The sequence below is a fragment of the Uloborus diversus genome, chromosome 6 (genome assembly GCF_026930045.1).
Source record: "Uloborus diversus isolate 005 chromosome 6, Udiv.v.3.1, whole genome shotgun sequence".
NCBI classification, from domain to species: Eukaryota; Metazoa; Arthropoda; class Arachnida; order Araneae; family Uloboridae; genus Uloborus; species Uloborus diversus.
Window position 1 is genome coordinate 18,147,293 of NC_072736.1, and position 128,200 is coordinate 18,275,492.

At 36.5% G+C, this 128,200-nt stretch overlaps 2 protein-coding genes across 2 annotated transcripts in view; both read right to left on the bottom strand.

Annotated features, from left to right (window-relative positions):
- Positions 1 to 30,966: 30,966 nt before the first annotated feature.
- On the bottom strand, positions 30,967 to 105,380 carry LOC129224124 (UTP--glucose-1-phosphate uridylyltransferase-like). The gene is made up of 15 exons (XM_054858537.1): positions 105,260 to 105,380; positions 80,810 to 80,941; positions 78,996 to 79,100; positions 75,336 to 75,518; positions 67,075 to 67,208; positions 63,207 to 63,275; positions 59,561 to 59,694; positions 54,271 to 54,359; positions 51,837 to 51,905; positions 49,289 to 49,320; positions 46,803 to 46,899; positions 40,055 to 40,133; positions 35,416 to 35,582; positions 34,330 to 34,434; positions 30,967 to 31,252 (listed from the first exon to the last, which is right to left on the bottom strand). The coding sequence occupies exons 1-15, from the start codon at positions 105,287 to 105,289 to the stop codon at positions 31,145 to 31,147; spliced, it is 1,533 nt and encodes a 510-aa protein (XP_054714512.1). The 5' UTR covers positions 105,290 to 105,380; the 3' UTR covers positions 30,967 to 31,144.
- Positions 105,381 to 128,096: 22,716 nt separating this feature from the next.
- Positions 128,097 to 128,200, bottom strand: part of LOC129224252 (ras-related protein Rab-4B) — a 21,955-nt gene continuing 21,851 nt past the window's right edge. Inside the window, exon 7 of the mRNA XM_054858678.1 lies at positions 128,097 to 128,101. Coding sequence (XP_054714653.1) covers positions 128,097 to 128,101 — 5 coding nt within the window. The remainder of the gene's footprint in view (positions 128,102 to 128,200) is intronic.

The window sequence follows — 128,200 nt, forward strand, 5'->3', positions numbered from 1 at the left end:
CAAATTATGTTTTTCGCAATCACTACTGTTTGTGTGTATTGTAGGTTCGTGTGTTTTTGTCCAGGCATGAGTGTGTGGGTATGTGTGTGTGTGTAGATATGTGTATGTATGCGTGTGTATTTGTGTCTGTGTGCAGGCATGAGTGTGTGGGTATGCGTGTGTGTTTGTGTCTGTGTGCAAGCATGAGTGTGTGTGTGTAGGTGTGTGCATGTATGCGTGTGTGTGTGTAGAATATGGAAGCAAGCTGGAGACTATTTTCGCTAGAGGAGCAGCATCGGGAGGGATCGTTCGACGGTGGTGCTGCAGAGGAAGGCGAGGGAGGAAATAAAATCATAGGACATCAAAACAATCAATTGAAAACAATAAGCAATGTGTTTGCTCAAAAAAATCGCCAAATTTGTCGCCAAGTTGGCGCCAAAACTTGGCGACCAAAAGGCTGGCGATATATCGCCAAGTGTCCGCCAAATTATAACACCACTTGAGTATCCCTCGAAATTAACACTGATTTCCCCCAAAAAGGGTCAAAAGACCCCTTTAGAAACACCCGAATGCAGCCAAAAGGGGAGGTGCACAACTAGACCCCACTAGTTGTCTACGTTTCAAATTTCAACTTTCTAGAACGTACCGTTCTTGAGTTTTGCGAAATACATACGTATATCCTCACATACATACATACTGTAACGGATTCGGTGCGACTTCCACTTTCTTGAAATGAAGACACAGTTCTTGATAAAAACACAGGAAATTTATTTACACTATGTACAGGAGAAACCGTTAACAACTGCTAAATTATTCATCAGCAATTATCACACAACACCGTAAACTCAACGTTTACACACGTATTTACTTCCAAATACGAAAACAACACAGCGAAATGCCTCGCTATAAACAGAGCTAATACACACACTCAGTTCGAAATCTGAATCGAAACTCACTGTTTATCCATCGCTAACGGCTTAAATACACCGAAAAGAATTTTCTCAAATATTCCACACGCTTCTCGAAATGCGTTGACCGTTATCAAATTTTATCAATGAACAAAAAGGGAATAGGGGTCGTATATTTTAGCCATATGAAAAAGGGGTTGTATATTCATTACGGGAAACTATTTACAGGTTACGTTACTACAATAATTACTATTTACAGGATTTGTAACATTGCCCCCTTCCTAAGGACTGCACGTCCCGGGCAGTACAATCCCCAGAAAGGGTGCCAAACTTCTATCACATGTTCACAAATATACACATTAATTAATAACTAACAGATACAGAAAATACAATAATAACAAGAAATATTACTAAACATTAAAAGCAAAAATTATCTACAACTTTTATGTTATCAACCATGGTTGTTTACGTAATACTCATGAACTATGGCCATAGTATGGGGCTAACCGATCATAATGTACAACCCTAGGTTTTGCATTAGGTGATTTCTGGATCCTCACTACGACGTCATTTAGTCGGTTAAGGACTTTGTAGGGTCCATCCCAATGCGACTGCAATTTGGGTGACAGACCTTTCCGTCGGATGGGACTCCATAACCAAACCTTGTCGCCTTCGTTGAATTCATGTCCAGTAGACCTTGTGTCGTATCGGGTCTTCATCTTCTCCGCCGCGATGTTGATTCGCTCTCGTGCGAAGTTATGAACGTCTTCCAACCGGGCCTGGAGATCCTGGATGTACTCCTCAGGCGATGAAGGCGCACCCGGAGGACGACCGAAGACGAGATCACAAGGTAGCCGAAGCTCTCGTCCGAAGAGCATCTGCGATGGGGCAAATCCGGTAGTCTCGTGGACAGCACTGCGGTAGGCCAGCAGGAACAAAGGTAGTTTCTTGTCCCAATCCTGTTGATTTCTGGATACCATAAGCGAGAGATTATTCAGGATTGTGCGGTTAAATCTCTCCACCATGCCGTCCGATTGTGGGTGTAGTGGTGTTGTCCTAGTTTTCTCAATTCCGAAAATTTGACATAGGCCCTTAAACACAGCAGAGATGAAATTCCTCCCTTGATCGGAATGAATCTGCAAAGGTGTTCCGTATCTCGAGATCCAATGTTGGACTAGAGTCTCTGCTACGGTAGTAGCCTCTTGATCTGGAATGGGATATGCTTCCGGCCATTTGGTGAAGTAGTCGATGGAAACAAGAATGTATTTGTTCCCATAGGCAGTTCTTGGAAGAGGACCCAGGATGTCGATCCCAATTCGTTCGAAAGGAGCTCCAACGTTGTACAGATGTAGCTTCCCTCTGCTTCTCTTCTTCGGTCCTTTACGAGCAGCACAGGCGTCACAAGAATGGCACCACTTCTCCACGTCATCCTTCGCCTTGCTCCAGAAGAAGCGCTCCCGAACTTTATTGAGGGTTTTCAAGACACCAAAATGTCCTCCAGTCGCACTACTATGTATTTCTTTCAGAACATCTGAAATCCTTGATCGGGGAAGTAGTAACTGCCACCTAGATGTTTTGCCGTCGTCAGATTCCCATTTCCGGTGTAGCACGCCGTTCCGTAAATGGAGTGAGTTCCATAAAGCCCAGTATCTTTTTGTTGCAGGACTGAAGATGGAAACGTCCTGCCAGCTAGGGCGTCGACTGTCACTTTCCATGAACTCTAAAATTGGTTTAATGTCGGGGTCTTCAAGTTGATCTTTTCGAACTTGGTCGTCACTCCATGGATCAGGTTCTGATGATATTGGAGTCACTGTCACCTGATAGGCGGTAGGGCTAGTCGTTCCATACTGTTTCTCGATTCGGGAACAATAGTGGCAGTTCTCAGGACAGGGTCTCCTTGATAAAGCGTCAGCATTACCGTGAGATAACCCTTTTCGATGCTTGATCTCCATGTCATATTCCTGGAGCCGCTGTATCCATCTGGCTATCTGACCTTCCGGATTTTTGAAGTTCAAAAGCCAAGTTAATGAGGCATGATCTGTCCGAAGCAGAAATTTTCGGCCGTAGAGGTAATGATGGAAGTGTTCTACAGCTTTCACTATGGCCAGTAACTCCTTTCTGGTGACGCAGTAATTTCGCTCCGACTTTGATAAGCATTTGCTCCAGTAAGCGATGACATGTTCATTTCCGTCAATTTCTTGGGATAAAACATCTCCGATGCCCTCGTTGCTCGCATCAGTGTCTAGGATGAAGGATTTTTCAGGCTGAGGATAGGCGAGGATAGGCGTTGATGTTAAAGCCTCCTTCAGTCGTAGAAATGCATCTTCGCATTCTTTGGACCATTCAAACTTTTGCTTGCTCTCCGTCAGCTTATGCGAAGGTCGTGCAATGTTGGAAAAACCCTTTACAAACTTCCTGTAGTACGTGCAGAGCCCCAGGAAACTTCGCAGCTGATGGATGTTTTCGGGACGACTCCAACTCTTGACCGCAGATACCTTTTCTGGATCGGTTTGTACACCTTCAGAAGAGATGATGTGACCAAGGTAGTTCACTTCCCGGCGGAACAAATTACATTTGGACGGGCTTAACTTCAGATTGGCTTCCTTAAGCTTTTGCAGCACCTTCCTAAGATTTGCCAGATGTTCTTCGAAACTGCGTCCCACGATGATAATATCGTCTAAGTAGACCAGACAGGATTCGTAGGAAAGTCCTCTTAACACTGTCTCCATAAGACGCTCGAACGTAGCTGGTGCATTGCAGAGGCCGAAGGGCATCACTTTAAACTGCCATAAGCCTTGTCCAGTTGTAAATGCTGTCTTTTCTCGGTCATCAGGGTGTATCTCAACCTGCCAGTAGCCGCTCTTCAAGTCCAGGGTCGAAAACCACTTGTGTCCGGAAAGAGTGTCCAAGGTGTCGTCTATCCGTGGAAGAGGGTAACTGTCTTTCTTGGTGATTTCATTCAGCCGTCGGTAATCGACACAAAATCTGGTGGAGCCATCTTTCTTTCGGACCAAGACGATGGGAGAGGCCCAAGGACTGGATGAAGGTTCGATTACATCATTCTCCTTCATCTCTTTCAGGAGGGTCTCGACCTCTTCCTTCTTGGCGAACGGTAGTCGTCTTGGATGCTGTTTAATAGGTGGGTGTTCTCCAGTGTAGATCCTATGCTGCGTTAAATTCGTACGGCCAACATCCTCCGATGTAGATGAAAACAGATGCTTAAAGTCATCCACCAATTGTTCCGCAGCAGTTCTTTGATCTTTCGATAAGGGTGCACTCCCAATTAACTTCGATGTCAAGGACTCAGAAGACACAGTTTCGGGGGAATTGATTCTTCTAATGATGCAGTTTACTGGAGTACAAGTTGCTAACACTTCACCTTTCCGAATATTCCTTGGCCTTTCACTCACGTTGGCGACTCTTACAGGAATTACATCCTTGGAAAGGTCCACAAGCGTAGATGCTACCAGCACTCCTTTTAGGTTATTGCTTAGGTTAGGGTATTCAATGAGTCCAAATCGAAAACTATTGCTTTCTTCAAGGGAGCCAGGTATTAATGATTCTGACCTTGAGGGAATCGATAAATCTGTTTGAGCTATTATTTGATGAGCGGATTTTACATCACTCTCTGCAGGGAAAACGGCTATGTCTTCTCTCATCGAGTGCAGCTCATTAGTCTTGAAGTCGAGAGTGAAGTCATATTTCTTCAAAAAGTCCAATCCGAGAATGAAGGGGTCCGTGATATTAGCGACGAATGCCGTATGATGGTAGGTGGCATTCCCAAACACTATTTCCAAGTCCACTTTACCGTCAATCTCAATTTTGTCACCTGTCACAGTCTGGAGACTTACGCGTGGCGATGTCCACAGCAGTTTCAATCCAAATTCACGAGCCACATCTGTCCTAATGATTGTCACATTGGCTCCAGTGTCAACAATCAGTCTGCAGGGGTTCCCATTTACATGTGCGTAAATGAAAAGTCCATCACTGCCACTACTAGAAGAGGAAATCTGCAGAGCTTTAGTGGTGGTGATTTCCTTCCCTCGCGTAGCTTGGCGAGCCGGACAACTCCTTCGCAGGTGTCCTTCACTACCGCATTTCCAGCACTTCTGCTCTTGTTTCTTTTGGGCTGTTATGCTGCTCAAATGTCTTGTCAAGTCACCGAGTTGTCTCTCGAGTTCAGCGAGGTGGGACGACCTGGAATCAGACTCATCAGCTTCGACGCCGCGGATCGAATGGCGATCCTTGCGGGTTGCTTGCTGGGCGGCCTCCAACTTCATCGCATACACAACAGCAGAATTCAGGTCTTTGACATCCGCCATCCGTAGAACTTTCTGGATTTCCGGATCTCGAACCCCGTCGATGTAGTAGTTGAGTGCCAGGCTGTCCCGAACATCCGCAGGACAGTCGCAAAAAGCAAGATGAGACAGTCTTTCGATGTCCGCCGCGAGCTCTTGCAGGGTTTCTCCGGTTCTCTGGAAACGGGACTTCAACTGGAGTCGGCTGAAATCTTTCTGGCACTTCTCACCGAAGCGAAGCTCCAACGCAGATGTGAGGGCGGCGAAATCCAGGCGCTGGCCGTCCGGAAGGTTCTGAAGAATGTCCGCTGCGTCACCTCTCAGGGATGCTGCAAGATGGCAGGCCTTGGTAGCAGAGTCCCATCCGTTCGCTTCCGCCACTATCATGAACTGAGTTTTGTAAACCTGCCACGAAGTTTTCCCATCAAATGTGGCAAGTTTAATGGACGGTCGAGCAACCGATGTGGGAGCGCCAAACTGTACAGAGCTGCTTTCCGCGGTCGCCAATCTCCTTTCCAGGTCTTTAAAGATGTCTTCTTTAAGTTGATGAAATTTTCTATCTTCTTCTTCCAGTTTATTTTCTACAGCATTGCATCGGCCTTCCACGGAACTTAATTTTTCTTCAAATTTCTCTTCGATAGCATCAACTCGATGCTCTATCTCATTAAATTTATTTTCCATCACAGTCTTTACCGAAGTAAGATCGTTTTTAATTTCCTCTTGGTTAGAAACTAGGTCATTTTTCAGCACCGTTAAATCACTTTTCAATTGGTTTTGATTAGCCGCCATATCATTTTTTAATTGTTCTTGATTAGCTGCCATATCATTTTTTAATTGTTCTTGATTAGCTGCCATATCATTTTTTAATTGTTCTTGATTAGCTGCCATATCATTTTTTAATTGTTCTTGGTTAGCTGTAAAACTTGCAGTCAAGTCACTTTTTAATTGTTCTTGATTGGCTGTAAAACTTGCAGTCAAGTCACTTTTTAATTGTTCTTGATTAGCCGCCATATCACTCTTCACAGAGGTGATTGCGTCAAGAAGTTGTTTTAATTGTTCATCCATTGCGCGAGTAATCACCATAAAAATAAAGTCCTAATTCAAAAAAGTCTTTACGAAAAAATGTCCAAAGTCACACTTACTCCAAGAAAGTCCAGAAGAAGCCCCACGTTGGGCGCCAATTGTAACGGATTCGGTGCGACTTCCACTTTCTTGAAATGAAGACACAGTTCTTGATAAAAACACAGGAAATTTATTTACACTATGTACAGGAGAAACCGTTAACAACTGCTAAATTATTCATCAGCAATTATCACACAACACCGTAAACTCAACGTTTACACACGTATTTACTTCCAAATACGAAAACAACACAGCGAAATGACTCGCTATAAACAGAGCTAATACACACACTCAGTTCGAAATCTGAATCGAAACTCACTGTTTATCCATCGCTAACGGCTTAAATACACCGATAAGAATTTTCTCAAATATTCCACACGCTTCTCGAAATGCGTTGACCGTTATCAAATTTTATCAATGAACAAAAAGGGAATAGGGGTCGTATATTTTAGCCATATGAAAAAGGGGTTGTATATTCATTACGGGAAACTATTTACAGGTTACGTTACTACAATAATTACTATTTACAGGATTTGTAACAATACGTACACACAGACGTCACGAGAAAAGTCGTTGTAATTAACACGGGGAACGTCAAAATGGTCAAATTTCGGGTGTTTATACGTTCTTAGGCACCTATCCGCGTGTGGTCGGGTTGAAAAAAATACTCAACATTAATTCGGGGGTGAGCAAAATGCAAATTAAGGTCGAATTTTGAGTGAAATTTTTTTCGCGAATACAATAATTCCTTTTTTGTAAAAAGGAAGTAAAAATTAGTAAATTAAAGTTAAATTTACTGTTTTACCAGTCACTCCTCCTCGAAATTTCCCTCCCCCTCCCCCCACCAATACACACATGGGCATGCGCCTCCCAGATGGAGAACAGCTGCTCTGTATTTTCTTGAGCTACTGCTCAAGAAAAAAAAAGTTTCAAATAAGAAATAAAAAAAAATTAATTTGAATTTTGACATCTTGAATTCAAATTATGTTTTTCGCAATCACGAGTGTGTGTATGTAGGCATGTGTGTTTGTGTGTGTGTGGGGGGGGGGGTGTTTGTGTGTACGGGTATGTGTGTTTGTGTCTGTGTGCTGGCATAAGTGTGGGGGGGTATGTGTATGTGTGTGTGGGGGGTATGTGTATGTGTGTAGGCATTTGTGTTTGTGTCTGTGTGCAGGCAGGAATGTGTGGGTAGTTGTGTGTATGTGTGTGTATGTATGCGTGTGTGTTTGTGTAAGTATGGGTAGGTGTATGTGTGTGTAGATGTATGTGTGTATGTGTTTGTGTGTGTGTATGTGTGCGTGTGTGTGTAGTTGTGTATGTATGCGCGTGTGTGTAGGACATGGATGCAACCTGAAGACGGCTTTCGCTATAGGTGCTGCATCGTGAGGAGCCCGCCTGTCCACGGTGATGGTGCAGAGGGTGGCGGTGGGAAAAATCAAAGGAACGTCAAAAACGGTCAAATGAAAGCAATAAGCAATCGTGATTGCTCAATAGTGAACTCATGTTATCCCTACTCTGCAGATACAGCAATTCCTCCTGTTAGCATCTTTCAGCGAACAAATGAATTCTCTCTAGGTCTTGTGTCTTCTTATTAGTGTCAGACTGCAGTTAAACATTGTAGAACCACAGACATACTTTAAAAGCATCCGACAAACATTTTGGCTGTTATTTATTTGTCATCGCTCATTATGCTGATATAACTTTTAATCAAGGGAGAATCGGAGAGAAAATGCCCGACTCCGGCTCTAACTCCGATTCCGACTCCTTTACCCAAAAATCAATACGATTCCGCAAGCACTGGCAGAGTTACGGACTTTGAGGAAAAATGTCCGACTCCAAGTTTTGGAACTTTAAACCTTCGACTCCCAACTACAATCCCGACTCCTTTATCTCAAATTTAGTCCGACTCCCGACTCTGACACCGACTCTTTTGCCTCAAATCAGTCCTACTGCTAACTCCGACACCGACTCCTTTGCCCCAAACTCAGTCCGACTCCCGACTCTGACACCGACTCCTTTGCCTCAAACCCAGTCTGACTCCCGACTCCTTTGCCTCAAACTCAGTCCAACTTCCGACTCTGACACCGACTCCTTTGCCTCAAACTCGATCCGACTCCCGACTCCGACACAGACTCCTTTGCCCAAAACTCAGTCCTACTCCCGACTCCGACTCCTTTGCCCCAAACTCAGTCCTACTTCTTCTATTCCGCAGCTCTGCTTAGAACAACTAACATGTTTTGAGCTTTCAGAAAACGTAATTTTAATTGAATATTTTCCCCTCTTTGGATTGTAATGTGCAAAAAAGACACTTTTTTTTTTCAATAAATGTTTTTCGAATAAATTTTGCTTTTTTTTTCCTTCAGTTTATTTTTTTAGTAGTTAGTAAAACTTTTCGCCTGCGTTTAATTAGGATGTTTCAAATCTAAATTAATGGCTGTTGGATTACGATATACTTACTAAACATATTTATTCCTTTCAAGCGTTAATTACAAAATTTTTATTTCGCATAAAAATCCTTCATTAACATTTTCCGCATTTCGTTAATGCTCCCATTATAACGCACAGCGTGCGAAATATTTCTTAATTACTTTTGGTGATTACGCTTATTATCTTAGCCATAGTTTCCATAAGCTCTCGCAGTTAAGAAAATACTTCAAATTCTTCATTTTTGAAGTATTAACCAGATGTTAGTATTTGAGGCATGAGAATAGTTCTAATTTGAGGATGTTTTGAACGCAGTGTTCCATGCGAATAGGTAATTGTGTTTAAATTATGTACTAATTATGAGTTTCTCAAAATTTTATACAATCTCAACGTTTCAGAAATTAAATTTATTTTTCAACCTTATTTATTCTCTAAATATATGAACAAATTCAAGCCATTACAGTCAAACTTGATAACAAATGTAGCCATTTAAGGTAGCTTTGAACCATGTGACTCACTAGTTGCGCCATTTCGTATTTTTTAGCATATTTTTCGTTATAGCGTACGCAGAAGGAAAAGTGTTGCAGTTTGTTGGGAAGGATATAATATTAGTTTTTTACTTTCAACATCACGAAATAAATGATGACAACACTGCAGATATAATCATGGACGTAGGCAGATGGGTTTGGCAACTGACACTCCCTAATGCAGAACCTCTGACTCCCACGCTCTTTTCAAATGTCACTAGAGATAATTTAAAATTTTAATTTTAGGACTTCAATTTCGAAAAATTTCCGGGAGAGAGTAACATATTGGCATTTTCTGCCTCATCTGACTAAAACTATCAGAAAAGGTTTTTAGGGGGACAGGAGGACTGTAATTTCAAGCAATCTCCGAGGCCCCTTGGAGGGAGGAAACTAAAAACCACTATCTTGTTGCGCCTATGCTTGCCCCTCTCTAACTAGAATCCTGGTTACGCCCATGCATGCCGACAGTTTGGTTATTACATAGAGAGACTGCAGTTTCATCCTAGTGATGGACTCGTCAATATGGAATAGTCAATAACCGACCTAGAGGCAGAACTCATTTCATTGGAGTTGAGAGTGCGAACAAACTGGTAAAGCTTGACTACGGTGAGATGGTGAATGAACTGGAAGCGAAAATGGATCACTTTATTTTATAATAGGCAGAATCGGCGAGAGCGCGCAAGCACTCAAGTCTCGCTGATCGTACCAACAACAAAATGCAGTGGTTCGTTTCCGCTTCGAGTTCACGTGCCATTCTCTCAGTGGTCAATCGCTAGATCCCACTATTGCTGCGGACTGTCGCTGGTGAGCTTAATTTACTTTAGCAACCAGTTTGGCACCCTCAGTTTCAGTGATATGACATCCGCCTCTGGCTCAGTTATTGACTATTGCAGACTGACGAGTCCATAACAAGGAAAAAGCTGCTGTCTCTGGATGTCATAGAGGGGTGCCGGTATGTTACATGTAGTTCTGCTGCAGTCCTGGATAGTAACTTACTGCTTACTACACAGCTAATTACAAAATCCAATGACTCTGAAGTTTCAATTAGGAAATTATTTATGATTTCTGATTTGAAGTTATTGAAATATCTCGTCTTTCGCTTGAATATCCCATCCAAAATAATAAAGCATAGAGATCTAGTGGTGTTATGAATAAATATGATGAAAAGTTTTTTTATGCTTTTTTTTTTTTTTTTTTCAGAGTGTGATCCGACTCAATCTCATTGAAATATTCAGTTCTTTGAGAAAGGAATAAAATTGTCTATAAAATTGTTAAACTTTGTTCACACCCACACACACAGAGTGGATTGCTCGAATCATTTAAAACAAGGTTTCGTGATTTTTGGAGTCTTAGAAGGTCAACAAAATTTAATTTTAATAAGCTATTTTGTGAAATTTAAAAAAAACATCAAATTGCCAGTGGTTGCAAGTTTGGCGATAAAAAAACCTTTTTTTTTTGAGCAATCACGATTGCTTATTGTCCTCATTTGACCGTCTTTGAAGCCCGGTTCCTTTTTCAGCTTGGACCAGGGGCCTCTGCAGCACCACCGCCCACCGGCCTCTGCAGGCGCGGCTGCTCTGATCCTGAGCACTGCCCGGAACCCGCTTCTCCTGGTCGGTGGCGTCCATATCCTACACACACTCACACACGCTTACGTGCATACACACAGGTCTAAGCACACACACAAGCCTACACACACACGCACAACATGCACACTAACCGCCCTGGAGGAGGGGCAGGCTTGGGGAGACAGGAGCCGTTTCTAGAAACAATAACTCCATCGAGTAGGGTCCCGTCGTAGTTCGTGATTGCAAAAAACATAATTTGAATTCAAAATTTCAAAATTCAAATTAATTCTTTTTTTTTTTTTTTTTGCGTAAGAGCTTTATACGACAAAAATAAAAAATGTGCTCTGTTTTTTAGTTTTACCTTTATCTTTGTTTCCAACCAACCGAAAAAAAAAAACATTTTTACGCGTCAAAAGTATATCGATAAATAGAAATGAATTTATCAAACGTGGATGCCTCATTTGTCAAATCGATTACTCTACTTTTAAAAAAAAATCATTTCTGCTTTAATAGTGCTTAAACATCAGTAACCACAATAACGGATATGCCACTGATGACCACATATAACTAATGAGCACAATAACCACAATAAGTAAACATTAATGCTTAGTATGTGAATTTATATTAAAGTTTTGGTTCAGTATATTTCTGAACATGTGATGGCAGAAAATGTAACACCAGGGCCTATTTACTCATATGGCTAACAGTCTCTTCTTCAGATTCATCACTGAATATAATCCTTTTCCAACCTTGTTGCCCTTGTATGAGCAGCTTTTTGCTCCAGGAGAGTCGTGAACGTTTCTGCTTCATGTTTATCGTTGGTCTTACTTCGTAGATCCGCGATTAAAACTGCAGTTTATGCAAGTTATGTAGTTAGCATGGACAAGATAACTATACATTCTTTCCAACACTTATGGACGTAAGAAGCATTTTTCAACGATTATTTTGAACGATTTACTTTATTTGAGTTCATCTCTGCCAGGTGCAACAATTTTTCTACCTCGTTTACTTCGATTACATTTTAGTTGGTCAGTCCTTCTATGTTCCTTTAAAATATTACATATCATAGATTGTAAAACGTTCATTTGAGTTGAGTTGAATATTTTTTTTTCTAACTTTAAGAAACGTTACAATAATGTAACTTAGTTTTTTTTATTCATCACCTCACGACCCATTTTGAGCAATAAAAGGCTTTTAAAAGAACGTGAAATAATCTAGGCGCCAAGCTCCGTACTTGTGACAAACTATCGGTTAACAGGTATGCAAATATTTTTGCTATTTTTTTAAAACTCACCTTGAATGAATAGATTATTCTAATTTTTTGACCCATATAAAACATCTATCTATTTCTCCAATGTGTAACCCATAATTTGTTAAAATATTATCTGAAAACTTGTTTAAATTGATTTACCCATTCATGAATAACGAGTTTCCTCCTTTTTAATTTGCATGCTTCCATTTTTCCCGACTCATATGCAAGTTTTATTCAAACAGTTCTGATCTTCTATTATTTTGAATTTGGGTTGCATTAGTAAACATAACAAACGCAGCAGGGTTTAAAAAAAACTGTTGACGTTGATTAATAGTAAGACAAAAACTCTAATCTAACAACAAGTGATTTCGCTGAAAGGTAACGAGAAAACCATGTTTTTTGGTTGAGTAATCATTCTTTGCTAGTTTTCACTAGAACAAAGATAAATATCCATAAAAATGTTGAGCTAGTAAAGCAATTAGATTCTATCCGACCAAATCGGGATCTTTTCTATTATTTTGCATCCATTAAAAGATATTTCTACTGGGACAACAAAAAAGTGGTTCGCTACAAACCGGTTTGAAACAAGACACAAAAGTAGATGACGTGATAATAAAAGGCATGAAAATAAATTTACATTGATGATTTAACTTCTTTTTTTTTTTTCAATAATAAGGAATTTTTAAAAAATTATTTGTGAAGATGTATTTAATTTTGAGTGAAGTAGCCAGTGAGAAACTAGTTGAAACCAGTTACAGTAAACTTCCGATTATCCGCGGAATAGGGTGGCACGGTAACCGCGGATAAGTGAAAGCCACTTATAATCCGAATAATAGGTGAAAAACGATATTACTGTATACAATAACTAAAAAATATGAATAACACTCACACACATACATTTTATTTATAGCTGAAAACATTGCTACACTTGCATCTACTAACATTCAATGTAAAAAATATACATATGTAAAAGCTAAAAACTCACAATAACACAATCATAAGTTTAAAACACATTTAATGACTGATAGCAATTTATTTTAAAAATTGTGTAAAAATCCACGAATAATCTGAACCGCGGCTAGTCCGAATCACGGATAATCCGACCGCCGATTATCGGGAGTTTACTGTATTCACATTTGTAGACCTGCTGGAGAGGAAAATGTGTAATCACTAAACTAAAAACCAACTCTTTTTACAGTGCCATCTTCAAAAATAATGGCGCCTACATAGTTGATTGGGAAACAGTGAAACTCTCAGAATCTCTTCCATATATTTCCTACTTTTCACTCATCCACGGTTTAATTTCAAAAACAACCATCCGTGTGGTAATAGAGTTTGTTACAGCTCTATTACCATCTCTTCTGTACCTACTTTTCACTCATCAACAGTTTAATTTCAAAAACAACCACCCGTGTGGTAATAGAATTTGTTACAACTCTATTACCATCTCTTCTATACCTACTTTTCACTCATCAACAATTTAATTTCAAAAACAACCACCCGTGTGGTAATAGAGTTTGTTACAGCTCTATTACCATCTCTTCTGTACCTACTTTTCACTCATCAACAGTTTAATTTCAAAAACAACCACCCGTGTGGTAATAGAGTTTGTTACAACTCTATTACCATCTCTTCTATACCTACTTTTCACTCATCAACAATTTAATTTCAAAAACAACCACCCGTGTGGTAATAGAGTTTGTTACAGCTCTATTACCATCTCTTCTATACACACTTTTCACTCATCAACAGTTTAATTTCAAAAACAACCAACGGTGTGGTAAAAAAGTTTGTTACAGCTCTATTACCATCTCTTCTATTCCTAATTTTCACTCATCAACAGTTTAATTTGAAAAACAACCATCCGTGTGGTAATAGAGTTTGTTACAACTCTATTACCATCCCTTCAATACCTACTTTTCACTCAGCAACAGTTTAATTTCAAAAACAAACAAATAGAGTTTGTTACAGCTCTATTACCATCTCTTCTGCACCTACTTTTCCCTCATCAACATTTTAATTTCAAAAACAACCACCAGTGTGGTAAAAGAGTCTGTTTCTGTTTACCCCAGGTTTTCTTTTACAACCAACTGACCCTATATATTTAAAATATGATTTTTTCATTTAAAGCTAAAACTTATGATATATACCAAAACTAAGCCTTGAAACAAATTTTTCTTAATCGAACTATTGATGTTTGCAAATATAATCAAAATTTAGATTAATTAAAACTAAGCAAACAAAATGAAATTGAAAAAGAAAAATTCAATACCAGTCAACAGAAACCAGCTATAAAAATGATATTTTCATCTTCTTACAAAATACCGAATTTTTGTTGGGTACCACTATAATTCAATTTTGAATCTGATTTGAAAGCAAGAAATTAAAATAGCTAATCGCATGAAAATGAAAATAAATGTCAATTTTTTCTTTTGCACATCATTTATTTGACAAATAATTCGGAAGCTTAAATTCAATTACTGAATGCATTTCAAATTATATCCTACAACTACAATCTTCTTAAAGTCTCCTGTAATCTCAGAATTACTAATGAAAATATGAAAGAAAGTATCTTAATAAGATTTGAAGTAAAATGTTCTAATGCCAAGTTGAAAGGGATTAAGAATTCTATAATTTAAGAATTTTACATGGAGTAGTGTAAAAGCTATTTTTATTACACTTGAAATAATACGCTTATCAGCTAAAGGGAATTCGCATAAAAATAACTGGGGATTGGGATTTATTTCTGTTACATTAATGCAATTACAAGCAATCATCGACTTGGGCAAATAGCTCAATCCTGAGTTTTCTGTGCAAATAATAAGATAAGTCGTTATTAAAGTCTTTTATCACTGCCTTTGTACTTTACTCTGTTACCTAAATATCTTACAACGAAGAAATTTTGCATCTAATACAAAGTCAGAAAATTGGGGACATTATGTAACAACATACGTAACTAATGCAATCCTCAATATAATAGCCAAAATCACTGACCGAGTAATGTTCTGACGTCCCCGACAATGAAACTCGCGCCATAGCTTGCGTAGCGGCATCATTTCATTGTTGAAGCACCAAAAATTCAGTAAGATATTTATAGTTTGATAATATTATTTGGCAATGTTAGACATCCAGGGAAATGCTTTATTTTGACAAGGCTGAACTGGATCCGGTAACTTAACTGTTTTACTGGTAAGACTGTCATTTTAGGAGAATGAAGAAAGAAAAAAGTGGTCAACAATGAGCGCTATCTACTGGAGTTTAGGGTTCATCCACTGGAGTTATGATTAAAATTTCAACTATCAAAATATCACCAAACAGGCAATGGCTTCGTTTAAATGTAGAAGCAATTTTCACCCTTCATGCATTAACCGACGATTTTCTAGTACTTAAGATTAACAAATAACTGTTTCGTGTTAATGTTCCTCAGGAGAAAAATATTGAATGTGTCAATAAGTTTCAATATTTATTGAAATGGCATCTTCTTTTGTAATAATGTATTCTCATTTCTCAGAAATATTGCAGGAGCAACGTAACGGTTACATGGTCATAGCGAGTTATCAAAAATTTTGGTGCCAACTAAATATGATCCAAGTTACTGAGCTTTTAACTAGTGATGTGCCGGATCGTTAAAAAAGTAGATCCGCGGATACGGATCCGGGTCATTAGTGTCAAGATCCGCGGATACGGATACGGATCTCAATTTTTTTTACCCAATTCAACTATACAAGGGTAAAATTTGTTACGGAAGGTATTCCCGTCAGAATAATGGCAGTTTCTTTAAAAAATGTTAAATGCGGCAAAAATATAATCATGACTATGATTTACTCTTTAAAGAATCCTCCGTTAAAATTGAGGGAGAGTCGGAATTAATGAGCCAGCGCTACGTTAATACTTAGATGGAATGTAAAAAAATTATTTCTAGCTTATTCGGTAGATATAGGATACAGGAGCAAGAGTAAAGCTGCTACTGGACAGGCTAGAAATAATTTTCCGCATTTTATTTCAGCATAAATGCAGCGCTGACCTTTGAACGAAAAATGAACTATCAAAATCAGTTCATCTGTTTAGGAGCTACGATGCCACAAAAAGACACACTGATACACACTTTTAAAACTTGTTTCCCCTTCCTTTTTCAACGGGGGGGGGACAAATTGGCTTCTGAAATGATACCTTATAATTCAAATAGAGAATAAAACCTAATTTAAATGGTATTTAAGAGTCTTTCATTCAAGTATTTAAAACTTTTTTGAATGGAAATGATCCGTTTAAGATCCGTCAAAAAAGTAACGGATACGGAAACAGATCTTTATTTTCCCTCGGATATCCGCGGATACGGAAATCCGGAACATCACTATTTTTAACACCTCCCCGCTCGTTCCCGTCAAAATCGCGGGCTGAGCTTTCGTCTCCAATTTCTAGAGCCCGTGATATTTTGAGGCTAGAGCGCACATAGTTCAAGCTAAAAAATTCAAAAAATCAAAAATAGATTTGCATACAGTAAAATCTGTAAAGTTGACAACCCATGTAAGCTGACCACTTTTGTCAGAAACAGAATCGGCCCTTTATCATATTATCAATCTCAATAAATTGATCACTTGTCAAAGTTGAGAACGATACCGCACGGAAACTGGTCAACTTACATAAGTTTCACTGTATTGCACAAACACATTTATTTGTATAACTTTATTGAATCACAATAGATGCAAACAGTTTTCTTGAAAATAACGGGATTTTAAAGGGGTATGTAAACACATTTTCCTCGCAAAACTTAGAAAATTTGTATGTAAAGTCAAGTATCGACTTGGCATTTTTAGATTATAGAATAACATTCAGTCACAGCATATTGTTTTAAGAACTCTTAATATTCTTATGTAAGTTGAATTCAAGATACCACAAAATGTCCTCCCATATTATGTAGCCGATGATCGAGTAACGTGCGTGTTTCAACAATTAAACTCGCGCCACAGCATGATAATATGTTTTGGTAATGTTTAACATGCAGGGAAAGGCTTTATTGTGACAAGGCTGAACTCGATCCGGTCATTTAACTGTTTTACTGGTAAAACTGTGTCCTTTCAGGGGAATGAAGAAACAAACAAGGGGTCAACAATGAACGTTATCTAATGGAGTGCAAGGGCGCCCATATGCAAAATTCTAGGGGTAGGGGCTCAAAAATTTTCCTTATGGTTAGCAGAATATTTTTCCCATGGAAACCGATTTCAGTACAGATTAGAGATATTAAAGTGTGACATTTTTAATAACTTATTCATTAATGGCTCGAAAAGAAATTTTTATACATTTTAGCAAAGAAAAAAGCATTAAAAGCAAGGAAGTTCTCATTTCTAAGGGGAGGTTTGAGCCCCTACTTGCCCCCCTACATTGACGCCCTTGCTGGAGTGTAGGGTTAATCCACTGGGGTTAAAATGTCAATTATCGAAATATCACCAAACAGGCAATTGCTTCGTTCAAATGTAGAAGCAATTTTCACCCGTCATATCTTGGCGGGCGATTTTCTAGTATTTAAACAATAGTTAAACCTTTCTTCAAACGATTCTATATACATTAATATGTTAAAAATGAAATTTTAACATAATATACTTAATAGAATCGTCTTTCGATATTCTAATCGTCCGACCATAATAAATCGAAAGCGATTTAAATTCGATTGAAGTATAAAGATAGCATTTCGTATACAAATCGGAGTTCCAAATGGACTTCCAAAGGTGGAATAAGCACAAACACGCCAAGCTGAACGTCTTTGACGAAATTTCCATGGAACTTGGCACATTTGAAATGTTAATGACGAACGAAGTGAAACGTATTGGAAATAACGGCATTTTAAGTTTTCCAAGAAAGATAAATATTTACTAACGTAAAGTTCATGGCGCGTGAAAGCAAATTTAAAGCATTTATCATTTAAATGGAAGCATGCACTTCAAAATAAAAGGAGTTTCTGGGAATTATATTATAAAACTTTTGATATGATTTATTTGGTATTAATTCACCCTGTTTCATTCTTAGAGAAAAACTGCATTTATGGTATGAACATTGGTTTATTATGGGGATGCCTCACTTGCCAAATCGACTAACTCCATAAAACAACGAGTTGATGTGTGCATCACATGACTTCCTTTTACTCCAATTTAATGTCATTTTCTCATTATTGGCAGTTTTAATGTAATTCAATAGTTTACTCTCTAAACATCACCAACAGTGGCCAAATTGAAACCAGATTTTAAAAAAATAATAAAAAAATTTAAAAATAAAAAAATTGCCAAATTTGTCGCCAAGTTGGCGGAAAAAACTTGGTGACCAAAACACTGGCGATATATCGCCAAGTGTGCGCCAAATTATAACACAATTTGAGTTTACATCGAAATTAACAATGATTCCCCCCCCCCAAAAAGGGGCAAAAGTCCTCTTTTGAAGTACCCAAATGCAACCAAAAGGTGCGCAACTAGACCCCACTAGGAGTCTAAGTACCAAATTTCAACTTTCTAGGACTTACCGTTCTTGAGTTATGCGACATACATACACACATACGCACATACATACGTACATACAGACGTCACGAGAAAATTCGTTGTAATTAACTCGGGGATCGTCAAAATGGATATTTCGGGTGTTTGTACGTTCCTAGGCATATATCCACGTGTGGTCGGGTTGAAAAGTAAACTCAACATTCATTCGGGGGTGAGCAAAATGGAAATTAAGGCCGATATTTGAGTGAAATTTTTTTCGCGAATACAATGTTTTTGTAAAAGGAAGTAAAAAGCAGAGAAAAAAGACTGTTATAGAAAAATTAAAGAAAACTTTTTCTATATATTCAAAAAGAATAACAACGTGGAGAGATCACGTCTGATGCTGGTAATACATAAAGATGACTGAAGTTTTGGGATTTTAAAAAAATCCAAAGAGGAATAAATTAAATCTTTGAGTCAGAAAATTGCGGGAAATTTTGTACTTATTTTTTTGCCTGATTACTGAACATGCGTCACTTGGCACAACTTTTATTTTTGAGGTAGACTGTGCAATGCCGGGCAAATGCAGCTAGTAAAATATTGTTCTAACACTAGATCATGGTGGTACTTTATGGAGAAATATCTCTTTATTTGGTAAGGTAGAAATTTGTTTTCTTACCAGAGAAAACTCTGCTTTAGCCTGTGTTGCAGAAATAATTCACTTAAAGAGGAATTTAGAGATACAGCAGAACCTTCTTAAATCGAGCCCCCGTACTCCGAGCGTCCCCTAATCCGTACGCCGACGAGATGTACTGTAAATAGAATTAATTTAGCGTACTGTTCTGCGAGAGCGTTTGAAGTAAATGTCATTTAAACGACGTTGATTAATTAGCACGTGATGCATAGTAGTATATTACAATACTGTTTAATGTCGCACCTCAGCTAAAAAAGTGACAAAACCCAAAATTTTGTTAAAAACCTACTTGCTATTAATTAAAAATTTAAATTTAATGTTCTTTCTTGCCACAAAACTCGCACAAAATTAGCTGGCATAACTAGTGCGTTGTGACGGAAACACACCTATAGTTCGACCGCGAACAAATGATCCTTGTCAATCATTTGAGAAACCGAGTCTATTCCTTAAAATAGGTAAATAAGGAAGAAAGAACTAGTGCCATATTTTGGATTTTAGCAACATTTTAGCGATATGAAAAAAAAAAGTACTCCTAGTATATTTTCGTACGTGATTATTTGGACCTGAAAGGTAAAGTTGTAGCAATAACTGCATCGAGTTGGCGAAAAAGCAAAAATGACAAGCTTTGCCTTCTTTATTGACACCCTAGTCCAGCCAATTTTCAACTGAAATTAATTATAGAAGGCGTTGTTATCTAAGACCAATGGCTGCTGGATGTGACCTGTCCAATGAGACATCTGCCTTGATCGCACAAAATTAAAATGCGTTATTTCATTGGCTAATGTCTTAAACTCCAAGGTGAGGTATTCAAGCTCTAGAACCAATGACATACTTGCAAATTCCGTTCCAACCTTTCTCTCCATATCGCCCCTTGAAGAAAATGAACAATTCTGAAACTAGGCAGAGCAAAGAGTCAACTCTTCGCGGACAAACTTTATAATTAGTTGTGACCCATCATTAAAATTTCACAATTTAGAAGTAAATTGTTCGAGCTTTTAAGCGTGCATTAATTATTACTATCCTGTAGGACTCGACCGATGCATCGGCCTGGCCGATGCATCGGCGCCGATGGTTCAACAATTTAGCCATCGGCATCGGCATCGGCGGCCGATGATAACTTGCAGGAAACATCGGCCCATCGGCCTTAAAAAACATCGAAAAGCCGATGGAATTGGCCGATGTTTTTGAAAAAAAAAAAAAGACCTCTGTCGTTTTATTTTTTAATACAAAGTAAAGGGAGTTATTGTTTTCATATAAAATTTTTTACTTAAATTTCAGTATGAATTTCTATTTTAGTCACCACTGAAAGAGTCTTTAATACTACATTCAGGTACCAAACAAGTTAATTATTGCGTTGTTTCTTGCGACTGGATATACGTATGTATCTCTCATAAGTTGTAACTCAAAAATGGTAAACTGTAGATGACTAAATTTCCGCATGTGGGGTGTGAGTACGTTCCAGTTGTGCACTTCCCTTTTTCTTTCCGATCAGGTGTTCTAAAAAGCCTATTTATTCGTTTTTGGTGGCTATTAATTACTTATTTCAATGAAAAACTAATATAGCGTCTCAGACTGACGATCATTTGGTGATATATTGCCGAATTGGAGACTATGGAAACAAATATGAGATGGTGAAACCGGTTTTGTTTCATTTTGTTAGATTCCCGTTAAACCTATGGTAATTTTGATTTTTTGACATTTGTAATATGAATCACAGTAATGCAGTCTTTTCTGTATCGCTTCGGCGGAGCTATAAGTTTGGGGCCCGTCGAAATACATTTTGGGGCTCTATTTCTCTATCACAGAAGTTGAAAAACATTTATCATAGGCATTTTTGTAACTTTTACGGTGCCCCTATGGTTTTGGGGCCTCTCAAGCAATTGCAACATTTGCTATATTTTAAATCCGCCACTGCACGTCAAAACAAACTCGGGTGCAAGTTTTAAAAGGGTTTTTCTGCTTAATGTTTATGATTATTTTGAACTCTATTTTTTACGGCTATTTTTTGTATTTCCGAGAACACTTGCGTGCCTCTCCTCCCACACCCTCAATTTCTGAAATTAAACTCTAGTTATACTTCTTGGTTGTTTAAAACTAACACCATTCATAAAATTAGAGATTTTTGTTTTTCAAGCTTTATCTATTGTTTAGGAAGAATTTATAGCATTAATGTAAGAAATTGATTAAAAACGTTTTGAATGGTGACATAATTCGGAAATTAAAGAAACTTTTGAATTTGAAGACCTGAAGTAGATTCAGAAACTCTTCCGAGGCGTTGGTGGTAGCGGTTCTGTACTAAAAAAATGAGGCAGAAGTTTAATGTTGTGAGTTACTCCAAAATCAGAGGGGGACCCCCTAATCCACCCTCGTCGTTTCAAGCATTTCTTAAATATTTAGCGATTATTTATTTTGGTCAAGAAATGTCATTTTGCGTATTTCTTATACTTGTTTCACCTGTATTACGTAATTCGCCATCTTTTTCGCATCATTAATAGCGATCGTTTTTTTTTTTTTTCTGTTGTAAGTAACTATTTTTATGTATTTATATAAAATCAGTGAATAAGTTATTTTCGTTTTCATCATATTTTTAATAATATGTTATAGAAAAGTTCCAAGGATTTTCTATTATGCATTTTTTTTAAATTTCAGAAAATTATTGTTAAATTGAAAAATTTAATTTGAACTTGTTTGTAGTGCTTCATAAGAGATTAAACAATCAAATTCTTTAAAATTACGTTTGCAAAAATCAGATCAAGTAGTATATGTATTCAGTTATTAACTTGTTGTAAATATTGAGTTTTTTTTGTTGTAGCTGAGTTAAGATTCTCGCTCCTTTCATCGCTATTTCCTATTTACACAAAATTTATGTCACTGTTATAACTTATATGAAAAATGCAAACTTCCCTATTCATAAATAAATTTTAAATAAGTATAAAAATATTCCTATTACGATTTAATATTGTAATTTATCTGTCACCTTTTTTGTTTAATTTGATGAATAAAAAATGTCTACGTACAATCTTTCCACTTTAATTGCGTAATTTGTTGACGGTTTAATAGTTTTATTCTTAATTTTTTTTGAAAGATTAAACAACATAATTTAATGTTTTTTAACTATGATTACTGTACCTAAATCCATGTATTATTACAATATTACTGAAATCTTAGTTATATGTTCAATTAAAAAATAAAACAAATCAATTGGTTATTAAACTCTTTCTTTTCCTTCCTTTTTTTTCCTTCCTTTCTTTCTTTCCTTTTTTTTTTTTTTTTTTTTTTTTTTTTTTTTTTTTTTTTTTTTTTTGAGCAATCACGATTGCTAATTCTTCTCATTTGACCGTTCTTGATGTTCCGTGCCTTTTTCAGCTTGGACCAGAAGCCTCTGCAGCACCACCGCCCACCGTCCTCTGCAGGTGGCGCGGCGCGGCTGCTCCGGTCTTGAGCTATCCGCTTCTCCTGGTCGGAGGCGTCCATGTTCTACACACACGCACGCTCACACACATACACACACACGCCTACGTGCATACACACAGGTCTACGCACACACAAAGCCTACACACTTACACACACAACTATGCACACGTAACCGCCCAAGAAAAGAGGCAGGCTTGGGGGGGGGGACAGAAGCTGTTTCTAGAAACAATAACTCCAATGAGTAGAGTCCTGTCTCAGTTCGTGATTGCGAAAAACATAATTTGAATTCAAAATTTCAGAATTCAAATTAATAAAATTTTTTTTTTTTTTTTTTTGACTCTTGTTCTTTGTCTTCTATCATACAGCATGCAAAAAGGGAGAAGGATAACTACACCTTAAAAAGATTGTACGTAGTACGATCCAAAAGTTCGGGGGACAAGCTGTATGAAACCTTACCCAGAATAGTTCACATTATCGAAGCACATCCACCTTCAAAACGTCACCTTGAGGGACTATGTACTTCTGCCAGTGTTCATATAACTTTTAGAAACATTCCTGGAAGCCATTTTTTGCTACCTTCTGTGCAGTTTTATCTTCTCCTGACGGAAGAAAGTACCGTCCATGCAAATGTTGTTTTTTTTTTTTTGCTGGGAACAGGTAAAAGTCACACGGAGCTAAATCCGACGAAACTTTGTTATTCGCTTGTCATATCAGAATATTAACCGATCGAACCGTGTATCCTCAACATGAAAGTCACCATCTTCCCCACGATGAAGTTAAAGCAGCAGCGCAAGAGGTCAACCAGCACAGGAGGCAGCGATAAATGTCTTCCAGGAGTCCTTCTAACAGCTATAGGAACTTTGGCAGAAGTGCATAGTCGTCCAAGGTGACTATTTTGTAGATAGATGTACTTCGGTAATGTGAACTATTCAGGGTAAGGTTTTATACAACTTGTCCTCGAATTTTTAGATCATACTACGTACGTATGAGTTTTCAACTTACTATTTCATAACGTTATTGAGTGAGGCAAGTATACGCGCATAAAGACATCACAAGAAAATTTGCGATACTTAACTAAGGAGGCGTTCAAAATGGATATTTCGGTCATCTATATGTTCTTAGGTACATATGCATCATGCATGTACAGATGTGCCGAAAAAAACTTGTGAAGTTTAAATTGGGTGATCGTAAAATAGAAATTTTGGTCGAAATCTGATTTTTTTTTTTTTTTTTTTGTGATTGCAATTCCTTATTCGTAGAAAGGAAGTAAATTGAATTGAATCAATGATCCTTTAAATCCTTGACAATCTTATCAATTTATTTCTGTTAGATTTTTTTGAGCAATCACAATTGCTTATTGTTCTCATTTGACTGTCCATGACGTTACGCTGATTTTTTCCCTCCCACCCGCCTCCCTCTGCAGCACTCTCGCCCATTGTCCTCTGCAGGCGCAGCTCCTCCGGTTCTGAACAATGTTCCCCGAAATCCGCTTCTCCTGGTCGGTAGCGTCCATGTCCTGCACAAGTCTATGCACACACTGCTTCAGTACGACAGTTCAGTTCAAAATGAATAACCGAGAAAGAATTTACTTTATTCCTTTTATTCTCAGCTGAAAGGTTTCGCCAAATTTGTTTAGGGTTATAGTAGTTTTAGTATTGTGCAAGCAAAGTAGCCTTGGCGAGTTTTCGCGTTTTTAGTTAAACCATTTTTTGTTCGTGACGTGGCAAGGATTCAGAATAACAACAAGAAGGACAAACGTTTGAGAAAATATGTTTGGTGCTCTCTGAGCCTGTTTTTAGTCATGGCCAGCTCTATGTGGCATTATCAAGAACAAGATCTTTTGAAGCAGTGTCAGTTGTGGCTCCCAAACGGGACACCGTCCTCTGCAGGTGGCGCGGCGCGGCTGCTCCGGTCTTGAGCTATCCGCTTCTCCTGGTCGGAGGCGTCCATGTTCTACACACACGCACGCTCACACACATACACACACACGCCTACGTGCATACACACAGGTCTACGCACACACAAAGCCTACACACTTACACACACAACTATGCACACGTAACCGCCCAAGAAAAGAGGCAGGCTTGGGGGGGGGACAGAAGCTGTTTCTAGAAACAATAACTCCAATGAGTAGAGTCCTGTCTCAGTTCGTGATTGCGAAAAACATAATTTGAATTCAAAATTTCAGAATTCAAATTAATAAAACTTTTTTTTTTTTTTTTGACTCTTGTTCTTTGTCTTCTATCATACAGCATGCAAAAAGGGAGAAGGATAACTACACCTTAAAAAGATTGTACGTAGTACGATCCAAAAGTTCGGGGGACAAGCTGTATGAAACCTTACCCAGAATAGTTCACATTATCGAAGCACATCCACCTTCAAAACGTCACCTTGAGGGACTATGTACTTCTGCCAGTGTTCATATAACTTTTAGAAACATTCCTGGAAGCCATTTTTTGCTACCTTCTGTGCAGTTTTATCTTCTCCTGACGGAAGAAAGTACCGTCCATGCAAATGTTGTTTTTTTTTTTTGCTGGGAACAGGTAAAAGTCACACGGAGCTAAATCCGACGAAACTTTGTTATTCGCTTGTCATATCAGAATATTAACCGATCGAACCGTGTATCCTCAACATGAAAGTCACCATCTTCCCCACGATGAAGTTAAAGCAGCAGCGCAAGAGGTCAACCAGCACAGGAGGCAGCGATAAATGTCTTCCAGGAGTCCTTCTAACAGCTATAGGAACTTTGGCAGAAGTGCATAGTCGTCCAAGGTGACTATTTTGTAGATAGATGTACTTCGGTAATGTGAACTATTCAGGGTAAGGTTTTATACAACTTGTCCTCGAATTTTTAGATCATACTACGTACGTATGAGTTTTCAACTTACTATTTCATAACGTTATTGAGTGAGGCAAGTATACGCGCATAAAGACATCACAAGAAAATTTGCGATACTTAACTAAGGAGGCGTTCAAAATGGATATTTCGGTCATCTATATGTTCTTAGGTACATATGCATCATGCATGTACAGATGTGCCGAAAAAAACTTGTGAAGTTTAAATTGGGTGATCGTAAAATAGAAATTTTGGTCGAAATCTGATTTTTTTTTTTTTTTTTTTTGTGATTGCAATTCCTTATTCGTAGAAAGGAAGTAAATTGAATTGAATCAATGATCCTTTAAATCCTTGACAATCTTATCAATTTATTTCTGTTAGATTTTTTTGAGCAATCACAATTGCTTATTGTTCTCATTTGACTGTCCATGACGTTACGCTGATTTTTTCCCTCCCACCCGCCTCCCTCTGCAGCACTCTCGCCCATTGTCCTCTGCAGGCGCAGCTCCTCCGGTTCTGAACAATGTTCCCCGAAATCCGCTTCTCCTGGTCGGTAGCGTCCATGTCCTGCACAAGTCTATGCACACACAAGCCTACACATGTACAAGGGCCTACACACACAGAGAGACACACACGCCTACCTGTATGCACAGGTCTATGCACACACAAGCCTACACATGCATGCGCTTACACACACACACACACACACACACACACAAAACTGTACACACGTAACCGCCCAGGAAAAAGGGGCACTTTGGGGGGACAAGAGCAGTTTCTAGAAGCAATAACGCCGATGAGTAGGGTCCCGTCGCAACTCGTGATTGCGAAAAACATAATTTGAATTAAAAATATCAGAATTCAAATTAATTTTTTCTTTTACTTTTTTTTTGCCATCGGCCAATGGCATCGGCCATCGGCCATCGGCAATCGGCCATTTGGAGGAAAACTATCGGCCATCGGCCATCTTTGAACAATCGGCCAACAATCGGCATCGGCCCATCGGCCAAAAAATGCCATCGGTCGAGCCCTACTATCCTGTAAACCTCATGTTAATTTTTCAGCATATTGTAATAACTAGGGGGCTATCGCCCCCTGCTCGCTATCGCTCGCCAACCCCCGGAACTGCTTACGCAGTTCCCTGTGGATCGCTTCGCGATCCATGCTCGCTTCGCTCGCTCGCTGTATGCCAATACATTAGCCTAGCAAAACTTTTCCGTAAAAATTAAAGTTGGTAATTGCATTTAGGTCACCATCCATTTAACCAATATGAAAATTACGTTCATAATGTTAATTTGTCTGCTTTAGCCAGATTTTCGACAGTTTAACTTTGCTGTATGTAAGATGACTGCCTTGGCAATGTGCACAACTTTACCATTATAGATACAAAAGTGTCTGTCATTGCTTTGGAGAGATTGCACTTCTACCTGTTGGTCCGCGGAAGGTATTTTATTTCCCTTCTACCACCCATTGGAAAACCAATGAAGGCATTCCCCTATCCGCCACCTGGGGACGCGCCCTCTAGGGGTTACAGGCTCCCCCGAGGGATGTATTTACATTATTTACACTCTTATATATTTACATATTTACACTCTTATATATTCTAATCTGAGAAAACTTCCTCATATACACAATTAAAAATGTCCCGTTTGGGAGCCACAACTGACACTGCTTCAAAAGATCTTGTTCTTGATAATGCCACATAGAGCTGGCCATGACTAAAAACAGGCTCAGAGAGCACCAAACATATTTTCTCAAACGTTTGTCCTTCTTGTTGTTATTCTGAATCCTTGCCACGTCACGAACAAAAAATGGTTTAACTAAAAACGCGAAAACTCGCCAAGGCTACTTTGCTTGCACAATACTAAAACTACTATAACCCTAAACAAATTTGGCGAAACCTTTCAGCTGAGAATAAAAGGAATAAAGTAAATTCTTTCTCGGTTATTCATTTTGAACTGAACTGTCGTACTGAAGCAGAGAATAGACGACGCTCAAAGCGCCTACGCGTTCAAAACAACATTGCCGATGAACATGATTGTGGAGCAATGTGTGAAGAATGCGAATTTTGTGGTGCTCTTTATTGGCAGAAAGAGCGTAATACTGCAAATAAATATACTAAATGTTGCCATGACGGAAAGGTGCGGTTACCGGCATTGTGTGACGCACCTGATCTGTTGAAGGAACTGCTGACTGAAAATTCCCCAGCCGCTAAAAATTATCGGCAGCGAATCAGAGAATACAACTCTGGAAATGGCTCGTCTTAAATTGGATTCAAGAACGGTTTCCTGCCTTCTTTGAGCTTTTCTTTGCTGATTAAGGTTGAAATGGGCCACAGCCCGACTCAAACTCATCTCAAAAAAAAAAGAAAGTTCGTTGAGTATTCTGTGATTCAAGATTTCAAAACAACGTAGAAGTTTGTTTACATGATTTATCGGCGAAGTGTTGCCAACAGAGGTTTAGAAATTCACCCCTTCATTTGCCGGCACGTAAGAGAATTATATATATAGATTGAGACTAAATCGTTTATATAACTACTATTGCGTAAAACCTTGATTTTCTCTAATGCTGTGTTTTTGAGTTGTGTTGCAATTTGTTTACTGGTACATTTTTTTTTTTTTTTGACTGTATTTCTGTTTATATTCTATGTTTACAATTAATTAAAACAGCAATGTTTTACACTACAAAGCATTTCTCTCTTTTCGGCAACACTTATGATCTATTTTAGCCTCGTACTAGCTTTTGTTATGTGCAGGACATGTGAAAAGCATTTTATGCTCTGTAATTCGAAAGATTTAATTAATTGGTTCGAGTTAAACAGATTCTACTGTGACCAAGGACGGATCCAGAAAATGTTTGAGGAAGGGACGTTTGATTTTTGATACCTATCCTTTTATAAATTCCCAAACCTCCGCCCCTTAACATCATGGGAGATCATCTAAATTTTTTATTATTTTTATTTTATTTATTTTGTTTTATTTTTATTTATTTATTTATTTTTTAGAATTGCCATTTCTAAAAAGTTTCGGAGGATTCTACTGATCCCGATCTTTTACAATAACGTCATCAAAGGTGTCCTGCAATTGCGTTTCCCCCCCCCCCCCTCTTTTTTTTTTTTTTTTTTTACTTTTTTGTACTTTAATTTGAAAAAATGTTCAGGGGAGAGCTTTCGAACTCCTTCTAATGTTGCCTAAGATCGTTTAAATTTGAGTTTTTGAAACATCGAAAAAGTTCGATCCCTATCACTTAAGTGTTAAGAGATGCGCTACAGCTGCATTTTCAAGACAAAAATTCTGAAAATTCCAAGAGAGTTTTTTGTGACATTATTGAAAACCGTGTTAAACTACGTTTATGAAACCTCACTATCAAAAAGATGCCGAGTGAGAGTCCTTGCATATCTCGGGTCAAGGAGGGGGCGATCACCCCTCCTTTATATCTGTCCTTGATTGTGACATTATTTTCAGGAAAAAAACTCGAAAGCATTGTTCTAAGCCACAATAAGCAAAATTACTTGACGTAATTGAAAGTATTAAGGCAAATGAAGAAAAAAAAATGAAAAGAAATTCGCAAATGGTGTGTCGCATCTCAACTCGAAAGGTGAAGTGCCAGTGGCACCCCCGTAGTAATTAAAGGCTTATATAAAGAGTGAAATATTACTAGAGACTACGAATTTGAAAGCGACTTTTCAAACGCACAAAACGGTCGTTTTGCTGTGTACAAGAGGCCCTTAAAATGTGAAATTTGGTACAAGTTAGTTTGGATTATAAGGGAGGGATGCTCTTTGAAGTATTTTTTGTTCTTTTGAAATAACTTTACTATAATAGTATTTTTATCCAGTTCCTTTTGCCTTCGGCGTGGAGAGAGACTTGAAGTATTTTCTCAAATTTAATGAGCTTTTTACTCACTCTATTTTCTACGGGAAATGGAGCGTGATTTTTATTTTGTCCTAATCGTATCGTGCATTCTAATTTGTTTTTTCTGAACAGGAACTTCAAATATTTGCGAAGCAATCTTCGGTGGTTGGTAAGCGTCAACGAGCAGGGGGTGGAACGCCCTAGATAAATAATTTTTAAAAATACTCAGGCACTATATTAAAAAATTTAAAAAGTTAAATCTGTCTCATGAAAAGAATAGGATTTTTACGGACATTCAGGGTAACTTTGGTACGTACTTTCGAACTCTATCTTTCAAACTGTCATATTCGCATTTTAATATCACTGCATCAATTGGTTTAAAACTGAAAAACGGAATCAAAACTTTCGAATTTTCAAAGTTAATTTGAATTCTGAAATTTTGAATTCAAATTATGTTTTTCGCAATCACGAGTTGCGACAGGACCCTAACTACCTCACTTGCGTGTTTCTAGAAAGGGTTCCTGTTCCTGCTCTTGGGCAGTTACGTGTATATATAGTTGTGTATGTGCAGGCTTGTGTGTGTGCGTAGACCTGTGTGTATGCACGTTGGCGTGCGTGTATGTGTGTAAAGGAGCGTGTGTGTACGTGTGGGAGTGTGTATGAGCGTGCGTGTGTCTAGGACATGGACTGGATACTGATCAGGAGCAGCGGCTACCGGGGGACAGTGCTCAGGACCAGAGGAGTCACGCCGGAGCCGCGCCTGCAAAGGGAGTGGAGTTGAAAAAGAAACCGGACATCAAGGACGGTGAAATGAAAACAAATAGCAATCGTGATTGCTCAAAAAAATTCCTTAAGCACATAACTTATTCAAAATCAATATATAACAATTACACTCAGGAGTGCTCCGATGGGAGGTAACGGAAAGTCACTGTGAACTCCCAAAAAATTCCTTAATCGGAAAATTTGTCTGACAACAAATTTCGATATCAGCACTAGAATACTTTTTTTAAAATTCATAATGGTTGCTGTAGTTCTTTTTCTAGTTAAATTAATGTAGGTACGTATGCATACTTGTATTTTACCATTTGGTAAAATTCGATGCTTCATTCGATAAATTGAGAAATTCCCGCCACCAGTGGGAGGCGCCCCTGGCGGTGACTCGCGCGAATCTAGTCTTGGAAATCAGTACTATACCCTTAGATCAGGAATTAAAATGAAGTAAGCAAGTCCAATCTTTGGCTTAGCAAAAGCTGACCCAAAGACCCCCAAGTCACGTGACTCGACAAAGACGAATGTTTGGCTCGTTTCGAGCGAAACAAGCGACAGAAACCTGATTTCTTCCAATGCTTTGCTTTAAAATGTATGACGTGACTTGGGGTCTTGGGTTCATGAGTGAAAGTCGTCACTCTCTCCATTTCATCTCTTCTCAATGACGTTTCAGATAACAGCACGATAGTTCAGAGGTAGTATTGTTTAACTGCACGTTGCAATGTGAACGGGTCACATCAGAAATCCCTATTCTCGGCTTTTAACCGGTTCCATGCGTTTCCTTTGTAAATATGTCCTTAAAGTGTTGTCCGACTTAACCAGATATTTTGGAAGATCATCAACAACAATAATTACTAGACATAACAAAAAATATGTGTTTATTGCTTTCAAATTTCATTTACAAAATGGTAAATATAAACTCTCAACATTAAGATAAGACTTTGATATCATGTCGACTGAATGATGGGTACTCCAATAACTTTCATCATTCGACTTATTAATACATTTATGTGAATCTTATTACTGAGTTTATTTCTTTTCAGTGAGTAAGAATGCGAAGGTTGCCGGATACAATTTTATTCTCCAGACACGCACCATTTGGAATGTCGATTCGATCGCCATGATTCGCAATAATGATGACAGTTCCCTGTAAATAAAAGGGTTTTTTTTTTATTTAGTAACAGAGTAGTTTTTAATATTGCCGCTATAAAACAGAAGCAAACATTTTGAATCTAGAAAGAACGAGCTACTACAGGGTGTCCAGCAAAGGACTCCCTAGTTTCGAAATTAAATATCTCGAAAACAAAGGACAATATTGGAATAAAATAAACTGTATGTTTATTGTGAAACCCATAAAAATCATATACAGGAATACGGAAATTGATTTAAAAAACTGCCAACAGGTGGCGCTGCACACTATAATTGCAATAGAAGTCTCCATAAATAGTGCTGTGAAGAGGTTTGTTGTTTCAGCAGCAGTTTAATCTCTCAGATATGCTTACATATACGCTAGAAATTATCGTCCAACCTCTTCGCAGCCCTAGTCATGAAGACTTTTATTGCAATTACAGCGTGCATCGCCACTAGTTGGAACTTTTTAAAACTAATTTACAAGTTCCTGTATAGATTTTTATGGGTTTCACAATAAACATACCGTTTGTTTTATTCCAATATCGTCCTTTGTTTTCGAGATATTTAATTTTGAAACCAGGGAGTCATTTGCTGGACACCCTGTATACTGGCATAGTTACCGCTGTTTTGCATGCAAGTTGTGTCTAGAAAGTAATGTAAATGAGTCAAAAGGTTTATAGATTGCTTCCAGCGAGCAAGCCGGTCATTGAAGGATCCACGGTTGCCTTTTTAAGGATGTAATTTTGGGTCTCTTTGACTCTGTGAAATATCTCAAAATGATGTCCTTTCATATTAATTTTCAAATAGGGTTGCAAGAATAAGTTGAAGGGAGTAGCGCCAAAGAGTAGAGCGGCTGCAAATTTGTTTGAATACCGGCAAAGAGGTTGATCACTAGTTTCTTGCAGATTGCAATCTCTAGAGCAGTCATTTTTGAACTGTCTACTTTGTGTTCCTCAAAAACATTCAACAGACAATATATTGCACGTAGTTCTTCTGCCTTTCGCCCTGGCTTACGGACCATAACTTACTGAATACATGACTCTCGCTGATGACCTCTACATCCAGCTCGGTTATTCACTATTCCTGACCTAGGAGTTCTAATAAGAACGAAAGTGCAGTCTCAGGATATAATAACCGGGCAGTCTGGTATTAGTTGCATGTAGTTCAGCCTTAGCCCTTCCTTAAGGGTGGTAGCTCAATGCTTAAGATAATATAAGTTCATGATTTCAGTCACACATTTTAGTTTGTCGTGGTTATTAATGGCCTTTCAGAGCGGGATGCGGTATTTATAGCTGATTTTTTCATGCTTTCAAAAATCACCTCTGACCTTCAAAATCTCGTGTAACAGAACGGCCGACTTGCCCTTCCGTGAAACGCGATGACCCTAGAACTTTAACTGATCTTAAATACAGAAATATCCCGACATGTTCGTAGCTTTTTCCAGAGTATACAGCGGTGAACTATAGAATATGCTATCTCAAGATTATAGAAGGTAGATGAAAATGACAGTCGCCATGCTGAACATGTTCTGATGAAAGAATTGTTTTAAAACCATCGTAAATGTATAGAAATTTTAAAAAAAATGCCTTCTGGTGGCAAAATTTTAAGCTATTTTCTTATTCGCACGAACGAATTCCCATTCTTTCACTATGTTCTACACAAAATTTCGTAAATTTCTGAGCAATAGTTTCGCACAATTTTAAAGTACAGTCGTTAAACTATGGACACACTGTACAACAAAATGTGTTTTTTAAATTCCAAAAATTTTATTGTCTCGTTGGGGATTGAATTTCTTAGTCTTATTCCAAAGCGGAAACAAGTCCAACCCGTGATTGTCTTCAAAAAACAAAAAGTTAATGAACAACTTAGCTCTGAGCATCGCATTCTTTAATGTTAGTAGAAAGTAAATGGCTTTAACTCTCATCATCATCATAACTGACTTAACATCTCCGTTTCGGGCCAAAATCTTGGTTTGAAGATTTTTCCATAATGACTTCTGATTAATCTTTGATTTCCAGTTCCTTTCATTTATTGCGAGAAAATCATATTCTATCGAATCCGCCCATCTCAACCGCGGTATTTTGGTCTAAAAAGCAATGACTTTTTTATTGTGCTGTCCACATGCATTCCGGTCACATCGTTTAATGATGAGATTAACGGTTAATGATGAGAAACAAAGGTCTTGAAGAAAATTCACTTGATGTGCAGTAAATCTTTTACCCCATGAGGTCCAAATTTAAGTTCAGAATTTTTTCAACAGATGGAGCTTCAGATAGTAAGCCCAGAAGTTAAAAAGGAAGCATTGAAATTCATCGATTTTTTCTCCGATTGCTACATGTGATTGCAGCTGACGGTAGCATTTTAAAAATATTGTTATGTAATTTTGTTCATTAAAAACATTTTTAGAAAAAGTATGATGAAATTTAGTATCTTTCTTTGATTTACTGGCTTACAATCTGCTGCGCCATCTATTGGCAAATTTCTGAACTAAAATTTGCAACTCTGGGAGGAAAAATTTGCAGCCCACCACATGAATTTTCTGCAGATTTTTTTTTTTTTTTTTTTTTTTTTTTTTTTAAATCATTAACCGTTTTCCGGTTACAAATTGAAAATAGTCAGTCTATTTCAGGACACCCTGTATTTAATAATATTAAGGTGTTTATATGCACTATACAGTTCAAAACTGAATCTTCTCCAATTACCATTTTCATTCATACCACCAAATATACGCAGAATCTTCCTTTCAAAAACTGCAATCGTGCTGTCCTCCTGTTTTGTTAAAATCAAAGTTTCAGAATCATAAGGTTAGACAGGCCTGACTAGAGTCTTGTAAATTAAAAACGTAGAGCAGTATTTGGGTTAAGAAGTTTTTTTTAAGTCCCAGGTTCCTTACTTACTAGACAAAGTTTTTAATTTACAAGACACTATTCAGGTATTAACTCGACTAGACGAAAAATCCTTTTCTATCTGATGAGTCAGACCATGGCTATCTGAGATCTGCAGTGCGAAGATAGCCATGGTCAGTTAATGCACCAGACGTTGCAAGTGAAAAAAAAAGTGAAAACTTTCGTATAAATAAAATGAAACACTTACTTTTAAAGAAACTCCACGGCCGAAGGTAACGTCCCCTGAAACGGTTAAGTGATCCAGTTCTAACATGTCTGGAATGGTATCGAACCTCGATAAGAAATCACGAACCTATTTGAAGAAAAATTGAATGAATATTATGGCTATTTTTTATTGTTAACTCACTAGCTACGTCAACCAGCTGGTTTGCAAATTACAGTCAGATCCCGATTTAACGAACCTCCATTTAACAAATTTCGCGATTTAGCGAATTTTTCTTTTTCCCCATCTAAAATTAAAGCAAAAACCCCTATTTACCGAATAATAAACCCCGAAATAACGAATTATTTTAACAGCCGAAAAAAAAAGAGAACTATTTCGAGTGAAGTATTAAGGAAATTGTCCAAACATCTATTACTCAGTAGTTTAAAATTTTTAATTAACTAGCATGTAATAAGTCGTGGAATGCTGAATAAAAAGTGTGAACTTTCTAATTACTTGCATTTTTGCACAGTTGCTTATTAGGGGTTTTAGATAAGGTAAGTGTTTTTTTTTTTTTTTTAATTTCACACCCCTTTATTACGAATAACCCCCATTTAACGTATACAAGTTTCGGTCCCGGTGAATTCGTTAAACCGTATAAATTAATGGCGATACGGTAAATAAAGCTTAAATTTTCATCAATTAAGTAACCAAATCATTTCCATAAAAATACCGACAGGAGTCCCTAAAAATCTTTATTAAAGAGAGGTAATTCTTGGAATAAGAAACAACGTTTCTAAAAGAATTGTCAATGGAATAAGGTCAGCAGATTTAAGAACCCACCTTAATACACAAATTTAATTAAGTGCGTTAATGTTGTTTTGCTCATATAATCGCAAAAGAAAGCATTTATAGTTAACAATCGTTTAATGCATTGGGAAATTTACGTTAAAAATTTCTTTAACACTATTGGAAATGTTACGAAACTTTTCATCTCTAATAAAAAGGTTGCTTTAAATAACCAATGGAACAGTTTGCCAAGTAACCTTATTTGATGTTTATCGCCACAAATTGCGGCATCATTGCAATTGTCACCAAAATCACGCCATAGTCCGAGAAGTATTGACTTACTTTCAGAAAGTGCTTGTCTCCCAGTTTGACCAGAGGAGTTGTTGGAAATAGCCTCAGTGGACTCATCGCCAAACTACCGTTCCTCATGTTGTAGATGTTGCTCATCACCAGCAGCAAATCCGAAGTCTTTTTTACAGGCAAAAAGCGACTGCGAGGTACGTTGATACCTGTATATTGAAAATATATGAAACACTTAATCTAATAGACAAACATTATATCGCATATACTCTGTAAGAAGCAATATAATAGATTGTGCTACTTTAAGGCTGATTGCTCTGTTCATAGACGCATCAGTTTAAGTTTAGCCATTTTGGATCGGACTTTTCATTGTTGCGCTGCTAGGGTTACCACAGCAAAGTTTCGGATTTCGCCAACTTTGCCGAACATAATATTTTGTTTGATAAACAATTCACGTGCCGCTAATTATTGCTCACAGTGAACATGACCCAAACGTGATAATTCGCCAGAAAAGACCACTCAAATACGCGCTCCGGTCCTGATGCTTCGAATCGTATATACAGGGGGCCTTAGTTCAAAAGGGGTCATCCACAAATGATGTCACGCATTAGAGAGAATAACCAGAAGTGTTACATCGCGCAATTTTTTAATAAGAATATGTTTATGAAAACAAAAGCATGACATCATGTGACAAGGGAATTAGAGAGGGTCAAATGAAGTGTGACACTTTGTGATAAAGGGAGTTGGAGGGGCCAAAACTGTTGAATAAAGGTGTGATACAATAATGGAAAGCCACTAAATGAACGTCACGTCCTATTTCACCGTCTCAGGCTTCTCTGACGTCTCACCTTAGGTAGCTGGAGCACCAAGTCAGGGATCGAAAGAGGTGGGGGGGGGAGAGAGGGGCGACGTCCTTAACTGGTTTTTTGTTATTATTTGTTTGGATTTTATTTCTTAGTCATTTTATTTTATTTATTTATTTATTTGAAAATTGGGCTATATTAGGACATCAACATTTAAAAAAAGATGCGATATGGCCTCAAAAAATCGGGACGAATAGGTAACGCACACTTCTTCCGTCTAAGCGAAGTTCCATTTCAATTTGTAACTTATAATTGCAAGAAAAAAGCTTATTTATTTAAAATCGTAAAAATTTAATTTTTACTTTTGAGAAATAAATCAATCTATTCTGATAAATATAAAATCATTTTTTTATAATTAGCCTTTTTCCCCGTACCCAGTCGTCCATACGTCACACGTTCTGTAGTGCGCGTGCATTCGCATTTTACGTCACAGCAGTCTGAGCCGCTGAGTTGTAACGTGGCATTCGTTTAAATATCTTCTCGTGACATTTTTATTTTTTTAATAATCACCCTTTAGTGCTCACATTTGTTGTGTTTCGAAAAATTGAAAGAAAAAAATGAAAGAAAGAAAAGTTGTCCGTAGACAAATTGCGAGGAACTGGCAATATTGAACTTTTAATGCAGTTTTATTCTCCCTCTAAAAAGATAATTTTTTTGCAAAAAATATCAGACCCAACTAATAAACAAACTTGTATGAAGTACCTTTATTAAAAAAAAAATCAGGCTATGCAAAATACGCTACTTCTTCAGCTGCTTTGTGTATTACAAATTATAATGTATGCGTTTAATTAGAAACTGATTGTGAACAAAAAGAGTATCCTTATCAAAAAAAAAAAAACAGATTACAAATTTATTCGCTAAAGAAAGCCAAATGTGTTTTACATTACTCTTTCAATCAAAATTAAACTGCTGTTCAAAAACTTGAACACAAATAAATTTTATTCCAATGTAAGCCATAGTGTTCTCTTTTTTATTTATTTATTTATTTTTTTTAAGCTAAGGTTGTTAGGATAGTTTTCACCATTGAAACAATTTGTCATTGCCAGATTCAAGATTATCTCCCAGACGACACGAACTAATGCGCAGGCACAGCTAAGACTAGGAGAGAAAAACTTTCTACGGATTAAGAACAGATGCAAGAGACAAAGTCAGTAACTACTTTCAGGAAAAAAGGGAAAACGACTGTGTTGGTTCAGTTGAAAAACAACGTAACATATGTAAGTTCCATGTCTGCATGTTATTTCACAAAAACTGTACTAGAAATTACTTGTACAAAAGAATATTTCAGAAGGAATAAATTACGGATAAATCACGCAGAGCATTTGTATCACAATATATAGTTCAAAATTGGCTTAAAGGAATGAATCCAGCATTGATCCAGAACTCGTGAATCTAAGTATAGATACAAAAAAAAAAAAATCAACAAAAAAAAAATAAACGAACTTATTTTTAAACTTTTGAGTGTTTTATTTTTTAAGTCCTATTAGGTAGAGTTAAAAAAACTGCTCTATAAAGATAATATTATCCTCTTTGTGCCTGTTTGCTTCTTTGCGCTTTTTTAACCCTCTGCTGCCCGCTGTGACTCTTGGGTTATATCAAATTTCATAATTAAATTTTTCTATAAGAGTGTTATTAATTTTTGACCAGTGGGATTTAAATAGTGAAATATGACTGCTTTATATTTATGTTGTTACTACTCACTCAAGTTAAGCCTAGTTCCAGAAAATTTTCGCTCTTATTTTGTTAGTGAATAACAAAGAAAATTTGCAGGTAATAAAAAAAATGTCTTTGTGCATTGATAAAAATAAATATTATGATTTTAATTAACACTAATGGTACCCGCACGGTTTTGCCCGTAGTAGAAAATTAAAAGGTCTTTTGGTTCGCCTGTATATTTACAAAAAATGCATGGTGAATTTCTCGCCAATTGGCTGGCCCATTTTACGGTTCCACGGTGAGTCAGCCGATGAAAATCGGCTGAACAGTCTAAACGCTATGCGCGTCCCAGAGATCTAGACATCCAGACATCAACACAGAGACTTTCAGCTTTATTATAAGTAAAGGTTAGGAAATAATTTTTACTTTTGATTGATAGTGCGCACCAATTTCTGTAGTTTTCAAAAAACATGTTTGTTCCCTTAATTTCCTGAAAGTTGTGAAATTTTCAGCATATTTCCCATATTTTGAAATTTTTAGCATATTTCCCATATTTTTCAAAGTATCGGTTTAGCAAGATAATTTCAAAGATTGGAACATAGAAACACAATTTTTTTGCGAGAAAAACCAGTTTTAACACAACATTTTGGTACACACTGTTGTAAGCTTCAGAATTTGATAAATATTTTATCAACATCCAATTACAGTGAAACCTGTGTAAGTTGACCACTTGCGGTGCACTACATTTGCGGTCAACTGAAACAGGTGGTCAACTTACAAAGGTAGATTTGTATGATAAGTGCTAATTCCGTGCCTGAAAAAAGCGGTCAACTTACACAGGTGGTCAACTTACAAGGTTGGTCTACTTCACAGGTTTTACTGTATTTTGGATTTAAGGATTTTGTCAAAGAGTGCAAAATATAATTAAAATCCGTAACTGTTTAAGACTTAAGGAAAACAGCTGATATTGATTGATTTAGAACGTAGCCTGCGATCGACAAATTACATCTGAGGCAGTAAGAACAGCCTAGCTGGGCACAGGGCCTGTTGTTAATCATCACATTTGTATTTGTATTACAAGAACAAATTTCATATCATGATAAAATTTTCCTTATTAATGTCAATTATGTTTTTTCTTTCCCCATATGGTTTCTAATATTTTGAGACTCCAACCTTTTAAAACTTTTTATTTCTCTTTTATAATTTTATAAATACGTACATTTATTATGGGCAATAAACCTCCCATGTCACAGGTAAGCATCTTAAAATTTACTGCTGATGTTTTATAAATGCTATTACATGTATTATAACTTAATAATGTTCATTTGAGGCAGTGAGAAGCAAAGGGATATAAGCGGCAAGATTAAAAATTTGGAGATAACCAGTACAAATAGTAGATGAACCTCTCCTCAGTCTTGGGCCAGAAGATAGTACCAGTAGCCCTGGTAGGTGCTGATGTACAGCATGATTTTGAAAAAAAAAATCAATGAAAGCCTACCAAGGACGTTTTCCTTAAACGCGTTTTACTCAAAACTTGAAAATGTCCATTTACATCCCTTTGCTTCTCATTGCCTCATATGAACATCAACATTTCTCTAGTAACAATATTCAACCAGACATTGTTACATATTTTAAGTAACTTCCCAAATTTTAATCAAATACGTTTTAAATATTTTAATGATTTTAACCCTACTTTGAAGGAGTTGCTTGGGGGGCAACCCCATCACAATTTGTACTCCTTCCTCCGGGAGATTGGTTTCTCCCTTTTAATTTAGTGTTTGTATCGTCTTTATGCGATTTTGTCATTTTCATATTTTTCAAAGTTTAGTTTATATGGTTTCATCTTTTTCGTTTTTAAAGACTTTATATTTTAAGCTACTTAGTTTTATGTCTTCTACTTCAACATACTTTTACTTTTAAAGTTTTCTTGTTTTGTACTTGGATAAGAAATTAATAGTATAAAATACAGAATTGTCTGGCGCAGTATAGCCCTGAAGGGCTCTTGCGCCATTAAATTCAAATAAACCAGCCAACCAATATTCAATAAACGAAATAAATTATCATGAATATAGACACATTTTCCCAGGAACAACCATCAAAGACCGCTGCTATAAAAATAAAGTTATTTTTTCCTTAAATCTTTTCAACAAATATATGCTTACCAAGTGCTCCTTCGAAATCTTTCATCGCAGCACCAGCGGCAGTTTCTAGCTGAAGGACATTTATTCCAGTGTCTAAATGCTACAAAGAAACGAAAAACTATTTAATGTTATGTCCCAGCAAAGAGGAAACTACTTTTAAAAGGGAAAGAAACTGTCATCTTCCTACGATGTTCTACAACAATAGAACCAAACACAAAACAAAAAGTCCTTTTTTGACTAAAAAACGAGCTGATGTGTGCCTCACGTGACTTCCTTTTATTCCAATTTAATGTCATTTTCCCATTATTGACAATTTTAATGTGATTCAATAGTTTACTCACTAAATATCACCAACAGTTCACAAATTAAAATCAGATTTAAAAAATAAAAAAAAATTGCCAAATTTGTCGCCAAGTTGGCGAAAAAACTTGGCGACCAAAAGATCGGCGATATATCGCCTAGTGTCCGCCAAATTGTAACACCACTTGAGTTTACATCGAAATTAACAATGATCCCCCCTCCAAAAAAAAGGGGCAAAAGACCCCCTTAGAAACACCCGAATGCAACCAAAAGAAGAGGTGCACAACTAGACCCGACTAGGAGTCTACGTACCAAATTTCAACTTTCTAGGACATGCCGTTCTGGAGTTATGCGACATACATATGCACATACCTACATACGTACATACAGACGCCACGAGAAAACTCGTTGTAACTAACTCGGGAATCGTCAAAATGGATATTTCGCGTCTATACGTTCTTAGGCACTTATCCACGTGTGGTCGAGTCGAAAAAAAACTTAACATTCATTCGGGGGTGTGCAAAATACAAATGAAGGTCGATTTTTGAGGAAAATTTTTTCGCGAATACAATACTTCCTTTTTTGTTAAAGGAAGTGAAAAGGACGACTCATACTAATTACTTTTAAATAATATATAAGGAGTCATGGGGAACCTCGGTCGTTGCCCCCTGCCAGTCGTTGCGCAATCATTACTGGCTAGGCGTACGGAGAAGGTTTCCTTCCCCTTCAGCCTTATGTCCAAATTGAACGTGAAGATAACTTTTGGAGCCATCTCTCGGTGGTTACGTCAGTTACCGTTGCTTTACAGTGTCCGGCATATCAACCTCCAGAATTTGAAAATGGGCTGCATGAGCTGTGGTACGGATAAGAAGGTGAAAGTGTTATCTACTATATAGATAGCAGCGTACGTGGCATTTGCAGCAGTACCAGGGGCATTATGGTGCGGTAAGCATCGTCATGTGTTAGTTGTGAAAGAGTGTATTCATAATGGTGGTTCTTTGATTACTACTCAGCAAAGAATTTTGTGTTCGGTTCCAATTTGGCCTACATGACCCAGTTCTAGATAAGAAAAAAAATCATGTTTTGGTATCAAGTATTAGAGCCACAGGTACTGCACTAAAACAAAAACTCCTGGCCGATCCAGAATGTTTCTAGCTAACGTTTCACCTAACATGTCTCATGCTTCTTCAAATTAAGTAGTAGTTTATAATTCTTTCTAAAATTGCAAGAGCACGAATGGTACTTCTGAACTGATGCTTACCCCCCCCCCCACGCCCTCCATACACACACACACATAGAAAATTAGTAAATTTAGGAACTGTCCGTAAATTATGTCTTACATTTTTTTCAACATTTTTGACCCCCTCTTCCACTTTGCCACAAACCGTCATAGATAACACTTCATCTTAACCCCTCCACTTCATTTGTCACATCACCAAATTGTCATGCAGATGTGCAATGTCACATTTCTTGTTCCCTCTCCCTCCCCCTTGTCACAAACTCACATTTTCATGAATAGCCTTTCCCCTTAAGGCGTGACATCATTTGTGGGCGGTCTTTTATGTGGAAGTGGATGGGAATTGAATAAAACAAAATTGATTCCTTTTTTGTTCCATAACTCTTTTTGTTTATGGTTGCGAATCAACTTTAAACGTATTTACAAGAAAACATACTTCTTTTTTTCATGCTCCCTCTCAAAAAAAAAACCTTGTGACTAATAAATACATGTCTTAATTTTTTCATGAATTTAAAGCCCACTCCTTGAATCCCCCGGGAGCTAGTTTGGAACTCGATGGAATTCATTTCCATGATGAACTCATGGCCAATGTGACGAAGCACATAGAGATTCCAGCACTTGTTTAACAATTGGCTATGGAGACCACATACATAAAATACCGCATTCTTTTTTGAAGATTTATACAGATGGTAGCAGGGGTGATGGGGGAATTTCGAAGAGTGGAGTGTACATTCCTATTCCTACCGGAGTTTTGGAGTTCAAAATTAAAAACCCAGGTTTTTGCTCTGTGTTTAGATCGGAGTTTATTGCTATCAGAGAAAAGGCTCTGGATATTTTGAATCTTCTTCAGAAACTTTCGCTCGAACACAGCATTCATTTCCAGTGGATTCCTTCACATGTCGGTGTTGAAGACAATAAAAGAGCAGACTCCATGGCTGCTTCTCACTGCCTCATATGATCTCGATATTTTTTTCCATGTAACATTCCAAATTTTTATTTCTCCAAAATACGTTGTTTTACGCCAAAATGTGAGATTTAACATTAATTTATGTAAAATTACCAACTTTAAATTAACATTAATTATGTTTCTTATGATGATGAAATTTGTATGTAATCTAAAAATGGAAAATAAAGTGATTTTCCAGTTCTATTTACATGTGCCAATCACTGGATCACAAGGTGTCATACACTTTTTTTTCATTAAAAAGTTTTTTTTTTTTTTTTTTTTGTAACTCCAAACACTGGTATTTGCAATTCTTTTATCTAGGGTATTCAGTTGTAATACTATTGTATTATTTTTATCTAATCCGACAAGAAAAACATTTTATTTGTAATATATATATAATTTTTTCAGCAATCACGATTGCTTATTGTTCTCACTTGACTGTTCTGATGTCCTTTGATTTTATTTTCCCACCGCCGTCACCCTCTGCACCATCACCGTCGACCGGGTCCTCACGATGCTGCTCCTATAGCGAAAGCCGTCTCCAGGTTGCATCCATGTCTTACACACATGCGCAGACATACACAACTACACACGCACGCACGCGCACACACACAAACACATACACACATACACCTACACATACCCCCTCCCCAGGGGCGGCAAATAGGGGGGTCAAGAGGGGGCGGTCGCACCCCCAAATTTTTTTGAGAGGAATGATAAAAAACGAGCAAATTCAATTTACGTAAGTCGCAAACCAATGATCATGAAAAAAGAATCTTGCTGGTTCTTCGTAATGGTTGAAGAAACTCGACATACGTATTTTCGGACATGAGCAAGTGTTTTACGTTTTTTTTAAAAAATGATTAGAAATTCATCAATCCTTTACCGGCCTTTTCAGAACAGAAAAGACTGACGAAGAATCATGGTTAATTTTAACTAAAGACGGAAACCTCATATAGGCTAAATATTTCATTCTTGTGTTCTCTTCTTGTGTTACCACCCTTGTGAGAGGCCCGGGCAGTGGTGTGGCTGCATGATTTTTACTAAAATCCTTGATATTTTACATTCATTTTTACGCTCACCTTTTAAGTGTGTCTATTAAATGAGTGTTCATCACTTTCTTCTGCTAGAAACACATTTCAACTGCTCAACTCTTTTAATAGATACTTCTTAAAAATTCATACTCTTTAAGAAAAAAATATCTCATATCAACAAATATCTTTTCTGTGGGCTCTTTAACAATGCAATCTCAGGGTGACACAAGAGGGCTTTCAAGAGGCAACACAAGATGGTGTTTTAAACCATAAAAACCCTTCTCGATAATTCCCAAGCATTGATTTTGGAAAACTGCTCTTTCAATAATGAAGAAGCTAATGTCCTTTAACATGTCTTCCTCTTCATATGAATTTTTACTCATTTTGTTTGTATTGCGGAGAGTTGTTGAACAATGCTTTACTCTATCAAAACATCTTCAATCAGCTAACCTTAATTTTTGGACTGTTCAAGCTTCAGTTTAAGCTACAATTGAAACTATCAATAAATTTCACATGGATGTATATTTCAACCAAGCGTGAATCTTTTCAAAAAAATTCTTGCTCCAGAGAATTTTAAAAAGGTGCAAAGAATATTCAAATGAATTTAGAAGAGGTGACCAAAATGCACATGATGATGTAAAGTCAAACCTTGATTTAACATATTGTATAAAATAATAGATTCAGTTTCTAATGAAATTAACACAAGATTTGATGATAAATATTTTCCTGTATTGCTGGCTCTTTATTATCTGGATTGGATGCTGAAAACGAAAATAAATTGATTCAATTATGAGTAAAATTTATAGCATGAGGCAAGAAAAATTGTTTAGAGACTAGCCTAGAATAGAAAATTCAATAATGAAAAATGAAGATTATCCCTTTTTTTAAAGTTACCTGGGTGATTTTGAAGAGCAAGATGTGAAAGGTGTATTTTCATACGTAACTTTGTTACTTCAATTATATTTCAACTATTTCACTCAGTTCAGCCAATAGAGAAAATCGTTTTCGTGTTTCAGGAGGTTAGAGAATTGTTTTCGAAGCACAATGGGGAAAAAAAAAAAAACTTAGCTGAAGAAGGAGCATGACATTGGGCATTGCTGGATTAGTAATAAGATTTCCTCTTCTTCCGTATTTTAAAAATCAAGCATCAAAACTTTATCAAAAGGTGAAAACTGTAGTATCAAAACACTTGGTGTGATAACATATTCTAAAACGAACTACAAATTTTGTCATAAAAATTTAAATTGTTTTAGAACACTTATTTTTATTAACTCTAAACTCATACTATGATTACTTACTTGCTGTTAGCCAATATGTGTTTTGGCTCCATACTGTGGTAATTCATATTTAAGAAACTCGACCCCCCAAATGAAATGCTGAAATGCCGCCCCTGCCCCTCCCCCACACACACTCACACACATTCATATACACAACTACCCACACACTTATGCCAGCACACAAACACAAACACACATGCCTACACACAAACACGCCTACATGCAGACACTCGTGATTGCGAAAAACATAATTTGAATTCAAGATGTCAAAATTCAAATTAATTTCTTTTTTTTTTTTTTTTTTTTTTTTTTTGTAGATCTGATTTTTCCGTCAAACGAAATTTCATATTTACATCAATATTCATGAGAGTGAAAAAGGACATTAAAAGTCACCACTTCAGGTTATAAAGATCAAAATTTACCTGCAAGTTTAAAATTTATCTCTTAAAGAGAGAGAAATGCAACTTTTGCTCCACCTAACAGAAGAAAAAAAAGAAATTCCACCACTCATTCAGATTCTCCTCTCTGATCCCGAGGTAGAAAAAAAACTAAACAAAGAGAAGCGGGGGAAAATATATGATGGTACACAGCTGCTTTCGTGTGATATAGAGTAGGTCTTCTGTTAAAGACAGCTCAGATTGAACCCCAACAACGCAATATATATTGATATTACTCTGGGCGAAAGTAAATCCGTTTAAAGATTCAACGACTTAAGTTTGGATGGAGAGATGGTGGAAGCAGGCGCCATCTGTCGATGAAGAGTGGCAGTTTTTATTGCCAGAATATTTTAATTAAATCACGGGTACGTCTGCAGAAAAACCGGATATTTAGCATAATTTAGAATTGAGAGAAAAACTTCAATGTACCTGATCTCCAAACGGAATAAAACACAAAAAGAATATAAAATGAAAGTTTTTTAAAGGATGATCATTCATAAATGATGTCACAATGATGTCAACATATTGACCCCCTTCTCCCCTTCGGCAGAAAGTATCACACTTCACCTTACCCGATCCCCTCCCCTTGTCACATGTCACGCTATATTAATGGAACATATCGTTGTAAAAATAATTTTTAATTCAACCAAAATGTGTCATCAGTTTTTCTTGCTACCCTCTCCCTCCCACTTTTCATAACTTCACAATCCCCGCTCCCCTCGCAAAGTCTGACATCATTTGTAGACAATACCTTATTTCACACGTTCGCCTGCAGAAAAACTAATTTTTTCGTAAAATTTTAGAACAGCGAGAATAGTTTTAACGTGCTTAATTTTTAAACTATTGTTTTAAGGTATGCAATGAGGTTTTTGGGTAGCACAATACTTTTAATAATCACATGCTGATATTATAATATTTTCCTTGTATTCGGAAGTCATATTTTGTTGGACGCTGTTCGGTGTAACGTCTTGGAATCTTTGTGCTTATTTAGAAACATTTCCTTTCATTTGTACTTCAATAAAGCCTGAATCGTTTCGATCTTCTTTTGAGTTATGGATATTTTTCAAACAAATACCAAGCAGCTTGTTACGGAATCCAGAGACTGCAGTTTCAGCTCAATTTTGAGAAGTTTAATATCCATAGCCACAGATAGACTATGTCCGTTACAAGGGTGTTTCTAAAGGGGTCTTTTGCCCCTTTTTGGAGGGAAATCATTGTTAATTTCGATGTAAACTCAAGTGGTGTTATAATTTGGCGGGCACTTGGCGATATATCGCCAGTCTTTTGGTCGCCAAGTTTTTTCAAGCGACAAATTTGGCGATTTTTTTTTTTTAATTTGTTTCAATTTGGCCACTGTTGGTGATATTTAGAGAGTAAACTATTGAATCACATTAAAAAATTGCTAGTAATGGGGAAATGATATTAAATTGGAGTAAAAGGAAGTCATGTGATGCAGACATCAGCTCGTTGTAAATAAATATTCCCCTTTTCGCTAGATAACAATCGTTTTTGACAAAATCTTTTTATGCTGATCTCACCTTTGGATTCACGATGACTTCCATATTCAATCTTTGTTCTTCTACCAAACTGGCAATTGTCTTCAATTTCATCCACAAGTTGTTTGTATTGAAAATTCTAGAAAAGAAATAAATAACTTTACAGATACAGAGTTCAGTCATTCTGAAGAAAAAAATGAGATTTTCTCCGCAGATCCTCTCTCATTTTTATGGACAATCTTAGGTGGTATGTGGTGCATTTCGTTTGAGAGGCTGTGAAATACATTTTTAAAATATAAAATCAATGAAGCATCTTCGCCGAAGTTTGAAGAACGTTGTGTCTGCGTGCTACCCCCATTTTTTGACATAAACATAGAAACCTAAGAGAAGAGAGAGGTGGCACACAGTGTGTCTCTGCAGCTAAGAAGCATTTTTGCCCGAGGTCAAATAATTGTGACGATTTGCAAAGAGCGATGAAAAATAATATGTGCTATTAGTGTGTTGCTAAGCATAAACCAATGTCAAGAAACATTTTTGCTGAAACACAAATGATTATGACGGTTTTAGGGAGGGGTGGAAAGCATAATTGCTGCCAAGCGACAAGCAACACAATTAGCCATTTTCCGGAGTGAAAATGATGATGATTTATAGGTAGAGGTGAAAAACAGTATAAATTTGCCCCTAAGCAACAAGCAGCATGAAGAAGCATGTTTCTGGAGTGCGAATGATTATAACGATTTACCGAAAAAGATGAAAAACAGTACAATATGTGGCTTAGCAACAAGCATCACCAAGAAGTATTTTCCTGGAGTGCAAATGATTATAACGATTTATAGGAAAAGAGGAAAAACAGTACAATCTGCGGCTTAGCAACAAGCATCACCAAGAAGCATTTTTCTGGAGTGCAAATGATTATAACGATTTATAGGAAAGATGGAAAACAGTATATACCTGCTGCTGAGCAACAAACAACACCAAGAAGCATTTTTATGGTGTGAAAATGATCGTGACGATTTGTAGGGAGTTCTAGAAAACTATATGTGTCTGCTGTCGCGAATTTGCTCTTTCATATAATCGTTTTATTCGGAGTACCGCGTTGGGTAAGTTTCCATACTTTTGGGATGGTTTGCCGCTCCGATATGTAAGTGAGAATCAGCACTTTAGTCCCAAGGTTTTTTATTATTGAAGTAGGAAAAAGGGACACATCACAATTCATATAAAATATTTACATCTCGTATAGTATGATTGCTCGAAAAACAAAAATGCCCAAGAAAGTCAACGAGAGACAAGACATCTCCGGAGCTCTAATCGCATCCTTCCTTCTCTCGTCCTGTTCTCCGCATCTCTCCCTTTCGTCCAGTCACCCGGTTCCCACCAACCCCATTCGAAAAGAGCCCCCACATCCGGTCAGGGGTCAGGGGTCAAGAGGGGTGTGAGAGGCGACCTTGACGAGCGTGGGAGCAGCTGTTCACGACATCTGCCACTTAAAAAAATTTTTGCTGGAGTTCAAAAGATCATGACGATTTGTGAAGTACCTTTTGAATTTGTGTCCTAATGCTGTTGAGTGTGCGAAGAAAAGTCAGACTTTGCTGACTTAAAGCCTATACTCTAATTGTGTTATGTGTGTAATGTATTTTCTCATAACAAAGCTACAGAGTTATTTATGTTAAAATACTATAAGTCAAATTGAACTAATAATTTGTATTATATACGATGCTCTGTACACTCACTCAAATAGTTTAAGTTTTAAATACAAAAATGTTGCTTGCAAAGCAACATTAATCAAAAATAAAACGTCCTTTCTTCGTATTTTAAACAATGCTTACGTTCAAAGAGCACGATCGGTAGCGACCGGTTGGTTATTCACGTGACAGCAATGACGTCAGCGGTTACTAACCGGTTGTTCACGAACCAATGCTTTATCAAACGCTTTCGGTTGATCACCAGTTAATTGCGAAAACATGACGCAGACGAATAACACGCAGGTGAAAAATACATATAATTGGTCAAAAATGTCATGTGGTTCCATCAACCAACTAGAGTTGCGGTCGACCGGTAGATCAACCAATGAGGCTCATAAAACGACATCGGAAGCAACCAGTTAACCGGTAGCTCTCAAGAACGCTGCGATTAGCAACCGGTTACTCACCGGTCGATTGGTCAGGTTCGTCGAACGCAAGCAATATGTAGCAGGCACATAACAGGCCAAAGCGTTTGAATTTCCACAAGCACCGACTCAATTGCAACAGTATCAAAGTTAATAAAATTCAAACTAAGCGTCTAACAATTTTGAACAAAGTACTTCATGACTCAAATCAAGCTAAAATCATTATTACATTCTTTCACATGTCAAAAATTCGATTATATGAAATAATAGCCTTGAAGACATGTAATATATCTTCTCTCTCTCAGATATTTTAACTGAACCATAAAAGGTTTTGATATTCGGTGTTGCCAGTTTCACATCGGTTATTGATCTTTTAAAAAAGAATGTTATTTTATTTATTTCTTTTTCTTTTTATACTTACTTGAATTTGTTAACACTTTTGAATTCGTCCACCTGGAAAAGAAAAACGAAAATTACTCTAAAAGAGTGTTTTCGCATTTAACTAAAGCGCAGTTGAATTCTGTAAAAGAAGTATTTTAAGCCGTGCTGATTTTTTTACGTGAAATTTCTAATAAAAGCTCTCAACAATTATTGATCATCGATATTTTCTGCCTTTCTGTAAAAAATAAATTTTGAAACTACTTCCAATTTTCGTTTTTGTGGAGAACATTGCAAGAAATTATTGATTGCCAGAACTTTTCAGTGCAGTTCATTGGATACATTTTTCAACCGAAATTCTATAAGAGATTTAATACTCCTTTTTTGTTGTAAAAAAAGTTTGTTGTGTAGCTCGAAATTCATCTTTTGTGAGTCGCGATACATGTAATTGAACGGAGCCACACGCCAACATTTTTACAGAACAATATTTCATGTCACATTATATTCAAAGGTTTGCTAACAACTAATCCATTTGTAAATGTTTTTAAAATTACATATTTGACATTGAAATGAAAGAAATATTACGTAGGAAAAAAACACTGCTTAACAATTAGTGAACATATTTAAAAAGGTAAACAAGAGCAATTTAATAGAACAAATAGGGAAATGTGGGGAAAAGTGAAATAGAGAAGATAACTGTTTCAAAGTGAACAAATTAGACATTTATTTTGAAAATTATAGCACATAAAGGAAGAAAAAAGTATTTTGCAATAAAAATTGCATTGAAACATTTTTAATTTTTGCAGTTACTTTGTGCTTTACAGAAAAATAAGCGGAAAATTTTACTTTTTTTTTTCTCATGGAGCGCAACGAAAAATGAATAACTTTTCTATTGAAATATTTGATCTAATGAATGTGTAAATAAAAAGAGTGAATTATCGAAAAGATATTGAAACAATAAACTAATTGGTTAAAATATTATCAGATGGATGGCGCTAAAAGCAGAGCAAAGATTTTACCATTTCACTTTGCCCCACATTTTCCTACTTTGATGAAAATAAGAGAACAACTGTGTCTCTTCTAAAGCTTGACCGCGAAGAGAAGGCGGCTGACCTTGAAGCAAACACATCATTTGTGTCGTTTGTAATAGGTTGAATGTTATTATTTTGTGATAGATAGGATGAGTAAGAACGACTCTCCCTTTTAGGGGCTTTCTGGTTGATTCCACCTATTACAAATGATACAAAATGAGGTTACGCTTCAAGGTCACCCGCCTTCTCTTCGTGGTCAAGCTATACATTTACCTCTCAATTTTTTAAACCACGCTTAAATTATTGCATCGCAATTATTACAGCGATTTGAATCATTATAGCGATATTTGGATTTTCGCGTTGCAGTGCACATAATGGGGTCGTTTCCTTCAGTCAAAAGTACTACTTTTAGTCACTGAAATTGATGGAATAAGCAAAAAAAATAACATGGAGCGAGGAAAAAAATTTCATTTTCACAACGTTTAATTTTTAATTAACTTTTTAAAAGGTCCGATTTTGAAAATAGGGCGTGGTTTTTATGACGTCCCAAATGATGTACTTTGGCGAATCTGTCTACCGTGTTTCCACTCTATGACAATCAAGAAGTGAGTTAACTGCGCTCTACACTTGCTATCAACCATATCGTTGCAAGTGCACGTGAGTAATGATATTGCGCTCTGTGAATGGCATCAGTGAATGGCTTTTCATCATTTGTGACGCCATCGGCAGAAGCGTAAACAATGAAAGCGCATCGATTAAAATAATTTTTTAAAAATATTAAACTCAATCAAATTATTTAAGAAATGTTCAGATCCTATGTTTTTAAGCATGCTCTCTCAGAAAAAAATACTTTTGAAATTTCGGAGACGACCCCATTAGCATCTATATATTTACTAAATATAAAGATTTTTAAAGTTTAATAAATTACCAAAGCGCTCTCAAGAACTGGCCAGCTGTAATTCCTTTTATATGCGAAATAGGCTGCGATGAATTAAATCAGATGGGCTTCACAAACTTAATGAAGTACGGTAAAAGTAACCGAAGTCACTGAGAAAAGCATCAATTTTTTTTTTTTTTTTAATTTCCGTTTTATTTTTTAGTCATTGTACAACATTATATACTAGTGGTACTCGCACAGTTTTGCCCGTAATAGAAAAATTAGAAGGTCTTTTGGTTCGGCTGTATATTTACAAATAATGTATGGTGAATTTTCTTGCTAATTGGCTTGTACCCATGTTACAGTTCCACGTTATGATAATTTCGTATCTTGCCAATTGGCTTGTGCCCGTGTTACGCTTCCACGTTATGATAATTTCGTAATTTACTCGTTCATCTTATGATAAGTTTGTTCTTAAAATTGGAATAGAAAAAGAACACATCGAATTTTCGAAAAATCGCTTCGAGGTGCACACCCCTATGCTACAAACTAACTTTGTGCCAAATTTCATGAAAATCGGCCAAACGGTCTAGGCGCTATGCGCGTCACGGAGATCCTGACAGACAGACAGAGATTCTGACAGACAGAGCTTTATTATTAGTAAAGATTATAAGTAAACTCACCTTGTCTTTTGGCACTTGAGGTAGTTCTAGTAGACGAATCTTGTTTTCATATTGGATCAAGGTTCCACCCTAAAAAGTTTTCAAAAGTGAAATCGTTTTTAGCAAGGTGAAAAGCTGGATTATTTTATATTTTCAAAACATTTAATACTTTCGTTAAAGAATAACTTGTAAGTTGTTTTAATAAAAGTTACATTTCGATAAAAAGCTTTTAAAGTAGAAGCCTAAATCGTTTATTCAAAGCATTGCTTCCACACTAAGTTCAGAAGTTTAAGGAAAAGAAAGACCAAATAAACTAAAAATGAAGGAAAGCTTTTTATTCCGTTAAATTCTAGATCCAAAAAGTAACAGAAAAAACATCGATGTGCTTGAAAATAACATATATATTTTGGAGAGTATATAAAATAACTTCAAACTTTTTGAGAAATAAATTTTATACAGGGTAACGGCATCAGTAACAGACATGCTTAACACATCGCTCTCAGGTTAACTCAATTTTCCGAGCCTTTTAACCCCTTAACAATCGGATAATTTTCAAGAAAACGGTCGTAAAAGTGTCTATTTTTTTAATTAAGAAAATGATATAAAAGTAAGTGTATGAACAACATGTGCATTCATTTTTTTATTTTCAATATTTTTTACATTAAAATTTTTAAAAAATTTAAAATTTTATGAAAAGTCAACAAGAAAACCCAAGCAAGCAGTGAAAATTTAAGGAATGCGTCTTTTATACATTAAAAAATAATTTTAATATTTTGTGTAATATAAGTAAAGATAAGTAAATTTTCTTGTGTGGTTAAGTTCAAAGCTTGAGATACAGAGATCAACGTAACAATCTGGTAAGTTAGAACCAAATTTCCTTTCTTCATCTCTGCAATTACGGGCGAGCGGGAAGGGGTTAATGTATTTAGATTTTTAAAACTATTTTTTCGCTCATGCAACTACATCTCATCTAATGTTTGGCTGCTTTTGGATCCTCTAAATTAGTTAATTCGAGTTTTATTTGCTCAACAACGAAAAAAGGTCTGACCTCCAGTAACAGACACCGACAATTCTGATGATACCCAGTAATAGAAAGGATGAAGAAAGGATAAGTAATGGACAGAATTCACTTCAAATCTGAACCGGTATCTCCCTAAGGTCTTCGATCTGAAACCTTATTAAATTGAAATAAACATAAAACACTGACAGACCTCGTGGTGACTGCTCATAACCTGTCTTGTAAATACCAACACAATACAAACACATAAGACACCAAACACATAAGACACCAAACATATAAGACACCAAACACATAAGACACCAAACACATAAGACACCAAACACATAAGACACCAAACACATAAGACACCAAACACATAAGACACCAAATACATAAGGCACCAAACACATAAGACACCAAATACATAAGACACCAAACACATAAGACACCAAACACATAAGACATCACCCATACAACCTAACACATAAGACCACTGTCTTGTAAATACCAACTGGCTCATAAAAATCCTTCTGATAACACTAGATGGTTGCACCGTATTCATGGGTCGCAGCAACATCAGTTTTACCCGCCTAAGTTTCTTACTATTCAAATCCAAACTTACGACTGTCTGTTACCTGACCATTGTCTGTTACTGGTGCCGTTATTCGTTATGTTTCCAATATTGTTAAAAATAATATAATACATGTTACCGTCAAAGTATGAAATCCGTTATTTTATAGAATACCTAGTTATTTAATGGAATAACTGATCGTGTCCGTTAAAGTGTAAAACTCTCTTGTATTTCATGGTTTAACTAGTAATTTTTAGCTCGTTTAAAACGAAGTCGAAAATCGTTAACTTTTTTTATCCCGTTAAAGTGTAAAATGATCTATATCATATATCTTGCACGACAAATACATTTACCTTCCACCCCTACTGCATTTATGAACTATTCTAGGCCATAGGGAGAGAACTTGTTAAGCGCTTTGGCGCCAGTTCATTCCGGTTAATTCTTGCGCGTACATTGCGTCATTTTAGTAATCCTTGTTGTAACAAACTATTTTATGGTACGTTTCCATAAATATCATTTATACGCTGCATAAATTAGATAAATTGCTTCTTTTTCATTTTAATTGTCTATCATTAGTTTATTTACAGAATAACTGGTTATTTCATTTTAGACAAATTGTTTATTTTACACTTTAACTGTCTCTCATTAGTTAATTTATAGAATACCTAGTTATTTCATAGAATAACTAGTTAAAGTGTCAAAGTAACAACATATTACACACATTAACGCACTCGATCAGTTATTTCATGGAATAACTAGGTGTTCTATAAAATAACTGCATTATATTCTTTAACGGTAAAACATACATTAAAGCGCATTTTTCTGTATGATATTTACATAAAGAAATATATTTTTTATTACATTTGAAAAAATCGTTCACGTACCTTTACATCACTTTTCGTTTTATCTGTCAATTCCATCACAAATTCATGACCTTGAGATTTTGTCGGATGTACAAGTGATTTTAAAATGTCTAAATAAAGCTAAGGACATACTTTACTGCGAAGTGAAAATTTGAAAATTGCCAGACATACATCTTCAGTGAATAGATAGAATTATATTTTCTATAGATAAATAGATAAAGGCCGACAAAAATTGTAAAATCTTTGGTGTCAGTAAATTTACAAGGTCCGGCTATTAATTTCCAGGACTGATGACATAACTGTAGCTGAACCAAAAGCCGGAAGATGGCGCTAATGATTGCATACTGAAGAGCGTTTTCTTACGCATGTGCAGTGCAATCGGCGTCATTCTAAAGTAAGCAGTTCTCGTGGAAAGGCGCATTAAAACGTATCTCTCAAATTCCTGTCGTCGAAGCGAAAATGGAGCAAAGAATTAACATTAAATTTTGCTTCAAATTGTGCAAGACAACTACAGAAACATACGAAATTTTGAAACAAGTTTACGGCGAGGAAGCGTTATTCCGCTCAAGAACTTTTGAATGGTTTAAACACTTTCCGGATGGACGCGAATTGAAAAAGTTCGCATTATGGTGACAACAGGAATTGAAAAGCTACGTTTTATTGCGCCTTTCCACAAGAACCACTTACTTCAGAATGGCGCCGATTGCACTGCACATGCGCAAGAAAACGCTCTTCAATATGTAATCATTAGCGCCATCTTCCGGCTTTTCGTTCTCTTACAGTTACGTCAGTCCTGGAAATTAATAGCCAGACCTTGTATTTCTCAGAATTTATAGGAAGGTACACAGTAGGGGGTGGGCTAAAGAATATTTTTTTATTTTTATATGGATGATGGGTAGTGCAGAAACGGTGCCATTGGTGGAGCAAAGTGCACGTAAAAGATTTGAATTTTTTTTCTAAAATTTCTTGATCTGCCGCAATTGTGTTGAAGTTGCAACTATTTTTTGATGTATTTAAGCAAAATTATTCAATGCCCATTTTGCAAATTTATTAATGTATTCTTTCCTTCGGAAAATTTAAACAATACTCAAGTAAAATGCTATTTCTCCTTTAGAAAAGTTTCAAACTTAATTTTATGTGTTTGACTTGCTTACATTATGTGTTACAGAAATTATATTGCAACTGTAACGAAAACCCTTTGAAGCGACCTCCCCTCTAAGCGGCCGAAATTTTACGAAACGGAGTGGTAGCCTCTCAGAAGGGTTTCACTGTATTAGAAAACTTTGTGCGGCGCTTTATTTGCTTTGCGTTCAAAACCAACGGAACAACCCAGAACTCATAATCAGTACGGATCCAGGGGGGTCTAAGGGGGACATAGTCCCCATCCCCATGAGGTCGGAACTTACACTAGGTAAAATCTAAATTTCGGAGATTTTTACTACTGCAACACTTTTGCGAATTTCAGTTTGTATTATGTTTAAATAAATATACGTATACACTACATATATATAGTGGCGGAGTGGTGGATAAATTGGGGGGGGGGGATAAGAGGGCTATAGTTCCCTTCCATGAGGTCTGAACTTACACTAGATAAAATCGAAACTTCAGAGATTTTCAATACTGAAATACTTTTGCGAATTTAAAGCTGTATTATATTTAAGTAAATATATACACTGTACAATAGTGGCGTATTATTGGAGGGGGGTGGATAGAGAATGTAGCCCGTCTCCTATTTGGTTAAAACTTACAACAGATTAAATTTTGATCTGCAATGGTATGGAAAGATTTGGAGGAAATCCTAGGCAAAAATGATAAAGAATTAAAATATAATGATATCATTTTTTTTTCTAGCAGATAAGAACGAAAATCGTGTTGCCATTACTACAATTATAAATTTTCAAAATTCCACTTAAAAAATTAGCAAAGCGAGAGAATGGAACATTACATAACTTTTGAACTTGCTCTTAATAATTTGTGTTGAAAACTATTCCGTTTCCAAAAATTGAACTGATTCAACAAAATGTCCATCGAACATTTTTGATTCATTACGCAATTAGCACAATATTTGCATATTGGAAAATAATTATTTTCAAAAATGATTACTTCAGGCATCAAAAAAACACCAAACTATCCGAGATCTGAATGCTATTCGATGCAATTATTATGGTTAAGAAAATGCCTACACATGCAATTACTCGAGAAAATGAGATTTTAATACTTATATAACATTGCGTTTCGAAAAAGAAACATCAGTTGAGACAATCAGAAGCAAAAAGATGTAATGGACTTTTTAAAGTTTCGAGTAAAACACATTTTAACTTCAGATCCTTAGTAAGCTTTCTTTCGTTTTTTTTCTAAATCATTCAAGGCAGCATCCACCAGAGTTATCTAAAACAGAGGAGAATTTATCCCACCATATTTGTACTGATTATCTCCAAATTTTTAATTTTGGCCCTTTGCTTCTCACTGCCTCAATTGACCATTTTTCCACACACAAAAAAAAAAATCTTATTAACTAGCTCGTTAATTCGATATAAATAATGGTTAATGGGGTCGTTTCCAAAATTTTAAAAGTATTTTATTCTGAAAGAACATGCTTAAAAACATAGGATCTAACCATTTTTGAAATAATTTGTTTAAGTTTAATATTTTTAAAAAATTACTTTAATCGATGCGCTTTCATTGTTTACATTTCTTGCCGATGACATCACAAATGATGAAATGCCATTCTGTGTTGCAATTCATAGAGCAAAATATTTAATTTGCATCTTTACTCATGTGTATTGGCAAAGATATTGTTGATAGCAAGCGTAAAGCGCAATTTTAATTCGCTGCTTGGTTATCATAACGTGGAAACGCGGTACAAAGATGCGCCAAAGATAATCATTTGTGACGTCATCAAAACCACGCTTTGTTTGAAAAATCGAACATTTTAAAAAAAAATAAATAAAAAATAACTGTTGGGAAAATGAAAGAATTTTTTGGGTCCATGTTATTGTTTTTGCTTATTCAATCAATTTCAGTGAGTAAAAGTACTACTTTTGACTGAAGGAAACAATTCCATTGTTAAATAGAAAGTAAGTTTTCAAGTTGTCATGTAACACATTACAATTTTCTTTTAATTTATTTTTATTTGCTTATTTGTATATATATTTTATTCATTATTCTTTTTTTTTTTTTTTTACTGAAATCTATCTACATTTTAAAGCTACAAGTTATCACCCCATAGCCTTACTGGTTTTTAGCTCTGTCAAGCATGTAATGTTTTCTTTTTTCGCTAGCATTTTAAATGAAGTTATTTCAAATAACGAAAAAAAATATCGGCCTAAATTTATTAATTTGATTTCGAAAGAACCGCAGCCAAGTAAATAGCGCAAAAATGTAATATATCCGCTATGGACTTGATCTTGTTGACTCCTGGTTGGCGAGTGAATCAAGCAGAGGGCGGAGCGGATAAATTCTCCCCAATTCATAGTCAACATTTTTCATAAAATGTCAGCATTTTCTAAAATCTCATGTCTCGTACTTTTAACATCAGATGGGGGTAGGGGGATGTTGTATCACAGCCAAGATCGACATCTTTCTTACTAAATACCTGATTATATGCTAAATAAAATATATAAATTAGAGTAACTCTGATCTTTTTAGTAACTGTAGATAAACAAAGAATTTATAATGAAACAGTAGGGTACGTCTTATTTTTAAAGGTGTTATTTTTTCATGAGGCACCCTCTCATTTTGTTCCTTTGAATGAAAAAAAAAAATCTCATATCTGAAAAATAAAAATTGAATAATATTTAGAAAATGCTACCACTGCTGCAAAATTTGTCAAATCTCTCTCTTTTTATTTTTTTTTAAATTTATATATTTAGTCTGGATAATAAGTAGCAATCAGTGAAAGGTTTGTATTGTCACAAAGAGAAAAATTACAATATTGCTGAATGTAAAAGACCAAAAGTGTAAACCTGTGATATAAATGGCATTACCGAACTTTCGGTTGTTTTTTTGACATTATTACATAAAATGATAACCATGAAATGCTTATTATTTTCTTGTATATATTAGAAATAGGTATTTGTGTTATGTTAAACCCAACCAACCTAATTTCATGTTGATTAAAAATGTAACAAGATATATTAGGGAGTTGATTTTTACACCATTCTTTTCACAATGAATGTAATTTTAATCACTGGTAGCACCCCTTAAATTATGATCAAATTCTATGAAACTTTTATGTGTGTATTTTTTCATCAAAAGGAAACAATTAAAGGGGTGCCCCATAAGAAATTCAAAACTTTTTTAAAAAGTGCATTATAAGACACACCCTAATGAAACAGTCTATAGCTAGGAATACCTAGAGCCGCTATATAGATAGGCCGACGCATCAGCTTAAGTTTGGCCATTTTGGATCGGATTTCTCATTGTTGCACTGCTAGGGTTACCACATCAAAGTAAAGGACTTAAAATTAAGGTTTCTTTCATTATTTATATCTAATATTTCATTTTGCGTGTTTATCAACTTTAATGGAGTTAACTTAACATTAGCTGTTTTACTCATTTTTCTTGTTAGCCACTTTTAAACAGTTATATTATTCAGAAATAAAAAATATGCATCAGACGATGTACAGTCATAAGACCTTTTTCCTTTTTTTCTCTGAAAAACGTTTAATAATTAAACTAGGCACTTTTAATATGAATTAAAATTGTTACATTACTAATACTTTTATGAACATAAAATTAAAAAGGAATATTATATTACTTTGTTATATTTATGGTGTACTACATAATGTATCATAAAAATATAGTTCATAACTTTTTGGCTATTTTAATAATGAATGAACAATATTACTATGATTAATATAATTTTTGTATTGAAAATACCATAGTTGAAAAATTAAATGTCAAAAATATCAAAATATTATGATATTTTCAAAATAAATATCGGATAAATATCGTGATACATATCGACTGATATTTTTCGGCGAACCTTGGCCATGGCATATTTGAAGGACACCTGTACTTTTACACGAAACATCCAATTAACGGCTAATTTCGCAGAGGGTAGACAAATATACTACAGTAAAACCTGTACTATTGACCACCCTTTTAAGTTGGTGACCTGTCTATATTGACCACCAATTTGCACCAAATTTGGCTGAGAATCTTGTAGTAAACCCTCTGTAAGTTGACCACCTGCTTAAGTTGACCACTAAAGTACTGCACCGCAAGTGGTCAACTTACACAGGTTTCACTGTATTTTTCCATGATCAACTGTGTAATTGCAAAGAAGGATCAACACCAGAAAGGATACTAAGGTCAACTGTCGCACCCAAATTGTCAATGTTTGAAACAAAACAGTATTCTCGACCAGTGTTAAGGAACATCTCCAGTAGTCCAGAGTTGAAGAAAGACTCGTAGAAATCACCATGGCCAGGTGGGTACCATCTGAAATGGGAACAGAGTGCTTGAAAAAATAACAAAAATGGAGATAATAATGCTAAATAGGAAAAATAGTGTGTATCTAACAGATTGATTGGAGCTCTAACGTGAAACACATTTTATTGTTATACCTATGTTTAAGCTAAAACTTCTTTGTATACAACATTTTTAGTTTTTTTTTTCTGGTGCTAAAATTATTAAACTGCTTGATGAACTGGCTTTGGAGCAAGCTACATATTATTGGTCGTGTGAAAAAAAGTCTTCTCTTAAATCGATCCCTGCTACTTTTAATGTCTGTCCTTGTGACTTATTAATGGTTATTGCAAAGCAAACTTTAACAGGAAACTGCACTCTTCTAAATTGAAAAGGATAGTCCGCCTGTGATGATGTTCTTAAAAACTTCGTTTCTAGTTTTGAAAAAATAAAAGCAAAAGACAGAAACATTATGATTTGACTTGAGAAAAGCCTCGAAGAATCACGTGAGAAACAAAACAATATCAAATTTATAGTTCGCTATCGACCAAAAGTTGAGATGAAGTACTGAATAATGATTTGAATGGAGGAAAGCCTTCGAAAATAAGGGATTTGAATTTCAATGACAGGTTTTTAATTTCGCAGAAATTAAGGGGTTTTATCATAGACTAATAATAAGAGTAGACCGAGCTATGGCAACCCTTTTGCTGCTCATAAACCAAACCATGTGACTGGTGGATATCCTAGCAACAGCGGGCCTTAATCGTAGCAGACGATCAACGCCAGCGCGAAATAAAATAAATAGAATTGATGGAACACGGAAGAATGATCTTTTATGGAGTCCGATTTGTAAATTTGTTATTCTATGTTGTAAATATTTTGTTAATATAGTGAATTTTTCGTTTAGATAGCATTGTGCATTTTCTTTAGTCAATTTCAATAACTCTCTAAGCAATAAAAGATGCAAGCGACCAAGAAAAATCAGCAAACGGTAAGATTTTTACCTACAGTTTCAATTTAAGATACCGATTAGTACATTTTTGCGTTAACGCAAAACGTTTACGCCTTTTCGTTCACGCCAACGCTGACAGCTCCAAATGAAATAAAAGTTACCGAAAACTGATCAAAAACTATTACTAATGTCAAAATAATGCATAACTAAAAGAAAAACAGTTCAATCTCCTGCACCTGGAAGTTTTTTTTAATGAAAACACATTGTCTTAAAATACATGTCGAGTGCCAAACTATAGATAATGCTGCCATCTAGCAACCATGCTGCCAAAGTCTTCGCCAAGCCCTTCCACTAGTCACGTGATACATCTATGAACCAATTTTCTTTATCAGCAAGAATGAGAAAGCTCGGTCTACTCTTATTATTAGTCTATGGGTTTTATTTAATTTCTCCCGAAGGATTGATTGGAGCTCTAACGTGAAACTCATAACGTTGAAGCGCGAAAAGAACATAAAAATTATTCTATGCATCTGCCGATTCAGCATAAAGGGCATCTTTATTTTACTCTTCACTAGCATAAATTTTATTGATAACCATATGCAGTCAGTGATGCAGCGAAGGGGTGGGGAGCACCCCCCCCCCCCAGAGCCATTGGTTTTAACATAAATGCAAATTCTAATACAGTAGTTTATGCACATGAAAACTACAAAACTGTTTTGATCAAAAAAAAACCCTTCAGAAGGTATTTTTGATCAAAAAATTCCCTCCAGAAGGTATTTTTCATCAAAAAAAAAAACTCTCCATGCGATAATTTTTATTTAAAAAAACCATCCAGAATTTATTTTTAATCAAAACCCCCTCAAGAAGGTATTTTTGATCAAAAAAACCGTTGCAGAAGATAGTTTTGGCTACGCTAGTGTACGCAGTAATGGTGTCCAACTTTCTGCGCTCCGAAAGGATTACATACTTACAAGCTGTTTATTACAATCTCGATCAAGCAGGGATGTAAATATTAAAAAACTATTATAATTAACATGCATCTCATTTGTGGCAATCAATCTCAAAATTTTAGAAATAACGTAATAATTAGGGTAACGGCACAAGTAACAGACGTGTTTAAGACATCGCTCTCAGGTTAACTAAATTTTCTGAGCTTTTTACTGTATTTAGACTTTTAAAACTATTTTTCTCTCATGCAACTACATCTCATCAAACGTTTGGTTGTTTCTGGATCCTCTGAATTAGTTAATTTTGTTTTTAGTTGCTCAATTTCGAAAAGCGGTCCGACCCCCAGTATCAGATACCAACAACTCTGATGATACCCAGAAACGGATAGGATGAGGAAAGGATAAGTAATGGACAGAATTTCTATTTTCTCTTCAAAATCGGCAAAAGTTCATTATTTTTCAATCTGAAACCTTATTAAATTCAAATGAACGTTAAACACCGGCAGACCTCGTGGTGACTGCTCATAACCTTCCCCCACTGTCTTGTAAATACCAACTGGCTCATAAGATTCACTCTGATAACACTGGATGGTTGCACCGTATTCATGGGTCGCAGCAACATCAGTTTTATCCATCTATGTTTCTTATTATTCAAATCCAAACTTACGACTGCCTGTTACTGGACCTTTGTCTGTTACTGGCGCCGTTACCCTACTGATTTAAAGTATGAATTAAATGATAAGGAAGTTAAAATTAAGCTCATATGGGGTAATCAGGCGTAGCAATTTATCTTGCTTCCTAGGTGTTATTTTTCAAACCCATTATTGGTATTAATGCAAAAGGATGACGTCAGAGTCTATACTGATGACTGGCCGAAAAAAACAAAACAATAACACAAGTATTATTTTTAAAAGCATCTTAGGCTTCCTTCACTCGAAGAAACTTAGTTGAATCAACTTTCGAACAAGCAGTTAGTTAGCAGGATGTGTAACCAGCTAGAAAAGTGAAGGAATCGCCCGGCATCCTTCACACGCCGGCATTTCCCCATTACTGGCAATTTTAATGTGATTCAATAGTTTACTCCCTAAATATAACCAACAGTGGCCAAATATAAATCAGATTTTTAAAAAAATCGCCAAGTTAGTCGCAAAGTTGGCGACAAAACTTGGTGACCAAAAGACTGGAGATATATCGCCAAGTGTTCGTCAAATTATACCACCACTTGAGTTTACATCAAAATTCACAATGATTTCCCCTCAAAAAGGGGCAAAAGACCCCTTTAGAAACACCCGAATGCAACCAAAAGGAGAGGAGAGGTTCACAACTAGACCCCACTAGGAGTCTACGTACCAAATTACAACTTTCTAGGACATACCGTTCTTGAATTATGCGACATACATACGCACATACATACGTACATACAGACATCACGAGAAAACTCGTTGTAATTAACTTGGGAACCGTCAAATTGGATATTTCGCGTGTCTATACGTTCTTATGCACTTATCCACGTGTGGTCGAGTCGAAAAAAAAACTCAACATTCATTCGGGGGTGAGCAAAATGGAAGTTAAGGTCGATTTTTGGGTGAAAATTTTTTCGCGAATACACTACTTCCTTTTTGTAAAAGGAAGTAAAAAGTACTCACGATTCTGGATCAGGATCTCTTAGACTCCGACCGATTGGCAGCAAACTTTCTTTATTAAGCCTAGGATACCTGAAAAAAGAAATCAACAGTTAAAAAATTAAATAAATTCCTCTTTTTAATGTTTTTTTTTTCTACTTTTATACACTTTATTTTAATCATTTCTTAGTTTAAAAAGTTTGAGGAAATAATTTGAGGGAACACAGGATCTTAATTTTTACATATATAGTTTATGACTGTTTGACCCCAGCTTTATCAAATACAGCAGATTGTTCTGAAAACAAAATTGTTTGTATAGTTTCTCTTCAACTTACTTAAACTCAAAAGAAAAAAAAAATGAGTATGTGTTTTTCTTATCAATACCAGTCTAGAAGTTAGTTAACAAAGCATTTAATTTCAATGCAAAATCAAAAGGTATTGCTCAAAGTTTTGGCGCAGTTCAATTCTAGTATTATCAGTATACAAGGAACATTGAAAATAGCACGAAATTTTGCGTATAAGAAGTTACATCTGATATGCAAAAGATCCAAGTTTGGTATCAATGCCCATGACCGTTTCCCCTACATTATCGGTGGAATGGGGTCGTTTCCAAAATTTTAAAAGGATTTTTTTCTGAAAGAGCATGTTTAAAAACATAGGATCGGACCATTTTTAAATAATTTATTTAAGTTTAATATTTTTAAAAAATTACTTAAATCGGCGCGCTTTCATTGTTTACCCTTCTGTCGTGTGACATCACAAATGATGAAATGCCATTCACTGAACAAAATATTTAATTCGCATCTTTACTCACGTGTATTGAAACGATATGGTTGATAGGAAGCGTAGAGCGCAATTTTAATTCATTGCTTGATTATCATAACGTGGAACTATGGTAGAAAGATGCGCCAAAATACATCATTTGTGACGTCATAAAGACCAAGCCTTGTTTGAAAAATCGGACATTTTAAAAAATTAATTTAAAAAAAACTGTTGGGAAAATGAAAGTATTTTTCGAGTCTATGTTTTTTTTTTTTTACTGTATCAATTTCAATGACAAAAAATACTACATTTGACTGAAGGAAACATCTTCATTGGGGAAAAGGTGCCCAATGGAGGCCCAATAAACCAGTGCATAATTCAAGATTTATAAATGTTACGATTACATCCTGATTGTTGAAGAACCTTAATGAGTAAAGGATGCCAGGTAGACGAGTTAAAAAGCGTTTGTCACAGTTAAGCGAGTTTGAGAGAGGTTTAATCATCTGCATGAAAATTGCAGGCTAGTCGACGAGCCGTGTTGCTACCCAGGTGAATCGTTCGAAGTGTTCCGTTACAAACTGTTGAGGGCAGTGGACACGAGATGGTACCCACGTGCGAAAAACTGGGTCTACAACGACCAGGAAGACGACGAGGAGAGAGGATCGAAGGATCGTGCGGCAAGCGGTCGTGGATCCCATAGTGACTCGTTCCCATTGAGAAGGAATACTAATGGAGGGAGCCATAGCAAATGTCTCAGTGAAATAAGCTTGGGACCCAATGTTTCCCAGGTCAGGTGACTTGTTTGGCTGGGAAGTTGTCGCGTTTTGGCACGCATTCGCTCTTTTGGCATTAAATAATTTTCAGACGACGCGACGGCGCTTATTATGAAGTCGGGCCTACAAATCAGAGGAACTCCTTTACCGCATAATAATAAATAAATAAATAAATAAATAACGGATACAAATACAGGCCTATCATTCAAATTCCCTCTCCCCATTTCTTTACGGATTTTAAAATGTAATGTAATTGCAGTTTTCATGTATTTTGATGTTTATTCCCTTAAATGGCGGGCATGTACAAATATCAGTTTAAAGTGTTCTGTTATTGACAGAAAATTTATGGATTCATATGTATTGTAATCAATGTTTTGAAATGATTTCATACGCAGGCATACTAGTATTTAAATTGAAGCATAAAAATAGCAAATCTTTATTCTTGCGCATCTGCTGTTCACAGGAGCTTGGCGAGAAGATACTCGCCAACAAAGCAAATATACACAAAATGCTTAAGAGCCGTTAAAATAATTACTAGTTAAGTAAAAAGTGTTTTTATGGAACTAAAATGTAATTTGCACTCAAGATATACAATGTTTTATAACTTTTATAGGTAAAATAAGTACAAAAATTTAAAAATCATAGGCAACTGTGGAATATGTACTCGTAGAATGCATGTAAATGTTTTTTTTCTTTATTTAGAAGTAAAAAACATCGTACATGTAAGGGAAAAGTTACTGAACCTCCTGGTGTGGCTTTTTCCTCACAGTTTACAATGCTAGAATACTTCACTATTACTATAAATCTAATTTTTCCCTTCTACAGTTAAAGGTTGTTATCATGCATCGCTTCAGCTAATGAAAACTTCTTCAGCGGTTACGGTCAACTCGAAATTGCTCCCCAGGTCACATGGTACTGTTGCCGTATCGAGATAGTAGGGTTGCACTCTCTCCATCTATTCCTTCTCAATGCTCGTTCCGCCATACAAGCAGACTTAGGGATAGCAGTAGCAGTCGTTCCCCGAAGCATTTCTAGAGACATTTTGCGGAAGTGAATCTTCTGTCCAAGCGCTTTTTTCGTGTACTCTCTTTAACACCAAAGCATAGGCAACTACGTCAAAAATGATGCGAAACCAGAGCGATGAGGGATGTCACTGACTGGCAAAAAATGGTGTTCAGCGATGAATCCCTGTTCGTTTTGGGGTCAGCTGATAACCGCGCACGGTTGTGGAGGCGACCTGGAAAAAGGTACCATCCCACCCATTCTATTGGACGACACACTGCCCGCACAGCGGCATAATGGTCTGGGGGGGGGGGGGCATAACCTATGATAGCCTGTCCACTCTAGTTGTGGTACGTGGAACCTTTATGGACCAGTCTTATGTTAATGACATTCTGCAACCACATGCAGGACCGTTCCTAAATGGTCTCACAGGGGCAATTTTCCAGCAAGATAATGCTCGCCCGCGTGCAGCTAAAGTTGCTCAAGACTTCTTACTTCCTCTTTAAACTCTTCCATGGCCAGCCCGCTCCCCCGACTTCTCCCCTATAGAGCATGTATGGGATCAGCTCAAACGTCAGATGCCACCGTGCTACTCTATGCAAGATTTAGAAGTGGATGTTAAAAATCATCTACCTCAGGACAACATCAGACGTTTACTTAGCTCAATCCGTACCTTGTTGCGACATGCATTGTAGCAAGAGAAGTCCAACGTGCTATTGAAAAAGCCCTGTACTTATCTCATTTCTTAACTTGTATTTGTTTAATTGTCTAGATTTTGGGACCAAGTGGATCTCTCACCTGATTTATTCTATAACTTTCACTTCAATCCAATGCTTCCTTAAGGTGGCGCTATTTTCATAAGTCCGGAGTGTAAAATTGTATGCTTTTGGGCAGTTTACTACATGTCTTTTATAGATTTTCGCGCGCCCCATGTAATACTCGTACCTCTCTATGATAACCATCGGTTGAAGAGACAGCGAATCCTGCATTTGCATTGAGGAACATCTGAGAAATCTTACGACTATACCAGAATTGGTTTCAGAAACAGATGAGAAAACAACAGTTGATTTCATGCAAGGAGTCGTTCCCAAATGATGTCAAGTCTTGGAGGAGGCTTGCGAAATTGCGACAGTTTACGACAAGGGGCAACTAGAAATGTGACATCACACATTTTTGTAACAAAATATGTTTATGAAAAACAGCATGACGTGTGACACGGGGAGGGGAAGGGGTAATGCGAAATGTAACAAGGGTAAAGAGCGGGTCAAATTGTTGAGAAAAAAAAAGTGCGACATTTGTGGTTAGCCCCTAAGAAAGAATCTACCATAGCGGGCTGAAAAGAACTGCAAAAGTACCTGCTTTGATTGAAAGAATAAATCTTGATTCGAAGTCCTCTGTATTTTGGCAAAACTTTATGCGTTTCTTCATCTGTGTTGAAGGAATTCATTAAAACTAAAGGTACGTCGGTGTCGTAAGTTTTGTTCAAATGCTGAAAGAGAAATGGACCGTTACGAAAATCATGAGACTGCACTAGTGATGGGCATAATCGAGTTCTCATAATCGAATCACTCGATTATTCAAGATCATTCGAGAACTCGATTATGACTTCTCGAGTTCTCGAGCGATGAACTTCTCGAGTACTCGATTATCACTTTTCGAGTTCTCGAGCGATGAACTTCTCGAGTTCTCAATTATCACTTTTCGAGTTCTCGAGCGATGAACTTCTCGAGTTCTCGATTATCACTTTCCGAGAACTCGAGCGATCAACTGCTCGAGTTCTCGATTGTCACTTTCCGAGTGCTCGAGCGATCAACTGCTCGAGTTCTCGCTTTGAACTTCTCGAGATGTTAAGTTCTCGAAATGTCAATCACTCGAGCAGTGTATTCTTCGATCGATTTGATAATCGAATGAACCACTCAATGTAGTTGACTTCTGACAAGGGTGCCCACCTATGGAGGGGGGGGGGTCATGGCGCAGACTGTGCTATTGACATTTTTAGGGGGGGGGTGTTTTAAGGGGTATTTTCTCATTTTTTGGGGGGGGGGAGGTCTCTGCGATATTGAGGGTGGGGGAGATGGACTTGACCTCAGGGCGGGTGGGCACCCCTGCTTCTGAAGTATTTTAGTTGCAGGGTCGGATCCGTCATTTAGGGGGTCAAAGGGCTGGCTTTGAAAAGTTAATGATTTTACTTATGAAGAATGAGCATGGGTTTTTTTCTGTCTTCCGAAAAAATTTGCATTGAAACCTTTTAACCCTTCCCCCAGAAAGACGGGCTGCGCTGAGGAGCCCACAGGGGAGGTGGGTCATTGCGCAAACTGCGCCACTGAAATTCCTAATGGACGTTAGTCTTTTTTATTGAGTGTCCTTCTTGAGGGGGAGAGAGGATCCCTAATTATAAAAAGGTGCCAGCACACTTGAGGAATAGATAACCTTGCGATCTAAATGGTATTACAATGAAATAATTGCCTTTCGAATGTTTCATTCGAATAGTGTTATAATTGAATGTATACTGTTGAATGCTTGTTTATCAAATGATTCTTTGGGATGCCTTGGTAGTCTAATGATATGTTTTGAGCGAAAGGTGTCTATGAATAAACACATGAACGGGTCTGTGGGAGACATGTGTTGTGTGTCCCGGTGGTGGAAGTAAAGGTTGGAGGCGCTAATAAGGTTCTAACTTGAGAGGCATTAAATTATAGTTCAGGTAAAAAGGGAGAATACTTAAGTTGAAAACCTGAGGGGACGTCTTCCCCCTTACGTTCACCTTCGCCTATACTATTGGGTAATGATACAAGTGTAATAGGCAATAACAAATGTTTTAGAGCCCAAATATACAGATCACTGCAGACACGTGTTTCGGGGTTTCAAGGAACCCTTTTTTCAACGCAAAATAGTGAGATTGTGGATGTAAGGACATTACTGGATGTCTTTACGGACCATTCATCAATTACGTAAGGGTCCCAAGGGGATGGGGTTGGAAAAATGTCTACATACTTTGGGGGGGGGGAGGAGAGGTTCAAATGCATTCTTACGCAGTATTTTCCAAGCCGATGTTTCATTTGCGTCTGGAAAATACAAACGTATTAGGATGACTGTTTTTTATTTGTTTTAAGAAGATTTAATAATGTAAAACATAATAAAAGAATTGCACTATGTGTAGCATGTTTTATTTTTAACTACTATCGCATCATATACAAAAAAATATCGAAAATACATTCAGTCTAGATTCCACCCTATTAGTAAATATTTCATCACACAAAAAGGTTTAATTTAATAATAGTGAATTAAATTTCGATTCCAGTGATATTAGATTAGTTATTTCATTATTCCGAAAAACGAAATGGAATCTTACGTAAGAATAGAGGGAGGGGTTTGAAAAACCTTACGTACCCTTACATGGGGGGAGGGGGTCAAAAATGGCCAAACTCATCCATACGTAAGTAAGGAATGGCCCCTTATATGTAAAAGCTTAGTATTTTGTTGAAAAAAGTGTACCTTAAAACTCTAAAACACGTTTCTGCAGTACTCTGTATATTTCGGATACAAAACGTTTGTTATTTCATGTTACTTCTCGGCACAAAGGTACTTAGTTATTTCTTAATAAAACAAGTGGTTAACTTCTCGTGTAATTCATTCCTATGGGTGCAAATAAGAGGGGAGCGGGGGGGGGGGAGTTTTGACGTTAACTGCGGGATTGTAATTTTTAGGGGATTTTGTCTCTTTTGTGGGTATTGCTCTTGGAGGAAGAGCTTCATAGGTGGTGCCCTTTGCTCTTGGAATGGATAGATTTGGAATGATTTTTAAAATCGAATGATTGCTTTTCTCTTGCTTTATTCGAATGGGGTAATAGTTGAATGTTTGGCTTCGAATTTTCGATAATTGAGAGATTCCTTAATAATCGAACGATATTTTTAGAACGAAAATTGTTAATTATCATATGAGCGGATATATGGAGGGGCATGTGTTGTGTGAGTGGCGGATACAATGGACGGTCGTGGGGGTCATGACCCCCCCCCCTAAACTCTCGACAATAGTATCCGTACACATTGTGTTCAAACAATTAATGCCTAAAATGTAACCGATGACAGTATCTTATCTTTTCAATACATCAATTATTTTTCAAAGAAAATATTTGAACTACTACTTTGTTTTATTGCGTATGATATTAATTTGCAACGTTTATCCACAATTATGTGCCTTATTCCTGACCGATTTCGGGCTTTTTATTGACCCCCAAAAAATATCAGAATTTTTTCGTACCTAAAACGGGAATTTCGTTGGTGGGGGAGGGCTTTCTTCAGCATGACCCCACCCCCTTCAAATGGTTTTCTGTATCCGCCCCTGGTGTGATCCGGTGGTGAAATCTTGAAACAAAGGATAGAGAAACGCTTTCCATACTGTTTTGAACTTGACTAAGATTAAATACGTACGTATGTACAATTTTTATTAAAAAGTGAGGGATAAGGATAATATGGGCAGGTCGTTGGGCGACACTAGCAGGTTTAAACTTGAGAGTTGTTAAACTTAAAAATATATTAAACCGGTATCAAGGGCTTCCATATAGGAGGGAGGGGGCAAGTGGGGGCTTAAGCCCCCTCTCCCTTCTTTGAAATTAATACATACTTGCTTTTAGTACTTTTTTTTTTCTTTTCAAAAATGTAAAATCATTCCTTCTCCAGCAATTAATCAATAAGTTATTAAAAATGACGAACTTTAATAACTCTAATCTGTACTGAAATCGGTTTCTATGGGGAAAATATCCTATTAAACCATGGGCAAAATATCTGAGCCCCCCCCCCCCTTATAATTTTGCATATGGGCGCCCTTGACCGGGATGGTACAAAACGTGTAATTGAAAATTTAAGGTAGTCTTAGCCCTTTTTCGGATTATCGTTTCTTGGGGCAGGGGGGGATTTTCATAAGAAGCGCGCCTTTGTTCACAGGGACGAACGGACACCCCTGTCATTCTATAAGGTTTTAGAATCAAATAATTGCTTCTCAAGTGCTTTTTCTTGAATGGGGTTACTCAGAGAGCACACTTCGTTGAGTAAACGTTTTAAAGCGATTGTTAACGCTTGGGCATCCAAGGACGGATACAAGGGAGGGGCGATTGGGAAAAGTCGCCCCTCCTTGAGCCGAGAGACAAGAAGTTTCTTCGCATATATTTTTGTTATTAAACGTTAAACTAGGCAATAGCGTTTTGTTTTAAAAACGCTATTACCTAATATTCGATGGTGTTAGAAGAAAGGGAACTCTTGCCCAAAGTTGAAGTTAAAACGCAATCGTAGCCTATCTCTTGGGGATAGAGACTGGAGCTTTCCATGAGATTTTTTCCGAAATTGAAGTTTCAAAATCTCAATTTTAGACGAGCTTAGATGATATTAGGGCTATATTTAAAGGCTCTATTTGGATATTTTTAGAAAGAAGCACAGCTGTAGAATACTTTTAATTACATAAAGAAGGGTAAGCTATGCGGTTCAGTAAACTCTTCGGATGTTTTTAGAAATTGAAGTTCCAAAGAGTAAAGAGTAAGAACAATCGCCCCCTCCTTGAACATTTTCTAGATCCGTCCTTGTGGGTATCCATGTTAAAACGTTTATGAAATGTTTAAACGCAAGGTGTTTATAATGCAGTGGTGTCCCCCCCCCCCCCCCATGGCGATGACACTCATCCCTCAAATGCGACGTTGAACCCCCTAAAATAAATTAAAGCCCGCTTAAGTTACCCTCTCCTCTTCAAAACTTCAATGGCGCGGTCTGCGCCATTTATCCCCCTCCCCCACGCTCTCTCTTGTATAGTATATTGTTTGTTGTGGAATGCTCGGTTATCGAACATCTCGGATGATTTGAAAACTGAATACGTAATCTGCTTTTCAGAGAAACTTGATAATCAATTTTAACCTTTTTGAGGACCAACGCACGTAAGATGAAACGTAGCTACGGAACCTTAAGTTCCAAAATGGACCGTTGCGAGCCTAAGCATTTTCAGCAGTTTTGCCTCAACTTTACAAAAAAAAAAAAAAAAAAAACATAAAATCAGCACATTAATTGACTGAATTTTTTTAAGCTGAGTAAATAATATACTAATCAACATTTACGAAACTATAAGGAATATGACATAAACAGAAGCGAGTAAAACAAGCAAAATACTTAAATTTAGCTACCCGCGTGAAAATAAATGCTACGCACATCAGAAGTCACAAACATCTTGCGTATGGAATTTCAAAAAAAAAAAAAAAAAAACCAATCTGTATAAAATGTAATTTTTATTTAAAAATTGGGCCGAAGAGTAGAAGCTAAAATTAATCCCACACGACAAACTTTAATATTTCTTTTTAATGCACTCAGAAACATTTCAACTTCACTCCCTACACTTTTACTGTTATTGCATATTCCTAAAGTCGACGAATGAAAAATAAAAATAAAAAAGAGCGGATCAAGAAAGAAAAAAAAAATAATCATGAACTTCATTGCACTTCAAGCCACACTTGTACACTTTTCAATGCGCCGGGAATCCCAATCCTCTGGAAAACGCAATCAGAAATATTTTACCCTCCCTCCTCATGTATTACTCATATAAATATACTTACCTACTCTCAACAAGAGCATCAAAAAAAAAAAAAAAAGGCAAAGCTATAAACTAGGAAAGAATGAGTACTTTAGCGCAGAGCAACTATTCCCCTACTTGTTTACATTATTAACTTCGTGTTTGAGAGCCCGAAACCGTTCGAAATAATCACGTGATAACTGAAAATCATTAGTTTAAATGCATAACCGTTCGAATACATCACTCAGTCGCCCAAATGCCGAGCTCCTAGTTTCTAACAAGCTAACAGGGAATCTAGTCGAACCTGCATCCCCCAAGGATTGCGACCCCAAAATGAAGACTATAAAATCTATCGAATCGACCCCCTAAAACAAGTTTGCATTTCGAACTTTACCGTAAGGGTAAGGGGATAAAAGTTGTATCTGCTCATTTTATCGGAAAACAACAAAAAACTAGACCAACTTAAATGTAAAAACTAAAATTTTTCATGGAATTTGGGGGGAGTGGTATTGATTCCCCTTATAAAAGGGGAGGGTGTCAATATCCCCCCCCAACTTAACCTAAAACTTCTAAAAGCCAGGAGGGTTCGCCCCTTATCATACCCCTAAATGGTAGGCTAAATGTCACATTCCTATCTCGAGAGCACCCCTGCCAAAACAACTCGGGACTTTAACTGAAGTCAAGGGAGTCCATCTCCCCCCTTTCGCAGGGCGATGGCGCACCCTCTCAAATGTTACGGAGCATCCGTCTAGAAAGATCCCTCCCCCCTCCCGAAATGAGATTTATTAAAAAAAAACTCTCAAAAAAAAACCGCTTCTAAAAATTTCGGTTTCGCAGGCTGCGCCATGGACCCCCTCCCCCCTTCCGAAAATGAGATTTAAAAAACCCTCTCAAAAAACCGGCTCTAAAAATTTTAGTTACACAGGCTGCGCCATGCCCCACCCCCTTTTAGTGGGCACCCCCGTAGCAAGTCAACTCAATTTTAGAAAAGCGCAGAAAATGAACTACTTGAGTACTCGATTCAAACGTCTCGAGATCTCGATTTGAAACATCTCGAGATCTCGATTTGAAACATCTCGAGATCACGATTTAAAACATCTCGAGATCTCGATTCAAAAGATCTCGAGAAGTCAATCGCTCGAGTACTCGATTCAAAAGATCTCGAGAAGTCAATCGCTCGAGAACTCGATTCAAAAGATCTCGAGAAGTCAATCGCTCGAGTACTCGATTCGGAAGATCTCGAGAAGTCAATCGCTCGAGTTCTCGATTTCAAAAGATCTCGATTATCAATCACTCGAGTGGTCGACTTAAAAAGATCTCGATTATCAATCACTCGATTATCAGAAGTACTCGATTCCCGAGATCTCGATTATCAAAAGATCTCGATTATGCCCATCACTAGACTGCACTATATCTGGGAACAAAAAGATTTGCATTTACAGTTATAACAGTTTCAGTGCTGATCCATACATGGTCAGCACTGGATGGTTTTACATTGCAGTCCATCCGGGGTTACCATACCCTCTACTAAAAGCAATTTTCTTTTAAGGAAACTCCTTTTTTTATTTAATTTTCTCATGTGCACGAAATGCGTTTTTTTTTTTTTACCTCTTATGCTCAAAAGTTTAAAAAAAAAAGAAGAAGAAACTAAATTTTTGTCAAACAAATGTCATTTTTGTCTCACATAGTTTACTATGTTTGTCGATAGTGTATCAATCATCAAAAAACTTCTCCAGGTGCAGGATCAACCAAACACCACAATATCCTTCCATTGTTTTGAGCAGTGTATTACCGTTCCTCTGCCGCCAGTTTCATCTTGGCAAGTTTTCAAAAAAAAACAAAACATTTTACAAATTGGTAATCTTTCTTGAGCATTTTCGGTTCCTAATCATTCTTTCTCTATTCCTATTTTACGACTAATGGTGTACACGAAATTGAAAATTAAAGATGAGAAAACAATATTTAGCACAATTTAGGAAATTATGTACAGTAGGGGCAGGTTCTCCAAAAGAGGATGCGCTAATATATTTTAACCTGCCCAAAAAGAAAACGAAAAGAAAGAAAGAACATTCATTTTTTTTCTATTTAAAACCCTAGACAATCGGAAAACGAGGATATTAATCCAAAAGAATAATTAGGAGGAGTTTAAAAAAATATTTTTCTGAAAGTGAGAAAAGATGTATAAAATTGGGTATGCATATAAAACAATAAAAACAACAGTTCAATTCAAAAATTAACGACAAAAGGCAGTGCAATTGCGGTTCTGCGCATTTTTGGCACAACACAAGAAAACCGCAATGGCGTTTTAAAGCGGTTTTTTTTTTCTTTTTTTTTTTCTTTTTTTTTTCTTTTTTTTTTTTTTTGTAATGAAACTGAAATAGTTAAAATATAGGACAATAGTAGACCAGTGCAAAACATTACAGTTTTAACAAACTCCAGATACACTTACTCTAAGTACACAGAGTGTACATGGAGTTTTTACTACGTTGATGTAACTGTAGTCAGGAGTAATAATGATTGTTTCAATCAGAGGTAGTTTAATTTTTGAAACGTGGCAAACGCGAGCAAAAAACTATAATAAGCGTTTTAACATTTGGTGAACGTATTTAAGTATTACAGCACTTCTTTAAAGACAAAAATTGACAAATTCTCCCGCAACGAAATTACTTTTTCCATTATTTCTCCTCCCTAGATGGCAGCACAGGTCTGCCTTTCGAAAAATACAAGCGGAAGTTTGCAATTTAACCAAGTAAAAATCCAGTTCGATTAAGTGTAATGTTTTCAATGTTATTCCGGTGATTAAAATTGCATTTCCTTAACATTACATAATATCAAACTTAAAACTCCTCCCATAGATCACATAAGGTTAAAATGCGGTCAATGTTTCTGATCTTTGAGAATTTGATCATTATATAGTAATATATTCTTTACCATATGAAATCCAAATAAGTTTCTTTTAATAGCGGACGTCATGTCAGTACAAAGTACAACATTCACTAAACATTTAAAACAGGAACACATTAATATTTTTTGTCAATAAATGTGCCAAAATTGGAGAACAAATTCTTACTTCTATTTGTTGGACGGTAAGGTCAAGAAATGTAAGCTCATTTCTAACAGGTATAACAGATTTAGGACCTATGCAGCCCATGGTTGTTCCTAATCCTCCGTTTAGCTTCACAACAACAAGTTTACTCAGCATACTTCGTATGTCTTTGGACTCGGGTGGGGTTAGAGATTCATATTTTATTACCTACGTTAGAAAAAAAAGAAAACTGAAACAAAGAAATAAAATTGCAGCGTGCGACATATATAGATTGATTGATGGAAATATAGATACTAAGGCATATAGCTAGATATAAGGCCCCTATATATACGCGCCGACGCATCAGCTTAAGATTAGTCATTTTGGATCGGAGCGCGTGTTTTGAGTGGTTGTCTTTCTGGAGAGTTATCGCGTATTGTGATTGTCCACTGTGAGCAATTATTAGCGGCACGTGAATTGTTTATTAAATAAAATATTATTTTCGGCAAATTCGGCGAAATCCGAAACTTTGCTGTGGTAACCCTAACAGTGCAAAAATGAATAATCCGATTTAAAATGGCTAAAAAGCTGATGCGTCAGCCTATCTATATAGCGGCTCTAGCTAGATATATAGACCGACAGATGCACACAGGAGAAGATATAAATAGATTAGTTAATAGACACGAGTTAAATTTATCCAGTTTCGAAACACGTCCCAAGCTTACATACTCCTTCATTAAAACACTATAAAACTAGAAAAAGATAATTTTTGTAAACAATAAAAACTGCGTTCTTGTAGCAGCAGCTGCATGACATTCGGCACTACCCCGCAACACCTCGAATTGAGAATTATTTGCAAAAAACACCTAAGAAGGAACAAACGGAGACCTATATACAGAGAATATAGTGTCGATGGCTAGAGCAGTCGCCAAAGCCCTGCTCTAGCCAGCGGCAGAGCAGGGCTTTGACTTTTTCTTGGACATGACACCAACCAACCTAAGTAGGTAGGCCAAGGGTGCCCCCCCCCCAAATTCAATGGCGCAAATCCCCCCCTAAAAAAAACTTTTCTCAACTCACTTTCCCTTTTTTATTTTTTAGTTTTTTTTTTTAATTTTATTAATTTTTAATTTATTTTTTTAATTAAATTTATTTTTTAAATATTTTTTATGAATTATTTTTTTCTAATTTGTTTTTTCTTTTTTGTTTTATTTATTTTTTTTAAAAGAAAAGTTAATAAATGAATGAATTAAAATAAAAACAGAATAAAATAAAAATAAACAATTTAAATACAAAATAAATCAATACATAAATTTAAATTTTTTCCATTAATAAATTTAAATAAATAAATAAATAAATTTTAAAATCCTCCCCGAAAATTTTGATGGCGCATCTTGCGCCATAATCCCCTTCCCCCCTCCCCTGTGGGCACCCCTGAGGTAGACCATCGTTATTCCTGACACAGATCAACAATAATTGGTGGAACGAGCAAGAGATGGCGTCACAAGTTATCTTCAACGTTTTGAATTTTGAACATGAGGTTGGAGGGGAAAGAGTTTTTTCCCAACTTTCTAGACCCAAACTTCCCAGACAGTAGGATTTTTGGGTTCACAGATTATTACGAGCACGTAACTTAGCATGTATATATAGCTAGTTCAATTGATGTAAGTCTTTTATAGTCTCAGGTATCGGGCCCGCGATTCTTCTATTGCTAGTTTGATGTCCTAAACTGACCCGTTGTTTAGAGGAGTCATCCCCCCCCCCTGGCTTTGGATGTATTTTCATGTAAGAGGCTATGGTTTTGTGGGGGGGGGGTAATTTTCATAGCGTATATGTCCTTTATTCTCCTCCCACCTGAAAAATTTGAATTGTCGGGCCTGGTGTCTAAGCTACAAAGCCTTATCACTAAACAATAATGGATATCTTGTAATTTTCTTGTGTAAAAATTTCCTTGATACCTATAATCAAGTTTCAAAAAAAAAGGAGGGGGAGGAGGTTCCTCAAAACAGGCCGAGATCCGATGGTACACTTATAGATTCTAGCCAGAATGAATGAGAAACGTGCATTATTATGTATTTAAGAAAGCCTAAATAACAATTTATAATTGTTCTGTGTAAAATTTTTACTACTTGTGTAAAATTAATTTGTAAATATTACTGTTAATACATATTTGTGTTTGTACTCCATACTAAACCAATTAAAAAACACTGCGGACAGTGCCTTTGGCGCTCTTTAGTGTTGAATTTAATACTAACTCATGTTGAACTATAGTCAAGATTTTCTTAATGTTTTGTTATGACGTTTGTAATTTATGTTTTATAATTTGTAAGTTTAACTTTACTTTTTAATTTTGCTTACTGTTATGTATGTGTATTTTGTTAATAAATTTTATCTTATCTTATCTTATCTTAAATAAAGTCTTACCTTTTAATGGTTCCAAATCTTTTATCGCATTCTTACTATTAACTGTAAGAAAGTATGGGAAAGACAGAACTGAGTTTTTGCTTGCGAAAACAAAGCGCATTTTTTAATTGTGTACGTACACAAAAGCAGGTGCTTTGTCAAATTGCTTTACTGCTCTACTTTGAGGCATGGAACATTTTTTCAAAATCTGAGAGGCTGGGTTGACTCAAAAAAAGTCACTATGCCACAAAGCGCTAAAACACGACCGTCATATCCCAGATGGAGTGTCATTGATATAAAAATTATAATCTGTAATTAATAGGAGTGATGTTGCAGTCTCGCCCTTCTTGGAAACCCTTTAGTATCTTTACTAATAATAAATCTGAAAGTCTCTGTCTGGATTTCGGAATCTCTCTCTGGATGTCTGGATCTCTGTGACGCGCAGAGCGCCCAGACCGTTCGGCCGATTTTCATGAAATTTGACACAAAATTCGTTCGTAGCATGGGGGTGTGTACCTCAAAGCGATTTTTCGAAAATTAGATTTTGGTCTTTTTCTATTCCAATTTAAAGAACATTTTAACGAGCAAATTGTCATAACGTGGACGAACAAATTACCATAACGTGGGCGAGCAAATTAACATAGTAAATTGGCGAGAAATTTATCATCCATTATTTGTAAATATACAGACGAATCAAATGACCTTTTAATTTGCTACTACGGGTAAATCCGTGCGGGTACCACTCGTCAGAAATAAGACTGAGCATCAGTGGAGGAGCTCTTTTTCCATTTTTCTGTTTAATGGTGCTATGTTGTTTTTCACTTTTAAATGCATTTCGCCGTAAAATTGTCAGAAAAAGCTCTTCAAGAGTTTAAATAAAAAAAAATTTATAAGCTTTTTTCTTTCAATATTTTAATAAACTAAATTCCGTCCCGGACGTATTATTTTTTCATTTATTTATTTTTTAAAGCTACTTGAATTCGTTAATACGTGTTGCCAAAAAACTTTTCAAATTTTTGAGAATTAAAACTTGACATTACTTTATTTAATCATTTTCTCCTAGTTTTTCTTACATTCCGCATACAGAAAATAAAGAAATATATTTTATCAATAAATATTCCATTTTCCAAATAAATTCATGATAAACGTTTGCATAAATTCAATTAAGATGAACTGTAACATAAAAAGATAATTTTAGGTTGAAAAAAAATTAATTGAAATTAGATCTCGCGTTTCGTTGATAAGAATTTTCAAAATTAATAGAATTAATCAGAGACTCTTAGAAAACGTGAAAATGAAACTTACCGCTTCTTCTGGAACAGGTTCTACTTTATCCCACTGCACAGTGGTGCCACCTTGTAAAAATTGTGCAAACAATCTCTGAAATGCTTTAAATTCTTCCATTGTTTTCTGAAAGCAAGAAAATGTTTAAATTAAAAGTAACTCTTCACAGTAGCTGGAACGTAATTAAGGGTAGAGCCGAAAGATCCCTGACCCCTACCGAAATAAAATTGTTGATTAGAAAAGGAAAAGTCCTACCCAGGGTCTGATTTAAATGTAAGATCATCAAGCACGAGCTTTGTGGCGCCTTAGCTAGGGGGGAAGGGGGGGGGGCAAAAAATTCATAATGAATGTTTTCAATTGTTTGGAGCTATAATTTTTTTCTAAATATTTTTTTATTGTAGTGTAAGTTGAAAAATTAAATTGTTATTGCTGACTCTGTTTTAACAAAGTTTCTGAGTTCAGCGGAAAACTAACTCTCCTCCATAGAGTGAGAAAACTATCTGGATTGACATCTAGCATACACAGAATGAGACCACGCAGATGTAACTCCATGTTAGTACAACGCGCATTATTACTGCTCAAGGTATTTATTTTGTTTCTATTGGTTTTCAATATTTCATGATATTTGAAATTTTTGTAATTGAGTATCTATATACATGGTCCGATCCAAAAGCAATGAGCCTTCGTTTAAGAAGACAGATTTATTGAGCTGATCGGTACAACTGACTAATAGTTTTAAAAATAGGCACCTCCTGCAACAATGTACTGCTGTAGGCGGTTTTTAAATGACTCAAAGGCATCCCTGAAGCCTTATTCGGGGATGTCTGCAATGGCTGCCTTGACATGTGCTTGAATGTCCTCGATGGAATCGAAAAGTTTTCTTTTCAGAGCTGATTTCATTACTGGAAACAAGAAGAAGTAAGAAGGCCACAAGCTCGGACTGTAGAAAGGCTAGGGTACTGCGGCAGCGTTGACTCGGACCTTCTTCAGTCAGAACTGTCGGTACAAGTTTCGTGCAGACGTTCCGCGTGTGACACTTCTCCGTAACAATGCGTTGCACCGTTGTGTCCGATAAGTCCAATGATTTTGTTACTTGGTAGAGACTCAAACAACAGTCCGTGTTCAAAAATTCACGCACTCGTTGCAAGCAAATTCACGTCAGCACGGGCCGAGGATGGGCGTCCTGACTGGGGTTCGTCAGTCAACACTTCCCGGCCATACGAAAGTCCTCGTGCCACTTTTCTACTTGCAAATGGGACAGACACTCAGTCTTAAACGCCTGTTGAAGCAATGTGAACGTTTGAGAAGGCAACAGGAAGCAAAACTTGATCTCTTTGCGTTGCTCTGACGAACTTTCCATATCGCCGTGTCACGCACCACCGTATAGGAGTTACTGTTAAAGCTGATGGCACCGCTCCGAAAGCTGGGAGGCAGCTGACCTGCGTTGCACTGTATAGTCAACAACCCCCACCACCGTCGCTATCAAGCGGGGCGAGCTGCAGGGTGTGAATGCGTCAGTGTGATAATGTGAGGCTCATTACTTTTGAATCGGACCATGTAAGTTAAATTACAAATACATTGATTCAGAAATTAAATAGCCTCTGAAAGTCCTCTCCAAGAATAACTTGGGGACATTTCAAAACATTTTTGAGGACACATAACAAAAGACAAAAGGATGTGCGATTGAGCACATTCTTCGAGTCAAGGGGGCCCCACAAGTTTGTTGTGGTTACAGTCCTGAAATTTTTTTAACCGGGCCCTGATTGAGGGGAGAGCCGAAGGATCCCTGGCCCTTACCGAAATAAAATTGTTGGTCAGAAAAGGAAAAGCCCTACCTGTTTTTCAGAAGTGGAAGGCGAGGTGTTGAGTACTTTCTCCAGTTCCTTCGCCAGCTCATTTTTAGCATCTTGCTTTGTTAGCTGCTTGAACTCTGAAGAGTCGCTAATTTTTCGCTGCTTGCCAAACATCTGAAACAGATTAAGACACTTTAGGTTTTTTTTTTTTTTTTTTTTTTGAAATGTATCAAGAAACTTTCTTACTTTGCGCCAAATACAAATACAAATACAAATGTGACGACCAGCTAGGCTGGTCCTAGGTCAGTTTATAAGTTACCAATGAAGATCAATGGCCCTCTTAAAGCTATCCAGCCCCTTGCTCATTACCACCTCTTCCGGTAAGCTGTTCCAAGTGCCCACGACTCTACTAAAGTAGTAATTTTTCCTTATTTCCAAGTTAGCCTGAAATTTGAATAGCTTAAAACAATGACCCCTCAACCTGCTTTCCGTGCAAAAATTTAACTCGTTAACATCTTCCATTTTGATAAATTTGAACAACTGAATCATGTCCCCACTGACTCTCCTTTGCTACAAGCTATACATATCAAACCTATTAAGTCTGTTATCGTAGTCAAAATCTGAAAGTCCCCTTACTAGTCTAGTAACCCTTCTTTGAACCATTTCCAATACAGAAATATCTTTCTTGAGATAAGGAGACCAAAACTGAACAGCATACTCCACATGAGGTCTTACTAAACTCCTATATAAAGGCAGAAGAACCTTCTTATAATAATATCACAATCTATAAATAATACATTCCATATCCCCACGTTTTAATTACAGCACTCCACTTAATTAAAATATTCGTATAATTTCACCAGGAGGTGGATTATTTAAGGGATGGATTTTTTTAGAGTTTAAACGCTCTCCAAAATTTTTCAAAACGATTCCAAAATAAAAAATGCTTTATTTATTGTAATTTTTTTACTTGAAAAAAATGTCATGACTATTTATTTATTTTATTTTATTTTATTTTATTTTATTTTTTATTTTATTTTGTATTTTATTTTATTTATTTATTTACTATTTTTATTTTTATTTATTTATTTTTTTTTGGTTATTTATTTTAAATTTCATTTAAAATTGTCATAATTATTATTATAGAATTCTTCAAACTAGGTGTTTTATCTGCAGCATTTATTTATGTTGCAACTATTGCGAATATAATTTTTTACAAAACAATACAGGGTGTTCCTTGAACACCCGACGCCAACAAAACATCAAAATCAATATTTAAAAAAATTTAATTCAAAACTGTCAAACTCAAAATATTTACCATAATTTTTATTAGTGTAAAAAATATAAATTTAAGAAGTGTTACTTCGAATGCAAGAATAGGGTAAACACATCTGTTTTTTTTTAATTTATTTTTTATTTTTATATTTATTTATCTATTTATTTATTTATTTTTATTTATTTATTTATTTATTTTGAGTTGTTAAAAAAGCATGTGAAGTAAGAGCAGTACCCGCACGGCGATGCCCATGCTAAGAATTTAAAGGAAGTCCGTTGAAAAAATCCACGCTATCCCCCCTTATGATGTGAAATGATCATTTTTCTTCAACTAAAATGCGTACACACCTTTTCAAAAAACCTATTAAAGTCTCTTTGGTACTTAAAACTATTCGCCAAAACACATAAGTAGCTTTAAAACTCAAAATAATCCTTCAACTGTATAGTTCATCACTTATCGCGCCAAGCAACCATGCTACCGTAACCCTGCCCTTTAGCGAGTGAAACGGTTTTCTTTCTGCAATTTAAAATGTTTCACCAAATAAACAATACTATAATGAAAACGTTACAAAGAACAATCGCAATTGAATAATACAATAAATCAAGTTATTTACTTAGATAAGTAACCATCTTCAACTATAAGAACAAAAACAAACGTTGAAGAAATAAGGAAATCGAAACCCAATAGGAAATTCCTACAAAACAAATTATGTACCTGAATATCGAAACAAAAACGCATTCAAAAATCAATTCGCTGACTCACAACAGTCCCACACAACTCAACTCCTCCACTTCTCCCCCGAATGGTAACAAGACCTTCTTGGTTTTGGTGAGAGATATGGAGTGACTTTCCAACGCCATCCAACCAAGAAACACGGAACAACAGCTGACTTGATTGAAATTTTGACAAAATACAGTAACACTATCAAAATCAACATTTTGAGCAGATAATTAAGGTTGATTACAATTTGAAGAAAAACATATAAATGATTTTTTTAAGTCCACTTTTGAAGAGGAGATGATGCTACTTTCAAAAAAAAAAAAAACAGTCTCACAATAGCGTAGAGTCTGCCGCGAAATATGGTTCCTCGCAGCTATCGACACTGTCGGCCAGCGCCCTCTCGATGAGTTAACTTACCCCGCCATCTACTAGCAGTTCATAGAACTAGACAGTAAGTAAATTAAACATTTAATTTGCAGTTTCAAATATTTCGGGCTATCTGATTTTTTTAAAAAAATAGCCTATAGCCTTCTTCAATAAATGGACTATTCAACACAAAAAGATTTATTCAATTTGAACTAGTAGTTCCAGAGATTAGCGCGTTCAAACAAACAAACAAACTCTTCAGCTTTGTATTATTAATATAGATTTATAGATACGTCATGTTTTACTTTTGCTTATGTTAATGCCCTAAAAGTCGCATCATCTCGCTTAAATAACCTATTGTAACAGTGGAATAAACGAAGGAAATCAAACTTTATAGATCATATGAAATATAATTTGTAAAATGCTCCCCGAAACAAAAGCGTGGTTACGGCCCTGAATTTTACTCATAAGTGTCCGAATAAAAATAATAGTATTTTACCTAACCTTGAAGACACACTCTTGAGCTTTAGACAACCAGCATCAAATACAAAACAACAAACGATGATATAAAAGAAGCACATGTAAGTTGAAAATGATGAAAAGTGTTCCTCCAGTTGAACAAAATCAAATACTAACTAACTTCTGAGAAAAAAAAATTTTTTTTAAATAATAATAAAAGCTGAAACGAAAATTCAACCTACCAAAGATCAAGCGGCATTTGTGCATAACGCAAGTGAGGTTTAAAAAATCACGAATTATCTTCAGTTGTAACTAAAGATAATTTCTGAGAATGATATTGAACAGTAAACTATCACTTCAACGTTAAAATGTTAGGCATTATTACAAAATTACGTAATTTTATTTTGAATCACAACAATTTCTGAAAAACAGTTACTAATCTAAGATAAAAATGTTTAACCTTCTCAGAATTCCCCTTTAGTACCAGAAAATGTTGAAAAATATAGGGACGATAAGGGGCTCAGAGAGGGGATTGTGGTTCAAGCCTTTTTTCTAATGAACCCGTGATTTAACCAAGGACGTGCACACGGGGGGGGGGGGGACCTGCTGACCCGGGCCCGAGCCTGAAGGGGGCCCAATATTTTTAAAACTAAGTGTGAAATTTAGGTGTAAACAATATGGAAGGGGCCTGGAAAAATCATTTGCGACGGACCCCAAAATTTATGTGCAAAATTTAACCACAGCTTCCTAAGCATCACATACAATCGAGTCCACCTATTGGTCGGGTTGTCCTATTTTGTCCATCCGCCGGAAAAAAAAAAAAAACCTGGAAAAAACCGCTCCGGACAAAATATCATTTTCTCCATTTTGTCCGCTATTTCAGTAAACTGTAAGTACTTATTTAAAAATTCAAAGTTTGAAAAAAAAAAAAATACATATATAGGTTCTTACCATTTAAGTAATATTTTAATGTAAAAATAGCAAACATAAATTTGTATATAAATAATTGATAGTAAAATATTTTGGAGTGAAAGTGAAAAAGTAAGAACAGTTGAAAGTTATGCAAATTTGTATATAGGGTGTTCCGTTTTAACCTGCAAGACCTTTATTTTTGCATTGGTTAGTCCTAGATGTATACTTCCAATTGCAAAAATATTCAAAATCAGATGCAGAGTTAAGAGTCCTAGATGTATATTTCCAATTGCAAAAATATTCAAAATCAGATGCAGAGTTAAGAGTCCTAGATGTATACAGTGAAACCTGTGTAAGTTGACCGCTTGCGGTGCACTACTTTAGTGGTCAACTTAAGCAGGTGATCAACTTATAGAGGTTGAATTATATGGTAAGATCTAATTCTGTGCCTGAAAATAGCGGTCAACTTAGACAGGTGGTCAACTTACAAGGGTGGTCAACGTTACAGGTTTTACTACTTCCAATTACAAAAATATTCAAAATCAGATGCAGAGTTAAGGTATTAAAAGTTTGAAGCAAAAACAAAAATGAGTCAAAAAATACGAAATTTAACTTTTTATACGGGCCCTAGGTCCCCTAACTAGTATTTGGAAAAATAATCTCTATTGAAAACTATTACTAGCGCAAAAAACATGACATTTGTGCGACCAGAACTCAAGGAGATATTCCAGTTTGAAGTTTTAAGGGACCATACAGAAGATGAGATTGGATCTTATCGTTCTTTCAGAAGAATGACAGGTCGTCAAAGTAAGAAAAACAAGGTATTTATATTTTTCGTTGCTATTCAAAAATAAATGCGAATGTTATGCCGTGATACGCAAAAACACACATCAAAACCTCGATTAATTTGAAAAATCACACTCTATGCACACATGTAATTTTAAACACTTGTTAACTACTATATTTTCCCCCAAAAGGTGTTATTGACGGCGAGTGAAAAGTGGTGCAAGTCACAAAAAGCTTTGTTTCATATCTCGGTGAACATTGGTCTTACTAATTTTAAACTTTTAGTGTTGGAAATGTTTTCCAATGGAGATTATTTCCCTAAATATAAGTTAGTGGACATGGGGCCCGTATAAAATGTTAAATTTTGTATTTTTTGACTTATTTTTATTTTTACTTCAAGCTTTTAACATTAACTCTGCATCTGATTTTGAACACTCTTGCAATTGGAAGTATACATTTAGGTCTAACGGTTGCGAAAATAAAGGTCTTGCAGGTAAAAACGGAACATAATAACGAACCGCAAGTAACGCTGACGTCATCAACAATGAAACTCGCCCCACGGCATGATAATTTTATAATATTTTTTGGTAATATTTGAGATGCAGGGAAATGCTTTATTTTGACAGGGCTGAACTGGATCCGGGAACTTAACTGTCTTACTGGTAAGACTCATTTTAGGAGAATGAAGAAACGAAAAAGTGACCATCAACGAACGCTATATGTACTGGAGTTTAGGGTTAATCCACTGGAGTTAGAATTAAAATTTCAACTGTCAAAATATCACCAAACGGGCAATTGCTTCGTTCAAATGTAGAAGCAATTTTCACCCGTCATACCTTGACGGGCGGTTTTCTAGTTAGCTAATGACTGGCAAAGAAACAACCATGAAAATCGTGAAAGCATATGAAAGCATGTGCACTTCTTTTTACTTCCTTTCGCGAAAAAATTTTCACTCAAAAATCGGCCTTTGCTCACCCAAAAATGAATGTTGAGTTTTTTTCGACCCGACCACACGTGTACGCACCCAAGAACGTATAGACGCCCGAAATATTCATTTTGATTTTTTCCGAGTTAATTATAACGAGTTTTCCCGTGACGTCTATATGTACGTATGTATGTACGTATGTGCATATGTGTGTATGTGTGTATGTATGTCGCATAACTCAAGAACGGTATGTCCTAGAAAGTTGAAATTTGGTACGTGGACTTCTAGTGGGGCCTAGTTGTGCACCTTCTCTTTTGGTTGCATTCGGATGTTCCTAAGAGGATCTTTTGCCCCTTTTTGGGGGGAAATCATTGTTAATTTCGATGTAAACTCAAGTGTTGTTATCATTTGTCAGATACTTGGCGATATATTGCCAGTTTTTTGGTCGCCAAGTTTTGTTGCCAACTTGGCGATAAATTTGGCGATTTTTTTTATTTTTTTTTAAATTTGGTTTCAATATGGCCATTGTTGGTGATATTTAGAAAGTTAACTCTTGAATCACATTAAAATTGCAATAATAGGGAAATGACATTAAATTGGAGTACAAGGAAGTCATGTGATGCACACCATCAGCTCGTTTTACAATAATTTACATCCCTGAAATTCAAGTTCAAGGACGTGAGCTTTCCAAATAACCCCCCCCCCCCCATACTTGGTTTTTAAAACCAAATCTATATATCTTCTTATTTTTCAACAAAAATCTCACAACTTCTTTATGGCTGAAAATAAACAAGGGGGCTGTCTTGTACCATGGGAAATAAAATGTGATGTCATTACTACCATCTGTTAATTAGAAGTGGCATTTTGTGTTAGGGGAACGGAGGTGAGAATTTATAGTGTGACGTGATTCCTTATCCTACTAAAACGAACTAAAACACAATATTAAAAAAAATAATAAATATACTTAAACAATTAGTATTCGAAACACTTGTGAAAAAAATAATAAAAAAACTAAGTGTAAACTTTTAATTGAACAACTTATTAAGCAACATAAACAGTCACACCAGGTATGTGACATGTCACGGAGGTGAGAATTCACATGCACATGGTAAGAATTCCCATAGTTTTGAACCAAAAATATATTAAAATAAAAATTATTGTTAAAAAATTGTTGGCAGGTTTAAATAGATATATTTTTGATTAAAAAAAACATCGTTAAATGAATTGTTCCTTAAAGTTTTTGCCGTAAAAGGCGAAAAAAATTGTTAAGCTCTCTTTGGGGTAAAAATACAGCAACTCAAATTTTATTTTTCCTCTGTTGCCAATATTTTTTTTAAACTAAACAATAATAAATAAATTTTAGAAAATACATACAGAAAAGTTACACTTTTTGATGAATGACCCATATAATATACATTTTGTGGAGAACCAGAACGAAAAAAACTACGGTTCTAAGCCCTGTTTTTTTGTTTCTCCAAAAAAAGCATTAAAAAAGGAATTAAGTTAGTTTGTTGTTCCAACGTTTCAAATAATAAAACTGACACAAAAAATCGCTGTTCAACACATCCCTAATTTTAGTAATATATCTTTCGCGCTAAATTAGACGAAACGAGAGATCCCATGCATTCACTCGCTGGAATGAGATAACCCACGATATCAACTTACTTTCATATGCATTCGCGTTATCTGCATTCTGCGTACAGCTGCCTTGGCACGTGTTTCAGCAGGAAGTAGGTCAGCCTGTCTGTTGACAACTTATTATCCCATTGGATAATAGGTGCTGCAACTTGTTAATAACGGAAAGTATACGTCGCTATAGTTTTTTCTCTTTTTACGTCCTTTTACAAAAAAGGAAGTATTGTATTCGCGAAAAAATTTTCACTCAAAAGTCGCCCTTATTTTCCATTTTACTCACCCCCGAATGAATGTTGAGTTTTTTTTTTTTTTTTTTTCCGACTCGACCACACGTGAATAAGTGCCTAAGAACGTACAGACACGCGAAATATCCATTTTGACGATTCCCGAGTTAGTTACAACGAGTTTTCTCGTGACGTCTGTATGTACATATGTATGTATGTGCGTACGTGTGGATGTACGTATGTATGTCGCACAACTCAAGAACGGTATGTCCTAGAAAGTTGAAATTTGGTACGTAGACTCCTAGTGGGGCCTAGTTGTGCACCTCCCCTTTTAGTTGTATTCGGGTGTTTTTAAGGGGGTCTTTTGCCCCCTTTTGAGGGGAAATCATTGTTAATTTCGATGTAAACTCAAGTGATGTTAGAATTTTATGAACACTTGGCGATACATCGCCAGTCTTTTAATCGCCAAGTTTTGTCGCCAATTTGGCAACAAGTTTTTTTTTTTTTTTTTTTTTTTTTAAATCTGGTTTCAATTTGCCCACTTTTGGTGATATTCAGAGAGTAAACTATTGAATCACATTAAAATTACCAATAATGGGAAAATGACATTAAATTGGAGTAAAAGGAAGTCATGTGAGGCACACATCAGCTCGTTTTTTTTTTTTTTTTTTTTTTTTGAACGATGTAAGAAATAATGTATGCTACTCCGGGCCAGATTAAGGCACGGGCATTTGGGGGGCACCAAGGCTATTGGTAAAGTTTTAATTTGGCTCATTTCATATCGCACTGTAGTAAGATGTAAATATTAAATCTAGAAAGAAAAAAAAAACCTCCCTTAAAAATTTAATCTTATTCTCAAATCCCAAAACCACTCCAAATTTAGGAGTGAGCTATCACCCCTAAGCCAGGGCTAAGACAGAACATCATGCGATATACCAGACAGCCCGGTTATCAGATCTAGATTGCAGTTTCGTTCTTATTTAGAACTCTTCAGTCTGGGATAGTGAATAACCGAGCTGGAGGCAGATGTCATTTCATTGAAGCTGAGAGCGACAACAAACTGGTAGATAAAATGAATTTATCTGAGTCACGAGTGTCAATTTACGAACCTTTCAAACTTTAACAAATCACACAAAAATACATGCAAGGGCGGATCCAGAAAATATTCGTGGAGGGAGCGACTGATTTCCCCAGATATGTACCCTTTTATAAGTTCCCAAATCTCCAAATCCTAACATCACGAAAAAACGTCTCAAATTCTTTTTTTGATCAATCACGATTGCTCATTGTTCTCATTTGACTGTTTTGAATTCCTATCATTTTATTTTCCCACCAGCACCCTCTGCCAGCACCACCGCCGCGTCGACCGGCCTCACGACGCTGCTCCTCTTGCGAAAAACGTCTCCAGGTTGCGTCCATATCCTACGCACACACGCATACACACACACGCCTACACACACATACACGCACTCATGCCTGCGCACACACACATACACACACTCATGCCTCCACACAGACACAAACACTTATGCCTACACACACACACACACACGAACGCCTACACACACACGTGCGTACACACACAGCACTTCATACACAAGACGCATACACATGCATGCACACACACACACGCACCCACACACATGCGCCTACACAAACACACACGCTCGTGATTGCGAAAAAAATAATTTGAATTCAAGATGCCAAAAATTCAAATTAATATAATTTTTGAGCAATCACGATTGTTTATTGTTCTCTCTCTCTCTCTCTTTTTTTTTTTTTTTTAACTTTCATTTTTAAAAATTTCCCGAGGAATTTCTGAACTCGTCCCTTTTCCATAACATTATCAAAGGTGTCCTACAGTTTGGGCTGATGAGTCGGAGGAAAAATGACCGACTCCGACTTCAGGAATTTTAGAGCCTTCGACTCCGACCCTTTTACTTCAAAATAAGTTCGACTCCAGCTCTGACTCCGCAAGCACTAGACAGAGTTGCAGACTTAGTGGGAAAATGACTGACTCCGACTCTGGAAGTTTTAAACCTTCGACACCCGACTCCGACTCCACAACCCTACCTAGATTTGCGGGGTTTTTTTTTTTTTTTTTTTGACTTCAATTTGAAAAAAAATGAAGGGGAGAGCCCCCAAACCCCATCGAATATAATTTAAAACCAGAAATAAATAAACACTTTTGTGCACAGAAGTAAATGCAAATCAACAACGTTTTAACTCACAAAATTAGCAGATTACTGCATACACGTGTTTCGGGGTTTCAGAGAACCCCTTTTTCAATGCAAAATAGTGAGCTTTTCGATGTAAAGACATCCGGTAAAAGGATTTTCCATCAAACCATCAACGGGAAAGATTTATTCTGTCGAAATGAACTGAAAAATATTCCGGTGCCGCGCTAGTGAAATGAGATTTAGTATTACGAAAATAGCAACAGAAAAAAATGGCAACACGAGACGTTGAGAAAGAAAACGGAAATGGATCTATGCGGAAAGAGATATGTGAAACTGATTTCGAAATCAAAAATAGCATAAGAAACTGAATGCTCTAAATAAAAATAACTTAATTGGGCATTCATCCCTTCTATTCCGCGAGGAGTTTGAAACATCTTTATTATATCTGTCAGTCAGGGGTGCCCCCACTAAGAGCAAGTGCACTTCCCCCTCCTAAATATCGCACCCCCCCCCTACAAAAAAAAACAAGAGCCTCCGCCCCGTCCCCCAAAAAAGTAAAAAATATTTCTTAAAATAACCCTTTAAAAATTTCACTGGCGCAGTCTGCGCCATGAAGCCCCCCTCCCCCCCCCCCCTAGGTGGGCACCCCTGTATCTGTACCTGTACTTTACAACAGTAACACCCAATGTCAATAATATTCGTTTTATAAAACGCGCGAATGATGGATGTAGAATCCTCCTCAGATATTTTGGGAGGCTAGATAATACTGAACCAAAGAAAAAAAAATCGCGACCAAGCATGACGAATTGTGTGTAATTTGTCCTCTTTGAACGTGTTGCGTAAGTGTGGGTTTCTCGTTACGGATAAAATGGCATATGGTGAAAAATTTAAAAAAAAAATAACTTCATGCAGGCCAAGTTTAATCACACCCCCGCCCCCTTTCTGTGCTTTTATTCAAGTGTGGAAAATGTTTTGATTTCCACACCCAAAATGTTTGCTTAGCAAATCTTTGTATAGAAAAGAGCAAATATGCCCTATTTTTTATTCAAGACTCTTGGAAATTTATTAAAAAATCAGAGAAAATACATCCTGATAGAAGAGATAAAAAGAACGCTTCACAAAGACGCTTTGACACATTGATTTGTAAATATTTTACATTCTACTTCATTATGAAAATGGTTTTTTTTTTTTTTTTTTTTTTTTGAAATTTTAAAAGTTTTTTTTTTTTTTGAAAGAGCATGCTCAAAAACATAGTATCTGATCATTTTTTAAATTATTTGACTAAGCTTAATATTTGAAAATATATATATATTAATCGGTGCGCTTTCATTGTTTACGCTTCTGCCGATGACATCACAAATGATGAACTGCCAATCATTGTTGCCATTCACAGAGCACAATATTTAATTCGCTTCTTGATTATCATAACGTGGAAGTGCGGCAGACAGATGAGCTTAAGTACATCATTTGTGACGTCATAAAGACCACGCATTATTTTTAAAATCGGACATCTTAAAAAATTTATTAAAAATTTAGCGTTGGGAAAATGAAAGTTTTTTCTCGCTCCATGTTATTATTTATTTTTTTTTTATTTATTTATTTATTTATTTATTTGCTTACTTTATCAATTTCAGTGACCAAAAACAGTACTTTTGACTGAAGGAATCAACCCCATTGGGTGAAGATGGCATAAAATATCTCATAAAAATATTTGAAAAAAAGTATTTAAAATGTTTTGAAAGAGAAATTTAGCTCTTTATTTTGGCGATTTTCATCAGAATCGAAAGCGTCAATGACCCGCACACCTTTTTCTTGTTTACAAAAGAAACTCGCTTGTTTTCTATAATAATATATAGTATCAGTTTTTAAAAAACTGATAAAACATTTTTTTTTAAGTTTACATTAAAATCGAAACTTTTAATGTTTTAGCACATTTCAAAATTTTTGCGTTTTGAGGGGAAAAAACCCTGAGCGATAAGAAAAAATTAAATCTGGCGCCAGCATTTAGCACAAAAAAAAAAAAGAGAAAAAAAAAATATATATATATATATATATACTAGCAAAAATACCCGGCGTTGCCTGGGTCATTAATAATTATTAGAAAAAATCGTTATTTGCTTTTGTTTTCTGCTTTAAGTGAAAGAATTTAAAACACATCTTTTTGGCGTGATTAAAAATCGAGTTTCTTCCTTACCCATAAAACTAAAATAGCAATAAGTATAAAGAACAAAGTAGTATTGATTTAGAAACGAAAGCACTATATTTAAGCATATACAAATTTAAAAAACATGAAATTAATCTTCTCATGTTTAAAAAGATTAATCTGTTGATACTTTTTTTTTAACATGGAGTCTAAAACCTTCTCTGTATGGCTAATGAAGTACGAAGTGATTAAAAAAAAGTAGCTGCGCTCGTAGTAGCTGCCCCTTATACTTGCTTTAGTTATTTCGGGAAATTTCAATCATTGTGGCTCTTGGTGCGATTTTACCGAATTTGCGAAAGTCGTTTCGGGGTACCTTCGATGATGCTCCCCCATTCTTTCCATACTTTGTAAAACGATATGATATTAATTTTCGTTACAGAGATATCGCCGCCAGATGCTGAGATATTTTTGGTCACCATAAAATGGCGCTAAACAGTTTCATCCGAAATGTTACCAAAATAAGTAATAAAATTTGGTGATCGTTTGAAATTGTGCAAAAAGGAAAATTAATGGAAGTTTTTGTGCTGTTTATGGATTTGCCTAATTTAGTTGCTGGATTATTTAACACGGTAAAAAAAGTCTTTTGAAAATTCTTTGATTGGCGATATTTTGTTTACATGGTGAAAGCTGAGAAACATTATGACGTAGTAAGATAAATAAATACCTTTGTGCTGAATAGTAAAGTCAGACCAAACAACGTAAGTAGAAGCACAATATTATATAAATAAATATAAGCAATTTATAAATTTGTGCTTCTACTTGGAGAGTCTCCGCCCCGAAATGCAAATTAGGAGATTCAACGTCATACGCTGTGAATTGGATAAAAGCGCGAGTTGCGCTGTGTGTGGTCGTCTTCAGTTCGTTCATAGCCCAGGCAGTATTCGAGTGGACTGTTTCGAGGTATTTCCTACAAGCCGCGGTTTGCGCATAATCCATAGGTCGCTGGAGCATAACCGGCCCTTCTACTTTAGTTCGGGAAAAGTCAACCTCAACAGTATTCTTCATACCACGGACTGGAACCACCGGAAAGTAACCCTTTCATTTACTCTTTATAACGTCCAAGGACTATGAATTTGTATGAACAACCTTAATTTAAAGCATTATATTCACTCAATGATTCCATTATATTATCTTCAGTTGTTTGCTAGCCAAGAAGCGGCATTTGTACATAATGTAAATAAAATAAGAATTATTTTAAATAAGATGTTCTCTGTATCAGTTTAAACGTTACCTAAATTGAACGGACAAGCATCGTCCATCATATGGTCCGTCGAGCCGGATGCCCTTCTTGGTTAGTAGCAAACTGATTTTTTGAAAATTCAAGTATTAAAACTGCTTTAATCTGTTAATATGGCCAAAAAACTGCAAGTAGCTCAAGCTAAGTTTAAGTTACATTTAAAAGAAGTGGGTAGATTCGAATCAATGCTAAATGACTTTATTGCTAAACCAAATACAGATATCTTGCTATACGAAAATTTATTGTCGGAATTAGAAGACACGGAAGATATTTTAAATAACGTAATGTTAGAAGTAATGGTAAATGAAAGCGATGAAGAGACCGATGATTACGAGAATTTTAATAAAGCTAAGAAATCAATTCATAGCATTAAAAGTCAAATTCAAAGAATACTTTCAGATCTTAAACCAACGGAAGAAAGTGCTAGTCGAACAGTTAGTCAAACGGTAGAGCCCGAACCTAATCTAAAACTGCCGAAATTCAATTTGCCCACATTTGACGGGGATATTCAAAACTGGATAAGTTTTAAGCAAGTTTTTTACCTCAGCTATAGGTTCAAACAAAACATTAACCAATTGTCAAAAATTGCAATATTTAAATGCTGCTGTATCGGGAAACGCACACAGATTAATTAAAGGTTTTCCTGTTGTTGAAGCAAATTACGCTCAAGCATGGGAAACACTTACAAACCGCTATGATAATAAGCGAGAACTCGCATATTCCTTATGCACAAAGATATTCAATATTAAGTCGGGTAAAATGTCTTCAAAATTTCTGCATGAAATGATTGACTGTTGCAATGAATCAGTGCGCAATTTGAACACGTTAGGTTTGAAGCTGAACAAACTATCGGAAATTATACTAATACATTTCCTTCAGAAACGCCTAGACGAAAACATAAGAAGACAGTGGGAGTTAACTTTAGAAAGTGACGAGTTTCCTTCTTATCAGAAATTCATGCAATTCTTAGAATTAAATGCTAGAAGTTTACACTCATCAAAAGATTCATCAAAAGATTACGCGAAGGAAGAAAAATCTAAAGCTCAAACGCTTACTTATACTAACACAACATCTAATAAAGCTGCATTTGCAAAAGCCATTAATTGCACATACTGCAATTCTAATCATACGATATTTAGATGTCCAAAGTTTTCGGGATTGAACTTCCGGGATAGACTAGAATTAGTTAAAAAACGCAAACTGTGTTTTAATTGTTTAAGAGAAAATCATGATGTTTACAATTGTAAAGTAACAATGCATTGCAGGGTATGTTCAAGAAAGCATCATACTTTACTGCATTGTCAGTCGAATAAATCTAGTACTCATGAAACGGAATTAAACTCGAAGAAGGAAAATTCAAATTCTGAATTATCACAAACTGTGCAACATGATTCTAATGCGGTATCTCTTTCGGGTACCAATAACTCTGAGAAAACACTATTAACCACAGCCATGATTAAAGTAAAAGATGTTATGGGTGGTTATCAGGACTGTAGAGCTCTTATCGACTGTGGGTCTCAAAATTCTCTAATATCGGAAGATTGTTTTCAGCAGTTGGGTCTTAATTCAGCTACTTGTAATTGCACCATAAAGGGAATAGGAAATTCAATCACAAGTCAATCGAGTAAAATGGTAAAATTAGAATTCACACCCTATTTCAATTCAAATAAATTCTTTATGGATGCATTGGTTGTTAAAAACCTAACTATTGATTTACCCAACTGCAATATGACCAATGTAAATTGGCCTCATCTTAAAAGTTTAAAACTAGCAGATCCGCAGTTCCACATTTCCAGAGTGGACATAATAATCGGTGCTGATGTTTTTCTAGACCTGATAGAAGGTGAACAAATAAAAAACAAACATAATGCTCCGGGTGCATTAGATTCTAAATTGGGTTGGTTGCTGATGGGAAAGGTTTCATCATATTCTCCAAAATCTAAAAGTTACACATTTCATCATGATGTAAATCAAGAATTGGATTTAACCCTCCAAAAGTTCTGGGAGTTGGATTCAATTCCAAACGAAGACAAGGACAATTTAAACAGCGAGGAAATTACATGCGAACAATTCTACGAAAACACAACTAAACGGGATATTAGTGGAAAATATACAGTAAAGTTACCTTTTAAAAGGGAAATTGACTTGGGCGAGTCCAGGACTAAAGCCGTTTCGAGGTTTCTATCTCAAGAAAAGAAATTTGAAAAAGACAAAATTCTTGCTGAACGTTACAAGGGTTTTATGCAAGAATACATAGCTTTAAATCACATGGAGTTAGTACCCGAAAATGAAAAGCTAAATTCTAAATCTTTTTACATGCCTCATCATGGTGTGATTCGAGAGCAAAGCACAACTACTAAACTTAGAGTAGTATTCGATGCTTCTGCAAAATCGTCAGAAAACATATCCCTAAACGATATTCTACACAAGGGTCCTAAACTTCAGTTAGATTTAAGTTTTATTCTGATGAATTTCAGAACTCATTCAATCGCACTAACCGCGGATATTGAGAAAATATTTAGAATGATAACAGTGTCTAAGGAAGATTGTGACTTCCAAAGAATTATTTGGCGAACCGATTCAACTAGTGAAATCAAAGATTACAGGCTTTTAACAGTCACATACGGCACTGCATGTGCACCTTATTTAGCAGTAAAGACTATTCAGCAACTTGCTGCAGATGAGCAATCTTTATTCCCTAAAGCTGCAGAAATCGTAAAACCAGATTTCTATATGGATGATCTACTTACAGGCGCGGATTCAACATCAGAGGCTCGAAATATCGTCCTTGAAATGAATGAATTAATAAAAAAAGGTGGGTCTACTTTGCGTAAGTGGTTATCAAATGACTCGAAGGTAATAGAATTCTTGCCCGAAGACTTAAAAGCGACTATTTATCCTAAAGAACTGGGGGAAGAACACTCTATTAAGGTACTGGGTATTGAGTGGGATCCTATCACAGATTACTTTAGAATACAAATCAAGTCACCAAGCGAAGTAAAGAATAAACGTCAATTACTTTCCAATATCGCTAAAATTTATGATCCACTAGGATTTCTAGCACCAACAACCCTACTAGCAAAACTTTTAATTCAAGAACTGTGGTCCGAGAAAATAGGCTGGGATGAAAATTTACCAGAACAGATTATGAGCAAATGGCAAAAATTCGCATCGGAACTTATGCATTTGAAAGAAATTAAAATTCTGCGAAGTTTGAAAGATAAATGTTCAATTTCAAAATCCGTTGAAATTCATGCATTTTGTGATGCGTCTCAAAAAGCTTACTCGGCAGTAATTTATTTACGCTTCCGTTTGGAAAACGGTGAAATTAAAGTCAGTTTTCTAGTAGCGAAAACTAGAGTTGCTCCTTTAAGGAAAATTACTTTACCAAGATTAGAACTTTGTTCTGCAGTATTATTGAGTCGTTTGTATAAAAGTATTAAGAATAGACTTTTGATTGTAACCGATTTCGATTACTTTTATACAGACTCGCAAATCGTTTTAGACTGGATAAAATCGGAATCGCGTAGATGGAAAGTATTTGTCGCAAATCGAGTATCAGAAATTCAAAAACTAACCCCGGTTGAAAATTGGTTTCACGTAAGAAGTGAAGATAACCCAGGGGATTGCGCCAGCAGAGGGATTCTGCCATCTAAGTTAAAAGAACATAAACTTTGGTGGAAAGGTCCAGTTTGGCTTTCTGACCCAAATTTTAGCATTAATTCAAGCGCGTTTTTTCACCCCGTTAAAGAATCGGATCAAGAACAAGAAGAATCGGAGAGCGTACTCGGTTGTTTGAAAGTAGAGTCAAGTCCATTCATTCAAAATTATTCAAGTTATGTTAAGCTAATTAGAATTACGGCTTGGTGTTTGAGGTTCATAAAGAACTGTAAAACTATTGCAGAAAAGCGCAAGTTTGGGTTTTTAACATCTGAAGAAAAATCGGAAGCTATTTCTCGGGTGATTAAAATTGTACAAGATGAAGAATTCAAATTAGAAATACGTAAATTGAAAAACAACCAGTCACTACCTTCAACACACAAACTTTTACCACTCAGTCCTTTTCTTGATGAAAATTTAATTCTAAGAGTTGGGGGCAGACTGAAACATTCAAATTTGCGTGAAGATCAAAAACATCAAATTTTGCTTCCAAGAAATCATCATTTTTCAAAACTTTTAATCGATTACTTTCATCAAAAAGCTATGCATGCTGGTGTTCAAACAACTCTATTCTTGATTCGAGAAAATTTTTGGATTATATCAGGTCGGAATGCTGTTCGAAATATTATTCGAAAGTGTATCGTATGCTTAAAAGCTAATTCTTTAAATTCAAAGCAGCTAATGGGAAACTTACCCAAAGAAAGGGTAATTCCTGCTCGAGCCTTCTCAAAATGTGGATTAGATTTCGCTGGTCCAGTAATTACAAAACCGAATCTTAAGCGGTCAAAAGTAACTTTGAAAAGCTATATCGCATTATTCGTGTGCTTTACTACTAAAGCAATACATCTAGAAGTTGTATCGGATTTAAGCACGGGAGCCTTCTTGGCTGCCTTCGCAGATTCATTGGAAGAAGAGGAAAGCCTTCTGATATTTTTAGTGACAACGCGACAAATTTCAAGGGCGCAAGAAATTATTTAAATGCTCAAGCTATTATTTGTTCTTCAGAAGATGTTCAAAACTATGCCACAGAAGAAAACATAAACTGGCATTTCATCCCTCAAATTACTCCTCACTTTGGGGGATTATGGGAATCTAACATTAAGACTGTGAAAAAGCATTTAATCAAGGCGTCTAATTCTGCTCTTCTTAATTTCGAAGAACTTTCAACCTTATTGATTCAAATAGAAGCATGTTTAAATAGCAGGCCTTTAACCCCTTTGTCTGCTGACCCGATGGACTTACAGCCTCTTACACCAGGGCACTTTTTAATAGGTGCACCCCTTCGGTCTTTTCCTGAACAATATTCTGCTGAAACTAATTCTGCTTTTTCTTGTAGATGGAAAGTAGTGCAATGTATTCGTAACAGGTTCTGGAACAGATGGTCTCAAGAGTTCCAAACAGAGATGCAAGTGGCGTAAGGCGACTTCAAACGTCAAAGTGGGTCAACTGGTGCTGCTGAGGGAGGACAACCGGCCGCCTCTGCATTGGTGTCTCGCCCGAATAACTAAAGTCTACCCTGGAGATGATGGTTTTAGTGCGAGTCGTCGACGTGAAAACCTCATCGGCTGTCTACAAACGATCAATAACCAAAATAGTGGCCTTGCCGTATGAAGAATTTAATTTTGGATTTTCATCCAACGCGGGGGAGCATGGAGAGTCTCCGCCCCGAAATGCAAATTAGGAGATTCAACGTCATACGCTGTGAATTGGATAAAAGCGCGAGTTGCGCTGTGTGTGGTCGTCTTCAGTTCGTTCATAGCCCAGGCAGTATTCGAGTGGACTGTTTCGAGGTATTTCCTACAAGCCGCGGTTTGCGCATAATCCATAGGTCGCTGGAGCATAACCGGCCCTTCTACTTTAGTTCGGGAAAAGTCAACCTCAACAGTATTCTTCATACCACGGACTGGAACCACCGGAAAGTAACCCTTTCATTTACTCTTTATAACGTCCAAGGACTATGAATTTGTATGAACAACCTTAATTTAAAGCATTATATTCACTCAATGATTCCATTATATTATCTTCAGTTGTTTGCTAGCCAAGAAGCGGCATTTGTACATAATGTAAATAAAATAAGAATTATTTTAAATAAGATGTTCTCTGTATCAGTTTAAACGTTACCTAAATTGAACGGACAAGCATCGTCCAACTTACGTTGTTTGGTCTGACTTTATTATGACGTAGTCTTCGGCTTCAAAAACAGCAACGTTGAAAAAACTGCCAAATGCATCAGCTACGGAAATCTTTTTGCAAAAATTTTGGCGATCTGCTGGTTGTTTGGATAATGAGTAAGTGTTCAATCAGCATAAATAATAATAAAAACCATTAATTTCATTAAAGTTCCGTTTAAATGGAAAATCATCAGCCAAATCATGTATTATTTGCCAATTTTGTGCAAAAATCTTACTTCAAGATTTGACTTGAGAAAAGCCTTGAACAATCACTAAAAGCAAAGAAAGTCAGCAATACAACAATTGTCGCTATCGACAGGGAGTTGAGATGATACACTAAATACTGTATTGAGTTGAAGAAAGCCTTCGAACATGGATCTAAAAAGCTCATAACTCGTTTTTTATTCTACTTAGAAATTTCAAACAGGTGCCATCTTCAGCAGAAAAATCAGAGCTTTCGATGGACATATAATGTAAATATGTGCAAGTATTTTTTCATCCCAAAATTAGAGAATATTTACAAAAATTGTGTTTTATTGCCCCCCTAAGGGGGTTTTGCCCCCCATAACGGGACGAAAACTACCCTATGTGTTATTCTGATGCATAAGCTATATTATTGTAAAGTTTCATCAAAATCCGTTCAGTAGTTTTTGCGTGAAAGAGTAACAAACATCCATCCATACATCCATACAGACAAACTTTCGCATAAATAATATTAGTAAGATATATATATATATAATTTGAATTCTGACGCTGTGACATTTTGAATCCGAATTATGTTTTTCGCAATACGAGTTTGCGACAGGACCCCACCACTCATTGGAGGCTATTGTTTCTAGAAACGGCTCCTGTCCTCCCAAGCTTGCCCCTCCTCCTGGGCTTTTACGTGTGTGTAAGGACTTGTTTATGTATAGACGTGTGTGTATGTAGGAGTGTGTGTATGCAGGATATGGACGCCACCGCCTAGCAGGAGGGGATTCCAGTGGACAGTGCTGCTAGTGGAGGCTAGGACCAGAGGAGCAGCTCTGTTCTCCGGCGGACGGCGGCGCTGCAGAGGCCCCTGGTCCCTTCTGAAAAAGGAACCGGACATCAAGGATGGTCAAATGAAAGCAATAAGCAATTGTGATTGCTCAAAAAAACACAAGAATCAACTAAAGAGGGCTTAGAACACAATCATCAAAGGTTAGTGTTATTATTATTATTAAAAAGTATTTTTAAAATATAACTTCTTATTCATTGATGTTAATATCAGGGGAATATTGTCTAAAATATTCCAATTCAGCGAGGCAATTAACAATAACTCTGTTAGAATTTGAAGTATCTTAGCACCATTAATCATTACTGTTTTATACGCTTCCTGAAATTTAATCATAAATCACAGTGAATATCCTAGTCGTAAAATGGAAAATGAATGCTTGTTAATGAAGAAACTCTACAGCGCTTTTGAGAAAGCAATTTACTTCTCCAATTATTTATGTTAACATGTGCACTCAAGTTCAGTTGAACCGCAGTCATCTTATCTTAACACAAGGTCTCCGCGCTCATTCAAGATGGCCGCCCGCAAGGGCGGTTTGTTTACATCCCGTAATAGCTCCACCGTGAATTAAAAATTAAGAAGATATTTCATTCTTTGAAAAAGCAGTCGGTTTTTACGTGAAATACTCTAGTACGCCACTCAATTAACAATTCATTTTATTCGAGTTTTAATATCCACACAAACAGTTCTTAAATAGTATTCTAAACTAAAGTTTATGCATATGAAATGATAAATATAAGATTTGCAATAAATATAGACAGGAAAGGAAAAGACAGTACACATAAGAAAGCAAAAAGAAAAATTTACTAGTCTGTGTATAAAAAAATACTCTTGAAATTTAAACATAATGCAAAAGAAAGTAGGAAATAAATTTTGCTTATTGTAAAATAAGTTAGGAAAAACGGGAAGAGCAGATTTCTTAGTTATAAACTAATAAATATTTGGCTTTTTTCACATGAATAATTTACATTAATATTAATTTCTTTTGATAAAAATGTTAACAAATGAAACAAATAATATGAATTGGAATAAAAAACCAATATTAATACATGTTCGTGTAAGGTGATGTTCATAGGTGAACGGTTCAAACTCGGAGACTTGCCTTTAAAATTTCTCAAAGTTCTAAAAATGAAGTTTTAAACGATTTTTAATGATAACATAACGGTACGATTTTTAACGATATAGACTTAACATTTTCGAAGATGAAAATGATATGTCCTAAATAAGCTCAGCTGTAGACTATCTTTGTTGAAATTTAGGGAAGAGATGGGCTTCGGGCGATCCAGGGCCGCGCGGTCTCTATGTGCAAGGTCGTGCGGAGCACGACGGCGCCAGAACCAAAAAGGCGCCAAGCTCTACGATTCAATGCTCTAAATGAGAGAATAAATCTCCAACCAAAAAAACAAAATTGAACTTTTCATTTTTCTATTAAAGTACCTGTGAAATTATACTGCTCATTAAAACTAACAATCCTCCTTGCTGCCTATCTATAAGGAGGGGAAAATGCCGTGTTGTGTCTGAATATGCTATTCAGAAGCGCAACCTTTTACACTGAAAACACGTGATGCTAATTAATGCATACATCAGCATTTTTCTTCATATGTGGAGTCATGAATGTTACTTCGGTATGTCTATAATTTCACAAGGTTGAGCGTACGAAGCAGCGCAAGAAATTTGCTATTCTCCATTTTTGTTCTCTCGGTGAATATGTTATAATTTGTGCAATATGTCTTTTTGTGATTTTTAACTACTGTCTTTGGTAATTCCACTGCATCATGCTATCATACATTTAAAAATACCGTAAGCACATTAGCATATTATTTACTTGTGCGTAATATGTATTTTTTGTAGACAATAAATTAGATTAACTTATAGTTCCGAAAAGTAACGACTTGACCATGATTACTCAATTCTTTCATCCCCTTTTTCTTCAACTATTTGTGTATTAAACTTAAGAAACAACTTTGGACAATGTGTTTGTTTTAGACATTAAATTCAATGCCTTTTTAACGACTTCGTAAGTTGGAAGTATTCGTTTTGACGGCAAGTTTCAGTTTCAGATTTTAAAGCGGAAAATCCTCTACAATATTATCCTTTAATTCAGAAATATAATCAGTCACTTCCTGTTTCGTGACGCAACCAGAGTTGTCCAGAGGACACCCCACAAGGGGGGAGGGGGGAACGCGTCCAACAAAGTAATTTTAATAAGGAAAAAATAATGATGTTGGGTTAAAACTTTAATATCCGCAAATTGGTCAGCTACTCCTTCTCTGTCCTATTTCTTTTTTTTTTTTCTAGTTCGCCTGAAAATAAGAAAGTTTTCAAAATGCTACTCTGTAGAATTCCCCCCCCCCCCCCCCCCCCACCCCCGCTAAAAGCATTACGGAGCATCTCAAATTTCGTTTCCAGATCTTCAATTTCACAAAATTTCGAGAAAGCTCCCGAATCCGAAACAACATTGCTTGAAACTCCTTTCGAAAATCACTTAAATTGCATTTTTAGAGTTTCAATTTCGAAAGAAAGCCGGCCCTGATGTCACCAATTATGGTCTTACAATCACATTTTTAAGACTTCATTTTCAGAAAATATTTGGGCAAAGGCCTCCGAACCTCCTTTCTTAAATGTCATAAAAACTTAAATTTTTCATAAGTCTTTTGAAAAACCTAAGTTAGAATAGCCTCTGAACCACTTCTCCTAACATCATAGAATACTGCTTAGGTTTTTAGGACTTAAATTTTTTAAAAAAAATCAGGGGGGGGGGGGGAGCTCCAGAATTCCCTTCTTGTAAAAATCTTCAACGTGTCTTTAATTGCGCTTTTGTTCTATTTCAAAAAATTGGTGGGGAGAAAAGGGGAATTGATTTCTATTTCTCAAAAAAAAAAAAAAAAAAACGATTGGGTAGAATCTCAGAGTTCCATTCCTTATTCTAACGTCTATAGATATGAACTACAATCATGTTTTAAGACTTCCAAATTCTATAAATTTCCGCAGATCGCCTTGTACTCTTTTTCCCCATAGCACCACCAAAGACCGTCTAAAATTGCGTTTTTCGAACTACATGTTTCAAAAATTTTCTGGGGAGAATCCCCGGATCCCTTTTATTAAAAGATTTTTTTTTTTTTTTTTTTTTTTTTTTTCAATTTGTGCCCCCTAAACCTATTTTTTAGTTGCGTCAACTGCTCCTGTTGGCAGGCATAAAAGTTTTTATTAATTATTCATCACTTAGAGATTAGATAGGTATTCAAAGTGGCTTTAACTTAGATATATATTTTCTTCTTCCAAAACGCATTAGCATATCAGAGGAGCTGCTGAACTCAAAATAATTTCGAGATATGAAGTAAAAACGTACACCATATTGCGAAATTAAATATTCACACACTTTTTTTGTGTATGTGTAAACTAAATGCCAAACTTATTTTATTTCCGTTTTATATTTGTCTACAAAATCTCCCGCCAGGCGTTAACTGTATTTTCCTCGAACGCCAGAGCATAAAGGCGCTCAAAAGACATTTGCACGACGGCGCCGATCAGGCTTGGCGCGGCCCTGGGGCGATCTTTCTCCGGAAAATTTTTCAGTTTGAGGTTCTAAAAACGCAATTATTGGCCATCTTAGTAAAAACATTAGTAGGAAAAAAGTTTGGATTCGGAGCCTCCCCCCCCCCCCCGCAGTTTTTTTTTTTTTTGAATTGATGTTCCGAGAACAGAATTTTAGACGAGTTTTAAGGATGTGTGCGGGAGAGAGGATCTCGAGTACTCCCGAAAGTTTTTTTTCGAAATTTAAGTCAAAAAAAAAAAAAAAAACAGAATTGTAAGTTACCTTTTACGACAAGGAGAAATGTTAGGCTATCCTCACCCGGATTTTTTTTTTTCTTTTGAAATTTAAGCCTTAAAACGAAATTGTATATGATCTTTTATTATGTGAAGGGGTACGGCAGGCATTCCCCTGGATTTTTTTTCCAAAATTAAAATCCTAAAAATTCTTGGCAATTTTTTACTTGGCTAAGTTCGAGGACGGGAAGAGGTTCGGGGCTCTTCCCTGGAATATTTCGAAAATTAAGCTTTAAAAAACGCAGCTGCAGGACACCTTTCAGGATAAGGATTGGGACTTAGAGAATCTCTCACAGAAACTTCGAAATTGAAGTTCCGAAAATGAAATTTTAGACGATTTTGAATAATGTTAGAGGGAGGGTATTCGGGACTCTGTTGCGGAAATTTGAAGCGATTGAAGTCCCTAAGTCAAAGCTCATGATAATCTTAGAGGATGTTCTGTGATCAGGTACTCTGGCATGAGAGGGGGAGGGGTTACTGTAGCCATAAGCCCTTTCTCCTGTATTCGCCATTGCGCTTGATGCTACTCTTCTCTAAAATGATGCTATTTTTCTCCTATGTAGTTTAATTTTTCAACTGTGCAATAATATATTTTTAAATATAGGGATAATGTCGCGACCTCCTAAGAAATCCTTCGCGACCCCTTGGGGGTCGCCACCCACAGGTTGGGAACCCCTGATATAGTGCTTTATTGTTCAGTTTATTTCCAAATTTCAATAGAGATTCTTTTTCATTACAATGATTGAAATGTACTGTTTAATTATATTCGGATCAGTAAAACTACCATACGTTTCAAACATCAAAATATTCATAAGCAAACAATTTTCACGAATCCTTCTCCATAGATAAAGAATAAGTAAAGCCAACTACTCACGACATTGAGATGTGCAGTATTCAGCGCCATTTTTTTCGTCGAATTTCCGTAGTAATGAACTAACAAGACTGAAACCCCAAGACTTCCACGACAGTTTGTGCTCACCCCAATAGAAAACACATGCTGTAATGCAAAGATAAAAAAACGTGGTCCTCTTGAACCGTGTCATGTCCTTGGCCAGTATCAAGGCGGGAGGGAGATATGAAAAGAGATACTCTTCACTTTGTTAGGACTTCGTGATATTTCTGAGATAATTTCTCTCATTTTGAGAGAAATTGTTTGTCTATTTTGGTCTGAAGCATTGATCATTCCAGCTTTTTTGAAATTCAAATATTACTTATCTTTCTTCTTTTTTTTATGTGTTTTCTGGAGAAAGTTAAAAACGATTTAACTCTACAATTATTGTTGCTGCAGAGTATCTTGGGGGATTCAGTCTGTCCCTGGTATCAGAGTATCAGGGGCAGACTGGGTCCCCCAAGAGGGCGCCAACATTGACGCCTAAAGGGCGCACAGATTCGAGGGTGCAAAAAAATCGAAGGCACACAGGTTCGAGGGCATAAAAAGAAAGAAAGAAGAAAGAAAGGGGAAAAATTCGAAGGCGTACATAAAATGAAATGAAAAAAAAAACGAAGGCGTGCAGATTCGAGGGCGCAAAAGAAACGAGCTGATGTGTGCATCACATGACTTCCTTTTACTCCAATTTAAAGATAATAGTGCCTCGGAGTGCACAAAGAAACACTTTAAATATTTTCACCCCAAGTTTGTTGCGAACCGAAGCAAAGAATATACAGATTTACGTTTTATACAGATAAATTTTCGAAATATTGGCAGTTTTAATGTGATTCAATGGTTAACTCTCTAAATATGGCCAAATTAAAACCAGATTAAAAAAAAAAAAAAAACGCCAAATTCGTCGCCAACTTCACGAGAAAACTTGACGACCAAAAGACTGGCGATATATCGCCAAGTGTTCGCCAAATTATAACACCACTTGAGTTTACATCGAAATTAACAATGATTTCCCCCAAAAAAGGGGTAAAAGCCCCCTTTAGAAAATCCCGAATGCAACCAAAAGGGGAGGTGCACAACTAGACCCCACTGGTAGTCTACGTACCAAATTTCAACTTTCTAGGACTTCCCGTTCTTGAGTTATGCGACATACATGCGCACATAAGCACATCCGCACGTACGCACATACATACGTACATATAGACATCACGAGAAAATTCGTTGTAACTAACTCGAGAATCATAAAAATGGATATTTCGTATGTCTATACGTGCTTAGGCAATTATCCACCTGTGGTCGAGTCGAAAAAAAAAAACTCAACATTCATTCGGGGGTGAGCAAAATGGAAATTAAGGTCGGTTTTTTGAGTTAAATTTTTTTCGCGAATACAACAGTTGTTTTTTTTTTTTTTTTTTTTTTTTTTGTAAAAGGAAGTAAAAATTGAATGCTGCCAGTGAATCCCTTATGTTTTAAACAGAAATTAATCACAAGTTATTTATTTTATTTATTTATTTTTTAGAACACAAACCTGGGGTGAAAACCTTTTTGCACTAAAAAGCTACATCAAACTTGACAATTAGGTGAGAATCTTAAGTGTTATTGTCCTGTGTTTATTGAGCTCTTTTTCAAAAAACATTTCAAATAAATAAATAAAATATATCAATTTTATATGGTTATTACTTTTATGATCTAACCACAATAGCAGTAATGAACCATAACCAGAAGTAATAAATAAATAAGTACCTTTGTGCCGAGAAATAACAGGAAGTATCCAACATTTTTCAACGCAAATAAAGATTACTGACTACACGTGTTTCGAGGTTTCCAGGAACCTATTTTTCAATTCAAAGTTGTGAGCTTTTGGATATAAAGACATCCGATAAAAGCAACGAAAATAAACAAAAAAGTTGAAGAAAACAAAAGATTCTTCACCTCAGGTATGGATGTACTTCGACCTTGTACTGGAATGTAGTTAATTTTTAACAACTATAAACATAAAACAAAATAATTTTAAGAAAAGTTCAATTTCTTTTGAAAAATTTAACCTACTTTATTAGTTATTTCCTTCTGAAAAGCAGCATTTTATTTATATATCCAAATCATATTGAATGTTTCATCACATTATTCAGTACATTTGAGTAATAAATCCCCTTTTTTACAAAAGAAAAAACATAATCTCATAACTATCGATATGACTGGTCTTAAGAAAAGATACGTATATGAAAACAATGAAATACTAAACAATTTTTTCTTTTTTTAAATTCTTGATGCTAAATAATTTTTCTGCGCTATTGTTTTCATTGTCCGAAAATTGATGCGAAATTTCTTGTTCAGTTTTTTACTCAGATATGGCTTTTTTGTTTTTCCACAGGAAGCACAATACAGTGAAAAAACGATCATAATTCACAAAGAATGCTATTAATCTGTACTTTTAAATTTTCAATAAACAATGCGATTGTTTTCGATTTACTAAAAAAAAGAAGAAAAAAATCTTGAATTCGTTCCTGAAAAATAGAAGTTTTCGCAAACAAGAGTTGCGGGAAAATTTTTACTACGTATTTCTAGAAGTTATAATTCTGCCAAAATTCAATTTTATTTGTTTGTATTTTTTATTCATTCTAAATACCGTGCAAAAAAAAAAAAAAAAAAAAAACACTGATTAGCGGTGGGGCTAAGCATAATTCATTCGCCATCACAATTGTTTTTCTGGCGTATCGAATGTATTTTAAGGTAACCAGTCATTCCAATTCACATCTACCAGCGGTGGCGATTCGGAGGGGAGGGGAGCGACCCCCTCTCCCTTTTTTGTGGTTTCTTTATTTATTTTATTTTCCTATTTAGGAACCAAAACTAAAAGTAAAGAAAAAAAATCAGAAATGTCAAAATTTTCAGAATATAATTATTACTTTAACTATCTTTTTTCGAAACATTATTTAGCGCTTCAAGCAGTAACTTTTAGTTTATCTATTCATTGTTTAGATATTAGTTAATCAATTGTTTTACTTAAAAAGGCCGTACTTGTTCAATGAAATCATTATTAAGTGTTCGTGACATCTCAAAATACTTTGGGGTAAATAATGTAAGTCTAATTCATGTCTAAGTGTTCCTTCGAGGAAAGTAACTGCGTAAAAAATTCATCAAAATCTTAATAAAATAGCGAATTAAGTTGCTAGATTTACACCAATTACCACTCATCTGCTCTCAAAACTAGCCCAAGCAAAATTTTGCAGTTTTTTCTCTCTTCTTTTTTTCTCCATTCTTTTGCTGTCGTTAAAAGTCCTATGGCTTTTAGTTGTTTTTTTTTGCCCCCCCCCCCCCCCCCCCCCCCCCCCAGTTTTCAGTCCCAATTGCCGCCTCGGATATCCACGTATAAACCGCAACCGCAATAACAACGTGGAGTAATAAAAATTAACAATAATAAATGATGTTACAAACAATTCATTGCAAGAAAAACTCATTGCAGAGTTAACCGTGTTCATTGGATTAACCGATTCATAGATTAACCTTTGAAGCCAAATTTTAAAAGTATTTTCTTCTGAAAGAGCATGCTTAAAAACATAGAATATGATCATTTTTTAAATAATTTCTTCAAGTTTAATATTTTTAAAAAAATTACTTAAATCGGTGCTCTTTCATCGTTTAACGCTTCTGCCGATGACATCACAAATGATGAAATGCCATTCACGGTCCAAAATATTTGATTCGCATCTTTACTCACGTGTATTGGCAACGATATGGTTCATAGCAAGCGTAGAGCACATTTTCAATTCGCTTCTAGATTCGTGGAAACGTGGTAGAAAGTGCGCCAAATTGCATCATTTGTGACGTCATCAAGAATACGCCTTGTTTTCAAAATCAGACAATTTAAAAAATTAACTAAAAAATAACTGTTGGGAAAATGAAAGAATTTTCTGGGTCCATGTTTTTTCTTTTTGAGCAATCACGATTGCTTATTGTTCTTATTTGACTGTTTTTGATGTCCTTTGATTTTATTTTCCTCCCGCCTCCCTCTGCAGCATCACCGTCGACCGGGTCCTCACGATGCTGCTCCTATAGTGAAAGCCGTCTCCAGGTTGCATCCATGTCCTACACACACGCGCATACATACACAATTACACACACACATACACATACAAACACATACACACACGCATACACAAACACATACACACATAAGCACATACAGACACCTACACATACACACACACAAAAACATACACATACACACAACTACCCACACATTCATGCCTGCAGACAGACACAAACACATATGCCTACACACACATAAACATACCCCCTACACAGAAACACACATACCCCCACACACAAACACACACGCCTACATACACACACTCGTGATTGCGAAAAACATAATTTGAATTCATGATGTCAAAATTCAAATTAATTTTTTTTTTTTTGCTTATTCTATCTATTCAGTGACTAAAAGTACTACTTTTGACTGAAGGAAACAACCCCATTATGTTTGTATGCGTAATTGTAACTGAAACCGTATCTTAAGTGCTCGTTATGCATATACGTTTAAAACCGTGTGTATAAACCTTACAAATACAAAAGTGACGACCAGCAACAGGCTCTGGGCCCAGCTAGACTGGTCCTAGTCAATTTACAATCCCCAGTGAAGATCAATGGCCCTCTTAAAACTGTCTACTCCTTTGCTCATTAAAACCTCTTCCGGTAAGCTGTTCCAAGGTTCCACTACCCTGCTAAAATAATAATATTTCCTAATATCCATGTTAGCCTGAGATTTAAATAGCTTAAAACAATGACCCCTTGTCCTGTTTTCAGTGCTAAACTTTAGCCCCGTAACATCTTTCGTTTTAATAAATTTAAACAGCAGAATCATGTCCCCTCGGTCTCTTCTTTGCTCAAGACTGTACATTTTTAGCCTTCTAAGCCTGGAATCATAATCTAAGTTGGAAAGTCCACTTATTAGCCTTGTAGCCCGCCTTTGAACACTTTCCAATACATTAATGTCTTTCTTAAGATAAGGAGACCAAAACTGAACAGCATACTCCAAATGGGGTCTTACCAAACTTCTATATAAGGGCAGAAGAACTTCTTTAGATTTATTTGAAATAGATCTATTGATAAAACCAAGCATCTTATTGGCTTTGTTGCTAGCAATGCTGCACTGTTGGCTAAACTTTAAATCCTGACTTATTAGGACCCCCAGATCAGTAACTTTGTCTGCCTGACTAATGACTGAACCTTGCAAATAATAACTTGTACACTTATTTCCATGCCCTAAATGTAGCACTTGACATTTCCCAACATTAACAGCCATACCCCATTTATCAGCCCACTCCGTTTAATGATCTAGATCTTCTTGCAGCTGATTTGCTTGTTCTTCATTTTCTACAGTCCCCATAACTTTGACATCATCAGCAAAACAATTCATGTTCCCAGAAATATTTTTGTGAATATCGTTCATAAAGACAATGAACAAAACAGGCCCTAACACTGATCCTTGAGGAACCCCGCTTAAGACCTCACTCCAATTAGAATAATTTCCCCTTACAACTACTCTTTGTTTCCTTCCGGTCAGCCAATTTTTTACCCAAATGAAAGTTTTCCCTCCTATTCCAATATCAGCTAATTTGCTAAGTAGAGCAACATGCGGTACCTTATCGAAAGCTTTTTGAAAATCAATGTAAACAACATCTACAGGCTTCTTATTGTCCAAAGCCATGGTAACTTTGTCATAGAAATGTAATAAATTAGTTGCACAAGATTTACCTTTCCTAAAACCGTACTGAAAACTAGTCAATAGATTATTAGTCTCTAGAAAATTTACTATCTTAATTTTCATCAATGTTTCAAAAATTTTGCAAACCACCGAAGTTAAACTCACAGGTCTATAATTTCCCGCACTCCCTTTAGACCCTTTCTTGAAGAGCGGTGTAATGTTAGCCAGCTTCCAGTCCTCTGGCACTGTCCCCGAATTATAAGAAGCATTGAAAATGTTTGCGATTACATCTGCTAATTCCTCTGCACATTCAACTAAAATTTTCGGATAAATACTATCTGGCCCCGGAGCCTTAGTCTCTTTAATTTTTTTCAAATGAAGTAAAACGTCATCCCTGGAAAATACAAAGTCCTCAAGCTGTACTATAGCTTGTGTCTTGTTGGTGTCAACTGTTGAGATACAGTTATCGTTAAAAACACTCGAAAAAAAGTTATTAAGAACATTAGCAATATCACTATCGTCCTGAATTAAAATTCCGTGCTCATCAACCAGTGGCCCAATATGACTATTTCGAACTTTCCCCGAATTAGCGTATGCAAAAAACCTCTTGGGATTCCTGTTTATGCTATCTGCCAGTCTTTGCTCCAACTCTCTTTTCTGAATCCGTACCAAATACTTAAATTTACACCTTGCCTTACAATATTGGAGCCTATCTGCACTGTGACCTGTTTCTCTAAACCTATGAAAAGCAGCTTGCTTGTAATTTAGAGCGTCTTTAGTTTCCCTGGAGAACCACATTGGCCAAATTTTAGTGTTGACACCCTTTCTCCTAAAAGGAACATGATCCCTAACCGTATTCGCTAGATTTTCCTTAAACTCTGCCCACTGAAGATTCACATCGCTATTGTCCAATCCAGAAGAAAAAACTGCTTTCAAACTCTGCCGAAGTGCCACAAAGTCAGTATTTCTGAAATTGGGCACAAACCTAAAATTCTCTACTTTGTGCATATCAAATTTAATCCCAAACCTAATACTGTTGTGGTCGCTATCTCCAATGTGTTCCCCTACACATAACCCCTGAACAGAGCCTTCCATGTCGCAGAAAACTAGATCTAAAATCGCGTCCTGTCGAGTACCCTGAGTTACAATTTGATCTAAGAAACAGTCACCAATTACTTTCAAAAAATCCTCTTCTCTGCTATTACTATGGTAAAAATTATTCCAATCAATTCCTGGAAAATTAAAATCTCCCATTATGATGACTGACCCCTTGCTAGAAATGTCACTAATAATACTAAACATCTGTTCGTCTTGACCCTGGCTTAAGTTGGGTGGCCTATGAATATTCCCCAAACGTAGTTTTTTGCCCTTATTAATAATCAACTCCAGCCAAATCATATCAATCTCATTAGGTTTATCATTAATTACCAATTCATTGCAAATTAAAGTGTCTCTGACATAAAATAAAACCTCACCACCTCTTTTACCTACTCTATCTTGTCTAAACAAATTATACCCAGCAATAGATAATAAATCATCATCACTTTCGGTAGCCCATGTCTCGGTAACTCCAATGACACTAGCTTTCCCATACTTACAAGTGACCTATACACTGCATTGTTGGTATATTTCCTTGAAGCTTACAGAACCAAAAATATGATCCAGCAGGTATCTTCCATCTATTACATATGATGCAGTGAGAAGCGAAGGGATGTCAGCGGCAAAATTGAAAATTTGGAGAAAACCAGTACAAATGGTTGGTGAACCTCTCCTCTATCTTGGCGCAAGAGATGGTACTAGTAGACCTAGTAGTTGCTTCTATACAGCATGATTTAGAAGAGAAAATCAATGAAAGCCTATCTAGGATGTTATCTTTAAACGCGTTTAATTCAAAACTTGAAAATGTCCACTTACATCCCTTTGCTTCTCACTGCCTCATATATGACACCAGCTGTTCGTTCTGTGATGGTGGATGAACCTTTTGCTTCAGATAATAGCACTTTAACGATGCAGGATTTCTTTCCTTCTGAAACCAAATTCATCGAATACTGATGGAGGATCAAAGCATAACTCGTACCAGAAGTTTTTAGCAATTTGTTATTCCATCTTTACTGTTCATACCAGTCGGTGTAAAAGATGGTTTGGCTTACACATCTTTACAGATAATAACTACTCTCGTAACAGAAGCTAAAGACATAACTGCTTACCTCTTTTACAAAGAAATGCCACAAAATTGTTTGCCTTCAATATCCTTTGGTGTTACTACACGAATGTTAAAGGTCTCATCGCAACTCACTTTATCATCAGCGAGCAATACTACTACCAACTTGAGAGGGAAGAAACTTCTGGGGGCTTTAGAAACAGATTGTAATTTCCAAACTGAGAGACAAAAAGGTGTAAATATTTAGCATTCTATTGTTGTATTGCTCATTGCTCTCATCAAGACTTGTTCTATCGTTGAATCACTACAGGTTCTAGACCACCAGAATTTGTCACTGCGTTAGATCGTTGGATAGCTGATGTTTTAGCTGATGTTTAATGTCATCAAATTTTTTTTATCGCACAATGTACTCAAAAGTTTCAGATAGTGTTGCAAGTATATGTCCGCATCTTTAGCATAATTCGCATAACCAGCTTCGGAAAAGAGAGGTAGCTTGCTGTTTGCAAATGAGAATCCCCCACCGACTTAGAGGGTGCAGAATTGCAGCATTGCCCGTCCGAGGCCTTCGAGATAGGAAGGCCATCCAACTAGCAAATGACGTCATCGTTTGTCGATCCACAATGATATTGGGAAGTGAGCACTTCGATTAATATTTTGGTTAAATAAAACTATTTGGTTTATTTATTATTGACTTCTGTTATTTTAGTAGCATTACAAGTTCTACTTTTTCATTTGAAAACATAAAAAGGAACCGATAATCATACATTAAAAAATACACTGAGCTTAATTCATAGTATTTAACATAAAAACATTTATAAGTATTACAAAGTATTCAAATAACTAAACACGATTTTATTTTACAATCATGTTAAAACAAAGTGATAAATAAACAGTTTTATTTTTCATTGGAAATTGTTTTTTAACTAATCGCATTTTAACTACTCGTATATTGTATTGAAACATTAAGTCTTAAGAAGTATTCAAATAAATAAATGAACTTTCATTTTATAATTACATCAAAACAAAAAATATTACTATTGTATTTGAATAAGAATTAAATGAAATTTTAAAAAATAAATAAACATTTTTACTTAAGAAAACGGGAAACATGACTGCAATATGTTTCAAAGACATAACATCAAATTAAAGTACATAATACCATATTATTAATGTTAACTTAGCTGAGCAAATTTATGCTTTTCAAAAGACGTGAATGCTTGGGTGCCATCCCCCAAAGTAGACAGTGCCCTACCCCCTTCAATTATGAAAACTTCAAAAAAAAAAAAAACCCAAAACATCTCCATCTCCCTTAAAATTTCAAGGGCACAGTTATTTATAACTATAGCCGTTGAAAAGCTATCATTACTATGAGACTATGATTCCGAACCCCCCCCCCCCCTTCGGTGGGCACTCTCGAAAAATTACACAGGAATTCAACTTGAAAAACGTTAATTAAAGAATGTATAATACAACATCATGAATACTGTATGTTGTACATCCAAAAAATGTATTCAATATCTAAACAGCCTTTTTTTTTTTTTTTTTTGGAATTCGGCTACTTTTCCATTTTTAGCTTTTTCTGCTGCTAATGATTCTTGTGTGTGGGGGGGGGGCTTTAATAGTTCATCATTTTAGGCTTTTGAAAAATTATTTTAAAAAGCATTAATTGATGACAAAGTAACCTTTTTCAAAAAACTTTTCATAGAATGACCATTTTAGCAACTTTCTTTAATACTTAAAACCTCATATATGTTAAATCTAGATCAACATTTTGCTGAGTATGCTCTTTTAGGAAATCAATGTGACAGTTTTGTGACAGGGGGAAGGGAGGGGATAACAAGAAGTGTGACATCACGCGTTGTTTATAACAATATGCTCATGTTGAACAGCGTTACATGTAACAAGGAGGAGGGGGGGGGGGAATTTGTTCAAAAGTTTGCATAATACTTTATAGACAGCCCCTTAATTCAATTTATGTTACAGTTTCAGAGTTCCTGAAAGCTTATTAACAGAAAACCCAAGGAGTTCAAAAAATATGTAGTTCAAGATATTTTGCCCTTTTTAAGCATAAACAAACAAGCACAGAGCATTTGGCAAAAACACGTTGTGTATCCACTGCTCAAAACTAATCTTTCGCAAGCCCAGAAATTATGAATACCGTTAACTTAACCACAATGTGTGCATAAATATCATAAAACTTAAAGACAACAGTGAAAAAAAACCGTATATATTTTTTTAATTTACGCACAGAACCAGCTTGTTTGAATAACATTTCAGGGGCGTAGTTGGGGGGAAATGTTTGAGTATCGGACCCACGACCTCCGGCGTTCAAATCTAATCTTCTATCTCAGAACTACGGAAGCCCATCAAGGAATGTTTTTTGATCAAAATAACAAATGCTAGCGTATGAAACAATTTAATCGAAACGGAAAATATAAGATTAGTTCAGTTAAAAGCCTGTTTCAATAAACTTGTTTACATATTAACTGAATATCATCACCAAGTTACGTTGCTTCTGATAGCAACAAGTATATTTGCAGAAAATTTTGACATATGTATATTGTCAGCTTGGAAAATCCATTTCGAATAAATGCGTGTACAAAGTTGAAAAAATAAAGAAATAAAAAGTTGCAAGTTAACCGTTTCAAATATTAAAGCAGTATACTAAAATTACAAATTACAGACAAAGATATCAGAAAGGAAACTGACAATTGTTCGTGTAATGGAGGAAAACGTAAGTAATCTTAACTGCATAAAATGTAAATTTGTTTATCTGAGAAAAGTACTTACCTCCGAACTTTAAAATTTATTCCATGAGACGCCCAGCTTTTTTCTTCACATGCAGGTTGTTCGGAAGCGGAAATCGCTGACTCAAATTCACTCAGCAGACACTTATATTATATATATATTTTTTAATTGCTTCTACATTCCGGTACGTGGAAAGGATGAGATAAATCCAACAGTATTGTATTCAAAAATGTGCAGCCGAAGTTAATATTTCTTATTTCATCTATTTCAACCAGACCAAGAAGCACTATTGTTTAACTGGTAGACTGCACTGCTTTCAAAGTTTCGCGCCAAGTTCAAAGATCGACTACTGGTGGCGTAACGAAGCGGGGGGGAGGGGAGTTGTCTGGCCTGGTTATCACGTGGGTCTCGGCCCGTCTCACTATTAGCAATTTCCGTTTGTCCCCCCTTACGGTGATGGCAAAAGATTGTAGAAAAGTTGAAGTAAGTTAATCAAGAAGAAGTAGGAAAACTTTGGTCAATTTGGACTTTTTTTATGCTGCACAGGAATTTGGTTTTCCAGCGCTCTAAACAGTTTAATAACTCCAGTCACAAATAATTTGGTTACTGAGCTCGCTTAGATTTTTTAGAATTATCATTCTGATATTACCATATCATTGTGTGACATTTTGTACTTCGGAAAAATTTAAATCAGGGAAATTTTTTCGTGAACTTCACTGCAATAGTTGATTTTAGAATGTAAATTCAGGGTCCCCCCCCCCCCAAAAAAGCGATGGCGCACCCCTTAAGTGTGACGGAGTACCCATCCAGAATAAAAGCCCTCAAAAAAGAAAGAAATAATCTTTGAAAAAACTGCCTTAAAAATTCCAATGACTCAAAACTGCTCCATGAACCCCCCCCCCAATCCTCCCCTCTGCCTGTCCACCCCTGTTAATTAGAATTTTTTTTCTGTGAGAGTTTATTACTTTACTATTAGAGTGGTTTCTGCGAGGTTTGAGAATTTTTTTTTAAGAAATAGAAATTATTTTTATTTAAATAGAAGATTATTTCGTCCCCCCCCTTTCCCCCAAAACCCGACGCGCAAAGTGCTGGGACTTTTTACCCCTTCTTGCTGGAAGGGTAAGAAGTAATTTGCAACAGGTTTCGTCTTTTTTTTTTTTTTTTTTTTTGGATGTTTGGGTTTGGCCATTTTTTGACCTAATTTTACTGTACTAATAGGTCACAAGAAATCCACTTGTCCCCTTTACCACTTACAAAACGTTTAAGTGCAGAAGCGTAATTTTTCGGGGATGTAAGACACCTCACCTCGCTAAAGGCTAAAATAAGCCTTTGTGTATTTTCCGCAGCAGTTAGTTACGCTAATATGACGAGATCTTTTTTGATCGACCTAACTGTATTTTTAGATAAAGAAAAAAAAGGAAATCAGTTTTGAATAAGGCAGGGGCGGATACAGAAAACCATTTTAGAGGGGGTAAGGCTGAAGAATGTCCCCTCCCCCCCCCCCTTCCATTAAACGAACCTACGGATTTTGGAAAGAAAAATTTCTGAAACTGTGTTTGGGGGACAATAGAAAGCACCAAATCGGCCAGGAATAAGGCACCTAATTGGGGATAAACGTTGCAAATTAATTTAATAAGCAGTGAAACGAAGTAGTAGTTCTAGTATTTACTTTCAAAAGTAATTAATGAATTGAAAATAGACTGTAATCGCTTCCACATCTTTACTAATAATAAAGCTGAAAGTCTCTCTGTCTGGATGTCCGGAGGATGTCTGGATGTCTGTGACGCGCATAGCGCCTAGACCGTTTGGCCGATTTTCATGAAATCTTTATCTTTATCTTTACTTATACTAATAATAAGCTGAAAGTCTCTCTGTCTGGATGTCCGGAGGATGTCTGTAGGATGTCTGGATGGGAAGTGTGCACCTCGAAGCGATTTTTCAGAAATTCGATGTGGTTCTTTTTCTATTCCAATTTTAAGAACAAAATTATCATAAGATGGATGAGTAAATTACGAAATTATCATAACGTGGAACCGTAACATAGGTAAAAGCCAACTGGCGAGAAAATTCACCATACATTATTTGTAAATATACAGGCGAACCAAAAGACCATTTAATTTTTCTATTACGGGCAAAGCCATGCGAGTACCACTAGTTTATGAATAAAGTGTTTGAACACAATGTGGACGGATACTGTTGTCGACGTTTTAGGGGGGGGGGTCATGAACCCTATGAACCTCCCCTTGTATCCGCTACTGGAATAAGGATGGTGCTTTTGTTGTATATGTCTGATTTCATAACTACAGAACAAGTTGAGAGTTTCTTGAAACTTGTATGGTTTGATAGATCAAAAGTTAGCAAATTTTTTAAGGTATCATACGCAGAGCTTGTCTGCAAATGACGTTATATCACTTTGTTTATTCCAATCTTTAAAAAACGCGATTTTGTTATGTGAGAATTTCCCAGTAATGTCAGGATGATAATGTCACTGAATTATTATATGGTTAGAAAAACCCGGGCAGAATATAATTTTTTTTAAAAAAGAAAGAAAAAAAGAAATAACTTAACCTCTTTTGGAAAATGACTTTGAGAGTCTTTTTTTTTTTTTTTTGTATTTAGTATGATTTAAGGAATTTGAAAAGCTAGACTCAAAAGCATGCAAAATTACAGCTGTAGAGCACAGAAATTCAAAAAAAAAAAAAAAAAGAGGAAGAATGTGTTTGAAAAATAAAAACAATCCTCATATATATAATAGATAATGATCGAGTAACGCTCCTGGCGTCATCAACAACGAAACTCGCTCCACGGCACGATAATTTGATAATATGTTTTGGTAATGTTTAACACGCAGAGAAAAGCTTTATTGTGACAAGGCTGAACTGGATCCGGTAACTTAACTGGTTTTACTGGTAAGACTGTCATTTCAGGGGAATTAAAAAACGAAAAAGTGGTCAACAATGAACGCCATCTACTGGAGTTTAGGGTTCATCCACTGGAAATGTCAACTATCAAAATGTCACCAAACAGGCAATCGCTTCGTTCAAATGTAGAAGCAATTTTCACCCGTCGTATCTTGACGGGCGATTTTCTAGAGTTTCAATAACTGTCCTTTTCCAGAGTTACCGAAATGACTGCAGTAATGATATTGTTACAAATCCTGTAAATAGTAATTATTGTAGTAACGTAACCTGTAAATAGTTTCCCGTAATGAATATACAACCCCTTAAAATATGGCTAAAGTATACAACCCCTATTCTTTTTTCCTGTTCATTGATAAAATTTGATAACGGTCAACGCATTTCGAGAAGCGTGTGGAATATTTGAGAAAATTCTTTTCGGTGTATTTAAGCCGTTAGCGATGGATAAACAGTGGAGTTTCGATTCAGATTTCGAACGGAGAGCATTTTGCTCTGTTTATAGCGAGGCATTTCGCTGTGTTGTTTTCGTATTTGGAAGTAAATACGTGTGTAAACGTTGAGTTTACGGTGTTGTGTGATAATTGCTTAATTGCTGATGAATAATTTAGCAGTTGTTGAAGATCTTTCCTGTACATAGTGTAAATAAATTTCCTGTGTTTTTATCAAGAACTGTGTCTTCATTTCAAGAAAGTGGAAGTCGCACCGAATCCGTTACAATTTGGCGCCCAACGTGGGTCTTCTTCTGGACTTTCTTGGAGTAAGTGTGACTTTGGACATTTTTTTTTTTTTTCATAAAGACTGTTTGAATTTATAGACTTTGTTTTTATGGTGATTACTCGCGCAATGGATGACCAATTAAAACAACTTCTGGCAGCAATTAATGCCGAAATGCCGTGAAAAGTGACTTGACCGAAAGTTTGGCGGCTAATCAAGAACAATTAAAAAATGATATGGCGACTAACCAAGAACAATAAAAAAATGAATTGGCGACTAACCAAGAACAATTGAAAAATGAATTGGCGACTAACCAAGAACAATTGAAAAATGAATTGGCGACTAACCAAGAACAGTTAAATAGTGATTTAACTGCTAAAATTACTACAAGTCAAGATGAAATAAAAAGGGACCTAACGTCGATGAAAACCATGATGGAGAATCAACTAACCGCAATGGGAGATAAAGTTGAGGCTCTGGAAGAAAAATTTGATACTGTGGAAGAGCGTATCGCCAATGTGGAAAATAAGTTGGAAGAAGAAGACAAGAAATTTACTCTACTTAAAGAAGAGATCTTTAAGGACGTGGAAAGGAGACTGGCCACCGCGGAAAGCAGCTCTGTACAGTTTGGCGCTCCCACATCGGTTGCTCGACCGTCCATTAAACTTGCCACATTTGATGGGAAAACTTCGTGGCAGGTTTACAAAACTCAATTCATGATAGTGGCGGAAGCGAACGGATGGGACTCTGCTACCAAGGCCTGTCATCTTGCAGCATCCCTGAGAGGTGACGCAGCGGACATTCTCCAGACCCTTCCGGACAGCCAGCGCCTGGATTTCGCCGCCCTCACATCTGCGTTGGAGCTTCGCTTCGGTGAGAAGTGCCAGAAAGATTTCAGCCGACTCCAGTTGAAATCCCGTTTCCAGAAAACCGGGGAAACCCTGCAAGAGCTAGCGGCGGACGTCGAGAGATTGTCTCATCTTGCTTTTTGTGACTGTCCTGCGGATGTTCGAGACAACCTGGCACTCAACTACTACATCGACGGGGTTCGAGATCCGGAAATCCAGAAAGCTCTACGGATGGCGGATGTCAAAGACCTGAGTTCTGCTGTTGTGTATGCGATGAAGTTGGAGGCCGCCCAGCAAGCAACCCGCAAGGATCGCCATTCAATCCGCGGCGTGAAAACTGATGAGCCTGATCCGGTTTCGTCACGTTTTGCTGATCTGGAAAAGCAAATAAAAGAAATTGCAGAAATCCTCAAAAGGAATTCGGCTCCCAAGGACCATAATGGACAATCACTTAAGTGCTGGAAATGTGGTGGCGAGGGTCACTTACGAAGAAACTGTGAAGCTCGTCAAGAAACCAGAGGGAAGAGCACCTCTCCCTCGCAGGTCCAGGAAAATTAAGCCATGGCAATCTCGCGGGGCGGAGGTCGCCAAATTGGAATGAGCCCCATCTTAAAGTTTTCCAGATTTCATCGACGAGTGGCGGCAGTAATGGACTATTTGTTTACGCATATGTAAACGGGTTTCCCTGCGAACTGATTATTGACACTGGAGCCAATGTTACGATCATTAGAACAGATGTGGCTCGTCAATTTGGACTCAACATTCTGTGGACGCCGCCCTGCGTTACCCTCCAAACTGTGACAGGTGACAAGATCGAGATTGAAGGTAAAGTGAACTTAGAAATTGTGTTTGGAAATGCCATTTACCATCATACCGCATTCGTTGCTGCTATCATAGACCCCTTCATTCTCGGATTGGACTTTTTAAAGAAGTATGACTTCAACCTCGACTTCAAGACTAACGAGCTGCACTCGACGAGAGAAGACATAGCAGTCTTTCCCGCAGAAAGTGATGTAAAATCCGCTCATCAAATAATAGCCCAAACCGATTTATCGATTCCCTCAAGGTCAGAATCATTAATACCTGGCTCCCTTGAAGAAAGCAATAGTTTTCTATTTGGACTCATTGAATACCCTAACCTAAGCAATAGCCTAAAAGGAGTGCTGGTAGCATCTACGCTTGTGGACCTTTCTAAGGATGTAATTCCTGTGAGAGTCGCCAACGTGAGTGAAAGGCCAAGGAATATCCGGAAAGGTGAAGTGTTAGCAACTTGTACTCCAGTAAACTGCATCATTAGAAGAATCAATTTCCCCGAGACTGTGTCTTCTGAGTCCTTGACATCGAAGTTAATTGGGAGTGCGCCATTATCGAAAGATCAAAGAACTGCTGCGGAAGAATTGGTGGACGACTTCAAGCATCTGTTTTCATCTACATCGGAGGATGTTGGCCGTACGAATTTAACGCAGCACAGGATTTACACTGGAGAACACCCCCCTATTAAACAGCATCCGAGACGACTACCGTTCGCCAAGAAGGAAGAGGTTGAGACCCTCCTGAAAGAGATGAAGGAGAATGATGTAATCGAACCTTCATCCAGTCCTTGGGCCTCTCCCATCGTCTTGGTCCGAAAGAAAGATGGCTCCACCAGATTTTGTGTAGATTACCGACGGCTGAATGAAATCACCAAGAAAGACAGTTACCCTCTTCCACGGATAGACGACACCTTGGACACTCTTTCCGGACACAAGTGGTTTTCGACCCTGGACTTGAAGAGCGGCTACTGGCAGGTTGAGATACACCCTGATGACCGAGAGAAGACAGCGTTTACAACTGGACAAGGCTTATGGCAGTTTAAAGTGATGCCCTTCGGCCTCTGCAATGCACCAGCTACGTTCGAGCGTCTTATGGAGACAGTGTTAAGAGGACTTTCCTACGAATCCTGTCTGGTCTACTTAGACGATATCATCATCGTGGGACGCAGTTTCGAAGAACATCTGGCAAATCTTAGGAAGGTGCTGCAAAAGCTTAAGGAAGCCAATTTGAAGTTAAGCCCGTCCAAATGTAATTTGTTCCGCCGGGAAGTGAACTACCTTGGTCACATCATCTCTTCTGAAGGTGTACAAACCGATCCAGAAAAGGTATCTGCGGTCAGGAGTTGGAGTCGTCCCGAAAACATCCATCAGCTGCGAAGTTTCCTGGGGCTCTGCACGTACTACAGGAAGTTTGTAAAGGGTTTTTCCAACATTGCACGACCTTTGCATAAGCTGACGGAGAGCAAGCAAAAGTTTGAATGGTCCAAAGAATGCGAAGATGCATTTCTACGACTGAAGGAGGCTTTAACATCAACGCCTATCCTCGCCTATCCTCAGCCCGAAAAATCCTTCATCCTGGACACTGATGCGAGCAACGAGGGCATCGGAGCTGTTTTATCCCAAGAAATTGACGGAAATGAACATGTCATCGCTTACTGGAGCAAATGCTTATCAAAGTCGGAGCGAAATTACTGCGTCACCAGAAAGGAGTTACTGGCCATAGTGAAAGCTGTAGAACACTTCCATCATTACCTCTACGGCCGAAAATTTCTGCTTCGGACAGATCATGCCTCATTAACTTGGCTTTTGAACTTCAAAAATCCGGAAGGTCAGATAGCCAGATGGATACAGCGGCTCCAGGAATATGACATGGAGATCAAGCATCGAAAAGGGTTATCTCACGGTAATGCTGACGCTTTATCAAGGAGACCTTGTCCTGAGAACTGCCACTATTGTTCCCGAATCGAGAAACAGTATGGAACGACTAGCCCTACCGCCTATCAGGTGACAGTGACTCCAACATCATCAGAACCTGATCCATGGAGTGATGACCAAGTTCGAAAAGATCAACTTGAAGACCCCGACATAAAACCAATTTTAGAGTTCATGGAAAGTGACAGTCGACGCCCTAGCTGGCAGGACGTTTCCATCTTCAGTCCTGCAACAAAAAGATACTGGGCTTTATGGAACTCACTCCATTTACGGAACGGCGTGCTACACCGGAAATGGGAATCTGACGACGGCAAGACATCTAGGTGGCAGTTACTACTTCCTCGATCCAGGATTTCAGAGGTTCTGAAAGAAATACATAGTAGTGCGACTGGAGGACATTTTGGTGTCTTGAAAACTCTCAATAAAGTTCGGGAGCGCTTCTTCTGGAGCAAGGCGAAGGATGACGTGGAGAAGTGGTGCCATTCTTGTGACGCCTGTGCTGCTCGTAAAGGGCCGAAGAAGAGAAGCAGAGGAAAGCTACATCTGTACAACGTTGGAGCTCCTTTCGAACGAATTGGGATCGACATCCTGGGTCCTCTACCAAGAACTGCTGATGGGAACAAATACATTCTTGTTTCCATCGACTACTTCACCAAATGGCCCGAAGCATATCCCATTCCAGATCAAGAGGCTACTACCGTAGCAGAGACTCTAGTCCAACATTGGATCTCGAGATACGGAACACCTTTGCAGATTCATTCCGATCAAGGGAGGAATTTCATCTCTGCTGTGTTTAAGGGCCTATGTCAAATTTTCGGAATTGAGAAAACTAGGACAACACCACTACACCCACAATCGGACGGCATGGTGGAGAGATTTAACCGCACAATCCTGAATAATCTCTCGCTTATGGTATCCAGAAATCAACAGGATTGGGACAAGAAGCTACCTTTGTTCCTGCTGGCCTACCGCAGTGCTGTCCACGAGACTACTGGATTTGCCCCATCTCAGATGCTCTTTGGACGAGAGCTTCGGCTACCTTGTGATCTCGTCTTCGGTCGTCCTCCGGATGCGCCTTCATCGCCTGAGGAGTACATCCAGGATCTCCAGGCCCGGTTGGAAGATGTTCATAACTTCGCACGAGAGCGAATCAACATCGCGGCGGAGAAGATGAAGACCCGATACGACACAAGGTCTACTGGACATGAATTCAACGAAGGCGACAAGGTTTGGTTATGGAATCCCATCCGACGGAAAGGTCTGTCACCCAAATTGCAGTCGCATTGGGATGGACCCTACAAAGTCCTTAACCGACTAAATGACGTCGTAGTGAGGATCCAGAAATCACCTAATGCAAAACCTAGGGTTGTACATTATGATCGGTTAGCCCCATACTATGGCCATAGTTCATGAGTATTACGTAAACAACCATGGTTGATAACATAAAAGTTGTAGATAAATTTTTGCTTTTAATGTTTAGTAATATTTCTTGTTATTATTGTATTTTCTGTATCTGTTAGTTATTAATTAATGTGTATATTTGTGAACATGTGATAGAAGTTTGGCACCCTTTCTGGGGATTGTACTGCCCGGGACGTGCAGTCCTTGGGAAGGGGGCAATGTTACAAATCCTGTAAATAGTAATTATTGTAGTAACGTAACCTGTAAATAGTTTCCCGTAATGAATATACAACCCCTTAACATATGGCTAAAGTATACAACCCCTATTCTTTTTTCCTGTTCATTGATAAAATTTGATAACGGTCAACGCATTTCGAGAAGCGTGTGGAATATTTGAGAAAATTCTTTTCGGTGTATTTAAGCCGTTAGCGATGGATAAACAGTGGAGTTTCGATTCAGATTTCGAACGGAGAGCATTTTGCTCTGTTTATAGCGAGGCATTTCGCTGTGTTGTTTTCGTATTTGGAAGTAAATACGTGTGTAAACGTTGAGTTTACGGTGTTGTGTGATAATTGCTTAATTGCTGATGAATAATTTAGCAGTTGTTGAAGATCTTTCCTGTACATAGTGTAAATAAATTTCCTGTGTTTTTATCAAGAACTGTGTCTTCATTTCAAGAAAGTGGAAGTCGCACCGAATCCGTTACAATATCAAGCAATGCATTTTTTATTTATTCTTCAGAAAATAATCAATTAATAATTACAGTAGACCCACATTTTATGAGTTTTATATTACGCTGCTTGATTTTACGCAGATGCGGCATTGCAAACATGTACAATTTTTACCTCTTTCAAATTCTAAACTCTTGAGACTGCAGATAACATCTAATTGACTGCATGTTATGTAACTGCATGTGTACGGAATGTTATCTTGGCGTGCTAACAAACGAGCTTGGGCCGATGGAGGCATTTTTTGCCGTTGGTACCAGATCTCTTTAAAGCTTACTAGAGCCTTTAGAAACGACAAAGAAGGACGAAACCAACGAGGATATCGACATCAATGACAGGTGACCAAAAAATTTTTCTTTTTTGAGAGGGGGGCGGCATCGCTCTTGAGAAGCATGGGCAAATTTATTGTTTCTTTATCGACATAACATCTTAATCCCGTCAAATCAAAAAAATAATGTACCTGCAAAGTTCTGTTGAGACTTCCATATTTCAAAGTGCTCTTCTACTTAATAGTAAAATACTTATCTCTTTATTTTTATTTGTTGACAGAACTTTTCAGTTCCGTTAACATAGGTGGATTTAGGACTGAGTTCCTGAGGGGGCAGGAATTTTTTTTTTTGAGCAACATTTTTATAGCCCCCCCCCCCCTTAAGCCCCTGTTTTTGTCAATGCTTTACTTTTTGTGTGTTGTTTTTATTAATGTGTGTTTTCATGTTGTCCTTTTTGAATTGACCTTTAAAAGAGGGGGCTGATATCAAGAGAGTGACACAGGGCTCCCTTTTAAGTGAGAAATAGAATATTTCTAATTTTAGGGGTCCCGGGGTTTCTCCCCCGGAGGAAATTTTGTAAAATGGATATAAAATTCTGCATTTTGAAGCCTTATATAGGTTAATGGGACAGACATGGAAAGTGATAACTAGATTATACAGTTGTACAGTATTGTTCAAACTTTGTAAGAAACAGCCATTTTAAGTTTGAAAGAAAAAATAAACTATAGATTTCTTATTACAACAACCTTTTTTTAATTATAAGTAGTGCAGAAAACCAAAAGGAATAGAGGTAGTGTGTGAAATTTTTTTCGGGCTAAACAGATTAACAATATGTAGTAGAAGTAAGATAAAAGCAATCAATGCTAAAGAATTTCCAAAATACTGCATTAAGGATTGAATATATAGCAAGATATGAAACATGTGAGTCACAAAAATTTATTTCGAATAATATGTTACAAACGCGAAAACCATGATTTTTATTTTTAATGCAGGATATGGCAAGGAGCTGAATTTGATAAATTTTGGCATTCCTCTCCCTCTACCATTTGTTAGAAATTTTAAAATTTAAGGTTTGTAGCCACAAGTTTCCAAATATTCAAAGTTTTCAAGCACTTGAAAATGAAATTAGTTTTTTCAAGCAATTTCCATTTTTTAAGGAACAAATCATGAATTTTCTTTTTTTTTGGGGGGGGGGGGAGTTAGGAATTCACTTCAAAGCAGGAGCCCTAAGCAATAGCTTGTTTATCTTATAGGCAAATTCAGCCCTGTTTGTAATTCACTCTTACCTGCAGATTTTTGCTTGATTTTCTTGTAATTTTTACAAAAATTCCTCAGTTTTCACAATTAAAGGATTTTTACGAATTTACCAATCTTTGTTAGGGTTTTTATAGATTTTTATAAAATTTTACAAATTTTACAAAACTTTTGATGACTCAATTATTTAGATTACAATAATGACAAGGACTGACTCACTTAGACTTAGATGATTATGACTTACCTTACTTTTTAAACAGTATTTATAAAGTAAAATTGTAATTTCCTCTCTAAGTAAAAAGATTCAATTAATCAGAATACTCAGATAACTGAAATTTATTCAATTTGTGTTAGAATTTAATTTCTCTCTCTCTCTCTCAAAAAAAAAAGTGTGGGGGGGGGGGGGGGACTATTTTTTAGAATCTCTCAAAAAGCCAATTTATCTACCAAGAACATAAATATTATGTACATTGCACAAATATGCTTTAAATGTGGACACAAATCATAACGAGTAGATCGTTCTTTTAGCGCGAATGGGGGGGGGGGGATCCTCTCTTTTTTTTAGGTTCTAATTTGTTAAAATAATTGTCAATTATCATTGAGTGTTGCAGCTTAATGTAGAGCTTGTTTAGCCTATATTTTCATACACTTGCCCAAATGATTTTCAGTCCAAAATAGTGAATTTAGACACATTTTCAGCACCCCAGTGACAGCTGCACTATTTGTATTTGATGTTCGGTTTTTTTTCCCCTTTTCTTTTCTCCCATCAGAAAAGGACATTCGCTATTCTCTTTATTTTCACTGAACTATTCAAAAAAGGAAAAAGTCATGATTTTTTTGTTTTAAGATTTTGGAAGATGAGTTGTTACTATATAAAGTCCTCTCAAAACTGCGGGGTATTGCCCTTATGCCCCCCCCCCCCCCCCAAGAAATCTACCCATGCTCTTCTAAACTAATCAAAAAAGAAAAAAAAAATGATTTTTTTTATTTTTGGAAAATGTGTTATTACTACATAAAGTTCTCCCAAAACTGCGGGGCATTGCCCCCCTCCCATAAATCCGCCCATGCCCGTTAAATCATTTAAATTTTTTTTTTTTTTAAATCGGAAAACTGTAAAATCTCACGTGCCTTAGTATATACAGGGGCCTTAGTGTGATTCTGATTGGTTGTCGCCTGAGTCATGTACAGTAAAACCTGTGAAGTTGACCACCTCTCTAAGTTGACCTCTTTTTTCAGGCACGGAATCAGCCCTTATCATATAAATCAACCTCTGTAAGTTGACCACCTGTTTTGACCACTAAAGTAGTCTACCGCAAGTATTCAACTTACACAGGTTTCACACTGTACTTAAAAAATTAACATAAAGCTTTAAAACTTTTGAAAAGTTCAATTAACAGAACGAAGTTTTCTAAAGTACTTAATACAAAATCAATGTTAGGT

Bases quoted from the DNA above. Each gene is read 5' to 3' on its own strand.
- LOC129224124 (XM_054858537.1), bottom strand. From the start codon at position 105,289: ATGGCGCTGAATACTGCACATCTCAATGTC. The intron at 75,519-78,995 runs GTAAGTTTCATT...TTTCTAACGTAG, and splicing joins AACCTGTTCCAGAAGAAGCG to GTAATAAAATATGAATCTCT. The intron at 67,209-75,335 runs GTAAGAATTTGT...TTTCTCTTTCAG, and splicing joins TTACCGTCCAACAAATAGAA to CATTTGAACAAAACTTACGA.